Source organism: Mus musculus, chromosome 6, assembly GCF_000001635.26.
Source record: "Mus musculus strain C57BL/6J chromosome 6, GRCm38.p6 C57BL/6J".
NCBI lineage: Eukaryota > Metazoa > Chordata > Mammalia > Rodentia > Muridae > Mus > Mus musculus.
In genome coordinates this window covers 137053022-137197200 of record NC_000072.6, presented here as the reverse complement: position 1 = coordinate 137197200, position 144179 = coordinate 137053022, and the positions used below count along the sequence as shown (strand labels likewise).

The following is a 144179-nucleotide window of genomic DNA, read 5'->3' as shown; positions in this document are numbered from 1 at the left end:
AAGCGTCTTGTTGATCTCTTCCATTCTGGATTGAGACCATTGCCTTCTAGACACTGAAAGCAATTGAGAGTCGGCCCAGCAGTGAAGAGCGCATGCTCGGTGTACAGGACTGGGGTTGGCTCCCAGCTTTCATCCACACAGGGCACCTCACAACCGCCCAGCTGCTCCGGATCCTGCACCCTCCTTTGGCCCGCAGCGGAGGCTGTGCAGAGAGGGGACACATTGCAGCAGTCCTCGGGACCGTGACTCGCCTCTGCTCAATCCCAGCCTCCCTGCACAGTCTTGCCTCTGCCTCTGAGCTGTGATGCTGAAGGAAGACAGCCCCACAGAGCAGCCCCTTGTGAACACCGCACTGGCTCATAGCGTGAAGAGACTCACAGGATACAACGCAGGACTCAGTGACCGGTGACTTAAGATTACTAGGCATTGTATTGAAAGGTACATCGGTCCCATGTGCCCGTTCCTAATTTTTTTTAAATATAGGAGCTCAGAGAATTATTATCTTTTGTAAGTGGCCCAAATCCCCTAAATTGGTTGCTGTCTGAGCTGGGGCTAAGTTCCTGGTTTCTGAGCCAAGTGTCTTCAATTCTGAATTAATATTTGTTAAGTAGACAGTGAGAAACTTTCCAAGTTTTAAAAACTCCCCACACTAATGTATTTTATATAGAAAGGAAAAAGAGCTGTAGTCATTCAATTTTTAACTCCCCACTAATATTCCTTCCTCTGGGGAGGTGCAAGTGCGAGCAATTCAATGCACATCACAATATCATAATAATTTAAAATAATTGCTAATAAATTTGCAAATAATCTGGGGAAGGGAAAAATATGTCCTGGTGATTTGGGGGTGATTTCAGAGAAGAATCATCCATGACTGGCATAACTGAATGCCAATCTTCCCTGTTTTGAGCTTATCTCTTTCTATGTTAGCTGCCTGCGTGGTCTCTAGGAATGACTGATAAAGGATATGTGATATAAGCTCTTCATAGATGGCATGGAAGTATATTCAAATGTATACTTTGAGCTTATACACAGAAAAACCAGCTCATGGACGCCTGATGCCATTGCAGGATGGTTAATTCTTTGGCACCTGTGTTATCAGAAGTGTTCTAGATGAGATCAGACATGCTGTAAGCAGGCAGGAGGCTCTCTGAGGGCATCATTACCCCCAGAACCTGGATCTGGCTTCATCTCTGCTCCCTGCTCTTTGGGATGTGCATCAAAAGAATTCAGACGAGTCCCACATGGCTTATTGCAGGAGACAGATAAAGTCTAACACATAATAGTCAGAGTGAGAACAGAGGGAGGTCAGGGGAAGCTATGTTGCTAAGGATAAACTTGACAGGACAAATCCCTGCAGAAGTCACAATATCTGTCTACATTGTTAGGTAGGTTTAGACCAGTGGTTTGCCAGAGGGACACTTCCTTACTCGGGAGATCACAGGGTCCACTTGTATCAACACTTAAGGGATGCAGACAAAGGTATGTCTTTGTGGTTTTATAGAAAGATTTCAGCTAGATGGCAATCTTGTGGGCCTGACCAGAGTCAGACCCCACTCTTCTGACCAGAGCTCTATGGTTTTACTTCCTATTTTACAAGCTGCTGATTATGACGGAGATGACCATCCTCAAGAACGTTCAAAACTGCTAATGTATCAATGTCTATCAATATGACAGAAGGGCACCTTTGTCAGTTAATATTTACCTAAACACGGGGTCCTCCCAGCCTTTCTCCTGAAGTACTTTTAACATTGAATGGGAAGGCAGAAAACCAGCCAATGTGACTCAGAGCTGTTTCAAAGACGTCTATCAGACCTTTCCAGGTGGTTGGAATAGGTGCTGGCTTCTGAGAGACGATTTCAACAACAGCGAACAGGGAATGGAGTATTTATTAGACACAGCATAGTCTTTGTTAGGCCAGGTGTCTACCATGTATCGTGTCACGTGACTCTCCCTGGAGCTAAGTAGTTATTATCATCTGTTGTAAGATGGTAGATCTGGAGCTCTGCTGTAGGTTTCCTTGATTGCATGTCCCGTGGACCACTAAGGAAGAGCCCACCGAACTGTCTCTCTACCGTGGAGTTAGCAGTTTGTGCTTCCCTGGCCCTGTAACCTCAATATCGTCTCATCAGCAGACTGTAGAAGACTGAGGGTCGTCTCCTAACTACTTTTACTTTGCCATACAATGCTAAGAGCGCGGGAGAAGGAGACCTGGATGATACCAAAGCAGTGTACTCGGAGAAACCACACGAACACATGGGCGTGCTCACTTCCTTTAGGTGTCTCTGTTTAGGTCCATCACACACAAGACTGTGTGACTGAAGTGCTTAGACATGGATATGAGGTGTATGGTGGTTTGTATGTGCTTGGCCCACTATTTTGTGGCCTTGGAGGAGGTAGCCTTGGAGAAGGTGTGTCACTGTGGATGTTTGGCTTTAAGACCCACTTCCTAGCTGCCTGGAAGTCAGTCTTCTCTTAGAGGCTGGCAGACAAAGCTTCTTCTGCACCAGGCCTGCCTGGATGCTGCCATGCTCCTTCCTTGATGATACTGGACTGGATCTCTGAACCTGTAAGCCAGCCCCAAATGTCCTTATAAGACTTGCCTTGGTCATGGTGTCTGTTCAGAGGCGTAAAACCCTAACTAAGAAGAGGTTACCTGAATCCCTTGCCTGAGATGCTTGGGAACAGATCAGTGTGTTTCAGATTTGATTTTTTTTTTCATATTTAGGGATATTTGCATATGTACAATGAGATCTCTTAGGGAGGTGTGATGGTTAATCTTTGTAGTCTACTAGACCCTCCTAGGAAAAGGGAATCTAAATTGAAGGACGGCCTCCATCAGATTGGCCTCTGAACTTATCTGTAGGGCATTTGCTTGACTACTGATTGACAGACGGGTGCCCAGCCCACTTTTTGTGGCACCACCCTGTGCTGTATAAGAAAGGTCCCTAGATGTGAGCTAACTGGTCAGCAGTGTTCCTCCATCTTTTCTGTTGCTAGTTCCTGCTATCAGTTCCAGCCTTGGCTTCTCCAGATGAGAGACAGATGTAGCCCTCTCCTCCCCGAGCTGCTTTTGATTGTGGCATTTAAGCCAGCAACGGCAAAGCGAACTAGGATGGGAAGATTTCCATTTAAACATCAGATGTATTAGCATTCATGTGCAGACCACACAGGCTGCCTCGAGGCCATTTCACGGGATGGTTTTACTACAGGATCTCTCAGATGAGGGAACATTCTGGACGGTCACCAGAACCTGGTACACCTGCTCACTCTTTTACAGAAATCCAGGAAACTGAAATTGCTAGAAGAGAAGAGGTTCCCAGACTGACCTGAAGAAGACAGAACAGAGTCTCCATCTCAGATCTATAGGACGCAGGAGGGCAGGATGTTGGGGGTTGTGAGTAGCACTCGTAAGAGATGAAAGGGAGGTACTTCCGGTGATGGTGGGCAGGAAGTCCCTGTCTTCAGGGACAGCAGGGCTCTTCATCTTCTTGGGATCTGTCTTTCTTCGTCTTCACTACTGGGAACTTCGCAATGGACTTTGCTTTCCTGCAACTGGTTTATTAGAACCTAAGGAAGGCTTTCAGCTCAGTAAAAAAGAGGGACGCAGAAGGAAGGGAGCCAGGGACAGCTGCCAGTCCACCCCTTAAGCAGCCTTTTTTCAAGGCTCAGACTGTTTTCCACGCAGGTCGTATGGGTTGCAGAGCTAAGTCTGGATCTGAAAGCCGTGCTTCAGAGCTGATGATCTGCATACAGCACCTCTTACCCTGCTTGCCCCAGTGATGTTCAGAACACACTGAGACTGGGAAGCCAGCGACACAGGCAGAGCTCACTGCAGACCTGCAGCGGCCAGAGTGGAGACAAGACATCCTGGACGAGCAGGTGAGGCAGCTGTTGGAATTTTCCAGAATGTGCTAGAGAGAACCAACCTTCAAAAATACTGGTAACAAACTTTTAAAGCAGGCGAGGCTATACATTCCGAAGTGCTTTTACAAACTGTGACAGGGTCCTCAGAGAATTAACATGAGAACAACAAAGAAAGCCTGAAAAGAAATGAAACTCTTAAACAAGTGTGCATGCATGTGCACACACAAACAACTAGCCGGTGACTGACAGCATTTTTCTGCTACATTTTTACTAATACACATATATATGTATGTGTGTGTGTATATATGTATATGTATATGTATATGTATATGTATATGTATATGTATATGTATATGTATATGTATATGTATATGTATATGTATATGTATATGTATATGTATATGTATATGTATATGTATATGTATATGTGTATATATATATATATATATATATATATATATATATATATGAGCTTACTGCTTCTGAAGATCAGCAGAGAGAGACAGAGACATGGTAGATGATAGATAATAGATAGACTGACAGATAGATAGATGATAGATAGTGACATTTTCAAATATATTTGTGTATAGATAGTTGTTGGGGGCATACAATTTATATGAGTAATTTCTAATGTAATCACGGAAGAAATAACTGCCTGACTCCCATGGTGGAAGACTAAAGGCAAAGAAGGAAAGTAATATTCCTAATCAGCATGCATGATAATGCTGAACTCAGTGCTCGAACATTCTATTTTATAAGGCCATAGCACTTGATATGTTAAAGAATAGAATACTATAGAATATATGACTTAATAAATTATTGTTTTTAATCAGTATCAAAGATCAGTTGGGGGCTTCAAAGATGTCTCAGTGGTTAAGAGAGCTCACTGCTCTTGCAGAAAATTCAAGTTCAGTTCGTTCCAAACACCCACATCGGGCTGCTCACAAACACTCATAACTCTTTAATCTCAGTTTTAAATAAAGCTGCTGAAAGCAAGCAAACCAATACTCACCTTCTGAAAAGAAAAAAGTTTTTACCCCTAACTACCACTAGGTGGCACCACAGATGCAGCCCTGGCCAAAAACCTTTCAGGAGTTGGTCTTCAAGTTCCCTCTACCTTCCCCAGAGCTAAGAGATCCATACGCATCGACACAGGCATAGATTTTGTGTGGGATCCAGAACTCTCCAAGAGTTTAGTTCTAGTAAAAATATTTTTAAGAAAGCCAGAACGGTAAAATTAAAATTCGGACAACTCATTTTTTAGCCCCCCAAAGCCATGTCAGCTACATAGAGCTGTTTCTTCCGGGGTCTCTGTTTTACTTTCTGTCTTTCCACTTTCGAAGTTGTGCTGTTTAGATTTATCATTTCAGGTAAAATTCTTTTGAATGTTAAGTTACAATGACAGTTTTAAGACATCTGCCTTATCTGGGATGTTCACAAGCCCAAAACACAGACTTCGCTTTCAATACTCAAACTTGGCACTCTTTCCACAATCCCCTTCCAGACTTTCAAAACCCAGTCTCTCCCTCTGAAACCAACTCCTCACTATGTGTTTGCATCCAGGACTTTTACCTCAGTTATCCAGTCCCTTAAATTAAAAAGGATTTTTTTAAGCCTCATGAATATTGATTTGTGTGTTTGTTTTTGTCTTGTAACTGGAGTGAGTGTAGTCCACACTACAACCAGCCTCAAACTCTTCATGTAGCTGAGGACATAGTTGGGCAAAGCTACTCATCTCAAAGCAGGAAATGAAAAAGAAGAAGACCTGACCCCATTACCCCTTCAAAGAGAGCATAATCAGAAATCTCCACTCAACGGCAGTACCACCAACCAACGGTCCCACACTGGGGGCCGTGGCTGGCACAGGGGCGTTCAAGGGCTGTGATGGTTAATATCATCAACTTGGTTGGAGTTAGAATCACCATGGAAACAAATCTCTGCGCAGTCTGTGATGGATTATCTAGACAGGGTTAATTAGGGTTGGAGGAACCATCTAATGGGTGGGGCTCATGAACTCAACAAAAGAAGAAATTGCTGAGCGCCAGTGATCTCTCTCTGCTTCCGGACTGCCTGCGACAGGACCACCCGCCTCAAGCTCCTCCCACCATGAGTTTCCCACCATTGCAGCCCTGGAGCTAGAGTCGGAGACCCACTAGGGTGAAGTGGGCAGGATTCTATTACGGAACAGAAGACAGAGCTGAGAACAGACCAAACTGCGGTAGAGACCAACACTTGCAGGAGAGACACTCCACTGTCCAAAGAAGACCCGCCTGCTGATGGTTGGCGTTCATGGTTCACAAACGCCTTCCAGTTGATGTTTCTCAGGGTGATGAAATAATTTGTTTGTTCATCTCCAGGAAGCCTGTGGGTGTTTGGTATGTACTAAATTATTGATTGACACTCAGAGGCAAGTTTTAAAGCCAGCATCTTTTCTTCCTGAAGAATCTACTCCCAGTCCACACAGCCAACTGCGATCTCTTATCCACTCCTTCAGCTAACACCCTTTCGATGTTCTTAGGGACAACGGGGGAGGGGGGACTTCATTTCATTTGGCGCTTGGAAAGGAGGACCACCCAAAAAGCCATTACCACCACTCATCATTAGCATACAAACTCAATGTAATGTTTACACCAGAAAGGGCATTTTTCAATGCGTGATGGTTTCGTTCAGTTCTCTGCATCCATTTTTACAGAAAACTAGTTAAGTCTAACTTTTGGCCATAGCCTACAGAAAGATCTCTTGACAGAGCTATATGTGTGCATCCTTGGGTGTTGGGGAATGGTTCTAATGATATTTGTGTTGATTCTGCTTGCAAACTCACACGAGAATCTGTGCGTCCAGACTCTGAGGATCCCTGCCCCCAGTTGGCTCTAAATGGTGAATAAAGTTACTGATAGACAATGTCTGGGCAGGGAGACAGAGGTGGGATTTTAGGATTCCCAGGAAGGGACTGAGACACAGGAACAGGAATTCCTCCATAAGGAGGCTGCAGGAGACCATGTGCAAATAGAGGCAGGAAGGAGAGCCTGCAGGACATATAAGAATCAGGAAAGCAGCCTCAGGGGCCACTCCCTCAATTGGGTCTGGGGTAACAGAGATGAAATATAGATTTTAGAAAGTGATAACTCAGGAATATCAGAGGGGAAAATGTTAGCCACATGGAGTTAGGGAGAAGCCCGGCCGTTGAGCTAGTTAAGGCATATTAAAAATATCACTGCGTGTTTGTGTCTTTGAACATTGGGGCGAGTGGAATCGCGCTGCCCCAGCCTCCAGGAAGTAAAGAGTGGATTACCTCTTCACTCAGGGCTGGAATCTACTCTATTATCTGAGTGGAGTTTGGGGGTAAAGGGGTCGTATGTGTTTCAAAGATAGTCCACTGTATATACTGCTTTGTTTTGATTATTGATGGACATGGAGGGGAGGGAGGGGATGGGCTGCCAGAAGTCCACAGTGAGCTTGAAAGAGCTGAGAGGAAGGTCCTGAGTGGGTGTGTCCAGTCACCTGCTGTGGTATGCAAGCTGTGAAGCTGCAAGCTTACCCCCACTTCTTCAGTGATGACTTTTCAAAAGGATGAAGAGGAAACATAAAACAGTGCTCAGAGATGTTTTAACCCCATAAATGCCGTGGAGCAAACCTCAAGAACATCTCTCTCTCTCTTATCACTCCCCACTTCCAACCCCCAGTTCACCTCTCTCTCCTCTTGTTTTCTTCCACCTTGTCCCTCCCTCCCCCTGCCTCTCCTCCCCCTCCTCCACAATGTCCCTTTCCCCTAATGATCCATTTTGCATTGTTCAGCTGTCTCTTATCTTCCTAATTTCTTCAACTTTGTTTTATCTTGAAGACAGATAAAGCTTTTGTACTCTGTGTGGAAGAGGAAAATAACTTTCATGTTGATTAAAAGGGAGCCCTTGTATTGGTTGAAAGCAAGGCATGTTCTTGTTCGTGGTGGTACATCTTAGAATCAGAAGAACCAACTGAGACAAACGCAGACAATCGTTGTAAAATGGCATTTTCCTTTTGCTTCTTTTTATGGGGTGGGCTTCTGTTCCGCAGAGCACACGTGTAGGTCAGGGGACAGCGTGGAGTGGACAGTCCTCTCCTTCCACCACGTAGGTTCTGGAGCTCAAAGCTCAGGCTTAGTGGTAAGCAGATGTATCCACTGAGCCATCTTGATGGTCCCCCTGCAACTGATTTTAATTAATGTGTCCTTAGCTTTTAATTAACATATGAGGTTCCAACAGATTACATTCAGGAAAAGATGTATAACACCATTATCAAAGCCATTTTTTGTTATTGTTCCTTTAGTAACAGTTCCTCCAACATCACCCGATATATTCATCTTCCTGGTTATTTTTTTTTCTGAAGCAAGATTTCTTATATAAGCTGGAAAGTGCAGAACATAAAAGTATGGGCATGCAATTTCATTAGGCTGTAAGGAAGACTCGGAAGGAGGCAGGGAACACAAAGAATTCACTGAGAATGATGACCCATCGGGCACAAGAGCCATCGAATACGCCATGGCGATAGGGCTGTCATTTTATAGTTCAAGCATCGTTGAGAGTAACACCGTGGAAGACAGCTGTGCTGGCTGTCAGTGTGGTGATGAAGAGGTTGGCCCAGGTGGGTGGGGACAGGAGTGGGTGTGCGGCTGGAGAGGGCGGAAAGAACATCAGTGGGAGGAAGAGTAAATTATCTGTAAGAGAATTAGAGTGGAGTTCAGCCTTGCAGTGCTATCTTCTCCATCATCTTATACAACAACTCTCAGGCAGATGATGTGACAGTGATGTGTCACGTACACATGTCAGTTTGTGGTGGGGATTGGATTGTCTCTCCCCGCTCCCTCCCTCCCTCCCTCCCCCCTCCCTCTCTCCCTCTCTCTCTCTCTCTCTCTCTCTCTCTCTCTCTCTCCTTCTTATTGTATACTTCCTTTCCCTCCTCTCTCATTTGCTTTTTCTTACCTCCCTAGTCTGTCATCATTTTTTATTATTTTTATTTTTATCATTTACGTGTATGTATAATGTGTGCTTAACTCTCTCTCTCAGTGTGTGTGTGTGTGTGTGTGTCTGTATATGTGTGTGTTTGTGTGTGTGTATGTGTGTGTGTCTGTGTGTGTGTGTCTGTATGTGTGTGTGTCTGTGTGTGTGTCTGTGTGTGTGTCCGTGTGTGTGTGTCTGTATGTGTGTATGTGTGTGTCTGTGTGTGTGTGTCTGTGTGTGTGTGTGTGTCTGTGTGTGTGTGTCTGTGTATGTATGTGTGTGTGTATGTGTGTGTATGTGTGTGTGTGTTAGGTGTATGCTGTGCATGTTCCATAGGGCACTGCCCATGGAAGCCAGACAAGGGTACTGGGTCACCAGAAGCTTGAGTTATGGGCAGTGAGTTAGGTACACAGAGAAATGCATGCTGAAGCATCTGATGCTGCCCCCCAATCCTATCCCCAAACATGAAAATCTGGATTCATGCATCACTTGCAAATGTAGCAGAAGATTTGGAGAATGGTCCATAAGCTTCTTAGGACTGTGGCTATGGAAGGAGAGTGGTTTGTGCCATGAAAACAGTGGGGCAGCCACAGTGGGGATCTTGCATCTTGAAGATGTGGAAGCATGTTACAAGAACTGGTCAGTGTCCATTCAGGAGAGTAGTGCTACTACATGTTCACTGCAGTCATGCGGGATGGCCCAGGAAACAGTTACCAAGGAAACGGGGAGATGTCTGCATCCTTGCAAAGAGGTTACAAATCATGCCAGTTGCTATTCTAGACTCCTCTTAGCCTAGGAATGTGAGAGCCAAGGACAGTGAGATCCCAGCACTCTAGCCCAGTGCTTCTGAGCTTTCCTAAGGCTGCCACCCTTTAATACAGTTCCTCATGTTTTGGTGACCCCCCCCCAACCTTAAATCCCCCAAACGAGAGTCACTGCTACTTCATAACTATAATTTTGCTAGTTATGAATCATAATGTAAATACTTGTGTTTTCAAATGGCCTCAGGTAACCCCTGTGAAAGGGTCATTGGATCCCTGCCAAAGGGCTCACAACCTCCAGGTAGAGGACCACTGCTCTAGCTTCCTACCCTTATCCCAAAAAGGTGAGAGCCAAAGACAGCAAGGTTCCAACACTTGAACCTTCACAAACTGCAAGACTTTGAGGCTGGGGAAATCTGGGAGGAACAGAATTAATGGGAAGGTAAAGTGATTAAGACCAGGTCTCGGGTTAACAAGCCCAGCTGATCAGAATGACTGGCACTGTGGGAATCAGGGTGGAATATTGCTCAGAGAGTAGTGGGAAATAGGAGAGCTTGGTCCGGGCTTATACCATGTGAGGCGGAATGCCTTCATAAAACGGCTACAGAATCAGCACCGTAGACGATATGCTGACCCATTGGAGGAAGGTAACCATACATGGTGTATACAAGTGTTCAATGCCATAGTCGATATGCTGAAAAAGGAAGGTAACCATACCATATATGGCATACGTGAGTCTGGAAGTAAAGTTGGAGATGCCCACAAGCCCACAAAATATACTCGAGTGTCCATCACTTAACTCATTTTTGAGCTCAGAAGTGAATCCCAAGCATAACATAAATTGGAATGGTGTGGCAAAGACCTGGATTTAGTAAGCTGCAAGCACAAGGCCATAGGGTACCTTCTGACACCACTGTTTTAAACTCCTCTTCTTTGTTGTCCTTTCTCATTCTCAAATAGGGAAATCCTGTGGTTTTTCGGAACAGTATCAGGCAAACAGAATGGGCTCTTGCTTTCAGATGATTGAAATACTAGGTGATCGTCTTATTTGAAGCCTCCTCTCTCACAGTTTCATGATCTCTTTGTCTTCTGTCATTGTTAGTAACTCCAAGTCCAGTAAGTCTTGACTATATATAGGTGGGGATATATATATATATATATATATATATATATATATATATATATATATATATATATATATATTACTGACTATATATAGTGGGCTATCCACTAGGTTGCGGACAATCTACCAGAGGCCATGTCCCCAAAGGAAAGTGTTCTTTCTTCCTCAGAAGCCATCAGTAGAGTACAGAGTGAGGGCATGACCACTCTGGAACACGTAGCACATAACCGTTAGAACCCCTCAGGATTTCAAGGAATTCAAGGAACACAGGGGAAAACAGTAGAATTCAGTTGAAATGTGGGGTTGGCACCCTTTGGCTAGTGCAAATGTGAGCAGCTGATATATATCTCACCATTCCAGTAAAGGCCACCTCAGCCCTGGCTGGCTGCCTTCTGCAGAAGGGCTGCTTTCAGAAGGGCCCCAGGGGCTGAGCATACAAAGTGGCTGATAGAGAACCCCTGAAGCATCCTGATGCCCTGAGTTAGATCCCAGCACTGATTAACTTCGTATGACGGTGCATGCCTGCAATCCCAGCAACAGGAAGTAGAGATAAGAGTTCAAGGTCGCCCTTGGCTATAGAGGGAGTTTGAAACCGGCCTGGGATACATGAGACCCTGTCAAGAAGAGGTGGGGTGATTGTTCAGGTCTGTATTTGAACCTGGAAAACATATATCACTGTCAGTGCCTGCACTGCAGATCACCTCAACACTGCCATCCTTTGCTCTGTCCCCGGTGCTCAGGTGATCTCATTCTGAGGAGCTGCTGAGCGGGTTGAGTGTTACATCTAACTCTTTCCCTCTAACCACCACCTTCTAAAGGTTCCACTGCCTCCCAGCAGTGTGCTGGTGACAAGGGTGTTAGCACAGGAATCTTGGGGGTACACTTAAGATAGTGCTTTTTAAATGCAGAAGGAATTTGCACAGACATAGCATGGACCATGTCTGTCTAAAAGCTTGATGTCAGGATATGGGAGAGCTAAGAAAGAGGAGCCTACCGAGGGGCTTCTAGGAGCTCCACTTAATTGTCGATAAAGCACAGAAGAACGTATTTAGAGTTTAGAAAGATGATCAAAGAGAGAATCCGAAATAGATGAGAGAGACAGCATTTTGGAGAGTGAGACGGCAAGGCTGAGGCTGGAGAGGTGGCTCCATGGTTGAGAACACTGGCTTCTTTGCAGAGGACCCAGGTTCGATTCCCAGCACCCACCTGATGGCTCACAACTGACTGTATGTAACTCCAGTTACAGGGAATCCTCTGGTACCACACACACACACACACACACACACACACACACACACACACACACACACACACACACACACACACGGTGCACAGAAACGCATGTGGCTAAAATAAGCACATACATAAAATAATAAAGAAAAGAATTAAAACATCTTACGTGCAAAGCAACAGTATAACAAATCTTCTCTCTGCCAGAAAGGAAATCCATTCTTGTTACCACCACTACCATTCAGACCAAAATCTGGTTTGTGTTGCAGTGTGACATCATTGTATAAGGAGGTTGAAAGCACCGGCCTGTCGAAATACCACATGACCTTTTACACACATGTTAAAACAAATGTAAAGATCAACACAGGCTTACAAGGGGAGAGGAGCCCTTGTCGGATTTTTTTAATTTTTCAGGGCAAAGAGGAACATTGACATGAAAAGATGAAAACAAGAGAAGTACCACGAAGACGTCTTGTGCGCATCTTCTCCATCCTCCCTAAACACTAGAGCATGGCGTCACATGTTCTGAACGTCCAAATGGAGCGAAAGCACCTTTGTCTCAGCAGAAGGGAAGCCAGTCCATCAGCTCCTGAGACTCTCACTGGACAAGTAAGCCTAAGGCGAATCATCTTGGGATATATATATATATATATATATATATATATTGCCATCAATGAATATGTACTTGAGTTAAGGAATGTACACAATACTCCCACACCCCCAAGAACCATAAGAAAATAAAAACTGGGGCTGGTAGGATGCTTCTGAAGGTAAAATGTATGACTGCACCCCTGCCCTGACTCAGATGACGGAGGGAGAGCACGGACTCTCAGTAAGTGCTCCTCTGACGTCCACAGGGACCCTCCATGGCGCCTGCACACGCACACACGAAATAAGTAAGTAAGTGGGAAGGTTATTTCTTTCCAGTTAAAAATATATACAAAGTCCGTGTTATGCTTTTATACCTGTATTTCAAATAGGGCATCAGACCCCAGGTAAGGAGAGTGGTCTGCCTTAGTTTAATCTATCTTATACTCTAGAAATGTATTAAAACATATGCATTTTATGTGTATGTCTATGTGAGTATGTGTGTACCTATATGTATTGTGCCCTCACAGGTGCCCAGTGTGGCTCAGACCCTCTAAGATCAAACTTGCCAGTGGGTGTTGCCTGACGCCGGTGCTGGGAGGGAACCAAGCTTCTCTGCCAAAGGCCTGCCACTTGACCACTGAGTCTCTCCTCCGGCCTCTGAAATTACACCTAAGTTTTGTAGCCCTTCAGACTGTTTTAATTTTTAGTGGTTTTAGCTATCACTTGCTTATCTTTAAAGGGAGAGTAGGCTGCTACAATTAAGGGTTTTTTTTTTTCCTACTGTTTAATCCCACTTTGTTCCTAAATGCTCAATAGCAAGGAAAAAAAAAAAAACTCTTAAACAAAATGCTATGCACCACCGGGACAGCCATTCATTAATAACCGTGACGCTGCTTTAGACTTCCCAACTGCAGTAAATAAGTTTAAACGTTGGAACGGAGAAATTCCGCCTGATACATCAACTGCGTATTTGAGAGAAGTGATAAGTAGGACTTTGCCAGGGAGGAAGGGGTCTTCCTGGCACAAAGATCTGTTTTGTTGATCAGATTAAAGTGGTAATTATTTCCATTCAAAGCTATTTTTAAATTGTGTCTGTGGAGTCAGTTTTGGCTGTGATAAAGCTTGACCTACCAAAAAGCTGGTGTGAAAATGACTGGTGATTTGCTTATATAAACATGAGAGCGCAAAGCCTGATTTTTGTTTTCTTTCGATCCCTTTAATCATAGGGGCTCGCTCTAGAAACCTCAATCTCCTTTGTTCTCCAGCCACATGTTGTCCAGAAATAGACACCAGGTGGCTTTTGAGACATTCTCCATTGTGCAGCTTTGGACCAGTCACTCTGACACTCTGGCTAGACTCTCAGTCTTGGGGCTAAGCCCCAGCACACTTGGTAAATCTGCAAGGGAGTTGGTCACCACTTTGTCAATCGGACTGATTCAACCACCAGGAAGCAGGAAGGCAGAACCAGGTTCTGGGGCTGTGTGTTTGACAATAGCACCAGGGTCAGGGTCCTCTGAAGTGTCCAGGAGTCAATACGAGGGAGTGAGAAACGGGATCGTTGCTTGCAGAGTCCACATCGATAAGACACTCATGGAAGAACGGGGAGCGCTGAAGAAGGTTCCCACGCTGGAGAACCTAGCGGTCTTTAATGACACCTTTCACTTATTTTAGTTTTATTTAAAATTGAAGCTGCTTAATTACTCACATGCACATAATAGAGCATCCAGAGAACCTAATTGAAGGTGTGGTGGAAAAGAAGTTCCCACGGCTGCTGCTCACATCCTAGGGGCTCGCAAGCCTTGATCAAGCCCTCTGCCCAGGACAGAAGCACCAGGTCCTGAGAGCCTTTTAGGAGTCTAATTCCTGGCCAGGCTTAAAGGCAGCCTCCCTTCTCTGGTAAGCAGGCTAGCTGGGAACCAGCCCTGAAGTCTTCAGGCTTCTGTCTCCGGTGAATCCTGGTCCAGAGCCAGACACCAGGTTTTTGCAGTCTTCCTTGACTTCCTCTTCGGTCGAGTTATATGCTCTGTGTTTTGAAACTCCAGTGTATCTACATACCTGTGTCAACTAGGTCCTGAGGGTATGTAAATAAGGTGAAAAATGAGACCAATCACAGCTATCAAAGCTGGTGGGGGGGGGGGTGGAAGGCCGGGAGGGGGGAGGAGTGAGAGTGGAGGTAGGAGTTGGAGTGGTCTGTAAGCATGACACTAGAGCCTGCCTACAGCTCACACATAGGTCTGCAGGTATTTGGACCTGTCTCTGAGGTGATAGGCGATTCTTCTTACCTATGGTCTATTCAGGTTGCCCCTTGCTTTTTGGCTTTGTTTCTCTCGTTGTTGCTGCACTGATAGCTTTCAGCAACCATGGCTTTACAGGTGATTTGGCCACCCAGCCTGAGCCTGCATGCTGTCGCAAAGGTCTAAATGGACGCTTCTGGCCCCTAACCAAATGCCCAGTAGTCACCACCTGTGTCACTTTAGGCAAGAAATTCCTTAAGTCTCGCCCCCCTCAGAAGATGAAAACAACAGAAATTACGAAATCACCAAAGCCCTATCATCATGTTGGAGACTGCTTTTATTTGTGTTGCTTGTGGGAGGGTGACAGTCTAATTGGTGCCCCCTAATCGTCCCCTGCCGTGGTGTCTGGTGCATTCTATGGGAAGCAGGATATATCCAGGTAACAACATCAGAGTTTGCTACTCAATTGTGGACTCTGAATTGCTGAGCATTGAGGCAAATCCTACTTTCCCACTCATTAGCTTTAAGACGGGAATCGTGTAGAGCGACCAGTGAGGTTGCACAGCTCAATTTAAGGCCTTTTCCCAGTTATGTTTCACACCATCCCTCGATGGTAAGATCCTCCTAGCCCGTGTACCCTGAGATGTTTAGTGAAATGGACAGAAATTTAAATGTGAATCTAATCTCCGCTTCAGATTCTAAAGCCATTGTTTCTTATCTGGATGCAGACATGGCTTTGTGGAGCTTCTCTAATGGCAGGAATAGTGACTCAACACTAAAGAGTTCTGTATGCTGTCCTTACTGAAGACTCTAGGGAAAGTAGTCTCTGCACTAAATAAAACATTCTGCCATGAAACTTTCAAAAACAAACTCCTTAAAGTCGTGATTTTCAACCTGTGGGTCACGACTCCTTTGGGGTGGATAAACCCTTTGATAAGGATCTCATATCAGATTTCCTGATATGGAACATTTACAACATGATTCATAACAGTAGCAGAATTACAACTCTGAAGTAGCCACAAAAATAATTTTATGTTGGGGGTGGGTGTCACCACAACATGTGAATCTGAACTATAAGGTCACAGCATTGGGAAGGTTGAGAACTCCTGACTTAAAGCAAGCTGAAGTGCCTGCTGCTCATGTGGGGGAGACCCGAGGCTACGCTGAGAGCCTAGTAAATATCTATGAATTGAAGAACCCATCACTATACCATGGTCATTTCTATCAATAATGGACATTGTGTTACAGGGAGCACCCGCATCTTAGACTCCTCTCAACTAAGCAAAGTCACTGAAGGGTTTTACATTAGGGACAAGTCTCGCTGACTCTGACGACAGCAGTAGAAGACCTCCCACACAACAAAGCAAGCTTTATAGCCAAGGAACATGCTACCCTCCAAAGGATACTGTCTCTTCCTTGTGGGACGCCTCAAGAACTCTCAACTCTTAAGAGTTTTCAAGCAGAAAACTCAACTCTCTGTGAACCAATAGTTCAATTCTGACCACGGTCTGGAATCCCATTTTTTAATACGGACACATTGTTACAATCCTGACGCAACACTTCTGAGACTGAAGTCCTGCTCCTCTGGCTCTTACAATCTTTCTTTCTCTCTTGATGGATGTTCCCGGAGCCTTGAGTGTAGGGGTCTTGTTGTGGATGTCTCAAGACACTGTCATTGTTATTATTTTGTTTCAGGTGTAAGTGCCGCAATCAGAGATCTAGAGCAGGGTATGCATGGCAAAGCCTGGACTCCTAGTGGGCTGCTTCTGACCTCAGCAGTGACACTGTGACTCTAATTAGCTCCTGGCAGGAATTAACTTCTAATTACCTCTATCAGTCACTCAGGATGGAAGAGAAAGTGACAGGGCCTTGCATTTGGAGGATGTGTGAAGTTGGGGGGGGGGGGCGGGAGCGGGGCGGGACTCGGGTATTCGACCCAGAGGATGCAGACTCCAGATGTTAGCTGAGAACATGTGGATCTGGGAATCTGAAGGAGAGTGGAAAAGATGAGGGCAGTTCTGCAATGGATCATTTCTGGAGGAGCTTATTATTTATTTAGCTTCCGCTTCTTGCTTCTGCCTCCTGGCTTTGATCAGATCCACCACTCCGCCTTCCTGCTATTTGACAGTCCTGTAGAATGTAATGTTTGCATGCTTTCAGCGTGGCTTCTCCTGTCTTTCCCAATGTTCTGTGGTTGGAATGCAAAGTTTCTTAATATTTGATAAACCCTCTCCTCTTCCACCAGCCAGCATCAGCTGGAGCACTCCAAATGTGTCCTGTTTTGCTGCGCACATGTCAGATTATATGAACAACACATATTTAACTGATACTTTAAAAACATAAGACGTTTTGTTAATCTGTCTGCTTTCTCCATTTGCAAAGCTTTCGTTTAATGATTGGCTGGGATTTACTTCATCTGCATCTTTAGAGGAAGCTCTTTAAACTTGATGCTTTGTGATGGACATAACATAGCCTGGGAAGGGATGCATGGTGTTGTGAACCCAGGAATAAGCCGTGCCTTCACCTGTCTGGCACAGGAGTCTTTTCACTTTGCTGACAATTCTGTTTTGTTAGAGAGCCCTTTGGGGGCCCAGAGGCAGCTTGACAAGCAGGGAGCACTCTCTTCGTTCCTGATTTATTTCCTCACACAGTCTGCATTCCGGGGCGTTCTGCTACTCTGAAGTTGCTCTCCTTCCCTTCTGTGAATTAGAGTGGATGAGTTTTTTTGGGGGGTTTTCAGTCTGGCAATAGTTAAAAATTGACCTGAACTATAGCTCTATAAGCTATTAGAACACAGGGGAAAGTTTCTAGCATTTTCAGCAAAGACTAAAGAAGTGGCGTTCTACCCTGTCTTCCTATGCCCGTGCTTGGAATTATAAAGCAAAGTTAATTGCAACTATTTTTGTTTGTTTTAAAATAATCTCTAGCAGTACCATCTACTGGTGTTAATCCTCTAGATCAAGGTAAAGGGGAAAACAGAGATCAGCTATTCCCAAGTGTAGAAAAAAACACACTGCCAGCCAGCCAGCCAGTGATGACTGGCAGAGAATTGGGCCTGGGTGCAATGAGTCCCCGGTGCCTCCAGCTCTGCCATCCCATAAATAATCCACAGAGCTGCATGATTGACGGCAGCATGGCTGCCACTCTCACTTGCAGAGTGGGACAGGAGTGACAGCATCTTTTTAATTTAGTTTCATGTCTGCCCATCATCACCCTTCATGAGCAAGCTGTTAACGCACTACACAGCCACCAAAGAGCAGATGAGGCCTCTTGGCAGCAGTTATGCCAGGAATGTCATTGCTGAATACAGCAGTTTCCCATCTTAATACTAAGGAATTTTGCTACAGAGTTTTCCTTCATAAGCTTTCCCAACTATCTCCAATATACATGTATTCCCTTTATTGGTTGTTTTATAAAGGGGTAATATGATTTTTAATTTTTTTCTGACTGATATGATCCATATACCCTCATTACAAGACAGAGGAACCAATGCAGATGAAGGCCTTCCGGGTGAGCCTGACTCCCCTGCATCTACCAACACCCCAGCCACCTCCCCAGAGAGACCACTATCTGTTTGCCTGCTAGCTTCATACATTTTCTATGTCACAAGGCATACTTGCACAAAGAAAGAACATGGATTACATACAATTTTCCATATTGCACCTTGTTTTGTGTTGGAGATATTTTCTGACAGCCTGCATGCACGTATTTTATGTTTTCAGTATAAAGACATTTGCATTGGCCTTCAGGTAGGCTGTATTTTTAAGAACTGATCTTAATATAATATTTTGTTAATTCTTTGAGAATCTCATACTTTGATCACACACAAACACATACACACACACACACACACACACACACTCCTCTCCCTAATTTGTCCTAGATCCAATCCCTGCCTCCCTGCACATTCCCAATTTCATATCTTTTGGGTTTTTGTTGTTGTTTGCTTGTTTGTTTCTTAAATACTGTTCTTACAGCCTGAGATGTGGGGCCATCAAGCTATCAAAGAACCCAGACTCAGGGATGAGGCCTCATGAGCCCCCCCCCACTCCATGCTAAAGTGATGACTGGTGTGATCTTGTGCATGCAACCACAGACGCCTCAATGCACACATGCGGCCGTCCCCTCACATCTACAAGACACTATTCCCCTCTGGTTTATTCTAACACCCAGCTCTTACACTCTTTCTACTCCCTCTAGTGATTTGTCCCCTGCAGCCTGTGGCAGGAGGTGATGATGCAGATCTGTGGCTGATAACCCCACTCTGCAATTTAATTAGCTGTGGGTGTTGTCACTAACCACTGCACAAAGAAACTTCTCTGGGTGATGTCTGGGAGCTGTACTAATTTATGGGTATAAAAATATGAATTTAGAGGCCAGTTTGATACCCTGCACATTTATCAAAATAACAGTAGTAAGTTCACCTTTTAGGTCTGTGTGCTTCACCAATTATGGGTTCTTGGCCTCAACTTATTTTTAATATGTTATTTTGGGTCACACAAACTGTCAAAATATTGAGTCTATATTTTAAATTTCCTGTCAGTTTATCACACAAAACTCACTCACTTCATTTGAATCTATTAACCCCCAATCAAACCTACAGTTCCATTTGAGTTCATTTCCTCAAAATTCCAGGGAACTCAGCTAAACTGTTTTCTTAAACACAGTGGTTACTAAGTGTTTTTTTTTTACCCTCCTCCTCCTTTTCTTCTTCTTCTTCTTCTTCTTCTTCTTCTTCTTCTTCTTCTTCTTCTTCTTCTTCTTCTTCTTCTTCTTCTTCTTCTTCTTCTTCTTCTTCTTCTTTTTCTTCTTCTCTCTCTCTCTCTCTCTCTCTCTCTCTTCTCTCTCTCTCTCTCTCTCTCTCTCTCTCTCTCTCTCTCTCTCTCACACACACACACACACAATCTTAAATTTGTTCTAATGCCCAATTAAAATTCAATACAAGCCATAACAATAAGAATTCAGAAAGAAATCTAATTCTATCAGGGAAATCTAATCTCCGGTGGTCTGGAAAAATTGAGATGGACTCCTGTGTACTAAATTAGATCCAGAGGTTATGACTCAAAAGTTTTCTCATCAGTCACTTGCTTCTGTGGCCATTAGCTCTCTGCTCCTTTTTATGTTTTAATTTAATGTTTTTCTTTCAAAGATTTGTTTCATGTACACAAGGACTCTATCTGCATATACACTTGCATGCCAGAAGAGAGCATCAGATCACATTACAGATGGTTTTGAGCCGCCATGTGGTTGCTGGGAATTGAAATGGAGGTCTGGTAGATTGGTCAGTGTTCTTAACCGCTGAGCCATCTCTTCAGCCCTCAACTTAAAATTTGTATTTATTATCAGAGAAAGAGAGGACATGCAATTTCAGCGAGTCTGTTCTTTCATTCCACTGTGGGAATCCAGTGACGGTCCCTGTGCTTGTGACAATCCTGCCACCATATAATGAGGGCAGGGAAGGATTCAGAGTAAAATTCTATGCCAGAAAATATTGACCACAGGTAGTGTTTCTCAAAGCATGTTTATTCCTGTGCTCCTGTACTCTGGACAGGAAAAGACATGGACGATGAAGGGGTTGTAAGCGAGAGGAACGCATCTGAAATACAAGAATCATGAGTATACAGGTCATGAGAGGGTGAGGTTGTGTGTCCAGCTGCAGGTGAGACAGGCATACCCACTTCCTGCTGTGGCTCCGGGACTATCTTGGAAGAGAGTGTGAGAAAACTGTTAACAGCCAAAGGGTGAGGAAGACTAGAGCAAAACAGTGTCACCTGCACAGGAGGGGACAGCTGCACTCATAGACTCGGCGGCGCAGTCGCCTGCCCAAGACCAAGCAGATTAACCTTCCCTCCCCCTTTTATTTAGTTACTTTTGTATGCATAGGGGGCCTTGCCTGCATGTGTGTCTGCGTGCATTTGTGCTTGGTTCCTACAGAGACCAGAAGAAATAATAGAAGCCTAGAGCTAGGGTTATAGACTTTTGAGAACTGTCATACTGGACTTGGGAATAAATATTCTCAACCTCCGAGACACCTCTTCAGCCCCATCTCCTCATTCCTCCTCTCTTGCTTTGTTTCATATTAAACAAAAAATTTTTTTTCTTTTATTTGCCCCGGTTGCTTTTGTGTTTAAGGGCTGGGGCTGGGCCCGTGTCTTAAGCATGCCAGACAAGAGCTTTTCCGTTGAGCTACACCCCAGGCTGTTGTTTCTGTTTTATGTTTGGATTTTCTACTATTTTCCTAGAAATAATAAAAATGTATTTTTAAACTATCCGTTCATTTTTCATTAACTATCTTTCCACATCTCAGAAACTTACATCAGTATTCCTTTGTTTGTGCTTCTATGTAACCTGCTAATGTCGTAGGTTTCTGCTTACAGGTGTCTTTTCATACCCACAGGGCATTTTAATGCTGTGGCTTTACTAGGGTAAAGCTCATTTATTTTGACCTGTGTATTGAGATTTACCAAAGATGCTCGTTACTATTTAATTCTTTTTCTTCTATTTGGAGTCATAAACTTAAAAGAAAAATATTCTGCAGTAGACTCTCCCAATCTGTGTTTGAGTGAATGACTTATTTCAGTCACTGTAGAATTTTGGTATGGGACTTTAATAATGCCACTGTCTTCTTACATCTTCCATACATTATGGTGCGAGTTTATCATCCATTATGATCCGTTTTAAGATGACATTTCTCCGGTTGCTTTGAATACGTTTCTCTTCAACTTGCCTTCTGCACATTGATTAGGCTGTGTCTCAGGGAAGTTCTGGAATTAGTCTTGTAAGCAGCACCCTAGACCGAGGATCCTGAGTGTATAGGGACAGGCACCTCAGTGAAACCACCACAATGTCTTTGTGGAGAGAGCCACATTCATGAGAACAGTGCTTTATGGCTTTGCTAATTTTTGTTCCTTATTTCTCCCACTGTCTTTAGCATACTCAAACAACCCTGCAACTCAGAGGCTGTTCTACATGCCAGCTCTAGATCATCAGTCAAGCGGCTTCTGTCGGGGTTGGCTTTTCATTATTGCTGTTTTGTCTTTTGTGCCTTGTTTATGCGTAGTAAATTTTGGCACGTGCATTATGAATGAATTTTTGTGTGCCCACAGATATTGTACATTGGTGCCATAATTCCCAATGTGAGTGTATTTAGAGAGGGATAAACATTCTCCCAGATGAGCTACATTCCTAGGGTCAATATGATTTCTGATTAAAAAAAAAAGAATAACCCGTATGATAAATATGAAATATACTATTGTATTAGTCAGGGTTCTCTATAGGACCAGAATGAATGTGTGTGTGTGTGTGTGTGTGTGTGTGTGTGTGTGTGTGTGTGTGTGTATGTGTAGATTTTTAGAATGGCTTACAGGCTGTGGTTCAACTACTGCAACAATGGCTCTTTACCAACAGAAGATCCAAGAATCCCGTAGCCGTTCAGTCCACAAAGCTGAGTCTCTCAGCTGGTTTTGGTACACACCAGAATCCCTACGAAGAAGGCTGTAATGCCAGTGAAGGGATGGAGTTGCCACTGAAAACAAGCAGACAAAGAGGGCAAGCTTCCTTCTTTCATGTCCTTTACAGGCTGCCAGCAGAAGGTGTGGACCAGAGTAAAGGATGGCCTAGTCGGGCATCAATGGGAGGAGAGGCCCTTGGTCCTGTGAAGTTTCTATGCCCCAGTGTAGGGAAATGCCAGGACCAGGAATGGGAGTGGGTGGGTTGGGGAGCAGGGGGAGGGGGAAGTGGATAGGGAATTTTTGGAGGGGAAACTAGGAAAGGGGATAACATTTGAAATGTAAATAAAGAAAATATGTAATTAAAAATCAGGATTAAAAATGGGTCTTCCTATTTCAAATGATTTGACTAAGGAAAAAAAAATCCCTCATGGGTGTGCCCAACCCAACCGTTTGGGTTTTACTTAATCCCAGGTGTAGCCAAGTTGAGAACCAAGATTGGCCATCACAACTGTACAAGGAAGATGATGATAGGGTCAGTGTAAGCCGAAGGGGGCTAATATAGCCCGGGCAAAGAGGCAGATAGATACACGGGGCTGGGGTGGGGTGGAGTAGGGGGTGGGGAGTTGCCACGGGGTCTTCTGGGTAAACAATGATAATAGAATTGCTAAATGATTTCCTTCCATCTAAATATAGAACTATATTTATTTAAATGACTTTGAGAATGAAATGCAAACGATAATCACCTTGAGAGGTGAGGGTGTGTAAGAAAGCCGGGCGCCTCCTCTTAAATAACAAGAAGACATTTGACATAGAAGGAAGCAGATACTGACTTGGACATTGGCTTAGTTAGGGTTTCCACTGCTGGGAAGAGACACCATGACCAAGGCAACTCATAAAAGACAACATTTAATTGGTGCTGGCTCACAGGTTCTGAGGTTCAGTCCATTGTCATCAAGGCAGGAAGCATGACAGCAGCATCCAGGCAGACATGGTGCAGGAGGAGCAGAGAGTTCTACATCTTGATCCAAAAGCAGCCAGGAGAAGACTGTCTCATGGGCAGCTAGGAGGAAGGTCTCTTCCATACAGGGCAGAGCCTCAACATAGGACCTCAAAGCCAGCCTATATAATGACACAGTTCCTCCAACAAGATCACGCCCATTTCACCAAGACCACACCTCCTAATGGTGCCATTTCCCATGAGCCAAGCTTATTCAAACCACCACAGACACCATGAAGTCAGCTCCAAGATATGTAATTAATTTTGTCTTTGGAGGAATTGTAAGAACTGGGAAGCTTGTGACAGGAGTCAACATCTAAAGTCCCCTTCCCAGCATCTGTTTCAGTTGCTTATCATCAGCTTGGCTGCCTATTTCTTAAATACCAAATGTCACTTCAGTATGATGGTACCTAAGGAACCTGCAATCAGACAACATTCTGTGTCACCTGTCCTGAGAGCGAGCATCACTTTTGTTCCTTGTGGTGACGGTGGCCATTTCTGGATACTATGCTCTTGGGGGGGGGGGGCGAGTTTCTGCTTCTTTGTATCTTGCCACATGGGCTGATTACTTATAATGAATGTATTTAGGAGTTTCACACACAGTTTCAGCTTGAGCTGGAGTTTGTGGTTGTACTGTCTCCTCATCCATTAACAGTGAGTTAGAAGTTCAGCTTAAGTTTGGAAGCCAGGGAGTGTGTGACAGAGCCTGTCCCCAGGGGAGTGAACACCCAGCAGGCAGGCTAATGGAGCCCTATTTGCTACTGTGACTGATCTGTGAGGCAGCTGCCATCAGGAGAGTGAGAGGATTTGCAGCTTTTGAGAAGAAGACCCAGGGTCAGAACAGTACAGTAGATGAGACTCCAGTGGTGCCCTTGTCTTTCTTGGTGCAGTGTGTCCAGACTTGCAGGTGTGACATTTATACATCCATGCTGTTGAGGGGTAGAGAGGTTCTTGTATTCACAGAGCAGCATTAAGAGGAAACAGGACTTCTTAATGGAGAGATAAAATACCACTTTTCCTGCCCAGAAGGCTGGGGTAGATTTTCTTAACAACCCGATGACTTTTCTGTGTGTGGAAGCAGACCACACTTTGCTATAGAGGCAGAACTTACCCTGATTCCCCAGAATGGTTATCCCAGACTCTTCCTTCCTGAGACCAGCATCTATCATAGCGAAGATGTCACATGTACTTTATGGCTGGCTAACCTCCATGCTACTAGTCAGAGATCACACTAAATTCTAGGCCTTTTAGCTACAGGGCCTGGCCTGGTAGTGACATGTACTTTGTAAAAGAGTTTCTAAGCAGTCACACCATAAGCCTTATTGTGCCCTGGAATTGGACTGGTTGTTGCCTGGAAACTTTTTTTTCCAAATTGTATTGTTTTAAATACGCTGACAATGAATCGTCTGACCTGATACCCCCTGAAGCCTGCTGAAATCAATCTGCACGAGGTTTTCATTCCTACCTCTCTGTGAGGTTCCTCTTCTCTCTGTGACACCTGCAGGAACACCTCATGTGTCCACTGCTTTTCTATCCACAGTAACAAGGATCTAGAACCAACCTACACACCCATTGACGGAAGAACGAGTCTCAAATATGTGTGTACATACACAGTGGAATTTTAATCATCTGTCAAGAAAGATGAAATTAAGAAACTGGCGGGGAAGTGGATGTAATTGTCAAGGTTACCTCTAAGGTAATAGAAAGTCTCAGATGAAGAAGCACAGGTTGTCTCTCCTAACAGTCATAGGTGTGGGTCCCACCACCTAAAAGTCACGTGATGTGAGAACATTCATAGGGTGTTGTGGTGAAAGGTCAGCTTAGGAACTTTGGGAAGGCCATGAAATACTTGCCCCCTCCCCCAAGGGAGAAGCTAATTACCATTTCTCAGACCACCGGGTAGAACCAACCTGCGGGTAGGAACCCATTCCTCAGGACTGACTGTTGCCCACCTTCAGACAAGGGAAGTCCTTGTCCCCTCATTCCCTAAAGATCAATCAGTTTAAAGGGTATACTGTTTCTGCCAATCATATTGTACCTAGTTGCTGATGCTCTATTCTGCCTCTGGAAACCATATAAAAACTCCCCAACGGTGCCGGAGGTCGCCGCCTCTCCTTCCAGTCTGGGACGACCCCAGTGCACTAGAACAATCAATTCTTCTTGCTTTTTGCATTGATCCCAGCTCCACGTGGTTCACTGGGGTGGGGGTGGGGGGTCCCGGTAAGATAAGGGTCCCTGGAGTCTTACAGTGGGAGTAGCTGTAGACTATGAAACTCCATAGATGACCATGAAAGGGGGGCAGAGAGGTGTTTGGGCACAAAAGGTCGTTTGTGACTTGAAAGCAGAAAGCAGTTGGGGGCTCAACAGAGGGAGGATAAGGAAGGGGGCAAGAAACAACAAACATTGTTTGAAAAATGCTACAGTGAAACTTACTTTTTGTAGGCTAATAAAAACTTCAGAAGAAACTGCAGGAGCGCACACTAATGCCTTCCTTATTGAGAGAGGAGTGCTGGCTTATAAGGGCTATACAAGAGGATATGGAGAGACAGCTAATGGGACAAGATGAGAAAGGCTGCTCCCATGAAACCTGGCTTGTGAGCTTGTGACCTCTTCAGCGAGATCTATTGGATAGGAAAGGCATAATAGAAACTCAGACTTAAGTCATTGTAAAAGTATATACATATATATTGTATATACATTATATATATATTCTAATTTTTATCCTAGACATAAATCATAGATACTGCAAATATCATATATTTAAAATGTATCATCTTTATAGACATTTTTATCAAGTACTGCTCTACAAAGCATGACAGGAAAAGAAGGTAGGTTGAAACTTGACGATATTAATGCTATAAAATTCCACACAATTTGAATTTTATAGAATTTTGCATTGTCTACAAATATAATTTGTCTTCTTACTGTAGGCTCTAAGACCGTTTGTATTCCGAGATGCTGAAATCGCTGTTTCTCAAGGACGGGACCCATGTCTTCAAGTCCACACTAAATAGCTCTTCCAAGTTCAGTGGATAAACAATTTAGATGTATCATGTCTCAAATGGTCTTGTTGCATCCGTTTGATCATTGTGCAGCAGGCCCTGCAACAGGGGGAGAGCATGGGTGCACACACAGTACTCTTCCCCCACTCTTCCAGCCCCTGGAATGTCAAGGGTTAGCAGAACAAGGAGAAACTTGAGAGAATGCAAAGCAAGCCCAATACTGGCAGGGTGCTGGGGCATGTGGGAGGGAGTGTCACTGTAGGTCAGATCTGGGGTCCCCAGGAAGTCGGGGAGGGGGGATCTGGAAATTCACGCTGGATGTGGTGTGTTAAAGGTTTCTCAGTGAGTTATCAGGACACATGCTGAGGCTATCACAAGTCCAACCTCTTCATCCACCCTGCCTGCCAAGTCTCTGCCTCCACGGGGCAGAGACTTTCTTCCACCAGAGTGGCTCCACTGATTATTCCTATCGCCCTGGGCCCCTGCCTGCTCCTGTTGCCTAGCCTCGCTTTCAGTGAGTCACCAGATACCCTGGTAAGAAAACCCAGCTTTGGAATGAAAAAGGAGAAAGGCATAGACATTTCCTGTTGCTTTGTTCATGCCCACCATCGTCTTTGGGAATCCTTTAACCTCTCAGAAGCTCTCCTTTCCCTCCGAAAGACCAGCAATTACAATAGCCATGCTTACCTCCAGGGAGGTGAATATCAAAGGAGATGGGGGATGTAAGCAGGTCTTGCTTAGCTTAGCATAGCATGCATGTTAATTATCTTTGTTGAGGTTTGAACGGGATGGGGTTTGACGCCAAAGCAAATCTTATAAATGCTGGTCTTCCAGAGGGAACAGAGCACACCGGGGACTTTCTCATATATACAAATATGAATTTCGGTTAAATTTGGTGTTTATATCTTTGGAAGTATATTTGTTTCCGATCCTTTCCGGATTTTCTCCCAGCCATTTACTAGTCTTGGACCCGTTTATTTCTATCTTTTTTAAAAATCCTCTGCTTCCTCTCGAATATCATGAAGATAACTGAACACATTCCCAGGGCGTATTAGCAAGATCCTTTGAAAAAAGGCGTAGAGAACACTGCGTAAGTGATGCTTTTTAATCAAGAAAGGACTTAGCTGAAGCCTGCAGGCCTGGCGCTGAGCTAGGCTGGGTTGTGAGGCGCTCGGCTCGCAGACTGGTCCAGCAGGGGGCGCCCGGGCACCTCACTGCAGCATCTTGGTGGCGGAGCGCAGCGGCGGCTGGCCGGAGCTCGCGTCCTGCCGCAGTCTCTGCGCTGCTAGTCTGAGCGAGCGCGAGGGAAGAGACCCCGTCCGGGCACCGCACTTGCAGCCCCAGCGACTCCCAACCGCAATCGCGGCCCCCCAACTCTCAAACGCCTCCTGTAGCCCGCGTGGGTCAGGGTGGGAGAGCTTCCTAGTCTCCGCGGGCGGATTGCGAACTTGGAGAGGACCGCGGCTGTCTCCCCGGCCTGGACAGTGAACAGGTGAGTGACACGCACGTGTCCAGGTGGCTCCCTGAGGACAGGGTACGAGCCCCTGAGGGCTCAGCCCCTGGGTGAGTCCCGGTGGTCTCCGGGTCCCTCCCTAAGGGCGACTTTGGGGTTCTCCTGAGAGATGTGAACGCCAGCCACCAGGCTTGACAGCGCGTCCTGCGCCTAAGGCGTCCTTCCGAATTAGGGGACATCTGCTCTTTATGTGGAGCCTGTGAGCTGCAGAACATGCAGCCCACTGTGGGCTTGCTCCTGGCTGCAGGACCTGTTGATCTCAGGGTAGCGAGCCAGCCGGGGGGCTTGCGCAGTCACAACCTCTTTGGTGTGGCTGTTGCCTTGTGATAAGATGAAGGAAAATTCCTAGCAGAGAAACTGAGAAATCTTGATTTCAGGAGAGGTCTGACCCAGAGAGAAGCGATCTCACTCCACCACCATCAGACTGGATTCACTGCTGTCTTGGACAGCTGTGCTTTGCTTTCTTTCTTTCTTTTTTTTTTTTTTCTTTTTCTTTTTAGAAGGCCATAAAAGCATTAAAATGTAATTATAAAGATGCCCCCACTCGCCTCAAGAGGAAGTGGAAAACTCTGACCTTGATAAACACAGTCTGCGAAATGATTTATTAGGAGCAAAACCTTTTGCTAAGTAAATAAACAGATGGATGAAGCTTTAGAAACGCAATTGTCGTAGGTCTAACAGAGTCCCCACAGGTAGCCTCTTTGGTTAGTATACACCTAAGTGTGGAGGGAGTCAATGAATTCGACGATTGGTCAGTAGTACCAAATGAAACAACACACGTCTTTCCTTCACTCTAATGTTTCCTCTGATGACTTCATGCATACGGAAAAGCAACGCCTTTCATCCCCTAAATATTTAGGTGTGATTTTAGGATGGAAACTTGAAACTTGTTTGGTTTTGCCTCCGGGAAAGCAAATCTGCTCCGAGAGTGAACTTCAGGCCACGGCAGGAATAGTTCCTGTGTTTGAACCATTGAGTTTCCTCAGATCTGAGGGATAGAAGGTCTCTGGTTAATTCAACAGATACTTGCCTGTAGGTTACTATGACAACAATTGACACGTTGATGGTTTCCGTCAAATTTTCATGGGGAAATAAAATGTGAAGGCATCTTTAGAGGGCAGCGTTGCATCGCCCCCCCCTTTTCCCTAAACATATTAGGCGGCTGACATTAAGCAGCTGGATCTTTATGACGTCATAAATGGGGACACTTTATGACATCACAAATGGGACACTTTAACTAACATAATTAATTTCTCCTATGTGAGACCCGTGAGCTTCGGAGGCCAAGGGGAGTTGCTGAAATATTTGACTTGGCTTTAAAAACATATACTTTGATGCTTACTTTAAATGAAGACTATAGCCAGATTCTAGATGCATGGGGATGATACTTTTGCATGAAATGGCAAGTTATTGTCTACAGATGCTCCGTACACAAGCACGCTCTGTGTTTCAAAGAGCCAGCAGCTGTTTGTAAGTTAAAAAAAAATCTAGTAAACAAATTCAACATGCAAACCTTAAATAGAAGGGAGATATATAAAATGACAAATGAGGAATTTTGTTTTGACCCACTGTCTGCTTATAGGTGGACCAGCCTGGAACTCATGATGTAGTCTAAGCTGGTCTTGAATTCAGTATCTCCCCCCCCACACACACACACACTCCTGCCTCCCGAATGCTAGGGTTACAGGGCAGCACCTAAAGAAGGACTTACTTCATCTATAGCCAAAGAATGGGGTAGGACATTTAAGATCTTAGTTTGAGACTGACTACAAAGTTGCCGTTGTCTGTCTGGAGATGTTAAACCCCTGCCTCTTCTTCGCTTAGGAGCACCCACACCTTAGCAACCTGCACACCGAAATGTGTGAGGCCCATGTTAATGGCTCAGATACAGCAGAGAGAAAACAGAAGCCCACTCTTCCTTGTGGGCTATGTATCCAGAGGGAGCTCTGTTTTCTCTTTCCCCTTCTTGGGCTGTCTTTAAAAGCTGTATACCCAAACATTGGCTCAGACAGGGTCAGTTAGCACATTTAGGTAACAGATTGTGGTTAACCTCCCACCCCACCCCACCCCACCCCCTTTGATTTTTTGAGAAAGTTTCTGTAACCCAGGCTGGCCTCAAGTTGGCTTTGCAGCTGAGAGTGGCCTCTGAACCTCTTCCTAAATTGTGGAATTATAGGTGTGTGTCACCATGCCTGGCACAAATACAACTTTACAGACTAGAACAGTGAGTGACCTCTGAACTCCCGTGCCACTGAATTGATGTATATAAAGTGAGGTTTGGAGTTCATGTCAGCCATTGATGGAGTTCAGGCAGTGGGAGTCCCTTAGCCCGTGGGAAAGATGGGAGGTTTCTCATGGTTGGCTGTGCTAGGGGGCAACCACAGTGAACATATCCAGAGCTCTGTTGTGACAGCTTGTCAGGTTGTATGTCAAGTTGTGAAGAAGGGAACTCCGTGTTTTTAGTCATTAAAACAGTGAGTGCCTGGGGACAACTGTGCATATGGTGAGAGGGGGAGGGGACAGTCAAGACCTCAAGCAAGTTTTCTCCGTTGCTGTGTGGCCCCTAAAGAATGCTTCAACTTTTCTGGAAAGTGGAAGCCTGGGGTGGGGTAGCATTCTAAGGGCTGCCAGGCTGCATAGCCAGATCTGAGCATAAGAAAGGACTTGTTTTTATAGAGCCGAGCCAGCACATCACAGGTACAAGTGACAGACACACCATAGCCTAATATAATAAATAGTTTAGGGAGTTTTCCTAGTTGGAAAAGGCTGCCTACTAAAGACACTATTTTCAGAGGACATAAACTTATCTTGGATACCTGGAAGTGACCAAGCAGACACAGATGAGTTGGCTGGCAGAGGAAAAAGCTTTCTGCGCTGGCTGGGAGATTGCTTTGATTGATCCACACCGAAGGCCTTTTCCAAGTTTACATTTTCTTGGTATTAAGAGCCCAGATGTTGGGCTGATGGTGTAACCTGTGGCCAAGATGTTTGCTTGCCTTTGGAGTGAGGCCTTAGACTCAATTCCCTACACAGCATACAATACAGCCAACAAAGACTCCAGATGTCATGGCTAAGGAGCATCCTGAATACAATGAGCATGGGTTGTAGACAATGCCGTGCTTCCAGTGTGAGGGCGCTGTTGTAATCAGGCTTGCCTGAGTTCATCTTTAAAAGGGACTCCAACTGTGGCACACAACTCATACCTTTTGTGTGCTAGGTTATCATACCCAGCAAAACATAGAGGTATGATTGGATATTATGTATTGTTTTGAACCACGTGCATCTGTTACATAGTTTTTCCTGTGACCTAGTGTGAACTGGGATGAAATTTAACCTTGACATAGAAAATTGGATGGTGTAGCAATAGAGTTGACTGATATCAATGCATATTGTTCAATAAAGAGATTCCAAGAGCCTCTCCCCATTGTGTATATTTATATGTTGAGTATTTATAAACAGGTGATAAATGCATTCATTCACATACCATTTATTATCAATTATACCAAGAAACAATTTATTCATAAAAACTTATTAGAGGAAACATATTTAAGAGATATGATGTGTATACATGCCTTAAAGCCAAAGGGTTCTAAATTCTTTTTGTTTAAGGTTTATTTTATTTTTAGTTATGCATATGTGTGTTTGGAGGTGTGTACTTGTGAATGCAGTACCTACAGAGACCACAAGAGATCTTTGGGTAATGTGAGTGCTGGGAACCAAACTCAGGTCTTCCGAAAGAGCAAGATTTGTGCTTAAGCACGGAAACATCCCTCCGGCCCCAGATCTAAATTCTTAAGTCCCAACTTCACTTACTACTAGTTAAGTGGTTTAAGTGAGTTACTCCTATGGCCCTCTCTCTGGACAGTGGTGAAAATCCAATCAGAAGATACGTCACTTGGGGATGTGAAGGCCAGTGGTAATTATCAACCTGATAGAATTCTGGAAATCACCTGGGAGACGGAGTTTCGAGCAGGCCTGTGGGAGGTTCTCTTGATAGAGTTCAGATGGGAAGCCCCGCCCAGTGCGAGGTGAACAGTGGCCTGCGTTGATCCTGTAAGGTTTTCTGGTTGTAGATGTGACAGGACCAACTGCTTCACACTGCTACTGTGCTGCCTTCTTGACAGCCATGATCGACTGACTATAGCTTGAACTTCCAACAACAATAAGCCCTTTCTCCCTTGTTTTTGCCACAGTGATAGGATAAGACAAAAGGTCGCGTGTGCGCGCGCGCGTGCGTGTGTGTGTGTGTGTGTGTGTGTGTGTGTGTGTGTCTGTGTGTGTGTGTCTGTGTGTGTGTGTGTACTCCTGATGTTTCAGAAGATATGAATTTATTTCCAAACTCTCTTTCCTTTGAAGGATTGTGAACTCTTCTGACTGGCGATGACACAGTGAAACTAAAGGCCACCATCAAAACCATCTGCTCACATCTGGAATCTGAACATTAAACTCTGTCACTACCAGCCATGGCTAAGAGCGCAGAGGTCAAGCTGGCCATATTTGGAAGAGCGGGCGTGGGCAAGTCAGGTAAGGACCTTCTTGTGGCATTTGCAGGGCCTATGAGTTTGTCACAGCTTTGGGGATGGGGGAGTTAAGTAGTCAGTGTTTGTGATGTCCCATCTGTTGTTTGTTCTCTGTATCAGGAAGCCTTTTTACAACCAACTAATGAATTCTTCTGCTGATTTGTGACAAAGTAAATTTGCTGATCACACACACAACAGGGAACTGTATAAACCATAAACAACCTCTGAAGAAATCAAATTGTGGAAGTTTCATAAAACACCTAATTTTTTCCTATATTCTTTCCTTTACTATGGAGGATCTCAAGGGGTCAATTATGTATCTCATTTTGTTCGGATGTTCTCAGCAAATGGTCGATTCTCAAGCAGATGTTGGGGGGGGTCCCAATATGTGCTTGTTGAATGGATCTATCTTCGCCAGGAATGGAATTATATCTTGTCCAACATTTCTATAGTGGTATGAGGACACTTGAAAAGTAGAAATGTAAACTCCCAAGCAAGACAGCTATCCTCCAGAGTGAATTTAAATTAGCGATTTTGAGTAACATCAATACATTAGGACCCTCCTTCTCTTCGGTGCTTTGAGGATGGAAGCCGGAACTTTGTACATGCTAGGCCATCAATCTATCCCTGAGCAACAGCCCTAGCCCTAGGTTCCTGGAGAGAGTTTCACAACAGAGATTGAAGGCATCTCTTACTCCTTATACTTACAATTAAGTGTGTGCTAAAGGAGACGCCACCCAAATGCTGATGCCATAAGACTTTACCAGTGATGAGGACGCGGTGTTTTATGGGATGGAACCAAAACCACACAGAGCTTTTGGCTGTCAGCAAAGGACAGAGGGACACGAACGCCACTCTGGTGGGTAGACAGAAACCTACCTGGAAATAAAACTAGCTAATCTCCACACACACAGGTAATCTATAGGTTCTTAAAGAAAGACATGCGATCACACACACCTTCCAGTTCTGTGCCCAGCTTCCTTCTATCTGGTCTCCTGCTTTGAGTCTCAGTCATGATCTGCCATGCTGTAAGTCTTAGTCTCTGGTTTTTCTCAGCTCTTTTTTTCCTGCCAACTTGCTTCTCCTCAGCTGTTCTTGCCTTTGGCAGAACCCAAGCGAGGAAACCAGCAGGCCAGGACCGGAAGATGCTCAAACTCCTCCCCTTTAATCACCCGTGGTGTTTCCCAATGGCGTGAGAACCTCTGCCTGTAGCTGGTGGAAGGATCTGGAGAAGGAGGAAACCGCCCCAGGGCGTGTCTCTAGTGGAGGGAACTGAATCCCTGGGATGGAGAGAAGGGTGTGAGGGGAGAGGAGGGAAGGCGAGCGGGAAATCCGTGCCTGTGCGGCTAACAGTGGCTCAATTCATGTGACTGAGGAGTTTATCTGTCTATCTGTCTATCTATCTGTCTATCTGTCTATCTATCTATCTATCTATCTATCTATCTATCTATCTATCTATCTATCTATCTATCTATCTATGTTTCTTTTTTTTTTTTCTTTCTTCTTCCTTCCACATTCGAACAGGTGGAGTAAGAGGAAGGGTTCTTCCAAGCCCTTCTGCGTGGCTTGGAAAGCTGAACACAAGGCCAGTGAGATGACTGGGGGTGGTGGGAAGGGGGGAATAGGAGAGCTTGCTTGCTACTCAAGCACTCTAGGCCTGAGCTGAATCCCCAGCGCCTGTGTAACAGGCTGGGCGTGGCTAGCTCATCCCCAGTCTCAGCTATGGGGGATGGAGTAGGATTGCTGGAGCTTGCTCACAGCCAGCCTAGCTCCAGGCTCAGTGGCCCTTTCTTAAGAAAATTGGATGGAGAGAAAACAGAATATCTAGTACCCCACTGGAGCCTCTGCTCACACCCCACACAGAGCACACACATACATCTCTCCCAAATATTTTTTTTAATTATAAAAATATGGACATAAAGACGAAGCCTCGGGGAAGAAGTACTCGGGTCTGGGAATGGACATCCATGCCCCTCTCCGTGAACTGAGTCCTCCTATCCAGGCTTTTCTGCTACCCTGAGCTGTGCCGCAGTTTCCCTTGCAGACCTTCAAAGCAGTTTCCATCACTGTAGCTCCTGTTCCTATCATTCCCAGCTGACCGGTCTCCCCCAAGCCTACCTGCCTGTGTCCACATCCCGGTCTTTTCTCAAGTTGAATGACCACGGGTGCTGTATTTCCTGTCTTAACTTTTTTGCTCATCTGCGGTGTAAAAACATGCCAGCCTGCCACCATAGCCATTCCAGAGAAGCTGACTTGGCTCTCAGGGCAGTACCCATCAATCCCCCAGAAAGTGAGTCAACAACCCTGCCATCCCCTGCCCTCTTGGGCTTCTTTGTAACCATATAACAGCATAACCAATCCCTCCTTCCCAAGTTATCTCCTCGCAAGTCTGGCATTACCCTCTCTCTTCGCTTTCCGGGTCCTTCTGTGGACTTCAACCAGCTGTCCTCTGCTTGCCTCTGATGCCCAGATTCTTTGTATTTCCTGTGGGTGACTCTTCACATCCAGAGGAAAGATGGCACCCACTCTAGGGGAACTTTGGCGGATGTTAGCTTTTTTACTGCTCAGGGAGGTCCTTAGCAACTCTAAATCTTAATGGTTAAAAGATAAGCCTCCTTGCTTGGGTCCATTTCTCTGTCCTCCCTGCAGATGTGTCTGAGAGAGAGGAGAGAGAGAGAGAGAGAGAGAGAGAGAGAGTAGAGGAAGAAGGAGGAGGAGGAGGAGGGAGGAAGGGAGAAAGAATGAATGAACATTTGTAGTGGCCAGAGGACTACTTATGGGAAATATTTCTCTCCTTTCACCCTATGGGTCCCTAGAGAGTGAGGGAGTGGGGAATTGAACTCATGGTGTCAAGCTTGGTGGCAAGTGACTTTCCCAAGGGGCCGTCCTTCTAGCTCAGCTTCCCCCACATTTCTCATCATGGTGAAAATAATAACAACGGACAACCCGTGTCTCCCATGACTTGTGTGTTCTCTATAGGCAGACTCTGTCTTTCCTGTTTCAACACTTGAATGCTTCCTTGAGACCTGAGCCACACCCCTCATTGAGAAGGCAGCAGTCTGGACTTAGGCCTACAGGACCATTCTGATCTTTTCCACAGCTCAGTCGAAACCACCACAGACAGATCTGTCAGTTTTAAAAACACACTGTAGCAATACTGAGCTCATGTTTACTCTGGGGTGTGTAACTGTCGCTACCTTGTCTCTGCCTGGGTGGGACACCACACAGCCACCCTGCAACCTTAAAGACTGCACTTGTCTTATAAGTAACCTTTGCCTGCCCCTCCTCACTCTGTGTGTGTGTTTGTGTGGGAGTGGCGTGGGTGGGGGTGTGTACGTGAGTGCTCGAGTGCGGCCGCCCCAGTATGCTCATTCACATGTGTGTTCGTGTATGTGGAGGTCAGAGACCAACCTCTGACATCTTCCATTAATAACCACCTTGTTTGTTGAGACAGTTTCTCTCGTTGGCCTGCAGTTTGCTCCTTTGGTTAGGCTCGCTGGCTAGTGGGCCTCAGGGATCTGCCTGTTTCTACCTCCCCAGTGCTGGGATTACAAAAGACAGGCTCTCCCCGCTCCCTCACACATTCTGAGTATCAAATTAAGTGATTTACATACAAGCACTTAATCAGCTGAGCCATTTTCTTAGGCCAACTTTTCATCTTTTAAGATTGCACATACTGAAAGGTCCTGCAGTTCATGACTTACTCTGATGCCTCCAGAGCCTAGCCCTGTTCTACCCTCGGATCCAGGTAATCTAAGCTTCGCTCTGGGCCACTGGAGTGCCTCACAGGGAGTGAGGCCTGTGAGATTTGTCTAGAGCCCCAGCCCCTCTGATATGTCATGACCTGGATTATTCGAGGGGCTTCAGCCTTACTTCGCCCCCATGCTGTCACTCGGTCACTGATGCACCAGTATCTGGGTGCGTGCCTGCATCCTACTAGAGGTTCATATCATTCTAAGTCCTGAGCTCCGGGCATGTGCTGTGATGATAAACTTCCAACCCCCATCTTTGCTCTGTGAACTTGGCAATGTGAGGCAAGTCACTTCTCGGTTCTTTAAGCTGCGGGGGAACACCACAGCACCCGTGTTGGTTGTCAACCCTGAGCGAGTTATTGCATGCAAGTCTTTTAGTGCCCATCATGGCGGCATGGCATGTGGCAGATGTGCATGTGTTAGCTCATGTTATCAGGATGCTTCAGGGGTGCTCTAGATCTCTAAGTTCCCTGGTGAATAAATTAAATCAAAATAAACATATTCTACTGGGTATTTTGCTTTTCACTGAAAATCAAAAGGCTTATATAACAGAAACCTATAGATATCCTTACTCAGCAATATCAACACACACACACACACACACACACACTCATACTCATGCATGCATGCTTCTGTGTGTACACAAACAGAGCTGTAATGGAAGAAACAGGTGGGAGGGGAGAGAGAGAGAAAGAGAGAGAGAGAGAGAGAGAGAGAGAGAGAGATCGCCCACAAGTCCCACATGTCAATTACAGCTTGGCCACTGATAGCTATAATGATACTTAATAGCTTTATATTAAATCATGGAAAAATAACCAGAAATGTATGATTGCCACCAATACACTGACACTCTTCCATTTGAAAGTGCTGCTGGTATGTAGTAGAGGACTTTCTAACCTCAAGTGATAGGTCTTCTAGGTTTTTTTAAAAAAAAAAAAAAAGAATCTTTCTAGTTGACAGGGTGACCGAGGAATTATCAGCAAGGACACGTTTAAAACTGTGCTAATTACCAGGGTGGACCAATAACACACGTGTATGTGGAAGCACACACAAGGCCTGATGTAGGGTGTGGACTCTGTCCAGTCTAATTCCACCTATCTTCCAGTGAGCTTGCTGGCTGAGGGGCAGCATTCTGAGCACAGTGCAGGTGTGACAAAGTGTAGCTCATGGTCTCCCAGCCTTTTCAGTCTTCTGCCCCTGCAGAGTAGACATTTTCCTTCAGTAATCAATGGTATAGCACAGATAATGTGGCACCCACACTCCCCTCCAGAGTGCCTCTGTCTAGTCTATATTTTGACAGGCTCCAAGTAATTAAGGCAAAAAAAAAAAAAAAAAAAAAAAAACACCCTGCCAAAGCCCAGAAGACATCAGAGACACATTGTATTAAATGCCTCCTAGAGCCACTATTATTCAGATTGTAGCAAGTGTGGGAAGGGTTGATAGAAAAACAACTGAAAATTTAAATTTAGCTTCACAGTTGACACCCGCATTTCAGAACCCAAACCCTCTGCGCCATCCATCGCAGACAGTGTTTCTTGAAAGGGCTAGTCTAGTTGATTGAGTAATGCTATCCTCTAATTCAAAAACCAGCTGATGCACTCAGCCATGCAAGCTTAAATTTGTACACTCAGATTTCTGAACCGCCTGCCAAATGAAAACAAGCGTGCGATATTTCTATCCCTTGGCACAAGGTTATTTCTCTTCTTGTTGTTTTTGTCTGCCACTTTTCGCTCTAATAATACAGCAACGACTTTTATTTCTATTTTATTTTATTTTATATTTTTGGATATATGGTCTATTCTAGCTCAGGCTGGCTTCAAGTTCGTTATCTAGCTCAGGATGACCTTGAACTCCTAATCACCCTGCCTCCACCTCTCAAGCATGTTACTCCAAGCCCAGAGTTTTGGACAGTGTTGAGAATGAAAGGCAGAACTTGGTACATGTGAGGCACAGACTGTACCAATGAGTCACATCCCCAGTTCAGTGGTGCTGAGTTTAGAAGTGACTTTTGGTGCACACACGGAACCACTTTACAATATAGGTGTTCACCATGACCAGACTTTCCCAGGGAATCCTGTGAGCGATCAAGTCAGTCTCCTTAGACTTAGAGAAGGTTCTGTGACCCTACACCAGTCTGATTCTTTGTCTTTCTAGCTTTGTGGTACCGGATGACTCTCGAACACTCTTTGCAAAGTACTTAGGAGAGGAGAACGATGCAGAGGACTGGAGGGTTTGTGAGCCTCTCATAATCTTTTAATTCGTTTGTGTGCTTCATTATTTGAAATGCATGAAGATTAATATTAACTTTTGTTTTACCTGTTTGTGACGGCCGAGGAAAATGTAATGAGTTGATAGCTCTTTTGGCTACAGTAGTGCCATGGAGGCCAGTAGAGGGCATCGATCAGATCCCTAGATCTAGAGTTGTGAACCACCTGGTGTGGGTGATGGGAACGGAACTTAGGTCCTCTGCAAGCTCAGCACAGGCTTAATCACTGAGCTGAGCCTTCAGCCTCCTTCTTCGTTTTTGAGACAGGGTCTGATTGTCCAGTGGAGTGCCCAGGGTGCCCTGTCACTGCACTTGCACATCCATGGGGGCAGGGATTGCAAGTATTTGCCGCCACACTTGAAATTTACATACGAATGCTAGGGACTCTGGCTCTGGGCTTCATCTTCACAGAGCAAGCGCTGTACCCATAGCTCCATCTCCCAGCCCTTAATTCTTCAAACATTCATCATTGGTTTTGGGTGAGAACAGGTACAATTGTCTTTCAGATATTTTGAGTTATACATGATTAACTTATTTATAAGTAAATAATAAATTATTAGAGTCACTGTGGTAGGTACCATCAGAACTTTTGTCTCCTGAATAAATCAAATGCTGTGCCGTTTGCTCAGCACTTCCGTTTCCGTTTCCCCACCGACACCCCTTCCCTGGCCCCTGGTACATGCCATTCGGTTCTCTGTTTCTGTGTATGAGTTTGGCTATTTAATGTTTTCCTTGAAGATTAGATAGTGTGGCCTTTGTCCTTCTGTGTTTGACTGTTCTTCCTCAGTGTCATAGAATCTCTGGCCCTCAAGGTTGTTGGAAGACAGGGTTCCCTGATGCTAGTATTCTGTTATGTAAATTAACTGTCTTGGCTTTAATTGCTTATTGATGGTTAGCTAGTTTGGTGGTTTAATATCCTGGTAATTGTGGATAATGTTGTAATGGATTTAGGAGTACAGGTGTAGATTATATAATATAGCCATAATTTTCTAGAAACATTAGTTAGGGTAGAGAAAAGGTCAGGTTATGTTTCCTTTTTCCTATATAAGAACTTACAGGAACTTGCAAAGAGTGTATGCATACCACTTTTTTTTTTTTTTTTGAGACAAGATCCCTGGTTGTACTGGCTGGTTTTGTGTGCCAACTTGACACAGGCTGGAGTTATCACAAAGAAAGGAGCTTCAGGGAAGTGCCTCCATGAGATCCAGCTGTAAGGCATTTTCTCAATTGGTGATCAAGGAGAAAGGGCCCATTGTAGGTGGTACCATCCCTGGGCTGGTAGTCTTGGGTTCTATAAGAGAGCAAACTGCGCTGGGCAGTGGTGGCGCATGCCTTTAATCTCAGCACTTGGGAGGCAGAGGCCGGTCTGGACTACAGAGTGAGTTCCAGGACAGCGAGGGCTATACAGAGAAACCCTGTCTTGAAACAAACAAACAAGCAAACAAAAAAAGAGCAAACTGCACAAGCCAGGGGAAGCAAGACAGTAAGTAACATCTCTCCATGTCCTCTGCATCAGCTCCTGCTTCCTGACCTGCTTGAATTCCAATCCTGACTTCCTTTGGTGAGGAACAGCAGCGTGGAAGTGTAAACTGAATAAACCCTTTCTTCCCCAACTTGCTTCTTGGTCATGATATTTGTGCAGGAATAGAAACCCTGACTAAGACACTGGTCATAGCCCTGGCTGTCCTGGAACTCACTATGCAGACCATATTGACCTTGATCTTCTCCTTAAGATCCCTAAAGATACCCCTGCCTCAGCCTGAGGAGTGCTGGGATTAAAGATGTGAGCCACCACGAGTTGCTTCCCTCCAAGTGTTACAAGAAATGAGGTGCATTGATAACTCCTGTAGTTAGTGGTTAGAAGACAGTTTAAAGGATCAGGCAGAAGGGAGGAAGAAGTTGTCTGCAGACATCCGAGTGGGACTGAAAAACGGACTTCTGCTTTGTCAGAGAAGTATGTGTCTTCCTCATCTAACAGACAAGAACTCAAGGGAATGAGAATACGTCTTTGTTTTATCTACCTCAAGGGCACACAGAGGATATTTTCAAGTTATAAGACTCTCTACGTAGAGATAGAGAGCGTGTGTAAAGCCAGAGTTCTGTATTAGCATCTTCTCTCTTTGCTGTTGACTACAAACCTGACCAGAAGTGCTGACAGGGAGGAAGCTCGTATTTTGGCTTACAGGTTGAGGAACTAAAGCTAATCATGGCAGGAAGGCTTGGCAGCAGGAGCAGGAGTCAGCCGCTCTGGGAATCTGCAGAGCTCCAACAGGAAGTAGAGTTGAACTGTAAGACCTCATGGCCCGCCCCCCACTGACATCACACTTCCTCCATTGTCCAGGGATGCTCTTCTGTTGGTTCCTCCACCTTCCAAGTGTTCAAACACAGGCGCCTGTAGGGGTAACAGAAAGATACTCAAACTGCAACGGGCAGAGTAAGTAGAAGCTTGTCCTTAAGAGTCCTGGGGAAAGAAAAGCAAGGTAGTTGTTAACAGGTGAGCAAGCAGATGAGAGTTTTGCCAGCAATCAGTTTCTTGTGAAAACTTTCCACTTAAGAAGAGTCACTGCAGTATCGTGCAAAAATAGCTTTCATCCTTTTTATAATGGAGGCAGAGAGGAAAGAACACGAAAGAGGCAGAAAGATAGATACATCTGTGGAAGAAGCAATACCGGGAAACAAACTGAATTAAATCCCAAACTTTCTTTAAAAGTCAAAAGGACGTTTCTCTGACTCTATTTATTCTATTGTAGTAGTATATTATTAAATTCAGCCATCCTTTATTTTTAGTTGCTGGCCACTGAATTCATTGAAGCACTGTCTCTGTACTTCAGTGTCAGGCTTTTGTTGCTTCCAATTGAACTTGACATTTTTTTTTCCGTTGCAACTGATGAGGACTAACTTTAAGATGAGTGCAGAATATTGTGAATCATCTCTTTTATTCCCTTGTTATTCTTGGTTTCTCTCCAACCTAAGGGTTTGGGGAAATTCGCCAACTTTTCAAGGTGGTACTGGCCTTGGAGCCAAAATTCCAGTGCAGACGCATCTCTGTAGCTTCAGCTGCCTTTGAAAATTGATGTGGTTTCTGGGGGGGTGGAGGGGGGGGGAGAAAAAGCCATAATTTCTTCCATCCCATTAAAAATAGGAGTGCAATATTGCAAAAGCAAGGCAATCTGAGGTAGGCAATTGCAGCATAAGTAAGCAGATATGCGAAACTGATACATATGCATGAGATGCAAATGAAGAGCTTGGTGGTCCCTGAAGGTCACTGGCACTAGATCTGAGACTAGAACCCCAGTGTAGGACTTCGGAAGAACTCTTGCGACCGTTTTCATTCTGCGTCATCCAGGTCTTCTTCACGTCCTCTCAGACGTCTCCTCTTATGGAATGAGGTGATCATCAGTTTCACAATACGACCCTTGTAAAAGCCAGTTTTACAGGAAACCGCCAGTAAAGAACCGGTGTGTGGCAACGATTCCTGGGAACGCCAGGTGTGTTGGAGTGCAGAGGAAGACCACCCGCGCTAGCAAGGTCATCTGCTTTACGTCACTTCCGTTTATCCCGAATGCTAGCGTCTGAATTGGTGTTGATTGCCTGTACGGCTCCTGGGTAGCCCATCTGAATCAGCACAAAACCCTCACGGCACTACTCTGCTTTGCCTTTTTGGAACTAGGGATCTTTTTTAGCGGAATAGGGGATGTTTTCAGCGTCCGTTCCTAGCATCACAAGGGCCACATTCCTCATGACAGCCCTTCAGGTATTTAAAAGAAACTAGCTCAGTTCTTTCTTTGCTAGTATAGTGACAGGCACTTCATTTGCTCCCCAGAGAGCTAGCTTTGGGTCACAGCCTTGTCCTTGCTGATCTGCTCAACCTGGTTACTCTACAGCCCAGGCCCTAGGATGGACTGCAGTCCTTGTGGAAGTGGTTTGCCCCAAACAGACCAGAGTGAGAGAGGGTTTCCTTCTAGACACTCACACCGCTCAGACTCCCTAAGGTCACTGCTCCTCTCCGGGTGGCAGGAGACGTGATGGTGGCTCACAGGGACTTCACTGCAAATGAAGGCTTTGGGTTTGCCATGTGTGGCTTTGGTTTTTTAATGTACCCTCTTGCTGAGCTAAGTATTCCCTAAGTAGGGAGTGTTCATCTTACTCTGGTGGAGGACTTTATTTTCACCCTCCTAAGTATTGTTTAGTCAGATTTAATCGTGTCCTCTGTCACTGTCAGTTAGAGACTTTTGGATCTGAATGTGTGTTAACCCTCCAAGTTTGCCGTCATCTGGATGGGTATTCGTTTTGGAATATTTCAGGCCTACCCCGCCTCTCTCTCTCTCTCTCTCTCTCTCTCTCTCTCTCTCTCTCTCTCTCTCTCTCTCTCTCTCTCTCTCTCTGTGTTTGTAAAGGACAGAGGACAACCTCAGATATCATTCCTCAGGTCCCACCGACCTTTCTTTTTAAAACAGGGCTTCTCACTGGTCTGGGACTTGCCAAGTAGGGATTGCTAACTGGCCAGCCCTAGGGCTCTGCCTATCTTCACGGTAACCCCAGTGGTGGGGTTACAAGCTCACATCACTGTGCCTGGCTTTTTGGAATGCAGGTTCTAGGTACTGACCCCATCCTTTCTGGTGGACAGAGCTATCTCCCCAGCAGTTGTAGATTTTCCTACTCTGATATATCATTTGACTTACGGGAATGATGAGGCTGACTTCCTAGTGATTTTAGACCACTGTTAGGATCACATTTTACTGGGTAAGAAGAATCATGGGTCTTAAGCTGGCAAGATGACTCAGCAGGTAAAGGCACTTGTCACCAAGTCTGAGGTCTAATTCCTGGAAATGATGGAAGGAGAGAACAGACTTCTATAAGTTGCCTCCTGACCTACACAGACACACTCACACACAATCTATCTATCCATCCATCTATCATATATCTATTTTTAAACAAAAGATTATGTGTCTTCAACTCCTGGTAGAGGGATATTTGCACCATGTCCCGTTATTGCCACATCTATTTAAGAACTTATGCTTGGGAGTTACAGCATCAGAAGGTGAGCGGGGTGGGTGGGGACCTTACACTGCTAAACCCTCCTTTATCATTGTCCTCAACCTCTCTTGTTTCTGTAGCACCTGCTTTTCTTAGCACTCAAGGTCCACTTCTATATAAAGTCCACACAGGATTCAATGACATTAGTACCCATAGCTCTCCTAGTTAAAAAGCTATTTTCCAGGAAGCTTTTCAAGATCTGTGTGTGCCTCTGTATAGAATCGACTGAACTTCTGCAATCTGACGTTGATGCCATGATGCCAGAGCTGAGGACGAGCTGGGACATTCTTTTCTAGTCTACAGCAGTCATTAGGAAGTCTACCCACAGCTCAGAGTGACATGGAGACTTGGGACAGTATGTCTCCAGCCCCCTCTGCCAGGGCTGTGATTTGCGAGGCTGGTGGTGGGTTTGGAGAATTCGAATCTCTAGCAGTTTGTTACTGAGGCTGATTTTCTAGGTGCCTCGTCTGAGGAATCACTGTGCTGCTCCCTCAATGTTCAATTTCCGTTTAGAGAGAAAAAAAAATTCGACTTAAAACTAAGCAGGCATATCTGTGCATTAGAGAGCTGCCTGTGCTGGGCGCCCAGCACTGCTGAGGGTGCACGTGACTCAACAGTGAGCAGCAGACAGGCTCTACGACAGCGTCATGGAACAGTGTGAGCGGGTCAGAATCCCGTGCACAGGGCAGAGGCCAAGCTCTTCCTTGGTTCCTTACAAGCAGGACTTTGCCCGCACATCGTGCCAGAGCCAGTATGCTTTTCCAAACAACGCACACCTCAGTCACTCTGCTATGAGGAATTGGGTTCTGAGACGACGGACAGGTGACTTACTTGGCAGTCTTGGGGAGAGATGGAACTAACCTGCAGCGCGTGCAGAATTTCTCCATGTGGGCCAACTGTGACACGGGCTAACCATTCCTAATCCAAAGTTGGAAACGCTCTGAATTTTGAAAATTTCTGAGTACCAAATGTCTCCAGCATCAAGATAAAGGATTCTTACCTGATAGAAGCTGAGAACATCCCAATATCCAAAACAACCTGAGAATTCTGAAACCCTGATAGTAGAAGCATTCCAGAGAAGGGGTGTTCAGCTTGCCCCAAGTATTTTACACACAGCCTTCGAACTTAGAACCTGAATCTAAACACCTTACTGCATGGCCAAGTCTCAGACAGAGACAGACTGAGGTACGATAGCCAGAGACTTGCTATAAAAGGATTTTACGTTGTTCTTTGGTAAATGGTGTTTATAAAATTTGTTAAAGGTGGTGTCAAAACAACTGCCACTCCGGAAAAAGTTTACAAATCTCTGCATTTTAGAAGCATGAGTAACATATTTTCTTCAATGATGCATTTCCTGTCTCCTTAAAAAAAAATTTTTTTTTAAAGGCTTTCCTCCTATTTTCTGTCACCAGGCAATAATTTAAGAGGGAAAGAGAAAAATAAAAATAGAAAGGAAAGAATTTTTAAGAATCGGGAATATTTGTCTGAAAAGTAATTGATTTTTCTTTTGCATCAAGAACCTCATAAATTATAACTGAGCCCAACAACTGGCTACACATGGTGAGATGCTTTGAAGGCTTACTCAAATACACGTGGTGCTAGGAAACAGATTATCTGCTGTGGGGCCTAGAAGTCTTTCCATTAAATTATTTTGTGTCTTTTTTTTCTTTTTAACTTTTTTTTTTCTTTCTGTCACAGCTCACTACGTAGACCCAGTTGACTTGTCACTTCCCATATGGAGTAAATGTATATTAATCCTCCTGCCTCTGCCACTCGAACGCTGAGATGACAGGTTAAAATATTTTGTATCTTGACCATATATGTTTGACATAGGGTCTCACTTAGTTCAGGCTGGCTTTGAACTCACTATTTACTCCAGGGTGACCTTGAACTCTTGGTTGTCTTGAATCCACCTTTAGAATCCCTGAGTTCCTCTCACAGGTGCCACTGTCTCCACTTGTATGCGGTGCTAGGGTTTGAACCTTGGTCTTTGGGCATGCTAGACAAGCACTCTGCCCCTGAGCCACACCCACAGCCCAGTGATAACTCCACTTCTTTTCTCTTTTCTATTATCAACCGCAGCCCATTATCAGAAGTGTATACCATGTATACAACAAAGCTAACCTTGAGATGATTTTTTTCTCAATTCAAGGCCTTCTCGGGTACCATTTGAGGAGAGGCTTGAGGAGGGATAGAAAGTAGCTTGAATACAGGACAGAGCTTGAAAGTTTTCCAAGCATGAACTCCAATAGGCAGGTTGCTAACAAAGTACTGTTCGGCCAGCAAGGTGGCTCGGCCGGTAAGGGTGGTTGTCTTCCAACCTGATGATCTGTGTTCTGTCCCCAGAACGTGTGTGTGTGTGTGTGTGTGTGTGTGTGTGTGTTAGAAGGAGAGAACTGACTACTGCTAGTAGACCTCCGACTGTCACACTTTCACCACACACACACACACAGACAGAGAGAGAGACAGAGACAGAGACAGAGAGAGACAGAGACAGAGAGACAGAGGGAGGGAGAGAAAGACAGAGAGAAGTGAATAAATAAGCTTTTCTTTAAGGACATTTCAGCTTGAGGTATGTAGACATTCACTGCTCAGATCACCATGAGACAGGATGTTGGCCACGGCTAAGGATGGGTTTGAGGAAGAGAGCAGTGGGGAGTTATTGGGAAAGGCTGAGTTCAAACTCCACCCATCCCTTCCTACAGATGAGCTCACAGTGCCTCAGATGAGGGCTAAGGAGCTGCCCCAGTCCTAAGTCAGCCATGGATTCTGATCTCAGGCACCACAACACCTAGCACTCTGACGGGTTCCAGCAGCATTCCAAGCCCAGCCCTAGGTGCTCAGCAAATGTGCCCATCCTTTCTTCTTGCCTGGTCCTCTCCTTGTCACCCAATGAGTTAGTCACCTTTCTCGTAGCTGTGACAAAATCCCTGACAGAAGCAACTGGAAGACCAATGGCTTGGCTTCATCTTGTGTTGGGAGAGGGTGCAGTTGTCACGGTTGGGGAGGCATGGGAGAGTTCATGGCTGTTGGTACATGTGGCCGGGATCCCTCCCATCTCCACAGACCAGGAAAGGACCAGGAAACAGGTGCAGAGAGGGCAGGAGTAAAGCTGCAAGCCCCACACCTCCCTCCCACCCAATGATGCACTATGTGTTGCAGTTCTTCTAGCAAAAGGTTCACAGCACCACCAGCTGGGAGCATGAACAAAAAAGCCCTTGGGCCTCTGAGGATATTTCACATTCAAACACAACGGTGGAGGAGGCTGGTTCAGGCTCAACCAGTGTCTGTGAAAATGTGTTTTTACTTTGTTTGAAAATCACTAGGGGAAATGGGGATCCAGAACAAAGGAAGCCACAATTCCACTAAGAGATCTTAGAGCCTACTTTTTAACTTTCAGCTCTGTTTTAAAAATAATTTTTTTCTGTTCCAAATTCCGTCTATGGTTTCATGCTAAAACCTCTTATTTGGCCTTGGAAGCCGAGCACTGAGTTGCTGGGAAGGAAGATGGGACCTGTGAAAGGACGAAAAAGCAGAAGCTTTTGTACGTAAAGAATGTGTTCAGTGTCTTCACTAGGGAAGAAAAAGAAAGGATATTCTTAAACTTGACTCTAAAGAGCCCAAGAAGCAAAAATGAGTAGTTTTCTAAAAGCCTGAGAATCCATCTTTTCAGTATTATGGAAAATATGTTGTCAAGTCAAAGGATTTAAAAAAAAGTTTAACACCACCATAGGGGGATTCTACTCCTTCACTGGGGTGGGGGTGGGGGGAGTTGGTCTTGTGAACAAAGAAACAGGAAGATCCAAGCTCTCACCTGGGGAAGTGCCCCAGCTCCTGACAGCCGATGATCACCGACTGGTTAGGCTCAGATCCCATCAGATAACCAGAGATCTTTCATCTGTCATGAATAATTCATTATTAGTTATTTCTGGAGCCTTCTAGGTCAATTTGTACCTTTAAAAACTATGCTGTTTCTTATAAATGCCAAGGGTCACTGTTTTCGTTGTTACTAATCTTTTGATTCCATAACTGAATATTCAACGTTATAATATGTAGACGTTTAACAAAAACTTGATGTGCAGATCTTTGATGGCAAACCGGAACTTTATTAGATGCTTCTTTGGGGACCCCCCCCACCATGTAAAGCAGAAAGGACATTTCCTTCTGTGCAAATTAAGAAAGTCTTCAAACAAACCGACACTGAGACCACGTAAGCTACTGTATTTTTAAAAGCATCTCTTTTAAAAGGTTTATTTTTATTTTTATTTTTATTTGCATGTCTGTGTATATACCATGTGTGGGCGAAGGTGCCCTTGGAAGCCAGAAGTCCATCAGCTTCCCTGGAGCTGTCCACTATGGGTGGTGGGAACTGAACTCCAGTTCTCTACAAGAGGCTGAGCCATCCCGTCAGCCCCTTAGAAATGACCTTGCATTACCATGGCTTTCAGTATATAAGTAAGCAGTCTCAGTCTTATTTGATCTGATCCCGGGTAAGACATTCTTTATAGCTGATACCATTCTCTCTGCTCAGTCAAGTTTGTTAGCAGGCTGTGAACATTAAGTTCAAACACCATTCTCACTATCAATTCGCTGCGTTTGTAACAAATAGTAATCTGGATGGTTCTTCTTAAAAAGGAAACTTTTACGACAGTGATAAGATTTTCTTTTCTTTTCTTTTCTTTTCTTTCCTTTCTTTGTTTCTTTCTTTCTTTCTTTCTTTCTTTCTTTCTTCTTTCTTTCTTTCTAACTGAAGGAAAAGAATTGTCAAGATATGGCAAATTCATTTTTGTCCTTGCTTCTGCTCTGAAGTGCACTGATGCAGGCAGGCAGGCAGAACTAAGTCAAACCTCACAGGTGCCAGGTCCTAGGCTAGCTCCTAAGTGCTTTTCAGAACTCCAATGTAGGGGCCAGTGAGGTGACCCAACAGCTGAGAAGCTGAATTCAGTCCCTAGGACCTACATGATGGAAGGAAGGAACCAACTCCTGTAAGTTGTCCTCTGATCTACGCACACACACATATGTTTTTGTAATCCCGACTGCGTGTGACTTATACTGGATTTATACTAGTGTGCACCTGTGTGATGGCTAAAGCTAAAATCCCAGGTACTTGGAGCCTAAGTGATCTGTGAATTTCTATCTTTTAAGTGACTAGACGATATTGAGACATAAAGTCTATGTTTATTTAGTTTCACATTTGATTTTTTACTTGCATGCAGGGCAAATCCCACTTTAGAATATGTGAATATATGACAAGTATGAAATGGCCTGTATCCTACACACTGAGATCTGTACTAGCCCCACTGTAGCCTGGTATAAACCAAACAAGAACATTCCATAAAAATGCTGGGGACACAATGGTATCACACAGTGGAAACAGTTCATAAAATGTATATGCTATTGAAGACATAGTAACTCACTTATCTCTAAATGGCTACATTGGGAAAGATACAGGACACTGCCCCCAGGACACCGCCACCCAGGGTCTCACACACATCTGATTTACATGAAGCAGATGATGAGATTCTGGACATTTGAGCTGGTGATATTTTGGCCTGAGGCTACAATGGGCTGAGACTCTTGAGGGACTTGGGATAAGGTATGCTGCACACGAGTCTGTCTTTAGAGGTCACAGAGCAAACTCTGGTGGATGGAATCACAGGGTCCCTAGTCAACTGGCTAGTTTAAAAAACGTGTCACTATGTTCCCTTATGTGAAAAGGGGACTTTGCAGTGAGATTGAGTTTATGAATACAGAGGGAACCGAACCTAAAAGTTGAAAGCGAGGGACCTTTCCAGGCTAGGCTTAGAGGCAGAGGCCATAGGAAGATGGGACTAAGAAGTGACATGGGCACATAATGGTTCTATAAGACTTTTTTGTTTTCAGTCTTTTTTTTTTTTCCATTTTTTATTAGGTATTTAACTCATTTACATTTCCAATGCTATACCAAAAGTCCCCCATATCCACCCACCCCTTGTTTTCAGTCTTAAAGGCGCCTGTGACAGGCAGATATTTTGACAACTCCCTCAGTGCACAAATCTAGTAATGACAAAATGAGAACCCGTGCTGAGTGTGCAACTCACGCGCGCTATCTTTGTAGTTTTAGGTCCGTCTCCCCATCCCTTATGGAGATAAGCTCAGCTCCGACACTCAGCACCACGAACTCCAGAACACAAATGTCCCCCAGTCGTCTCCCCTTACCCTGCTTATTATCTGTGAGGTTCTCACAGGATTCTAAAAGAACCTGATTCTATGATACCTAGTCAGTGCAATAAGTTTATAGCCGTGTAGGATCCGCACCTCGCTGCCGCACTGGAATGTAAGTTACAGAGACAGGCATTTGTGCAGGAGTTGACCTGCTTACTGATTGGCTTGCTGAAGATGCACAGTAAATATGTGGAGGAGAAAAGATGGCCTCAGATTGATATTGTACGTGTTGCATAGAATACACAATGGACATATTTTAGAAAACTGCAGTGCAAACTGTTTTCAGGTATGAGCCTGAGTCCTGTGCATCGGTGATTGGCTGACTCTGTGATTGGCTGATTCTGTGTTTGGCTGATTCTGTGATTGGCTGACTCTGTGATTGGCTGAATCTGTGATTGGTTGACTGTGATTGGCTGACTCTGTGATTGGCTGGGTCTGTGATTGGCTGACTCTGTGATTGGCTGGATCTGTAATTGACTGGATCTGTGATTGGCTGGGTCTGTGGTGGGCTGGGTCTGTGGTAGGCTCGGTCTGTGATTGGCTGACTCTGTGATTGGCTGGGTCTGTGGTTGGTTGGGCCTGTGATTAGCTGGGTCTGTGATTGGGTGGGTCTGTGGTTGGGTGGGTTTGTGGTTGGCTGGGCCTATGGTTGGTTGGGCCTGTGATTGGCTGGGTCTGTGGTAGGCTGGGTCTGTGATTGGCTGGGTCTGTGGTAGGCTGGGCCTGTGATTGGCTGGGTCTGCGGTCCTTGGGATGATGGTCATCAGGAACTATGCTTATTTTATGATTGAAACCTTCTTCTCTTGTTCCTTCTCACCTTCTCATTCCTACCGGGACTGTTTTGTTTCAGTGGTAACATCTAGTAGGATTATACAATGTTTATAAAATATAGATTCAACTGTGGATGTTTAAGAATAACTTCCTCTCTCTGGTATAATTATGTATAAAATACCTGACAATGAGTTGCCAGCAATAACTTAGGTAGGAGTCATCCTGTTTTAAAGGTCTCTAAAATCAAATTTTCTGCCCAGAGAAGTGGTCTCCTTTGGATTCACTTAGCGTTTTTATGTCATAATTACTCGCATTGTCAAACTTGATTAGATGTATCATCACAATGGGAAGACAATTCTGGGTACCCGTGAGAGTTTCCTCTCATGGTTTCACTAGGGAGGATAGACCCACCCTAACATGGTGGCACTAACTCATGGGTTGGGGTCCACTGAAAGACGAAAGCAAGCTGAGTACTGGCGTCCACTTGTGTTGGCTCCCTGACTGTGGATACAGCGTAACCAGGCACCTCGTGTTCCTGCTGCTGTGGCTTCTTTGCCAAGATGGACAATACCCTCAAGCCGTGAGGCCACATAAACCCTTCTCCCATAACGTCCTTTTTGAAGTGTTTTACCGAAACAATGAGAACCAAAAATAACCAAAAACCTTCAGGTCAGTAAAGGTTTCCCCCCACTTTAGCGTTGGAGGCGGCCATCGGCACATTTTTGGTGTGTCTCCAGCTGAGGACCAGTTGACCATCCTTACACTGACCTTTGCACTTGAGCTCAGGTGGTGTCACAGAGCCCAAGCTTGAGGCCACACATACTTGAGAAATACCTTCCCTAGGGACACAGTACGATTGAGACAAGATGTCGTATTTTAGCATGTACACGCCAGCTCTGTAATACGCTGACAATGTTAATTATTGCTGTTCAGGAAGCTAGGGCCATCTCTTCAGTCTGCAAAGCTTTGTCTGACCAGGACAGAATGTTCCTTCTTCCTGTTTTCATTGAATAAAAATGCCATGTCTACACTGTCCCACAAGATTGCATGCTATGTTTAGCCCTTCGTGCTTGTTACTGCTCCATCTTTGGACTGACCGCGAATTCTAGGAAGAATCGTTGTCCAGTGAGGACTCACCCATAGATAGGAGAGAAGGGTCATTTGGCCCATGCTCTTCGAGCTGTCCAAGGTCACACATCCGGCTCTGGAGCGCTTGTAGAATAGCACACCCCATGGGCCGGTACCGTATTGGCTGTGCTTCACGTGTTGATGGCTTTCTTCTTTTTACATCCTCTCCATCAAGACTTTGTACAACCTGGGTACAAGAAACACAAACTATTGATTGAGCTCCTGCTGCCTCTCAGTCCCTGCATCAGATCTGAGACATGAACTGAGGTCAGGCTGGACCCCAAAGCTATAAGCTTTCTGAGGGAGGAGACTAACACATTAGCAGTGTCTCTGCCTCTCTCCGTTTTGCTCCATGCTGGCTTCCACCCACTCTCTCTGAAGTGATTCCCACTTGACCTCTGTTCAATTTTTGAAACAAATAAATACTAGTGGGCTTGGGTAATTAATGAGACAAACAAGGAGAAACAAAACCAGTTAAGCTTGCTGTGCCTCAAGGAGACATGTGGAAAATTTCCATAGGTCCAAAGCAGGATATGTCATCGCTCACGGAGCCTCGCGAAGGCCACCTACTTAGCAGGAAGAAAATGAGTGGGCAGGAAAGAAAGATTAGCACTGACCTTTGTCTTTGCTCCCACTCTGCTTCCTAAGCAAGCCGAGAAGTTGCCCTTGAAGGGGGGAGGGCAGCTTTTGTCTGGTACAGCGCGTTAGAGATGCTGGACTGTACCCAAATCAACAGTCCTGAAGGCCGCCGTGGAAATCTCAACGCCCCCTTACCCCATCTCTCCACAGCTAATTAGATTCTTCTCAAGTCAACAGCTATTTCTTCATTAGTCACGATTTGAGTGGTGCTCATGGAGGCTCTCCTCCTCAAGACTTTGCAAACATTAATTTGACAGGCTCTTCAACTACGTGTGTGTGTGTGTGGGGGGGTGTCAAGACATTTCCAAAGATTTATTTTATTTTGATTCATAAGCATACGCAGGAGTGTGTTTAAACGTGAGTGCAGGGATTTGCAAAGGGTGGAGGAGAGTGTCGGATACCCTGGGGTTGGAGGTATGGATGCTTGCGACCTAAGGACCTAACGTGTGCTAGGAAACAGGCTGGAGTCCTCTGAGATAGCCGCGCATGCGCTTGACCACTGAGCTTTCTCTCCAGCCCGACACTCCTGGGGAGTGAGGGAGGAAATCCTTAGCTCAAGCTACTTCCTGATATTAGGCAAACTGGAAATGGGTTTTGCAAACACAGTAGACGTTGGGGTCCTTACAAAACGTATGTCTAGCTGTCAGGGGACAGAGGCCAGCCTGGTCTACATAGAGTCCCAGGCTGTCTTGAGAGAGAAAAGTGGGATCAGTGTGGGGCTGGAGAGATGGCTCAATGATTTGAGGAGTGCTTTGTGTTCTCTCAGTGGACCAGAGGTCAGTTCTCAGCATTGCAGTCAGGCAGCTGTGAGTTTCCTCTAACTCCAGAGGCTGCAGCGCCCTCCTCTGGCTTCCAAAGACACCTACATTTATATAAAAAGTAAAAATAAAATAAAATAAAATAAAATAAAATAAAATAAAATAAATAAAATAAAAATGTTCTTAAAGATTAATGCCCACGGAATCTTTCACCTAGATAAGATTCCGCTCCTTGCACCCCCGGGATTCTAGCACCTTCTCAGCAGTCCAACACAATGAACCCAAACTCAGCACCCAGAGGGAAAAGCTAGGGCCGGCCCTTCTGCCTTCACCAGAATTGCTCCAAATCAGTAAAACAAGTTTCTTGGCTCTAGAGGCAATGTTGAGAATTCTTGGGAGAGATGGGCTCCAGTCTTTTAAACAACACCAAGGCTGTATACACAGTGTGTAAATCTGAGATAAGGAAGGGCCTGCTAGCAAAATGCAAGGTGTTCCTTTGTGACCCAGACTCCACTATCAGGGAGGCTGCGCCCCCTTTTGTCTTAAGTCATAAATGGTTAGTTAAATAAAGCTGATATTTCAAAGCTTATGATCTAAGGGAAGCTATACCTATTTTCTTTTATTGAAAATAGGATTCTTCCATCCAGTATATTCTGATTGTGGTTCCATGTCACGTCACCCCCATAGCCCCCAACACTCACCCCCTACCAGTTCCTCTGATATCCTCTTTGACTCCCTCTGAAGAAGAAGAAGAAGAAGAAGAAGAAGAAGAAGAAGAAGAAGAAGAAGAGGAGGAGGAGGAGGAGGAGGAGGAGGAGGAGGAGGAGGAGGAGGAGGAGGAGGAGGAGGAGGAGGAGGAGGAGGAAGAGGAGGAGGAGGAAGGAGGAGAAGGAGAAGGAAGAAGGAAGAAGAAGGAGGAGGAGGAGGAGGAGGAAGAAGAAGAAGAAGAAGAAGAAGAAGAAGAGGAAGAAGAAGAAGAAGAAGAAGAAGAAGAAGAAGAAGAAGAAGAAGAAGAAGAAGAAGAAAGAAGAAAGAAAAGATAAAGCACAAGCATACAGATCAAACTAAAACGAAAGAGACAAAAAGAAGAAAAAGAACCAGAGGGAAAAAGCAGGAGAGACGCATTTAGGTGCGGGGAGACGCACTTCCACACACAGGAATCTGTTTTTAAGAACTGGGAAGCTGCGGGCAAAAAGTGAGGGAGTAGGCTGTGGTAAAGAGGCCAGTTTTTGTGACTTCTGAAAGAGCCTGTGTGATCCTCCTGAAAGCCTCTGCCTCCCCTCCCCTCCCACTTCTATCCCCACCCCCACCCCCACCCCTCACCCTAACCCCCAGCTGCAGAGGCCTGGAATGTGCTGCCGAAGGAAGTCTGTGTTTGTTAGTGAGAGTTCAGCCTGCAGCCAGTGAAAGTGCGTCGGGCAAGCCTTGAAGTCCTGCGGAAGTCAGGCTTCTCCTCTCCGCCCCCCCCCGCCCCTCCGCCCCCCCCCCACGAGATTTAGCATAATCCCCTGCAGTTCTCCACCCCTGGGAGATCATCTAAAGCCCGTGACTCACTGTTTTGATTGCTCGAAGGGGTACTCTTCGCTTTTTACTTGGTTTCCTCCTCTTGCAGCCAAGTTTCAGATTCAAATCCTTTTGCGGGGAGGGGTGGGAAAACAGAGACTGAGAAGACGCGCACCCCCCCCCCCCACACACACACACCCCCGCCCCTTCCACTGGTGTTCTTGGCTCATGGTGACAGTAACCAGAAGCATTTGCTAGTAACCAAATTTAGGGACAGAAGAAGACAAGCCAGCGAAACAGTAGCTGAAGTTTGGGAATTTTCTCCCATTTACAATTACTCTTTTTTCTTCTCCTTATTGACAGAATAGTGTTTTCATGCAAACCAGACAGAGTCAAAATGCCAAATGATCAGGGCTACCTCTCCCAGCATAAAAGGTCAGAACACAGCAGGCTGTATTATGTGGCTGTTCTTAGGTCATAGACCCACTTATGTTCATACAACCCGTTTTCTGCTTTGTTTTTCTTTGAAAGGAGCCTAGGAATGAGGATGTGGTTAAATTTATCCTGGTCTTCAGATGCAGTCTCCTAAGGTCTTCCTGTAAGGAAGAGTATACCAACTGGCTATTCAATACTAACCAAATTGTCAGCCCTGAAAACACATATACAGGTAACAGTACACAGACCGAAGAGGTTGCATTTAGGAATCTGTATGCATATACACGTGTGTGTGTGTAACAACAATCAACAAAAAAAGAGTCTCTACATTTGAAAGAGCACAGAGAGGTATACGGGAGGGTTTGAAGGGAGGAAAGGGAGAAATGAAGTAATTATATCATAATCTCAAAAATTAAAAAAAATTATATTTTTAGGAACTAGGATTCCACAGAATCGGTTTCTTGTAGGCTTGCTACACGGCAATGAGAGTATGGGGGAATATCTTGTGATGTCAAAAAGGAAGTGTGTGAGCAAAGAAATCTGTTATCCAGTTGATATTGGCCTACCCATGTCAATTTCTTAGTTTTGATGAAATTCCGTGGCTATATGAGATGTTGGCATTCGTGAATCCCGGTGAAACGTAGATGGGACTCTGACCTTGTTTCTACAAATCTTTTTTAAGTCTAGAGTAGTCTCAAGTGAGTCACTGTAGGTTGATATTTTGTTATCTCTCTACACTTTTCAACATTAAGAAATAAATGACTACATATCACCCAGGTCAGTGTCAAGGTCTCCACATCCAGTGGCACTTGGCATCTATTTATCCATCCAACAGTCTCTCAACACTCCATTGCTCTGTCAGCCTCTGGGATTGCACAGCTCACAAGTTAGGCAGATCCTCGAAAGGCTATCTGTACCAGGATGAGGGAGGTGTCTGGGCTTATGAAAACACAGAAGTTAAGGAAGGCTCGGAGGACCAGATAGAGACCACCCAGCGGCAAATGCCTATGCATTAACCAAGAGGGGGAAGTGACTGGAGAGAGAGGGGAGGTGGGGGCAGAATGTGTCTGAGGCACAGGAAACAGTGTAACACAGATGTGTGTGTGTGTGTGTGTGTGAGAGAGAGAGAGAGAGAGAGGAGAGAGAGGAGAGAGAGAGAGAGGAGAGAGGGGGGGGGAAGTGAAGCAGAGGAGTTCAGGGTACGGAGCTCAGTGGGAGCGCAGATGACGCTGGAAAGATAATGAGTGTCCAGATGACACCAAGGAGTCGGTGGTTTAACTGGAGTATGATGGCGATCTAATAAAGAGCCTGAATCCCTGAATCAGGAGCCTCCGGAGATGGCACTCGATACAGAAGAAGCTACCTCACAGAGCTGACGGGGTGGAAGCAGAAAAGCCCTGCCTAGACAGTCTAGCAGACTGCTGAGCTCCAGGTTCAGTGGGGGACCCCCATTGTAAAACAGCAAGTTAGAAAAGCAATCGACAAGACACCTGATTTAACCTCTGGCCTGTGAGTGCAGGCACATAGTGTGCATGCACAGATACTCCTAGGCACAGCATAAACACACACCACACACACACATACACACACACACATACACTCCTAGGCACAGCATGAACACACACACACACACACACACACACACACACACACACACACACACACACACACACAGAGCTTGAATCAGGAAGTTTAATAAAACTACGTTTAAACCAAAAACCTCTGACTTTTCTAGGAGAGAGGTAGATTATGTGGGGCAGAAGAGGAAACCAAGGAGAGAGCAGTTGCAGCAGTCTTAGTGAACAGTGCCTTGGCACCCTGATAAGGATTTGAAACTAAGGGTCACAGTTTGAAGGAGCTTTGGGGAAACAAGTAACAGAGCCAGTGTCTGATATTTGGAGTGACACGGAGAGTGGGGGGAGATTTAGTGTTTAGAACACATCTCGTCTCCACATCTAGAATGTGTACATCATTTAATCTATACGTACCCTCAAGCCTTGCAGGTGGCAGTGGCCTGTGACTGTTGGGTGGCTTTCTGGAGAGCCACATGAGTGTATGTTGGTGTGTCAGACATACCTTAAGTTAACCCCTCCCCAGTCATGGCCTCCGTCTCTGAGTTCAAGCAGAATCTGTAATTTGCTTCTAAATTGAGTAGAAAATGACAGGCCGGTTGAGTGGCACTTGTATAATTAAATTACACTATATAAAGCTCTGTCTTAGCTGACTGTGTGGCACAGACCTTTCCTTCCATCTTTGAGGTTTCTGTGGTATTTAAAGGGGACTTGTATGGCAAGGGATTATGGGTAAACTCTTAGCTCTACAAGTGACCACGGGTGACCACCACTATGAAACGTTAAACCTACAAAATCACGCTGAGGCCATGAGTTCCGCCAACCATGTGAAGACATTTGGAAGCAAATCTTGCCCAAGCCAAGTTGTCACTGAGATGACCCTGTCCTGCAGATGATTAGGTTGCTCAGAGCCACGGACCTGCAGAAACTCTGAGATGCTGCATCTGGTAGTGTGAACCTGGAGTCCCAGCACCTGGTAGGTGGAAGCAGGAGGATCAAGAGCTTATGAACAGCCTTCGCTACACAGTGCAGTCAAGATTAGCCCAGGCTATGTGAAAGAAAACCAGAAACACTGAGGTAACAAAGTGTGTTGCTCTAAGCGACAGAGTTGGTGACAGTTTGTTATGAGGCCACAGAAAGGGACATTCTTGAGCATTCCTTCTCCCTCTTCTGTGTGCCTCATCTCTCTCTCTCTCTCTCTCTCTCTCTCTCTCTCTCTCTCTCTCTCTCTCTCTCTCTCTCTGAACCACCAGAGTCTTAACCTGACAGCTCTTCCCTTTGGCTTCCACTACCCTTTACCTAGTCTGGATGTTCCAAATATGGAAAACTAACATTGGCTCTGTTTATCAGCCCTGGCTGACTTACAAATTAAGAGGCATCGTTACCACTTTGGGGTAACCCCAGAATAGTGGACTTTGGCTCCTAGGTGTGAGAATACCTCAGTGTTTTCTTGCTGCCTAAACCCTGCCAGCCTATCATAGTCCCACATTGGCCTTGCGTCTTCTCCCCTGTGCTTCGTCAGTGGCCCCCGTGGACCCACGGTGCCTTCAGGTTTTGTGTAAACCATCATCATCCCTTAGGTTTGTGCTTCGTGAACCCCTCTCTACTCTCTAGCAAAACCTCTGATTCTCCCCTGTTCTCCTGCTACTGAGAAGGATGGTCGAACTTAAACTCACACTAGGAAATGGATAGGAGCATTTAAAGACAGCATGTTTGGGAATCTACAAAGTCTAAGAATTCATACACGCGTCTCTCGTGAACCTCCCTGGTATCAAGGTCAAGCTTTTGGCTGACGTTGGTGATAACCAGAAGGTATTTACTTTTGGGCTTTTCCACGAATTGATGAGGACAGACGTACCAAGAAACTCCCCTTTGGCTTTCAAAGCAAAACAAAACAGAACACAACTATTTTTGGCCCTTACTTTCAGCGAAGGCCATGTGAATCTGTCCCCAAGAGGACCCTTTTCTAATCCTTCAGCCATGAAATAATTTATCCAACTAATGCTTAATTGTCACTTGCTCTAAGCCAGTCTCTGCATGGGGCTCTGGGGATACAGCAATGAGCAAGCTGGTTGAACTCAGTGGGATTTGTCTTGTAAAATGGAGATCTATATTGCAGAAAGTTAACAGCTACAGCACATAGTGTTTCAGAAGGGATGCCTGTAATAATAAGCAAAATAAAGGGATGGGACTGGAAACAGAGTGTGGACGTTTACAAGTTTGGATGAAGTGGTCAGAAAATATTTCAGTGGCAACAGTGCCCTTAATTGCAGTGTCTGAAGAGCGCCAGGGAATAGATGATTAATAGTTTCCACATGCAAAGGAAATTCCAAGTATAGAGGTCCTGTATCTGCAACGGGACTTGTCAGCTGTGGGCACCAGAGTGGAGCAGAGAAAAGGGAAGAGGTGGGAGAGAGACTCTTTAGACAATGTAGATCTATAGATTGCAGGACAGCTCTTCCTAGAACAGGATGTAAGGCCATGGATATATGTTAAGAGGAGGGTGAGTGAACTGGCTTGCATCTGATAGTACTCCTGTTACTTCTTTTTTTTTAAAGTTTTTTTTCTTATTATGTATTTTCTTCGATTACATTTCCAATGCTATCCCAAAAGTCCCCCCCCCCACTCCCCTACCCACCCATTCCCATTTTTTGGCCCTGGCGTTCCCCTGTACTAGGGCATATAAAGTTTGCCTGACCAATGGGCCTCTCTTTCCAGTGATGGCCGACTAGGTCATCTTTTGATACATATGCAGCTAGAGTCAAGAGCTCTGTTGCAAGGACGGTGATTTAGCTGTCCCTTGTGAGACTAGGCCGGGGCCTAGCAAACACAGAAGTGGATGCTCACAGTCAACTATTGGATGGATCACAGGGCCCCCAATGGAGGAGCTAGAGAAAGCACCCAAGGAGCTAAAGGGATCTGCAACCCTATCGGTGGAACAACATTATGAACTAACTCTTGTTACTTCTAAATGTACGTTGTGTTTGCAGGGGTGAGCTTTAAGACAAAGGTAAAAGCCAAACACCTTCTAGGAGGCTCCTGCCATTATATGCAATAAACTCAGAACAACTCATCACCACAGAAGGTCCTGATGGAATTCTGAGCAGGAGGGACCACACGGGAGTATCTGCTCCTTTCGAATGATGGTCTCTTTCTCCTTTCTCTGTGAGGACATGGTGGCCTGGAATGTTCTCTTTGCTACTATCAGTGGAGTAAAGAAAGTGACGAGAGGGTCAGCAGATCTCTCCTTTTGCTCAAGAAGGATGCTCCTATAACTTTAGCTGGAAATGCACATTAAAGGAAGCAGAAATATGAGGAAATACAGCTTTCATTTGCCTGTAATACAAGCATGCGATGTGTTAACCCATTCAAGGTCAACATTGCTTTTGTGTCTATATTCACATGGATAGTGTAAGCTGTATCTCCACCTGTGCGCCCAGCTCTTGCTCAAAGATGAAGGAAGTGCTCAGGGACCAGTTCCCAAAAGGATATACTTTCAGGGATATACTTTATACCGCCTGTCTCTTGGCATATCTGCATGCCTGGTCGATTGAAGGAAAGTCGACATTAGAAAGCAGTATGTTTTTGTGTAATTCCATGGATACAGCTGTAGAGACCCCATGACCATCTCCAAGTAGCAGTGGTTACCAAAGCTTGGATCTCTGGCCAAGTGCTTTTTCTCATTTTCCTAAAAACCTCATCTAATAGAACATACGTATCTCTAAAGCCATAAAATATTGGTGGAAATATGGTAGATGCAGGGGGAAGTTAAGTTCTGAATTTGACCACTAACTAAACTTGTGACCTTAGTGAACGATGAGATCCATCTACATGGATATTTACTGCCCATCTTTCAGATGCTTCCTGATGTGTTTATAAAAAGATAAGGAGATATAAGATATGTTCTATGGGGGTGTGGTGAGGTATGGTAGAAGGGGTTAACTCAGTGGGCCCATGCCAAGGCATCTTGTCCCCCTGAGGGACCAGCCACACGATGGTATAGTATAGAATAGAGGTTATTCAGGGCATGGGGAGAGGAGATAAGAGGGTAGTAGAGGCAGCAAAATCAGATAGAAGGAGAGAGTAGAGAAGTAGAGGCTGGCCATGACCACGTGGAGAGATGGGGGAAGGGAATGGGGAGAGAGGGGGAGCAAGGAGCCAAGAGGCAAGAAAGCAAGAGTAAGAGAGTAAGAGGAGGGGGCAAGCAGCCCGTTTTATAGTAGACCAGGCCTACCTGGCTGTTGTCAAGTAACTGTGGGGTGGAGCTTAGACAGAATGCTAACACTTCCTGTTTAGGGACCCAGTCCAGTTCTGCTCCGGTACTGGATAACCAGAGCATGGTGATCTCCGTTCTTATTCTCCAGGCCCTCATTAAGCTGCTATTTATATATTTTGTGACAGTGCAGAGATCACTATGCAGTCTTATAAAACTATACATAAGATTCACTTCTGTGGAATTCACTTCATACTACTCAATAAAACGCATCAGTGTATTCAGTTTCCCAGTAGAAGACAGTCAAATGGTCACGAAAGAGCAGTGAATATTCATTAGCCTCATTTGCATACGTGCTGGAATCGGGAATTCCAGTTTAAAGTGGGGGCAGCTTAGCAATAGCATTTGTGACCTTGGACCTGGCGAACCTGCTGGCTTCCAGTGCAGTGCCACTTGGTCTGCGCTGGCTGTAGTTGTGTGGGTGTAGCCAGCATCTGCTTTAGTTTGGGGCTACATTTACTTGAGGGCACATCGTAAGCTTTACTCTCCCCCAAGAAGAGTGTCTTACGTACTGTTCAGTATTGCGCCTGATCTTATTTGTTGTCTCGAGAGCTGGCTCCACCACCTCTCAAAGGTCAGTTTTTAGCAGTCTATTTTTACCTCTCCTCTCTTCAACAAGTGATGTCCGTCCCAGCTCCCAAGTTGGCCTCGGATGGTGGAAAAGCTCCCCAGGGCTGAGACTGGATTAGTGAGAGCTGACCCAGACAGTCTAACTATCTCCGTGGGGATCTTAATTGAAACCAATCTCTCTCTTCGTGCTAATGTTTTCCTAATAGGAAGAAAAGGAGGACGCCAGAGCCAGTGTCCAGCCCCGCGTCCATTTTCTGCTCAGCGGTGAAGTTAACAGGAGCCTTTCCTGAGTACTATGTACTGGCTGGGAATCTTTAGACTGTCCCCAGGGCCATCCACTTGTCTCAGCTGCTCCATTAATCTCTGGGAAATCCCCAGCGCTGCAACTGTCACTGTGTAATTAAATGCTTTGTTATTTTCTGCATGGCCCTGTACTTTGGCAGCATATTTTTATTAAGAGCGGGGCCTGTTATTTGTCATTTGCCCCATATGGCTGTGCAGTAACTGCTTCGTGATATCTCTGCTGTGCTCATTTCTTCTGAACTAAGCAGTTTTCTCTTCTCTCTTTCCTTCTGCTTTTGTTCTTCCTTCTATTCATTTATACATGCACACACATACATACATACATACACACATAAACACACAGAGAGATAGACACACACATACACATACAGACACACACACACAGACACACTGATACACACAAACAGGCACACATACAGACATACCCAGACATATACACAGAAATACAGTTTGTACAAGCACACATACACACGCATACAGACACACACAGAGACACACACACATGTTTTGTTTTGTTTTGTTTGGTTTGGTTTGGTTTGGTTTGGTGTTTGGTTTGGTTTGGTTTGGTTTGTTTGGTTTGGTTTGGTTTGGTTTGGTGGGATGCCATTCTGTGCAGCCCCTGCTGACCTAGAACTCATTCTGTAAACCAGGCTGGCTTTGAACTCACAGAGATCTGCCTTTGCCTTCTGAGTGCTGGCTTCAAGGTGTATACACACCTTTACTGTGCACGATACTGAGTGTCGTAAGGATGTGCACAATACAGTCTATGATGTACTTGGAACGTGCCTTTTCTTTTTATATTTTCTTGCTCATCTTTCTTACTCAGAGCCAGATCCCCTAAGGCATTAGGTCAGCATCAACTGGTTTCTTCTTGTTTTTCCTTCTAATCTCCTCCGAGAAGGAAATGAAATTCGAAACATTAGCGTTAAATATGCTGTCATGTGACCATTACCTATAAGGTTAATCTTTAAATTGAGCACATGACCCCCAAATATCCAGATACCAAACTGTAGAAAATTCTGAATAAGGAAAACAAGAACTATTTAACTTCCTGATGTTGTTATTGTCTTAGTAATTTCTTAACCGTCATAACAAAGGCCATGTATCCCTATAGTGAGGAAAGAGTTTAAAGCCAGTATTTTTACCTGGAAGAAAAAATTTTCCTGTGGCCTTCAGTCACTGCTTAAAGACAGTGCAGCTGCTTCCAGGCAGCTCCTTGGCAGACTTTTGTCACACAATGCCTTTCTTACTTTGGTGGGAGGTGTGGGTGCCTAGAAGCAAATGGCCTACTCTGAATTAAGGACAGGCTCTGCTCTACTCCCCACAGAGAAGCTTTCCCACCTATATTGTCCATTGATCCTCAAGCTTGGAGGGGACTTTGCGATTATGTTAGAACCACACCCCAGGCTGCTGTGAGGGGCGGGACTGGGAACAGGAGTGGGGACAACACAGTCACAACAAGGGAGGTATTCATGAGGAGGATGGGCGAGAAACCCCTGCTGCTGATACAAGCCATTACATAGCCAGCAGTTGGATTTGTTATCTGTCTAGAAATCTTATTTTCTTAAAGGGAGATGGCATCAAGGAGCAGAAATGCTTATTCTCTGGGGTCAGATCTCAGCAAAATGTGACCCTGATGCCTCCAGGATCTCAGTTCTTTCATTAAAAAAAAAAAATTCAAAGTAATGCCACTCATTCCATATGTTTGTCATCGAGCTTAATGGGGTCAGAGTGAAGCTCTTCCTAATGACTCAACATGTAGGCATTATGCTTAGGGTGTTGTCTAGAACTCCCAAAGCTCTCCCCTCTCAGGGCCCACAGGTCGCACAGGTGGGCCTGTGTTCATGTTCTCCTCTGTACTTTCATGGTTTTTCATGGTTCTCCTAGCTATGGCCTCTCTTCCTTTGACAGATTGGTTGGTAAGAGTGATATCTATCCAGTGGCTTTCATCTTGCATTCTAGAACAATCGAAGCACAATAAAAGGAACCAAGTAGACAGTCAAATAACCCTTCTAGTGAGTGAACTAATGAGAGTTATCTTGCTCTGACAAACGGTGTGTCTACGTGAGAGACTAGCAGGTGTCAGAAAGGGAAGATGCTAGAAACCAGTTTTGAAAAGGCAGAGATTGGGAAGATGGGAAGGAGGGAGTGAAGGAAGAAAGAAAAGGAGGAAGAGAGGGAGGGAGGGAGGGAGGGAGGGAGGGAGGGAGGGAGGGAGGGAGGGAGGGAGGGAGGGAGGGAGGGAAGAAGGGAAAAACAGTGAAGAAAGAGAACGGTCTCTCCAGTGCCCGTAATCTCTGATGGAAAGGTCGTTGTTTATGTCCCAAGGGCACAAAATTTAGGTCACCTCACCAAGGAGCTTCCTCACTCTGACCGCCCACTCACTCATGGAAGAAACTGAAAATCTTATAGCATCCCCTAGATCTGGGCTCCGCACTTATTGATAGTGCCCTAGGGATTCAGTCGTGAGCCAGGGTGTGGACCCATTGCTGAGATTAGTGCCTGTCTTAGGTTCTTGCCCACAGGAGCTAAACGTCTGCTTGTAAGTCTATGGCTGAACCTTACATTCATTCCCAGCCCCCTCGTCACTCCTGAGAATAAGAAGAAATCACAGGATTTCCCCAAATCCTGAATTAATCATTCCTACAAGACTTCAGAACAGACAAGAACAACTAACTTCTTCAGGGAACGAGCCTTTGTTATCACTATTTGCGCTGTAAACCAGTCTACCCTGTCAAACTAACACACTAGTAAGTTCTTATGGTTTTTAGAAAGTCCCAATGCTGTGGGACAGAAAATGGTGCTGCATCGTGTGGAAACAGAGCTACGAATTGGCTGTTCCTGCCAAGTGACCATTGAGATGTCTTATTACCATGGCCAGAGAAAAGAGATGGCCAATGACTCTTCCAAGTAGAGAGTGGCTATTTGATATTCTCCCAACCATTGTTGTCAAGTTAGTTATTGATCTCAATGTAGAACTGTACAATACTCACATAATGGGGGTGAGAATCCACATGGATCATGGTAGCCTTCTTTCCTAGATATGAAGGGGTTCATGGTGGATGGTGAGGTGAGGAAAGGGGGAAGACAAGATTCGTATTAATTTCACCCCTCAGTCCTATCTTGGAAGCTAAGGGATTCGGATGGTATCAGTCACTCCTCTCATCGCTGTCTCAGACACGGACTCATGGACTGGAGGAATCCAGTCATGTCAGAGAATACAGACATGAGTGGCTCGGTAGCTTCAAAAGTGTGTGGCTTCTACCATAAATCAGAGTAAGGACTGGAAACAAAGCCAGACTATACACCTGAAGTCCTGAATCCCTCTCCCCAGCCCCAAGAAAACCTCTTCCTCCAGATATGTCTCAACTCTCAAACATATGGGCCCATGGGCAGCGCTTTACATCAAAACTAACACACCACCTCTCACCCAAACTTCAGAGCTTATGGATTCGGGTTGAGACAAGAAGCAGTAGATTTGCTGATTGCTTCTGGAACCCCATACATACATGGGAATTTCCAGAAGCTAACCTTTCAGCAGTGTTCCTCAGGGGGTGGAAAGAGTGCTTCTTATAGACTGGCACTCATGATTATTAAGGTGTGGATGGCTGTTCCTGGCTTCAGGTGTATAGCCTGAAGGCTAAGGGAGTGCATTCCCTTAAGGATCTTTAACTTGGTGCTGTGAACTGTGTGCCCCTAAGACCCATGCGCTATAGAACAAAGTACCATGTATATTGCATTGTATTAATGCAGGAAAAGCTACCCCAAGTTTAGTGATAGGTTATCTCAGATCTCTACAGGTCAGGAGTCTACACTCAGCCTTGATATACTTAGATACTTGCTAAGATCAGCTACTGTTAGCCCTTCTCAAGAAACTTAAGTAAGAAAAAATCTAGAGCTCAATTGTGGTTTAAATATTTATTTATTTTTATTTGTATATGTGTGGGCCCAGCACACCTTTAAATAAGAAAAGCCGCCAAGGTTAAATCTCTCTTGTAACTCGGTGATGCGCTGTTTGAGTTACAGTTTATCTGGAAACAACACTTTGTGATTTGTTTCCTCTGGAGTGTGAACTCCTACAGGCAGGGTCAACCTCCTGCTGAGTCTTCCAGGGCTGGATTACATAGACGGGAAAGCAATCAAGCCAATGGAGTTATCATAGCTGCCATAAACTTTGCCTCTCCCTCTGAAAAACATAAAAGAGGTATGCGGATCAGTGTGGAGAGATGATGACGTCTTAGACTGTGCTAGTCTTAGGCTAGCAACGAGCAGCTCACAGACTCTCTCCCAGCCCACATTGTCTTCTGGGGAATTTATTTGAGGTGGGAGTATTCACAAGCAATGGTTTAGGGTTGCCTCTCATTTACAAAGAAATTATATCGTTTCTATTCTGTATTCTAGTTGTTGAAGCATGGGAGAAATTGGGTCTACTTTGTGTCTATTCTGGAAATTGTAGCAATTTTCTCAAGAGCTTAGTGTCTTGGGCTAATAAAGCATCCTAGGTAGTGACTGGGGGAGCTGGGGGGAGGTAGGCAGGAAGAGGCTGTGACTTTGATGTCAGGGAAGGAAATCAGAAGAGGGAGGGAGAGAGATATGGAGGTAATTATGCCATGCTTAGTATGTGCTTGACAAATGACTGGGGTGGTTTGCTGTTCATTTCCTTCAGAGCACTATAGTAGGCTATTTTGAAAATAGAGTTACTGTAGAATGGAATGTCCTTTTCTTTGCCTGTTCCCTTTCTGATGATATGTTACATTAAGCCATCTAAAGACTCTTAAGTACTTCAGACAGGTTCTGAAAGAGCCCCCAAGGGCCAAGTAAGAACTACAGGGGAAATCACATTGTCACCAACAAACAGACTCTGCCATATGCACCTTTCATAATTCATCTCCCACTGCCTGGAGAACACACACGCCTACCGTCAGTATGATTTGCTACCATTGGATGCCGTTAGATTCACCATTTCAAATACACTGTGTTCCTGGGTTTCTAGCTTGTAATAATGATCAAGGTTTCTACATTCTTGATAAATGAGGCCCATTGTGATGGAATAATATGCACTGGGAAGCTCCGCAGGGTTAAAAAAAAATCTGATATTCTGGTTTGAAGCATAATCCTTAATGTTTCTTTATTGGATATAATTTCCCTTTTTCTCTTAAATCAGCCCTGTTAGAAAAGCATCATCTACTGCAGAAGCAAGACCATCTTCCACGCGCAATATTAGTGTTACATGCAAAGAAACATCTTCCCTTCTTGTCAGCACTAGGTGCGCTCAGAATTGCCACCTGTCTTTCCTGTACTAACATTGTGTGCCCGTTATAAAAATAAGAAGGACTGGAGATGTGGTTGAGTTGGCAGAGTGCTTGCCTGGCATGGGGGAAGCCTTGAGTTCAAGCCCCAGCACAGCATGAGACCAAGCACCTGGGTGTAATCTATAACCCCAGCACAGGGGAAGTTCAGGCAAGAGGATCAATCAGAAGGCCAAGGTCATCCTCAGCTACATAGAGAGCTCAAGACCACCTTGGAACACATGACAGCCTGCCTCAACCTCCACCCCTCAAAAAAAGATAGATAGATAGTTAGATAGTTAGATAGTTAGATAGTTAGATAGATAGATAGATAGATAGATAGATAGATAGATAGATAGATAGATAGATAGATAGATAGATAGATAGATGATGGATAGATGCATAGATGGATAGATGGGGATATTTCAAAAAGATAGTATTGAAATCAGTGCACACAAATTTGATCAGTTCTTCTTGTATCCCTTTGGAGACAATGAGGATAAGGAAACAGATCCAAGGACACGAAGGGATTCTTCTTCCCCCCCCTTCTCCAATTGTGCTCCCTGTTGCCTCCTAATTTGACGTGCGTGTTGCTGGTTGCAAGAGTAACCGGGTGGTTTTTTTGTGAATTCACATCACACGTTCCCCTTTTTGAAATGCTACAGAAATATCAAGTGTTTGCTTGCCGGTCCCTCCTTCTACTGCATAGACAGCAAAGAGATGCGTGGCTCTGATAAGGCCAGGCGTTCGTCCCAGCTGAGTTCACGGCAGGTTAGGATGAGTCGGAATGTCCTGCTTTCCAGCACCTGGTGCCTTTTCTGATCTGAGATACACTAAAATTGTCTCTCTAAAATAACAGCAGCTATGCTAATAGAGTCTGGTTTCCTGACATTTCAGAATACAGCTTGTAAAATAAACATGCTGTAGGCAGAAAACTTTACATATCATCAGGAAAAAATATTCTAACCCGGAAGTTTAGATTGAGTGCCATATTTCATATCCCCACTGATTTGTTTTTCCTTTTGATGAAAATTGAGATGTCTATTTTTGGGTGCCAAAGAAAGACTTTTTGTATACATATGTATATGTGTACCTGTATGTGCATGGAATGATAATAGACGTTTTAAATTTAGCTTGATTTTACATCTATAATTTTTAAACTTCTAAACTAACTTGAGAAGTCACATTTAACATTCTTTAATACTCTGGTATGTGGTAGATCTTGATCCACTTAAGTTCTCCTACTAAACTCAGTGTAGACTTGAGATTCTAATTATACCAGGCACAGAAGGCATTCTCTGGACCATGAAAGCTGACGTGATAATGGGTTATTTTCTGTGACATCTTAAAGACGTGGTCAGAGTTCTGGCCTTAAATTCACCTTCTCTCCCATCCCATCTTTTCATAAGGTTTGGGACAGAATGTCACACTAACACTTCCTTAATGTGATAAATGTCAGTTAGGTGTTTTCTGGAGGACTCAGCCTGTTGTCACAGATGCAGTTGATGTGCCTTCTGCCACTCTGAAAGCGACATGAATATGAAGAAGCCAGGTGCTTTGCAATCTAGAAGTTTACCGTTGAAATAGGAATTTTCTTCCCTCTCCTAGAATTCTTGCTATGTTTGGTGGTTTTAAATGAAGATAGATAGATAGATAGATAGATAGATAGATAGATAGATAGATAGATAGATAGATAGATAGATAGATAAAGACATTTGCCTCATGCTGCTGGGTATGAGTCCAAACTCAATTGTCTGACCTTTGGAACCATTTTTTGCCTGTTGCTGTCTCCAGGTCCGTTTACGATTAAGGCTTAAGAAGAAGTTATTTAGAAAGGATAAAGAATTCTGTTAGCAGAAACTCAAGAGATCCAAAGAGTTACATTATTTTTAGTTGTGTGTATGGCTGGACATGTTTAGGTAAGGGTAGGTGTGTGCCCATGCAGGCCAGAAGAGGAAGTATAAGACCTTGGAGCCGATAGGAGTGGATTTAAAGTGCATGATGTAGGTGTGGGAGCCAAACTTCAGTCTCCTGCAAGAGCAGCAAGTGCTCTTAAGCTTTGATGGTGCTCCTGATGATCCCAGACGATCCTGTTCAAACACTTCTCAGACTGTTTTCTGTTGCTGTGATAAAATACCAGGGACTGGGCAAATTATAACCAAGTTAGGTTATTTGGCCAATGGTTTTGGTTCTGAAAGGATGGTGCTGGCTTCAAGCATAGACATTCTTGTTATGTCACAGCCTTGTAACAGACCAAGTGAGTTGGAAAGAAATAGAAGAAAACGTATGTCTGAACTCTCATTGTAACTAACCTACGCCTTCATAACGGCAGTATTCTTTCCATTTCAGTAAAGCATCAGCAGTCTCCTACAGATCTCCCATCTTGATACCCTTACCATTAAGTTAAATTTCAGCAAGCATTCTAGAAGGCCTGTTCAAGTCATATCGAAATTTAATCTGTTTCAGATTTTTTTTTTTAAGCAAAGTCCCCTCTGACACTGAATGGTGCCAGGGACTGTAATTGATTCTTCAAGGCACGAGAAACAGGAAGTGAATTTGCAGAGGGCTCCTGATGGCGTTCACTGTGACATTCTCTGTAAATAGCAAAGCCGTGAAGTCATATGTGACGGTGACCTCAGAGGACAATGCTACCTGGCAGTGATATGACTTCACAACTTGCCTTCCTTCTCCTTGTTACTGTCAACTTACACAGCACCCTGCTGTCCAGTTACTTCCTTTGGTCCTACATGGGTGGAGAATAGACTTGCACATGGCTAATAATGAAGCTTCACACTGATCACTGAATTCTCAGGATGTCCAAGAATAGTTCTGATACACTTAGGTATATTCCTTAGCAATCATCACAGGCTGTGAAAGAGTAATATTGACACCTCCCCCCCCCCTCCAAGTCCCCTGTGACATGTACAGGTAGAGAAACAGAGGTGAGAGAGGTTCGGCATCCTATCCAAGGCTACCTAACTAGTAAGTGACAGGCAGGACTGTAAACCAGCATCAGGGACTGCCAGCATCCCACACTAACTCATCAACAATAACCCATTCTTCCTTACGTCTGCAAAGCACAGCCATCAGCAACCTTGATGGATGAGACATCCGTGAATACAAACAGGAGAACAAACACAGTCTAGCGTTGCAATCAAATACGGTATTTCATAAAAGCACTCTATCCTTAGTACTTCTCTTGTTTGTATTACTAAGGTTTTCTTTCTTCCTTTTTCCTCAGTAGGAAAAAAAACACAAAAAAACAAAACCAAGTCTGCTGACTGTAGAGTTCTTGGGTGAAATCCACATGACTTAGCCATCGTCAGACTCCCTGAGGACCTCCACTGTCCTGGGTAGACTGAAGGCTCGCCATGGACTTCCATGTTGTTTGCTAGCTCTGAACAAAACTAGAGTCCTGGCTGTAAAAGGTGAGGCAAAAGCATGGCCTTAAGAGCTATTGATGTCTGTGTTTGGTTTCTTGCTAGCTAAGGAAGTTTCAGCACCGGGGATGGGGGAACGGATCGGAAAACAACTGAGTACTTGTCTTCAAAAGACCCACAGCTATTAATCATCTGTGTGTGCTTGCAAGAACTGAGATGGAGAGCATATGAAATAGCTTAACAGTTAGAAGCAACCTGGCCTGGGGTCTTTCTCTGCTTTGGAGAAAGAACTTTAGAGAGTCTGCTTTCCACTCATGAGCAGGGAGCTCCAAGGGTCCTGTCCCAGACACATCAAAACCAGGAGAAACTCCATGGCAGGGGAGCCAGGAGGCAAGCTGACAGATGAGCCACAAGGTTCTGGTGCTGCTATTGTTTTGTTTCTTAATCATTTAGTCATGTAAGGGATATGTAATAGCCCTGCTTGTTCCTAGCAGTGGGGGTGGGGGGAAGGGGAGAGGGAGAGGGGGCAGGGAGGGTCCCATTTGTTGATTTCAGCCAGTGCAACTTCTGTCTCGGGGCCAGGGAAACCAGTCAGAGGGTCCCATGGATGATTTATTAGGTCTGTCTCATGAGTGTGGGTGTGTCTTTTGAACATTCTTGGCCACAGAGCTCAGAGCTACTGCCTGCAGGAAGCTAGGCTTTAGCTGTTGAGCCTGTGAAGAGAAGCCAGGGCCCTTGGCACACCATAGCCACTGCCAATCCCAAGCCCTTGCCACCGAGGGTCTCTGCTGCCCTGCCTTAATCCAGGACAGAGGCTTTCTGGGGAAGGCTCCTGGGACAGTAGATGACAGAAGGCATATACTCCCAGAGTCTCTACTGGCTGTGTCTGGTGGACCCCTTTCATATTGCAAATAAGACACATCTTTCCTTTTGATTTGACAACTGCAGTTTTTATTCATTTCACATATGCGTCTTTTACAGTAAAATCCCAAGGCCTCTGTCTCTAGCAGAGTGGGATTCTGTGTTTGTCTGGGCCCTGCTGCATTGGATTCTGTGACTTTTAGTGTTTAGAAAAAGTTAGAATTTTAGGAAAGATGTCTTTCTTTAGTCTTCTATTGTTTTTCTATAAAAGATTCGGATGAGTGAATCTCATGCCTCAGCCTGCTCCTTCTCAAACTTCTAAATTCAGTCCCTCTGCCTTTCAGTTGATCTCTGTCCTGATTCTGGACCCCGGTGGTCTGGATCCAGGCATGAGATGAGGTCTTATGTTGTGTTCTCCATAAAAAGCTGAGTGGCTCTTCTTGAGCTCCTGGCGCATGGTGCTAAGCTGTGGTGATATTTAACTCTCACCAAAGCAGCACACACCACATCTTCGCTGTGTCATTTGCTTTCTCTGTCGATTGGTAACTTTGCCGGTGACAAGCGGTGAGTCACTGTTGTGGCTTTCAGTGATAGCAACCCAAATGAGAAACCCCGCAGGCATTTTCACACGTGTCTCTTAATGTCTCAGTATTTTGGGATGTTACATGGCAGCCAGCAAATGTTTCCTAACAATTTTTTGAGGGGAAAAAATGCAGTCTACATATGGAAGATAATATATTCGAGAGAATAAGCCAGAAACTTTAAAAGGTTTTGGTGTAAATTCAGAAAATCTATGTTTTAGTTGGAGCAATTTGAGGGTAAAAGATGACTTTGACCAGCTCCAGAGCCTTCACCCTGTCAGCAGTGACTGATGGCTGGGGTCTTAATGCATTTCTGTAACCCAGTTTAGTCAAGTACAAGAGATTAGGACTTTATTGGGCTTTGACCTTTTGGTCTTTTGAACCACTTTTGAGTCATCAAAACATCGTGGCTGATTACATAAGAACTGTCTTTAGAATGCATTGGACAAACTGGAGAGCAATCGTAGAGTTGAAGCTGGTCCTCAGATAGTTGCAAAGTAAGTAGTGTGACCACCGGTCCCCACATACCAGTGCTCACAATCACTCTACCCACTTGCCCTGTCCCCAAAGCCTACATCCTCTCTTGTTCCTCCCTGTTCCTAGTATCTAAATAAGACAAATCTAGCCACAGACCTTTGACTGTGGCACAGGGAAGCAATCCCATACTGGGTAACATAGTAGACAGATAAAAGAATGATTTACAATATCAACTAACTCTCCCAGAGAGAGAGGATCCAAAGCATCTCTGGAAGGGTCAATCCTAAACACCCGCTCCCCAGCAGGGCACTGCTGTGAGAAGACAGAGAATCTAACACAGGAAGGCTTTGGGGGTCGTTGCTTCAAAGGGCATTCAGGAAACATGCTCTCCCCTCTCCCCTCCCTTTCTCTTCCCTTTTTACTACACAGTGAGCAATTCTACTCTGTCACACTAATGCCACCGTTGTTGTGTGGCACCCTTACCGAAAATTGATGGGTCCCACTGGTCATAGACTGACACCACTAACTAACTTACTGTGTCATAGACTGAGACCACTAACTCACCGTGTCATAGACTGAGACCACTAACTCACCGTGTCATAGACTGACACCACTAACTCACTGTGTCATAGACTGAGACCACTAACTCACCGTGTCATAGACTGACACCACTAACTCACTGTGTCATAGACTGACACCACTAACTCACTGTGTAGCTGAGGATGTCCTTGAACTCCTGATCTTGGCTTTCCAACCCTCGAGTGCTGGATTACAAAAAGCATCATATTTCCCTACATTAGCCTGATCTTTTAAAAGATTATTTTTATGTTTAAAATTTATATGTATGTGTATCTGCATGCATATTTGTGTGTGTGTGTGTGTGTGTGTGAGAGAGAGAGAGAGAGAGAGAGAGAGAGAGAGAGAGAGAGAGAGAGAGAGAGAGAGAGAGAGAGAGAGAGACTGTGGTACCCATGGAGGCCAGCACAGGCCATCTGGTTCTTTGGCACTGGAGTTCTAGGCAGTTGTGAGCTGCCTGACATGGGAGCTGGGAATCAAGCTCTGGTCCTCTGTTAGAACAGTGAGCTGGTGACATCACTGATTCATCTCTCCAGCCCTGTATGGTTCTTTAAAGCACAGTGTAACTCTAGACATGAAGATGACCATTGTAGTGACTGAAAGAATCTTTTCAGGTAAACACTTTTTTTCCACAATCTTAGACACCCCTTTATTGAATCCACACTCAGGGTGAGTACTTTGGAGGGTGTAGCTGCTCTATGTCTTGGATGAAACTCTTGGAGGCTTATAGATGTTAACTCTCCTGTCATACAGTCATTTAATTTATCATTGGGATTTGGTCCTCGTGGAATAGCTTTTTTTTTTCCTACAGTGGGAGAAATTTAGGCTTCAGTTAGCAAGAGTTGAAATTAAGATTAAGAAATTACAGCTTTAAAATTAAGAAAAAAAAAGTAGTGTTGTATTGGACTTTTTCCCAGACTGCACATTGATTATTTATGATACTTTATTTTGCACAGTGTAAGTCAGTTCCATTCATCTGTGACCTGGTTTTAATGTCCACACTTCTAGCAGTGACTCAGATAAATAGAAAACAACAGATATAGCAGGAAAATTGGGGGCGTTGTTTTTAGTGGGATTGGAGGTACCATGTCTCAGGAGAATGATGTGAAGTGAGCAAGAGGAATACTTTTTTTTTCAGCCACCATGGTTGTGTGTCTGCTAGCTTTTAGGGCTACTATAGAGCTGGGGAAAGTCTGATACCACCAAAAACTCAGCTGCTGTAAACAGTAGTTTGTTTGTTTGTTTGTTTTAATGAAAAAAATACCTCTAAGGTTGTTACAGACCTTTAGTTAATTCTAAAGGCCTAAGCTGTCAATTTCAGCCATGGAGAGAAAGATCGTCCTTCTGCACAGAATTGTCACTAAGCCAGTTTTGTAGCCTCTAGAAACACCATTGAAAGGCTGTTGTTGTAGGATATGAGCTATAACCTCAGGAGAAGCCTTATCTACAGTGTACTCATCAGAAACAACCAACAGTAATTGTTTAACACCACAGACAAATAGGACAACAGCTGGGCATGTGTAAGGTCTACAGAGGTTTTGGAAAGCTCTGATATATTCCTGAGCATGTCGTCAGGTACAATCATGTCAAGGCTGTATACATGCAAAGACATGAGAGGACTCCAGTCTTGAACATTCAGCTGGCCTTGAAGCCACGTATAAGTCAGAAATGAAGACAGATTGACTACATGAGCACTGAAGGAATGACCTGGGTGCAGAGGAGTGTTCTGCAAGAGCAGACTACACTTCTAACTGCGGAGTCATCTCTTCAACCCAACACCTTTCAAAATCCACAAGACAATCCTAAAATTGATTCAGAAACTCTGTGGGCCCCAGATATCTAAATGTTATTGAAGGAAAAAAAAAAAGGAAGAAAACTGGAGAGTCATATACTCATTCCTAAATGTTATACAAAAACACAGTAATAAAGACAATATAGTACCCATATATGGGGACTCATATAGGGACTGATGTATAGCTCAGTGGAACAGAATGGTTCAGAAACAACCACCTATATTTAAAAACAATGACCTCCTGAGGCATAAAATATGTTGGTAGAGAGAGCACACTCTCCAAGTGGTTCTGTAACCACTGATAGTTACCAGGCAAATGAATGAAATGGAAGCTATACCTCACATTTCAAAATTAAACAAAATTTTACTCAAAATGGCCCGTAGGTTTAAATATAAACTCCAAGAAGAAAACCTGGGAATTAGAACCTGAACTTAATTATATGTCTTAACATATGAGATGAGTTACAGATAACAAAAGGGAAAGGTCATTTTGCTAAAACTAAGACAATTCATCAAAAGACATTATTAAAACAAACAAACAAACAAACATCTGGGTGTACTTACCCCTCATCCCAACCCTTGAAGGCTGGGAGCAGGAGGATTATAAACTGAAGGCCACCCTTGGCTATGTATTAGGTTTGAGGCTAGGCTGGGTTGTGACTATAGGAGACCTTATCTGAAGAGAACAAAGAGAGAGAAAGGAAGAGAGGAGGGAAGGAGGAAGAAAAGAAGGAAGGAAAGTGCAACTGATAGACTAAGAGAAAACACATTTGAATGAAATATTAATTAAGGATGTGTATTCATCACCATGAAACATATGTTATTACCAGTAATGAAAAAATGAATAATTTAGTTAAAACTGTACAAAGGATTTAAATTGATTCTTTTCCATAGAGAAGGAACAGTAAATGCATAAAACAATACGTCCTTAACCACTGAGGACAAAGATGGAAACATTGTAACACACGTTCACTTAAAACAATACATCCTTAACCCCCGGGACAAAGATGGAAACATTGTAACACACATTCACTTAAAACAATACATCCTTAACCACTGAGGACAAAGCAGATAGAAACATTGTAACACACATTCACTTAAAAAAATGCGGTGAAAATATCCATATATAGTACAGACAAGGGTGTGGAAAAACTGGGCTTTGTATGCTGAGAGCAATGTAAAAGAGAGTAGGAAACAATTTGGCAGTTCCTTAAAAAATGTTGCATGTGACCAAAGTATTCGCTCTCTCTGTCTCTCTGTCTCTCTGTCTCTCTGTCTCTCTCTCTGTCTCTGTCTCTCTGCCCTCTTTTTCTCTCCCCTCTCTCATCCCTTCATTCTTCCCTTTCTCTCTCTATACACACAGATATAAACATGAAAGCAAGTCATATCTATCATATCTATATAGAATGCTCTGTATATATGTTTATGGAAGCAACATTTACAATCATCTGGAAGTTGAAAATAACCCAAATGTCCATCACTGGGTGGATGAACAAAATCTCTCACCTTTAGGACAGAATGTTACTCAGCATGTGACGTAATAAGCATGCTGTGGCATGGATGAATCCAGAAACCAGAACACTAAGAGAAGCAAACCAGTCCCCAAGGCCGCATGCTCTGTGACAGCATGTAGGTGGGATGCTCAGAGAAGGCAGAACAGAGGCAGAGGGGTTAGCAGCTGCCTGGGGTGACAGGGACTGGGGTTCAAATGAGGACTGACTGATAATTGGGTATGAAGTGTCCTTGCAGATGATGAAAATATTGTAAGAATAGATTGTGTGGGTATCACACAACTGTGAATACATTAAAAACATTGACTTGTATACTTGAGTAGAGTAATTTTGTGCTCTGTTAATTAAATCTTTTATTTTATTTTTAGACAGTATCTCACTATGTAGCCCTTGTTGGCCCTATGTAAACCAGGCTGGCCTTGAACTCCAGGATCCACCTGATTCTGCCTCCTGAGTGCTGGGATTAAAGGCGTGTGTCACCATGCTTGGCTCACCACATCTACTTTATAAAGCTATTTGGAAAAACTATATGCAACTCCAAAAGGAGTAAGAAGTATCGGTTGTTTTGGTGTAATTATTAAAGCATATTGATTGCGTGTGTCAACATTTAATTGTATATATTAAAATACTAATTATACATATGTGGAGATTTGAATGAAAATGGCCCCCATAGGCTCATTGGGAGTGTCACTACTAGGAGGTGTGGCCTTGAAGGAGGAAGTGTGTCACTATTGGGGTGGGCTTTGGGACTTCAGAAAGTCAAGCCAGGCCCAGTGTCACTCTCTGTTCCTGCTTCCTACTAATTGGAACGTAGAACTCTTAGCTACTCTCCAACACCATGTCTGCCTGCACACTGCTCTGCCTGCTGCATCCTTCCATGATGACAATAGACTAGACCTCTAAACTATAACCCAGCCTCAATTCAATGTTTTCCTTTAAAAGAGTGGCCATAGTGTCTCTTTACAGCAATAAAGTCCAAACCAAGACAACATATAATCTATTATTTGTGTATATTAACTGTAATTATCAGTAAATCAGTTGTGCATACTTAGGACGAATCTGGGACAGTTTTATACAAGAACATATCAAGCTTCAGTCACACGGTTCTCCCACCTACCTTTTTCTTCCTTCCCTCCAAACTTCAGATTCCCTTCTCAGTCCTTTATACTCCCGAACATCCCGTGTTATGTGAAACAGCCACCCTTCTATAGCAAGTGCTTTTGCTGTGAAGGAATGTTGGCTTTTATTATTAAAAATTTATTCTACATCTACTAAGATGATTGTATGGTCTCCACCCTTGACTCTGTGCCTGAGCTATATATTACATCCTTTCATCTGTGCCTGTTGCCCTAGCCTTCCATCCCTACAGTGAAACCAATTTTCTTATTCATGATATGTGATCCTTTCTAGTGTGCTTTTTAAAGTTCAGTTTGCAAGTGCTTTGATTATGATCTCTGCGTCAGTGTTTATCAAGGATTCTAGACTGTTTTTCCTCTTTCTGCTTCTCTTTCTTGTTGTTATGTCCTTATTGCTTTTATATGTTAGGTAATATGAGCTTTGTAGGCTGAGTTTGGAAACATCATACTTCATGGGACGCTTTGGGAGATGTTATTGGGAGATGTTATTGTTAGTTCTTCTTTGAGAGTCTAGAACAATGCACATGTGAGATCACTTAGTCAGCAGATTTCCCTTGATGGAATATTTTTATTACAACTTTAATCTCATTGTTTATTATCGACTGATTTAGGGTACAGCTGGTTCAATGTTTACGGGTCATCTTGGTTAGAAATTGCTGCATTTCTTCTTGATTTTCTAACGCACTGGCATAACGGCTTTTAAACATCCACTAATGATCATCTGTGTTTCAGTGCTGTCTACAGAAATACTCTGTTCAACCTCTAATTTTATTTATTTTTCTCTTCTCTCATTGTTTTAAGATTAATTTGGCTGTAAGTTGGACAGTTTTTACAGTTCTTTTCCATTCTAGTATTTGTTCAATTCTTTGATTCATTGAGCGTTGGTACATTTTTCATTTCCATATTTATTTATTACTTCTCTAATATTTTTTCTTTCTATTGAGTTTGACTTTATTTGTTCTTATTTTTCTAGGGCCTTGAGATGTATCACTAGGTTATCTATTTGAGATATGTGTTTTAAATGTAGGCATTATTACTATAAAATTCTTCAGTTAAACAACTTTTTGTTTTAATTTTCATTTGATTTTAATTAATTTCTAAATTTCCCCCTTCAGTATATGTTGATAAATTTTGTTTTATAAAACCTAGAAGAGTAAATATGATGATCTTTGTTAATTATTGATGTTTTATTTTGAGAACATTTGATCAATAGCCTCTATTATTCTGGTGGGTTATACTTTGATAGTGTGTCAGTATAACACTTACAAAATACTTTTGTGTGTATTCACGAAACTGAAAATTCTTATTAAGCATATGAGTTGGCAAACACTATGTACTTATAGCCAATGGGATTCTGGCATTCTTAGGACAATAGATGAGTTAGAGATCAACATATTAAGTGAAAGAATCCAGACTCAGAAAGACAAATCTCACATGCTTCCTCTCACATTTGGAATCTACGTTTAAAGGTATCGACCACGTGAGACTAGAGAGTTGACTAAAAGAGAGGAGGGGGTGGGGAGGAGCCTAACAGGAGGGAGAAGGGGAAAATGGAAGATGGTCACAGAGGACTTGTGCTATGAAAGCTAAAGGGGGATGAAGGAGATGGGTGTGGCAGCATGCAGATGTGCAGGAGGAGCGGAGGATTCTGGGAGAGGGTGGGGTGAGCACGAACAACACATAAGAACATGTGCATATATGAAACGCCGTGATGAAACCTAGTGCCTGCTCAGTCCTGTTTACTTGGCTGTGGAGGACAGCAACCCAGTAAGCACGGTGGCACCGTGTGTGCTTAGAGGTTACGGTGGCACCGTGCGTGCTTAGAGGTTACGGTGGCACCGTGCGTGCTTAGAGGTTACGGTGGCACCGTGCGTGCTTAGAGGTTACGGTGGCACCGTGCGTGCTTAGAGGTTACGGTGGCACCGTGCGTGCTTAGAGGTTACGGTGGCACCGTGCGTGCTTAGAGGTTACGGTGGCACCGTGCGTGCTTAGAGGAGCTTCTGATTGATTCCCAGGAGCTGTCAGGCTGGGTCATACGGTCCTTATAATTTTAACTTTTTTGAGAAACCTCCATAGTAATTTATAGAGGATGCCTTAGTTTACATGGCCACCATAGATAAATAAGGCTCCTCACATACATTCTTGCTTGCATTCCTTGATTGTTTACAATACAGAACACTGGCCAGGGAAGATGGCTCCGCTGGTAAAGTGTTTCCCTGGCAAATGAGAGGCGCTGGATGTGATCACCAGAGCCAATAACAAATAAAGAAATAAAAAATGCCTGTTACCTTAAGGACGAAAACCAAAGCAAACCGACTGCTAGGCTTTGTGAAACTCACGTGCAGTCTGCACGCTGGGGAGCTAGACAAAGGCAGATGGATTTCTGAGGCTCACTGGCCAGTCAGCCTGGCCTAACTGACAAGCCAGAAACAGTCTGTGTCTTAATGTAAGGTGGACAGTGTTCTTCAGAAACAACACCCAAGGTATCCTCTGGCCTCTATGTGCAAACACAGGAATGCATATGCACTGCCACACATGCACACACACGCACACACACGCATGCACCTACACAAACACACACACACATACACACACACACATGCACAGAAATACACACATCAACACACACGTACTCACTCGAGCACATATGTGAGCATGCACAAATCCACACAGTCATAGGCATACATGCAATGCACCAAATACTCTGCATGCCTGGTCTTACATCTGCTTGTTCTGAGCTCTTGTTTTGCAAATCTCTGACTTTATACACACACTCATTCCCACAGAACCTTTAGTCAGTGATGTGTCCCTTCTCATAAGAGTGCATGTGTATGCATGGCTTCTTTTAATATCCTTGGCATGTGGTCTCTGTAAAAACCAGGAGTTAATCATTTAGAAAGGAAGTCTGACAGTGCCCAGGAATTGGTGTCAGATACTTGCCCAGCTAGGAGCTCATAAAAATAAAAATTCTGTATACATAGGGATTTGCTGTGTTAGCATTCTCTAGAAGAATAGAACCAGTAAGATATACATGCGAAGTGAGATTAATTACAAGGAATGGCTTACATCATTGATTCCACAGTTGGCTATCTGCAGTTGGGGGCCCACCCAGGAGTCTCATGAGATGGTTCAGATTCTAACACAAGTGTGAAGGCCTGTGGACCAGATGCACCATGGACAGGAGTTCAGTGTCAAGCTCAGAAACAGACAGAAGAGAAAACCCTCCTTCTCTTTTCCCTGACCTAGTCAAAAGGAATAGATGCTGCCCACCTGGGAGGTGAGGGTGATCTTTTGTGTATATGTATATTTGTGTGTGTGTGTGTGTGTGTGTGTGTGAGAGAGAGAGAGAGAGAGAGAGAGAGAGAGAGGGATCACATGTTTGCATGTGTATCTATCTGTGTCTGTACCTGTGTCACGAGGCCAGCAATCCACCTCTGTCTAGGGACATTGCTGGGGATAGCCCCCAGCTTTCTTAAGGAGGTTCAGGAGATAGAAGTCAGCCACTCATGCTTGCCCAGGAGGCGCTTTACCACTTGGCCCATCTCTCCAGCCCAGCCACTGTCTCCTTGCTCAGCCTCTTAGTTCAAACCAGAGTCTTTCTGAAAACAACTTCACAGGCACACCTAAAAAAGACGACATTTAGTCAGATATCAGGGCGTGCTTTCATCAAGCCGAGGCAATGAGTGGAATTCAGCATCACATGCTTGTAGAGCCAGAAGGAACGCCACAGACCTGACAAGGTAGCTTCTCAGAACTCAATAGATGAGACCACGTCCAAAAGGGCAGTGCTACCGTCATTTGATTTTATTTTATTTTTTGCCTTGGTATCTCCTTGACTTGCAACCTTTCCTCAGAAGTTGTTAAAATAACATTATTTTCAACACAGAATGGTTTGTATATTAAAATAATATACCCTGAGGTTGGGGATATAACTCAGTTTGACGAGTACTTCCCTGGCATACACAAAGCTCTGGGTTTCAATATTGGTGGAGGCATGGAAATAAACCCTTTAGTTAGTTTGTGTCTTAGTTACTTTTCTATGGCTATGAAGGGACACTACGACCAAGACAACTTATAAATGAAGGCATTTGATTGGGGCTTGCTTGCAGTTTCAGAGGGTTAATTTGTGACCACCACGATGGGGAGCAGAAAGGTAGGCCTTGCCCTGGAGCAGTGGCTGAGAGCTCATGTCTGATCCACAGGCATGAGGCAGAGAGAGAAGTAGACTGGGTTTGGTGAGAGCTTTTGTAACCTCAAAGCCCACCCCTCGTTACACCTCCTCTCAACAAGGTGTAATTCCTCCTGACTCTTCCCCACCCGAGAAAAATTTTACCAACGAGCAACATCCAAATATGATCCTATGAGGGGCCAATCTTGATCAATCCATCACAGTTATCTCCTCTCTTACCTAACCAGTTGCTCATATAAACATGGTTTCCAACTGAGAGTGAAGGTAACACTGTTGTGTATAAACAAGGGAAAGAAGGCACTGTACATCTGTATTTCTCTCTCTGGAAACTGAGGGGAAAACACTAGCTGTAAACGGTTGTTGCAAGCTGACAGACGTGCATCTGGAAATGGCTGTGTAGAAGCAGAGCATTGTCGTGCTGCTAAGTGAGTGTGCGGCTGCCATCAATCTCCATCAAGCTCTGAACGGGGAAATGAGTGCTTGAGAAAATGCTCTGAGAGCTGAGCAGCCTGTGTGAAGTAACCAAACTAACCATGCATCGTAGGGAATACACTGTACTCATAACAGGACAGCAAGAAGGTGACCTTGATGCTGAAAGGTCAACAGTCTGAAGTGTACCACTCATGCTATCTCATCTTCTTCTGGTCAGTAAAAAATCCCCCGGAAGTAATTCACTTACTATCGGTTCCATCATATAATAAAAATACTCTGGGGAGTCAAGGTGATTGATTCCCCAAGGTTCTCAAACCAGAACGGACTGGCGCTAAGATGGAAGCTGAGTCTGCTTCCTTCTTCAGTGACAGATAATTGCAGTATGTCACCTTGGGACTCACATGGCCAACCGAGCTGTGCCAGAGGCTAAACGTGGCTTACAGTAACTGTGTTGTGTGCCTGAAGCTGCAGGAACTGCATCCAAGTCATTGTTTAAAAACCTGGAACCGGGGCTGGGGAGATGACTCAGAGGTTGAGAGCACTGGCTGCTCTTTCGGAAGTCAAGAGTTCAATTCCCAACACCCCATGGTGGCTCACAACCATCTGTAATGGGGACTGATGCCCTTTTCTGGCATGCAAATATACATGCAGACAAAACATTCATATGTAAAACACATTAAAAAACAAAGAAGCAAACAAAACACAAACAAACAAACAAACAAACAAGCACCTGGAAACAGCACATGATTCTTGGGAAAGTGGATCTTAGAAAAGTTAGGAATTGCACCTCTATAGTGTAGCCTTAAAGACTCATGTATGACAGTGGAGGACCTCAAAGTTCCTTGTGTAGCAGGAAAAACACTCACAAGACTGACTGGCAGGCATAATGAAGGGTAAACTGAAGATAAGGTGGATCTCATCTTCTCTCAGGGGCATATTTCCCAGTTATCATTCAACGTTCAAAGGTCAATCTGTAAATCTGTATTACCAGTCTGAAGGTCTTTGCCTTGATTTGGACAAAGAACCACTTAAGACTTTATGAGCCCAAGGGAGAGTAAAGATATGGGAGGGAGCAGAGCAGCATGACCTTATGTCTTCCTCAACCAGATGTCTACGTACAGAAAATGCTTTGTTTGGGTGTGGTTATCATAACTAGCTTATTTTCTAAGTTTGAATCCATTTCTACCACCCTTTAAACCTCATCTCATCTAAGTTCCATGAGACCCAACTCATAGGATCGCCTACTTCTGTGATGGATTTATGTGGTTATTTTAGGGATGCTCCTACAGAGATTGCTTTGTGTAGAGTGATGCTTAGTGTGTACCCAGATCACCTACCGGTAGCATGATCAGTTCCTAGGCCCCACAAAGTCCTGCTAAATCTTAAACTCGGAGAGTGGGGCTTGTGCCACGTAGGTGTCAGAGATTGCCAGAAGACTGGTGCTCCTGTACTTTAAGAACTCTGCTCCAGGAGAGGCAGGCCTATACTTACAGTTTGGATTGAGTTTTTCAATTGTAGAAATCTCTGTTCCCGCTGGTTTCTCTGAAGTGCAAACAGAGAGGGCCAGTTTTGAGGTTGGCTCCTTCCCAAAGAGACACACACATCCTAAAGTGAGTTTCGTCTCTGGAAGGTTCTGGTTTGTCCAGTTGGACTCATGTGGAAGGGAGAAGTACCCCCAGACATCTTTATGTGTGTCCTGTACTTTGCAAGGCGATCTGTCTTCTGCACCAAGGCTTGCTTCGCACTGTCTCCTTAAGAGGCCATTCCTTGTTTGCATGGCATTATTTTGTCATTGATGTTTTGAAGTTATATGATAAAAAGGCTCATGAACACATGGAATAACCAGATCTTTGTCAGGAGTACAGTGCTTAAATATAGCATTCAGAATAATAATGACAGTAATAAATTCTCTCTAAACATGGCATCTTAACACTTTCTTTGATTAACCATTTACACGTGTTAATGTGTCTCTGAGAAAGCACACCTTTTAGGGAAAGTTTACTGCAGAGGTTTCACCATCATCTTCACTATTATCATGATTGTCACCATCAGGAGGTAGGTCCAGAGCCTGCTTGAAATAGAAGATGATGCTGAGTTGTGTTTCCTCATCCCTTTTGTATCACACCTTCATAGCATTATGGGATGAATCAGATTGTGAGAGGTTTTAGTCCTACATCTCCCTGCAAGCCTGTAAGAGTACTTGTCACTTTCACCACCTTTCAAGCTTTCACCACCTTTCAAGCTTTCACCATCTTTCAAACCCAGGACTCACGACTGCATCTCTGTCTTTCCAGTCACCCTCCTGTATCTATTCTACCATACCTCATTGTGCACACAGCCAGGAAGGCCATACCATGCTGATAACATCGCAAGTCCCTTTGAAATCCCTTCACAGATGAGAAGTTATTGTTTCCCAGAGACATAAGTCCTTCTTCACTATGTGTCTACAAAACAATTAGTCTTGCAATTAAAAAAAAAAAACAAAGCAAAACAAATTTATTTGGCATACAAAATAATGGATTTCTTTATGTCATTTTTAAAAAAGATTTATTTATTTTATTTATATGAGTACACTGTAGCTGTCAGACACACCAAAAGAGGACATAGGATCCCAGATGGTTGTGATCCATCATGTGGTTGCTGGGAATTGAGCTCCAGACCTCTGGAAGAGCAGTCAGTGCTCTTAACCACTAAGCCATCTCTCCAGCTGCCTTAAGTCATTTTCATTCCTATGTGCCAGTGTGATTTACTCACGTTTGACCCCAACTATGCTGCCTTCCACCTTGTCCCCTTCCTCCCCTATAACTCTCCCTTCTTCATTCATGTGAGACATGATTATATGGTGAAATCTAAACATGACATCTTAGTTAGGGTTTTACTGCTGTGAACAGACACCATGACCAAGGCAACTTTTTTTTTCCATTTTTTATTAGGTATTTAGCTCATTTACATTTCCAATGCTATACCAAAAGTCCCCTATACCCACCCACCCTCACTCCCCTACCCACCCACTTCCCCTTTTTGGCCCTGGCATTCCCCTGTACTGGGGCATATAAAGTTTGTGTGTCCAATGGGCCTCTCTTTCCAGTGATGGCCGACTAGGCCATCTTTTGATACATATGCAGCTAGAGTCAAGAGTTCCAGGGTACTGATTAGTTCATAATGTCGTTCCACCTATAGGGTTGCAGATCCCTTTAGCTCCTTGGGTACTTTCTCTAGCTCCTCCATTGGGAGCCCCAAGGCAACTCTTATAAGGACAACATTTAGTTGGGACTGGCTAACAGGTTGAGAGATCCAGTTCTGTACCATCAAGGCAGGAGCATGGCAGCACCCAGGCAGACGTGGTGCAGGAGGAGCTGAAAGGTCTACATCTTCATCTGCAGGACTTTTAAGAGAGCTAGGATGAGGATCTTAAAGCCCACTCCCACAGTGACACGCCTACTCCAACAAGGCCACAGCTTCTAATAGTGCCACTTCCTGGGCCAAGCATATACAAACCATCACACGTGCTTATAAAAAGAGAATGAGATAGTTGCTCCTGAAGCCCATGCTTGCCTTTCACTTGCTTAATAGCCAAGGAAGGCATTCAAGGCCTGATCCTTCTACCTCTACCTCCCTAGTGCTGGGATTGCAGGCATGCACCACGGCTTGGTTTCATGCAGTGGAGGCGCAGAACCCAGGGCATCAGTAGTGCTAAGCAAGCGCTCTACCAATGTATTCCCCTCCCCACTAAGCTCTTTTGTTGGGCGGTTCACATATGAGATCTAATCATGATAACCAACATGCTGAAGACCAGACCCTGCAGAAGGCTACACTGCAGCTTCAGACAACCCCAGATTGCAGCGACTTTGGAGGACAGATTGGCTTCTTGCCGATGCCGCCTGTTCCTGACTGAGATAAAAGCATCATCACTCTCAGCATTATTGTCTCAGGAGCCTTGTCACAGCCGCCACCTCACCAGCCCCATGTGCCAAAGGGAGAACAGAGTGCCCTGGAAAACCTATCGGAAGTGATTCAGTGCTTGACCTAGGACGCACCACTTCTGTTCCCACTTCCCTGGCCCAGAAATGAGTGTCTTCAGCGTTTCCTGCAGTGATAAGACTAGCATACCTCCACCACACACTCCTAGAGTAAGGAGTGACTTCCACCTACTGGGTAAATGAGGGGCTCCTGACAGTCACAAGCCACAAGTCACAAGTGATCAGAGCAGTCCCAAGCTTCATCTGTCCCCCACCACCACAGCCTTGGTAGGGGATGACCGAGAGGATGAAGGCTCTCTGTCTCTCTGTGTCTCATCGGCAGGGTAACATTGGGAGTTAGGGCCGAGGGTAAGCCATCCCTAGAATTGCCGTTAAAATTCAGGGCGTCTGAAGATGTGCTGCCCTGGGAACGTGACAGTCATTATTACTCCACCAACTCTTCAGCTCTTTCTGGTACATACTCCAGGGCACCGTGACCCCAGTTTAAAACTGCATTCTGCCAGTGAAAGCTTGCCAGACACATCTGGGTAGGGCTGTTATTTAAAGCTCCTTCAGTCACTGCCTGCTACAAGTGAATGTGGCTTCTATGTGGCATGTCTTACCACCTTCTGTATCAACTAAATAATCCGTCCAAAGGCAGTTGGTTGGTCTATGACAGGAGAGAGCCCCGGAGCACACCCTGTCCTTTCTGTGAGTTTCCCCAAAGGAAGTTCAGAGAGTGTATATTTTCTGGAAGTAAAGTTTATTATGTTGTTTGAAAATGTTACTCCGAGCAACAGATGTTATTTTTGGAGTCTGTGCAACTTTATTTTAGAGGGGGAAAAAAAATGTCTTGGCCGGAGTTAAAAGCTTTCTGGCTGCAAGTGATTGGTATACGGGCTTCCCGTCTGGTTTCTTTAGTAGTGCCATGACCGCTTGCAGGCAGGCAGAGGCAGCAAGCAGTCTACCAGTTTCCACCGGTTTCCAGACTTGGAGTGGTCACCACCCTGCTGTGACTAATGTCCCCGGGGCTCAGAGAAGCTCCTCTCCCTAACCTTCACTTTGAAGAACCGCAGGGAAAATGATGGAGAATCTGCTCCCGTCCTCGGAATCAATTTGGAGTCGGTACAGTTTGTTCCTCTTCATTTGGCTGTGAAGAACAGCAGTGCGGAGCCTCAAAGGGAGAGCCGAGTAGTCCTCTGTGCTGGGAGGATTATTCACAATTTCCTCTTATGTGAAAAGTCTCGAAGTGGCACTCTGCCTTAATGAAGCCAGCACTCTCCCAGAAAACTTCAATAAGTCCTCTTTGGACGGTCTCCAGAGGACAAGGGTCAAACTTCCAAGAGAAACCTGATTTCATTTTTTGCTTTATTCCCCTTTGCCTTTGACGCCCGTGCTCACGATCACTCTCTTGTGGTTGGCTCATTTCTGTGTCAAAGAAAGAAAAGGACACGTGAGTGCTTGGAGATCAGGTGAGGTCCAAGCCCAGGGAACTGACAGTGTCTTCCAGCCCAGGACTGGATCTAGAACACAGGGCAGGGTGAGGCTACTGTGTTCTGATGCTGACTGGTGAGTAGAGACACAGAGTCTAGGGACACTTGCTGGTCAGTCGGGATACCAGGCTTCTGTTAGATGGTTGCACTAAGGACCCAGTTCTTAGTGGATCCCTGTTTTGTCTTGAATGAGAGAACTCATTTTGTGCTGCTTGTCTCTTGGTAAAGGGAATCAATGAGCTTCTTAGACTGCCCTTGGTCTCTACAAAGCAGTGCCTTCCACATAGGCCCCTGTGGTGAGCACCAGAGACAGTGAACACTTGAGCTGCGGAGGAGACTCAAATTTTGGTGACCAGATTTCCAGTTTTAGGTTCTGCTCAGAAGCACAAGAGAGGAAAAGGGCCAAATCCAGGTTCCATGGACAGTAGTGGAGCCATTCACTTGATGCTTGGTTCAGTCAGATTTGACTCCGAGATCTACGGGTCTATGAGGGTGGGGCTGATGACTTGTGCCAGGTGCAGTCTCTGGTTGGTTCCCAGCCTTGCAGCCTCATTTCCTAGAATCATTTTTCTAAGCGTGCTTGCTAGGTAAGAGGCAGCCTGCAAAAGGCTGAGGTGTGGGAAGGAGGGAAGAGCCAGGAAGCCTCTTTCTCTTGATGCGTCCTATAGCATTCACTGCAGTGTCTGTAACTAGGTTAATTGCCTTAAAACAAACAAAAGTCCTCCCTCACATGTGGCTTCCTTTGACTGCAGGTTCTTTGGAAAGCCCCAAATGCTGTGCTCTGGCTACCCATGTCATCGCGCTGTCTTCCCACTGCTTAGGCACCAGTTCCATTTTGATTTTTCCTGTCTGCGATGGCTAATCATCATGGTCAACTTTATTGGCATTAAAACCACCTAGGTCATTAGAGAGGTGCTCTTGTAGATGATTCTGTGGGAAGGCGTTTGCCCTAAGGGTTAACTGAGAGGAAGGAGTCCTGCATGTTGGCAGTTTACCATCCAATGGGCTTGGGATCTGGACAGAAAGGAAAACTCATCAGCTGAATCCCCGAATTCCCCAGCTTTGCCTCCTGTTGCCATGGTGTGAGCTGCCTTCTCTGCTGTGGTCTCCCTGTTAGGATGCTCCACCCAGGTACCTGGGAAGGACTCAGCACTGACTGAACCTGAGAAACCATGAGCCGAAATAAAATTTTCTTACCTTAAGAAATTTTTCACCAAGTATTTTGTCACAGTACTAAGGAAAAAGATTCAACTCGTATCACGGGTCTTGCACTGGATCCCTGGGTCTTTCCTTACTTTAGATATAATAATGGCCCTATATTACATGGTGTCTATTTGGAAAACCTACAGCCATTCCCCTTTCACTGGAAGATCTCGACCTGCAGGAGATATCATCCAATAAATTACCTCTTTTCCTTAAAAGAATTATGCCTTACCCTTTCCTCAAAATGTTCCTCCTTTCTAACCCATTTTGTTTTAAATTTCACATTCACATTGAATCTTAGTTCTTTAAGAACATTTTGCCGTTCCAGTCAGATTTGTATTTTCATCTGAAAATTAACACAGGCACCATTTGCTGCTTATAGTCATGAGTGCGTGACTTGAAGTCACAGAATGAAATTAAAAATCTTAATTTGAATTCTTTCCTCTCCCCTGTTGTCCCAGTCGGAGTTTCTCTTTCCTTTCTTTCTTTCTTTGCTTTGAATATCATGCCCTCCTCAACATGACCTGCTTGGCTTCTATGCCCTCCGTCTGACACTATTGACTTAGAACAATGGAAAGCGTTCATGATCTCTGGCCAAGGACCAGCTTTGCTTTGGAGAGGGGTTCTGAAGAAGGGGTGCTCAGGAGCAGTGAAAAGAAGAGCTCAAGTCAAACCCTGGGTACAAGATGACGACCTGTGTTCTGCCCAAGACAGCTTCTCTGGAGACCTTCAGACAGCTTATCCATATAGCTCATTACTCTTCACAGACCAAAGCTTGGTCTTTTATTTACATACTAATTCAGTCATTTACTCCTGGTTCACCCCAGGAATCATCATCCCATGACCCCAGCCCCTTGATTCTTAGAAAAAGACATCAAGCACTTTTTTTTTTAACATTACAAATGGATTCAGAGATGTGCATGCATTTGTAATCACAGACATTAAGATAGCTGGGTGGGATCCCATCCTGAAATTACCACTCACACCATGCCTACGCCCAAACTAGCTCTGTCTGAGGCTAACCTTGAACTCAGGAATTTGCCTAGCTTTGTAAAAACAAATAATAAATTTTGTGGGATCTTGCCCTGTGATCACCACTCCCTAAATCTCTTTATCTCCTTCCTTAATGTCTTTCTGAGAAGCTGGCTCACAGTGCAGCTGCCTCTGTTCTTTTAGGTCCATGAAGCCCCTCATACAAGTCATATTGCATCCTTATGTTTTGCATAGTTGAGAAATTATATATTCTTGAACTCATGTTTTCAGAGTTCTTTCCCACAGACTTAAGGGCTGTCCTGAAGGTCACAACGTTCTACCATTCTGCTGAAACATTAGGTGCATCCCTGTCTCCTGGACTCATACTATTTCTGATTATCATGGAGTCATTAATCTTGGCAGAGAGGACATTCCCCAATAACCTTGCCAGGGAGAACATGTCCAAAAAGAGGAACATGAATTATGTACATTATTAGACAAATGAGCCTCATGCCTAGCAACCATCAACATTTGTGAAGGCCTGAATCTTACTGGCTCTGTTCCACAGATGGGAAACCATGTCATACTGTCCCTTCCAGGCCCATGTAGGACTTGGCATCCTCTGCTCCATTCTGTGTTATTTCAACAAGAGGCAGAATTAGGGGTCCACATTTGCACCAGCAGGCTCAAGAGTAATCAATAAATCACTTCAGCCAAGCTTCACAACTGTTGGCTTACCAAGGCCATTAAGATGCCACTAACAGGGGAATTGAAACTGTTTGTGTGAGATTCTGAGGTCTGATGAGCGCTTGTCAGGAGGCCCAGGTTCATTTCTTCACTGTGATGCTCAGTAGTTGTGTGATGATGAGCAGAGCTCATCTTTCTGAGGCTGTTGTCAGATAAGAGTAGGGTAAATAATGTCTAAGAGTCCATGAACAGAAGATCATAGATGTAAAGTAAATCTGATTGTGACTCTAAAAAAGAGATACCTTTGTAATTTATTTTCCAACCTTGAGAACAAAAAAGATCTTTGCAGGCATAGGGAAACACACTGTTTTGTCCACACTTCCTCGTGCCAATATTCCCATCAATCTTACATTTTGTGGTCTTGCCTTGGGAGAGGTAAAGAAGGCACTGCCAACTCTCCTTCAGAGGTAATGAGCTTGAGACTTAAGGGTTGATGTAGCTAAGATCACACACACCTTCTATTATATTACTACCTTCTTTTTTCATTGTGGATAGAACCTCAACAAAGGTCCCCAAAGAATGGGCATTAAAGAGCTGTTTCCATGGAATCTGCACAGGTCTTCCATCTGCTTTAACAATGTCTTTTACCCCTTAAACAAAAACGAGAATGTGGGGTATATGAGACTGTAATAGTTTTCCACCTCCTGACTCCCCCAAGAATACCAATGTCCCCACTGACAATGAATGAACAAAAGAAGGCAACAGAAAGAAGGACAAGCCCTCCTTTGGACTAGAATGTCACCAACAGCACCAGTGGGAATTACAGAAGGCACCAAAACACACCATCTGCTACTGGAGGGTGGTATTCAAGAGGGTCAGCATTGAGCATCTCTCACAGATTCTGTGTTATGGTGGGAAAGTTGAAGAGTTGGGGGGGTCATAAGTCTTCCAACAGACCTTCAAAGGGTCCAGGAAAGAGGTACAAATTGCATAAAAATTTTGCTTGGTTGCAAATGCACACATTTCATATTATTTGTCTATATTCATGCATATGTACATATAGAGAGAGTTTTGTGATCTGTGTGGTCAATAGATAGCCTTACAGGTATATAGAGAAAGAGGGTAGTTGCTAGAAGAAAAGAGATGCAATGTTAGTATGTAGACAAACAGAATATGAGAGCCATTTGTTTTCTTCTCATAGCTTTGTTTGAAAGTACATCAGAAGAAGAGACAGAAAATGCTGGAGATAAAAAACTTCCCCACAGTAGAGGTCATGGGATCCATCTCAGTACAAAGAGCAAGAGGCGCTCAACTTCCTGGGGTGAGGGCTGGAATTCCTGTTTTCTCGCCCTTAATTACTTTTGTGCATCTTTGGAGCAAAGATTCTATTTTACTTTTTTTTTCTTTCTTCTCATGTTTAAGATGGAAACCTAAAGGAGAACTATCTGCCCCGCTCATCCTCTGGTTAGGTTAGTGTTGCTTCAGGGACAGGCAGACACTCACAAGTTTTAGCATCACATCCTCATAAAAGAGGGATATGGCTGTTTCCAAAAATGGCCATAAATTCCACTCCTCAAGTAAGCCTCACAGAGTGGGAATTTGTTTGAAAAATGACTTGTTTCTCAAGCGTCTTGCATGTCTCATGTGACATTTTGGCATGGAAACTCTCAGGGTGGGTGGATTGTAAAATATTTGCCCAAATTACAAAATATTTGAAAGCTGATAGCAGACTTCCACTGTTATCTGCTGGTTGCAGATAGTTTTAAGCTATTCCGGCATGTCTGCTTGGTGTCCATTTTTCTCCGGCCTTCTTAAACAGAAGAGTTCTAGAGTGCAGAGTGAGGAACCCAGGCTGCCTGTGAGCAGCTCATCTAGAGGTCGTCTAAGAAAAGAAGCTAAAAGAGAAGACGGGCCCAAAGAAGCTGGCACATCTGTAGCTGCCCCCATCCTCTCACTAGGATGGGCAGTGGATATTTTACAACACTTTGCAAAGTCTAACACTCCTGTCAAGTGTTATCTCACTTAATCCCCTTAAAAGCTCTATGAGATAAATACTATTTTTATGCACATTTTGTGGCTCAGAGACCAGAAGCTTAGAGATCCAGCTTGCCACGTGTATGTGGTAGTCACCAAGCTTTGGGCTACCCCTTACCTTACAGACTCTGCTTCTCTCTCCTACCATGACAGCAACACTCCCTCTATGCCCAGATCGGTACGTATCCTAGTTTAGAAGTGACAAACCCACGGCTGTAGAGATTTTTCTGATATTTCCCAGGCATGCAGGGCCGCTCTGTTCGATGCTCATGGAATCTGCTTTGCTGAAGCTGCTGAGATGAGACATCCGGTGAGCACTGATTGCAATGTTGACACTCAGCGATGCAGCTTCAAGAGTGGAGATGAGATCCGTGGGAAGCCGCATGGGGACAAACAAATCTCAGGATTCTGAATCCGAAGTCTGACCTGCGGAGGGCTCCATGGACAGTTTCCACAGGAATATATTCTCTCTCTACTAACCTTTGTTGGCTTGTAGAGTGTCCCCCACTTTGCTGAAAACATCCCAGTGTTGTTAGCAAACCTGTGACTTTGCCACCAAGAAACAACCACTCTGGAAATCAGTCTGGCGGTTCCTCAGAAAATTGGACATAGTACTACCGGAGGATCCCGCAATACCTCTCCTGGGCATATATCCAGAAGATGTCCCAACTGGTAAGAAGAACACATGCTCCACTATGTTCATAGCAGCCTTGTTTATAATAGCCAGAAGCTGGAAAGAACCCAGATGCCCCTCAACAGAGGAATGGATACAGAAAATGTGGTATATTTACACAATGGAATACTACTCAGCTATTAAAAAAATGAATTTATGAAATTCCTAGGCAAATGGATGGACCTGGAGGGTATCATCCTGAGTGAAGTAACCCAATCACAAAGGAACTTGCACAATATGTACTCACTGATAAGTGGATATTAGCCCAGAAACTTAGGATACCCAAGATATAAGATACAACTTGCCAAACGCATGAAATTCAAGAAGAACGAAAACCAAAGTGTGAACACTTTACCCTTTCTTAGAAATGGGAACAAAACACCCATGGAAGGAGTTACAGAGACAAAATTTGGAGCTGTGACGAAAGGATGGACCATCTAGTGATTGCCATATGCAGGGATCCATCCCATAATCAGCTTCCAAATGCTGACACCATTGCATACACTAGCAAGATTTTGCTGAAAGGACCCAGATATAGCTGTCTCTTGTGAGACTATGCCGGGGCCTAGCAAACACAGAAGTGGATGATCACAGTCAGCTATTGGATGGGTCACATGGCCCCCAATGGAGGAGCTAGAGAAATTACCCAAGGAGCTAAAGGGAACTGCAACCCTATAGGTGGAACAACAATATGAACTAACCAGTACCCCGGAGCTCTTGTCTCTAGCTGCATATGTATCAAAAGATGGCCTAGTCGGCCATCACTGCAAAGAGAGGCCCATTGGACTTGCAAACTTTATATGCCCCAGTACAGGGGAACGCCAGGGCCAAAAAGGGGGAGTGGGTGGGTAGGGGATTGGGGGGGTGGGTATGGGGGACCTTTTGGATAGCATTGAAAATGTAAACGAGGAAAATACCTAAAAAAAAAAAAAAAAAAAGAAACATCTGTTCGTGTCAATCTTATCGAATATTGCTGTCTTGAAATGTCATGTATGCTTCATGTATGGTAGCTATTAAGCTCAAAACTAGATCATATTTAAGAAGCTAATAAAGAGACAATTACTATGTTGCATTTTAAAATTACTTTTACCAGCGTGTTGGCATTTTGAACAATGTAATAGTGGCATTTCAACATTGCAAGTGTTATCTATAATTATATGTAATATATACTGTAAAATATTATTATATAATAAAATATTATTATAGAATATTATTATGGTATTTTGACATAGCTGGATTTATTTGTAATTATGCATATCATATGTGTTATAAAATATTACTGTGAGATCTGAGTCACAGGGTCTATAAAAATACTCCACAAAACAAAAGTAGTTAAGGACTCTATAGCAAAGACTGCATTAGAGTTTGGGGGAGATTCCTTGGTCTAACACAGGCTGCTTCAAAAGTCCCCTGAGGGTACTGTACTGCAAAACATTTTGAAATCCCAAATGAAGCTGGTGGTTAGATGTGATCACGAATCCGAGCACTTTCCAGCCACACCCACCTCCTTCCGGGTCTCAGTTTCTGCCCCCACCCCCACCCCCACCCCAGCGCCTCCTCTCCTTCCTTCTCAGTTCTAATGAACGTTCGGTTTCTCTAGCTGCGTGAGACCTGGTGCTCTGGAAACCAGGCCTGTGTTAGCAGGCCCAGGGGTGGACTGAAGCCAGGACTTTTGTGATTCCCTCCAACCTTGTTTTCCTGTGGAAACACGGCCCCAGAGCTCTATGCTCGCTCGAGGGTTGAGGCACCAAGTTTATATAGCTTTACTGGAAACTCTTGTTGTCTCCCTGTGTGACAGTTTCTTCTAATTTCACTGTCTTTTTTTTTTTTTAATTCTCCAGCAGGCAGAGATTGGTCACAAATACACAGGTGGCCCCAGGTGTGTGAATATTTTTCAGATAGTTGGTCATGCATCAGACATATTGGGAGTGCCAAGACTAAAATGCACAGATGACATAAACACAGCATCTAAGGGTGGCTGGAGTATTGCTGGCTGTGTTGTTTACACCATCTGACAGGGCGGATGAACTGCTCCGTGTTCGAAGCAGCAGAAGCCTTTCTGTGTTCTGGAACCATTAGCAGATGGCCGTGGCTGCTGTTTGTGATTCCAGTGGATTTTTTTTTTTTTGGTGTCGTTTTATTTTTTTGTTTTTGTTTTTGGTGGTTTTTTTGTTTTTTGTTTTTTGTTTTTTTTCTTTTGACCAAAGGACATCAGCAAACTCTGGATTGCTTCTGATTATCAGGTTCCCCTTCATTCTGCATTGAGTTATGGTCAAAGCCAAGTTTGTACTTGGCTTCCTAATGGGCTATGTGAACATTTATAACAGACTTTCTTTCTGTTTTGGTCTGGCAGATTTTGAAAGGAACTGGCCTCACAGGGATGGCAGCATGAAGCGGACCAGGTGGTCATGTCCTGAGGCAATCTGGACAAAGCCTCTGCACTCTGCAGACTGGCAAAGAGACTTGGTGGATAATAGCAACCTCAAAGACATATATCAAAAAGAGAGTGTGCACCCAGCCCTAATACAGCCATCACAAAGTACTTGTGCGCTAAGCAGCTTAACAGAATGTGGTCTCTGTAGCACTGTGAGAGAGAGGTCTGGAGTTGCTGGCCAGCACTTGCTTTCTTCCAAAGGCTAAGGGAGAGTCTGCCCTGTCTTTCTCTGCTAGCTTCTGGCAACTTTGAGTATGCCTTGGTCTTTCTTCTGTTTTTCGTATTCATGTATTGATTCATTTGTTCACTTCTGCATGTGTGCACACAAGGGCATGTGCACATGAACACCTGTGAGTAAACCTGTAGGCAGAAGAGGACACTGGGTATCCTTTCTACCATCTTTCTTCTAGTCTTTTGAGGCAAGATTTCTTCTTGGATGTACATTTTTGTCTTTTCCAGCTCAGCTGGCATACGGCAAACCCTAGCTATCCTTTTGTCTCCATCTCTCATAGAACTGGTGTTATAAACATGTAGAGAGAACCCAGCTTGTCCCTCACGATTATGTGGCAAGTGCCCTTAAGTCCTGAGCCATCCCTCCAGTCCCTGTATTCATGTTTTAACATCACCTAGTTCTGTGTGTATCTGTCTCTGTTATCAAACTCCCCTTTTAGAAGAACACAGTTGTAATTGATAACAGCCCAGGAAGCCATCTTAACTGCATTAACAATAAAGTCTGCAAAGACTCTGTTTCTAGATAAGGTTACATGTGTGAGGGTGGGGACTTTAGGGTCACTGAGGAGAAAAGAGTGGGGGTAAAGACTTCGGGGGTCACTGTGGAGGACACTGTTCAACCTGCAAAACTCTCCATCTTGAAAAATTCCCAAGGAATGTAATGTAGAGTTGTGGAGTGTGTAATGTATAGTGGAGTGTATAGACTCAAATAATTTGCCTTTGGTGGATGTATTTATTCCAGATGCCTTATCTAGGTGCGGGGCAAACAAAACATCAAACTTTGGATCTCTTCTTTTTTTATAAATTACAATTATTCTTTAATTCCGAATTTCCCAGGGACCGGTTTTTACTAGATCCGCCTAGAACTTGCTAGCATTTTTCTGAATGGTATTGTTCCTCTTTCATTTGTAAACCTTAGAGTCTCTCTTGCTTTTTAAACTCACATCTAAAGATCAGGATAGAGAATTTCTTTTATGAACAAAGCACGCATCTCCAGTCCTGTTGCAAGGGAAATTTAATGAAAGATCATTCATTTGAAATGAACAAGGCTCGCACTCTGGGCTCCTACGCTCTCCCTTCCAGAGCCATGGCCTTCACAGTGGTTGGTAGTGTTGTGTAGAAACGGTAGATCATTTTAAAATTCAAGATGAACGCCAATCACAGTGCCCCCTCCTTTCTTTATGGAATCCCTGGGTGACCCTGAGGCTGCAGAGTGACTGGAAAAGCACTGACCCAGAAAGTCAATGTGTGACAAGTCACATTTTCCTTATTACTTAAGGGAAACTGTGCTGTTAATTTTTATTCTTAATCCATCTGCTAAGTGTAAACCCATGACTCACTGAAGTGCCTTCCTCCTACACTGTAAATATTAGGACTTACAAAGAGGCTGAGTCCACGCCAGTGAGCAAGTTCTTTCCTGTATTTATTCACTTGCAGAGGGGCGGCTGGGGGAAGCATTTTTTTTCCCTAAGTAACAGCAGAAACTTTAGTCATTAAAAAGCAATGTATTTTCAAAGAAAAGTTATACCAATAAAAGAATCTTTTTTAAAGATAATAATATAATTGCATTAGGCTTTAATACCTAAAAACATGCAGGCTGGCTCTGGTTCTAATCAAAAACAGCTCTGTTAAACTTCAAATACTATATACAAAGTCAATTTAAAAAAAAGGTTTGATTTTGGCAGATGTCTATTCCAAGTAACAGGGAACCATGAGGCAGGAGCCCCACCTGGATTTGGCTTCCCCAGTTCAAGTCATTATACCTTTTCTAAGACAGGCTGATATGATAACTTGGCCACAGTATCACAGAAGGGCACAGTGTCACACACGGCCTCTGTCCTTCTAGCAGTCTCTCGCCTGTATCTGACCTAGATCAAGGAGCATAAAGTAATAATTCCTCCATTGTGAGGTGCCTACGCTGTCCAGAGCAGGAGCTTTCCACCTGAACTTTCTCTGGGCTTTTGAGTTTGGAGGGGAGAGAGCACTGTGCACAGTAACTTCAGAGACAGCCTACATGCCTTGGAAGAGGGAGCAGAAATAACAGACAGTATCCGAAGCAGGCACACCGATACATTTAGAAGCACGTGAGTCACCCTGGGGCAGGCAGAGGTGCTGAAGGTTAGGCTTCTTAGTAATATAACCTCAACATCGTTGCACCTTGGCTAATCGTCTCTGCTTCCCTGTCTGCCTTCTCTAGTTGCCTGGCCTCTGCGCTTTCCATCCAAGGGACTATCATTCTCTGCTTTGTCCTTGTGAAATTTGGTGTGGTTTTTTTTTCCCACCAGAACCTTCCTGTTTTCTTTTGTTTATAAAGATTAGGTCGTCTCTCTGTCTTTTAACAAAAGCCAAAGATGAGGCTAAAGGATCTCTTTGGTTGCCAAAAGGACAGTAGCCACCCTTCTTGCCGTGAAGAGCAGTGGAATTTAACAGTGCAGGACAAACCAGGCCGTGTCTTCTGTGTTTTATAATTCCACAGTGGTTGCATGTATTTTGTAATTATCTCTGAAGACCTTTATTAATCTGCAGAGTGCAGACAAGGAGACGCTATTTATTGTTCATTTAAACTGTTGTGGGACAAGTCAGAACTTTGTACAGAGGACACACTTGGCATTTATTGTCAAAGCACAGCTTTTACAATCAAACGATTTTGGCAATTAGAGAGGACCTTAGCAATAAGGGTAGCAGACAGTTCATCAATCTCCTATAAAAGGAATACACATCTTACCTGACTTCTACAGGACAGACCGGCATAATGGGGTGGGGGCATTCTGATGGCACCGAACTTGCTTTCTTTGCAAGGTGGGGAGGGCTTTCAACACCTCTTCAGAAAGCTTCGTGCATTCTGGTGGTGCCCTCTGGTGGATAGATGGAAGGCTTAGCTGACACCCCTCAATTTAGGGGCATTTGTTTTCTCTGTAGTATTTGTGACTCTTGCTACCATGTAGCTCTCTCTCCTTAATCTTCTTCCCTTCTCAGGAGCCTAGAAGTTTCTGTGACAAGATGGCTTACCACAAACATCACTGGTTTGTGGTCAGGGAGGAGCGTCTACGGTAAAGTCAACCGAAGTGGAGGCCTTAGAGTGGCCTCCTGGTCACTGTGGGCGCAATTTAGCCGTTGCGTGCAAGCATCAGCCTTCGTTATGTTTTTGTAAATGGCTCAAAGCTGCGGGCTGCATCTCTGGCAAACTGCTTATGAGGAACAAAGGAGAAAGAGAATGTTTTTCATTTAAGAGGCATGTGGTTCTTATTGCCTTCCAGAGATTATGTTTTGTTTTCTCTTCATTTTATTTTTAAAGTTAGTTTTCCACTGTGAGATGAAGTGATTTTCATAGGAAATGTTGACAGTGTAGAAGGAGGGAGATGAAGCCCGTCGTACCAGATCGAGGACTGATCTGGGATGTCGCCAACGGCTCAGACTACTTCCTTGGAATGAACGCTGCTACAGAATTTAATGGGCTGATCTAATTTACCTATCTGTACAGCTGCATTGTCTGATTTTTAAAAATCCAATGAGAGCATTGCATTTATGAATTTCCTGTCTCAAATTAGGAATGTTATAATCAGAATGCTAACAATAGAAGCTACTTAGTAATGTCAAACCCTTACCTCAGCGGGGCCCCTTATCTCCATCCATGACCAATCTCTCCCCACAATCCCTGCCAGAGCTTGTTCAACGTCTTTGGTCCCTATTCAACCAGGATTTGTTTGTGTGACAGTAGTAAGCATAGCTTACCAGATCCTTATCACATAGGTCACACACAGCCTGACTGGATTTTACGTCTGACCTTCCTGCCTCGTACCTGTGACTTCTTGGATGAGGAATTTCCAGACTGGGATTCAGAGTCCTCCGTTTACTCCGAGAGAGGGAGAACATGCAATGTCCCTAAGGCCGTCAGAAAAACTCAGAGGAAAGGTTTCCATGATCGACTAATAATGCCTGACACGGGCACCAAAAGGGCATGGTGGAGGTCTGCAGGCCTCTCTCAGATGGCATTAATATACATTTGCATGCACACTCTCTTTTACAAGTATTTTATTAGATAATATTTATTAATCCGGCTTTGGGGTGCTATCGAATTGGAAGCAGAGGAAGGAGGATTGTGAGTTTGGGGCTGGGCAGCTACATAGCAAGACGCTGTCTGAAGATAAATTATAGAAATAAATAACTTAAAAGACTCTGAAAATGCCCTGGGGATGTAGCTCATTGCCCCTATCACAGTCATTATTGAGACTAGCATTACCAATTAAACAGTAATCATTGCAGTGCACATAATTCCAGCACTTGGCGGTCAGAAGTTCAAGGCCAGCCTGAACCATAGAGTATGATGAAGGATAGCCTGGGTTTCAGAATGAGGCCCTATCTTAATAAAACCGAAATAGATGAAGATTGCTAATGAACCACTGTACGAAGAGCTGGTGTTCCGAATCTCTGCTCGATAGACAGCTAACACAGGAGCTGCAGCATCTAGCTCATTCATGCCGATGGCTGTCAGTCATCAGGCCTCACGGGGTGCGCTGTCCAATCCCTGTGGCTTTGGACCTCACAGAACTGGTCAGAGCATTAGCTTTAGTGAGCACCCATTTCTCCCAAGTGGACAGCAGCTCCGCGGCCTCTCTTTCTTAAGCGGCATAGTAAGTCATGGACTCATATGGGCTTGTTTTGGAGGCACTTGGATCTCAGATGTCGTTCATCTGCCTGGAGTAATAGTCTTGCTCAGTGGTGAGTGCCACCAAACCAAATGTTGCTCCTCTTTCTCTTCCTTCCTTCCTTCCTTCCTTCCTTCCTTCCTTCCTTCCTTCCTTCCTTCCTTCCTTCCTTCCTTCTTTCCTCCCTTCTTGTCTTCCTTCCTTTCTTTGGTTTTGGGTACAGATATGAATCTAGAAAGCAGACACAGCAGTTTCCTAGTTCTAGTGCCTCTTCAGGACACTAGAATTGTACCGATGCATGAACGATGGCAGGAAAGGGTATAGTGTAGTGTGTAGTTCCTACTACCCCGCTTGAGGCTCTGGGCAGACTGCACTACCAGCCCCACCCAGGTTCCCTCAGATCTGAGGATGAAACACACAACACACACACACACACATCCACACACGCGCACACACACACACACACGGACACACACACACACAACACACACAACACGCACACACACACACGGGCACACACACGGGCACACACATACACATGGGCACACACACGGGCACACACATACACGGGCACACACACACACACACACACACGGGCACACACACACACACACACGGGCACACACGGGCACGGGCACACACACGGGCACACAAGCTTATTTTTTATATGCTTTAGCTCAATGGCCGGGAAGCCTCCCCTGGCTGCCACACCCTTCTTTTCACTCCCAGCTCAGTACTTCTAACTCTGCCCTCAACTTTGATTGATCAGTTACCTTTAGTCCCAGCTCAGCACCCTAAATCTGCCTTCAGCTTTGTTGCTCTTCTAATCTCCTGCCTGCTACCCCAGGTCCCGTCAGGGAAGAGGCCAATGGCCGCTCCACCTGAGTTCTCACATGGCTGTTGGCTCTCCCTCCTGTGTCTGTTAGCCTGCCTCCTGGGGGCGGCGGGGGTTGGGGGGGGGCGAGGCTGGAAGTTCAGCCTCTTCCGCCCAACTCCTTGTCCGCTAGCATCTTTAATGATCGATCAAGCATCAATTGGGGAACAGGACCTTTTGGGTTCACAAAGAGATTCCCGATCAGAGCACCCGAACACCCCCCCCCCCCAGTGTAGTTCATTAAGGAGGAGGTGCGGAGGGAAGTGGAGATGTGTCCCACCTCCTCAGCTGTGGCCAGGCTCCAAGAGAGCAAGAAGGGAGAGAAGGGATGGAGTGAAGTTCCCAGTGATGTTTTGATTTTCAACTCTCCCAGGTTCCTGAGATAAGGGGATATTCCAGGCAGTTTTATCATGGCTGGAAGAGGCTCAGGTAGAGTGTCAATCAATCTTATATCCCACCCCTGCCGCCTTTTGCATGTCAATCTTTACTGTTTTCTGCTTCATTTTGGACTGGTGAACAGCCTCATATATATATATATATATATGTGTTGCCTGTATGTTATTTTACTTCACACTTCTTTATTTTGTATGTGTGCATGTGTGTATGCCACAGCACACAAGGTCGGAAGGCCACCCTTAGACACCAGTTCTCTCCTTCCATTATGTGGAGCCTGTGAGGAAACTCAGTTCATTAGCCTTGGGAGCAAGTTCCTTTACCCCCTGACCCATCGTCTTTCTCAGAATGTCTCTTAAACCAAAATTTCAGATTTTCTTGACATTTATTAGTATAAAAGGGACTTAATGTATGTCATCACTCTTTTTAAAAATAAGTTTGCAGAATTACAGTGGTTAAAAATAGTCCCACTTCCTCTGTCGTTATTTAAATTGTTTCAACCCAAATTGACTAAAGATTGTTCTGTGGTTTTCCATCTCTTGGCTTGTAAAGGTACACATTTTTGTGAGAGAACATTATATATTTTTTTCTGAAAACAAGTTTTTTTTTAACAATAGGAATTATGCTCACTATTAGCACAGATTTTAATCACTTGAATTTATGGCATTAGAGAGTGGATCATGTAATTCTATGAATTCAACCCAAGCAAACTGTCTTGTTAAATATAAGCTGTATAAGTTTCATTCAAAGTTTACAGAGACACAGTGAAGCTTTGTTTTGTTTGTTTTTTTAGGTTGTTTTTCTAAATAAGATCCATTATTAAATGCCAGCTTAGTTGAAATAAATATAGCTTTAAAACAAGGAAAGGCAAGGAAAGAAGAGGAGAAAGGATAGGGAGGGAAGAAAGGAAGGGGAGGGGAAAGATAGCGAGGAAGGGAGGGAGGAAAGGGGGAGCAGTTCTAAGTTTCAGTAACTCACTTTTACACAGGACCTGCAGACCACTATGAGAAGGACAGATCTAAGGGAGATAAGTTTTTTTCTATTTAAAAATATTTGAAGAAAACCCAAATAAAAATTAAACTAAAGCAGAGGGTCACTCATGTAGGATGCTTCAGTTATTTTCCGCCAAGTTCATCTGCCTGTGTTCAGACTTCTTGCCAAAGCCCAGGCCAGATCCTTAAAGTAAACAGGGATGGGAGGCTGTCTGCTCAGGAATTCAACACCCATCCTTCTCCCTGCTCCCAGCTTGTGTGGCCCAGCTCAATGGGGCCCTTGCTCTGCACCTCAGAGAAAGAGGTTCATCTTATATTATAAGGTTCTAACGCCAATGGGAAGGGCCATACTGGACCTTGTACAATGGTTTCACAGTAGACCAGCCTGGCCTTCCATACAACTTGGTGGTTCATAAGACAGTATAATTAGCTGGAGGTTAATTATTTGACCTGTGTGACTATTAGTGACTGTCACATTTGAAGAGGGCAATAAGCACCTGCATTCCCTTCAGAGACTAGGAAAGACCACAAGACTCATAACCCCAACCAAAATGTCTACAAATAAAATGGGAATATTTAAGATTATTCCAGTAAAATACCAGTCAAATATCTCCATCTCAGTCAATCCAGCATAACATAAAGGACTAGAATACCACAGCTCAGGGCGCCTGTCACACAAGGCCAACCAGCACAGATGGGAACTGAGGTTTGTTTGTTTGTTTGTTTGTTTGTTTGTTTGTTTGTTAAAGTCACACTTTATGCAGAAGGCTGTAGCCTGGGAGAGCAGGAGGTCAACATCCTTAAAAAGCAAAATATCTGCCTTGCATTTCATCTCCAGCCAACAGATCCTGTCAAAGAGAAGGCAGGCAGTCAGTCAGTCCAGGACTGCCTCATCCTGCCAAGTGCACACCCACATGTCTGGGATTTGGGGTGTCTCTGAGACTCTTGTTATCCAGCCCCTCACTCTTCCCTTGTTCTCTGATGTCTGGACTCAGGCTCTTCTTGACACCCTGAAACTCCTTAGTGTCTGCCTGTATCAACCTGTGGTCCCCAAGGGCATCTGGTTGAGAGGGCGTAGGACCAGGCCAAGCGAACTCTAAACACTGTGTACACATTAAGCTTTACAAACATGTACCTGCAAATTTCTTAATACAGTATGGAAGAAGTACAACTATTTCTTTATAGCCCAGACTATGACAATTCCCTATCTATCATTTCTATCCCCTCTCATATATAATACCTCCATCTTAGTTAGGGTTTCTGTTACTGGGATAAAATACTATGACCAAAAGCAACTTGGAAAGGAAAGGATTTACACTTCTACTTCGAAGTCCAGGACAGGACAGGACACAGACTCAAGGCAGGATTTTGAAGCCAGGATGTCAGAGACACAGAGGCCCTTGTGCTCACAGATAAATACTAGGGGAACCTTAAATGTTAGCACACAGGGTTGTTCCTTCAAGGGAAGGATAACTTGTCTGCAAGAAGTCTGGGGGTGGATGTGGTTAATAGCCTGGTGACCTTTATCTATGTGGCTGGAGAATGTACCAGACCCTCCTGCAGACTCTCTTCATAAGCTTGTTTTCTCTGTCAATCTACAGAACCTTATGGAAGGTATCACATGTAATCCATCTATGGAACCTATCTCATGGAAGGTGACACATGTATTATAGAGTTTTGACGTAGTTAACATCCAATCTCTCTTCATATCTGTTCCTTGCATGCTTTGTTATGCACATGGAATTGAGTTCATTATCTCCAAGAAAGGTCTTCATCAAATTGGGCTGATTAAAGGCCTAAAATAAACCACCTGGGGTCAGACTCCTGAAGTTTGAAACAACACCAGCTACTTGGTAGTGTTGAACTGAACTGCCTTCCTGTCTCCTGCAGATTGTCAGTCTGCCGATTGTGAAGGTCACAGAGAGAAATGGTGTTTACTGGCTTGCTGTTCATGGCTGGTCAGACTGCTTTCTTATAGCACCCAGGACCACCATCCGCCCACAATGGGCTGCTTCTGTTTATTGAATTCTTCTCCCAGATATGCAAATGACTCATTTAATTTCCTGTTGATTACCTCAGACTTTATTGAGATAACTTTGAACAAACTCCTTCTTCCTTTAGTTAGAGAATTTACAATTGATAAAACACCATTATCTGCATTGCGGCATTTAACAGAGATATAATTATTTGTTCGTTTTCACTTTGCAAATCAGAGTGCAAGAACTCAGCAAGTCTCCCTTGCTGGGGAACCTGTGAGGAGAACAGCAGTGGTGGGATTCAGACCCAGTTCTTACCATTGCAGGAACAACATTTTGTTTTGTCACTTGCCAAAGAGCTTGTTGTGCACGGATGGGTACACAGGATTGGTGTCGTGTCTCAATCAATCACACGGACAACTTTATTTTTCTCTAAGTCAACCTAATCTTGGCCTCAGGTTGCATTCTCATTTCGAAGATACAATTTAAGCGTCAATTGCATGCGGTTTTGGCCTGAAACATCAGAGTTCTCTTGATGGACTTGGGATAATTCAGTTACCCTAGGTTCCTGCTGTCATCTCCTCACTTGCCCTGTGAAACTTAAAGTCTGATGCTAAACAGCAAAATGCCCTCACTGCCCTTTAGACCATCATTCACTGTGACCCCGAGAATACCTTCTGATAGGACATTCATGTTTACATGTGGAATAGTCCCCCACAGGCTCACGTATTTGAACATGGGACCCTACTGGTGTCACTATTTAAGAAGGTTGTGGGACCTTGAGGAGTAGAGGCTTCTCTCCCTTCCTTGTCTCCTGTGTTTACCCCACCCCCACCCCCCACCCCTGTCCTCCAAATAGGAAGTGTCCAGAGACAGGATAAACACAGGGGTCTCATTGCAATCTAGCTGTGAGTGCCGATATCTTGTGATGTGGTTCAAGTCAGCAACTAATACCATCTCTTCCTTCATATTAGAGCCCTGGGTGTGGAAATCAAGGATTAATGTAAAGAGGAAAAGAAAAGAGGGGGAAAATTATAGAAAATCTCAGCCAAAAAGATCTTACTCCCTTCATGACTGCCGCTCATTTACTCTAGTCTTATTCCCACAGGGCTAGGAACTTAACCTGCACTTGGTACTGGCGAATGGCAGCTAGAGACATCATTCATTAGGCTTGTGCGGGTCACAGTTTTATGGCTGAATGAAGTATCGACCAATGAATGCTTAAATGGGCATGGTAGAGAACTGGCTGTGACTGAGAACAAATGATAACAGCTACTAACAGCTGAGACCCTCCTTTACCTTCACCCACGCTCACTCCAGTTTAGCTGTTACCCATACCAGCCCATTGCCCATGATCTCACACACTGAGTCCAGTTCTGAGCCCTCATGGATCTGTAGGATGAGAAGAGGAGGGCCAATCCCCTCTCTGGAGAGAATGTTCACTGAACAGCCTCCAGGTTTCCTTCTTGCTTCAGTACCTCCACTGGTTTTGCCCTCATCAGCTCAGGAGCTAAGGGTGTCATTGATTCGGAGTCTGCAGTGTTTCTCCATCCAAACTGGGTCTTCTAGTGACCCTGTCTAACCATGAGGTTATTCTAACAGATATCAGATGTGTATATAGCATGGGTATCTATACTCAACTCCAGGATCTTTTTCCACACTTAGTATATTTCATTGTACATAGTACTCAGCTCCTTGAGGATACTTCATTCAAATATATTATGTACTTTAGTCATATCCCCTTGTACGCCCACCCTCACCATTTTCTCTCTCCCCTCTCTCCTCCCACCAGCCCTTTTTATCTTGCTTAGACAGTTTCATTTCTATGTTCATGTCATATGTTCATAAGTTATGTCTCTGTATACAGTCTATGTTCCACAATAATAGAAAATGTTTGTCTCTTAGTGACTTGCATGATTCACTTAGTGTGATAATCTCTTCTTCCTTCCTTTTCCCCAAAGATGATATCATTACTTTGTTTTTAGAAAGAACTAAAACTGTATGGTGTATTCCACATTGCTTTCCTCCATTTCTCCCTTAAGGCTCCATAACTTAGCTGTTGTGAATACTGCAAGTGCCTTTGGTCTGTGTTGACTTGTAATCACACAGGAACAAACTGGGTCATATAATAGATCAGATTTTGTTTCCTTGGGAAAATGCATGTGAATCTCTACAGTGGTGAGGCTAGTTTGCATCCCCAGCAGCAGGGTGAAGGTCTTGCCTTGTCTCAGTGTCCTCTCCAGAACTTGCTGTTACTCTTTTCTTAGTGCCTGCCCTCCTGGCTGGAGTGAATGGAACCCCCTTGTTGTTTTAGTTTGTATTTCTCTGATTACTAATTATCTGATTCCAGACTCTAAATCCTTTTGCCTCTGCATCTCTACTGTGTAAATGTTTCTTTTATTTTCTCTGATGAAGAGATAATATAAGGGCCATATGCACAAATACATGGCTTGGGCTGAGCCCAGAGAGTTTCTTTCTTTGTTCTGATTATTCTTAGGCATAGACCTGGAAGCTTCTGGAAGCTTCTAGCCTCCGTACAATCTAATTTTCCAAGATGACTGATTCTATCCTGTTTTCCTTAGCTTCTTCCTGAGTTGCTGTGCTTGGTCTCATACTAACTTTGGCAGTACATTCTAATCTTCTGGCGCATTCTCATGCTCTGGCTTGTCTGCCTTCATCTGTGTCTAGCTTGTTCTCTCTACAGACTGTAACTGTAAAACTGTCCCAGCAAAACTGCCTCCCTCCCCCCTGCTCTTAAGTAGCCTCTCTTTCCTGCACTGCTCTCATGTGAGTTTAGTGTATCCTATCTCTGACACAGTCTGTCAAATCTTTCTCTTATTCATCACTTTGTCTGCCCCTCAGTTAGACATTACTTTCAAGCATGGTTGCCTCCTTGTACAAACTAACCTTACCCTCATTGTTAGGGATTCAAGGTGTGTACTAAGAATGTATCTATACTCCAGCCAGACAATACTGTAATGCAGGGCATGTTTTCATTCTTGTTGGATCATGTAGGCCTAGAAGGCCTTTGGATATGATCCCTTGCCAGAGCAGCCATGTTGCTGAATTAAACTGTATCTATACTACTGCTCATCTAGAAGATATTGCCATCTTATAAAACCATTGTTTTACTAAACTCATCATCTCACCTCTTCTCTGCCCACAGCTTTTCTCCACTTCAGGATGCATCATTTCATCTTCCTATTTTCTTGGATCGTAAACCTGTGGTTATGGCTCACTGTTCTCTTACTCTACATGACTGTCGTCAAACCAAATCTGGCCATTTCCTACCCATAGCTCTGCCCTGGTTCGTGCTGAATTCCAGATGTCATATTAGCCTTCGAGCTGCTCGCTCTGCAATACATTGTCTATCAAAGAAAAATCAAATCCTTCCTTTCAGTGATCAGATGCTTCCTGCTATCAAATCAATTCTCTTCATATTCATCTGCAAATTCTTTGTGATGTCAGCCTCTGCCTGGCCTTTATCTCCTCCCACCTTTCTCTTTGTCCTCTCTCAGTTTGGTGCTACTAGCTTGCCTCTCTTCCTTAAACAAGTGCATTTGCATCTTGGGATTTGCACACACTCTTCCTTATGCTTGGCACGTTCTTCTCCCAGATGCGTAGATATCTGCCTTCAGGCTTACACTTCCACAACTCTCCCTGCCCCTCTTCTGCACTTGACCCCACAAAATACAGCAGTTTAAAAACTTGTGTTCTGATTTGTTATGTGTTTTCCTGAAAGCTAAGGGTCATGTAACTCCTGGGAAGAGGCCTTTGTCTATTTGTATTCCTAGGACCCAACAGAGCCTGGTATGTGATAATTGCTTGCTTGATAAATATTGAATGAATGAATGAATGAATGAATGAACAAATGAATGAATGAATGAGCAAAATAGACTGAAGGCCAGTAAAGTTCGTCAGCAACCAGCCTAGTGCCATACACTTAATTGTTACTAGTAAAAATGTGTTGTGTGTTGAATACACGGATATAATGGGTTAAATATATGATGCTATCTTAAACTCTAAAACTCACAGAAACACATAGGCCTGCCAGGCAAAGACTTACTTTATATCTTCTGTAGGTACTTTTGTGGGTTTTGATTTTTTTTTTTTAATATAGAAGGAACCCATTCACTCTCATGGAATTAGTCTTCAACGTGTTTAAACAAAACCTTGGTGTGTTGACAAGGCAAGAGGTTTTATCCTATCTCCACTGTCCAGCACGTGCATGTACCCGAGAGACCCCCCACTGAGTCTGAGCTGGCACTTAGAGGGAGAAAGTGTCTCATGGCACTCACTCATGTGCAGATACAGCCTCCTCGGGTGCCATTTGCTTTCCTGCCTCATACAATGAAATGTGCGTTTAGAGCAGTCAGAGAAAACCTGAGGTAAAGAAACTATACATAATGAAACTCCACTGGATTGTCAAGGTGGCTGAACTGCCTTTAAAAACCCAAGATTAACGTTACATATTCATTTTCCTTTGCAGCCCTCCCTCCTTTCTCTCTCCTTCGGGTCCCAAATAACCTTATCCAGAGGAATGCGAGGGAAAATAGATGCAAACTAATTCAGAGACTAATTGACAAATCATTGCCAAATAACTAAATTGATATTTGCATCACACCGCATGAGTCTTATCAACAACTTATCTATGTTAGGATCCTGTAAATGATCACAACAGCGGCTGGATTAATTTTAAAATTTGGTTTCAGAGAAACAGAAGGAGGAGAACAGATGGGGCCTGAAATGAAACCTTACCAAATACTCCAGAGAACCACACGGGAAACATGCCCTTTTGCCAGTACAGTTCAGGCTGTTCCATTCTGGCAATTTACCCTTGAATAAATCTGCTCTCGGAGTTGCTAGAAAGAGAAGACTTTGTTTCATCTGTGTTGGAAGGAAAATATGGTTAGCAAAGAGACTCTGGAGCGAAGTTTCCAGTTTGAACAAAACAACAGTTCTGGCTGTAATGGTTAAAGGGCAGCACATGCCTTATGAATTGTGAACCATAATGCATGTTATTATGCATCATGGTCATTGGTTTTAGTTATATATATCTGACATTTAATTTTATATATATATATATATATATATATATATTAACCACTGTGTGTTCAGGCACAATCTGTAGAATTAAGGTTAATGTGAAAAGACTGGAATAAACCAAACACATTATGGTTGTCCTAATTGGCTCCCATGTCTGCTATAAAACCGTGATAACAGCAGCTTAGGGACAAGTGGGGGGACTTTGTCTTATAAATTACAGTCTGTTATTGAGGGAAGCCAGGACAGAGCTCAGGGCAAGGACCTGGAGGACAGAACTGAAGCCAAGATCATGTAGAAATGCTGCTTGCTTCTTTGCTTTTCCTGAGCCTGCTTTCTAACCCAACCCAGAATCAACAGTCCAGGCGCCACCACAGAGGGCTGGGTCACACACACCACTAATCAATCGAGAGATAGAGTTTGGTTCTCTTTGGATTACAATCTCCTGTAACTCTAGCTCCTATATATCTGACATCCTCTTCTGGCCTTTATGGGTACCCATACACACAAAGTATACACACACACACACACACACACACACACACACACACAGAGAGTGAGAGAGAGAGACCACACCCATACATACACATCCACACATCCACTCACTCACTCACTCATATACACACATTAATAAAATAAAATAAAAATTTAAAAGAGAGGAAATGTATCTTAGATTGAAAGTTGGGAGAAGATGCAGAAGAAACCGTGAAATCTATTGTGTTTTATTCTTTAAATGACCTATTAGAGAATGCTTGCTCAAACAATGGTAGCAACAATGTGTATAATTAAAATGAGTGACAGTAACAGCCCAGGGAAGGGTGGAGGAGAGTCAGGTTTTGCTGCTCTGGGGCTATAAACCCAAGGAGGAAAAAACAGACATTAACACCATATGCATTTCCTCTTCCAGCAAAAAGTAAACATTAAAAACCCAGTTTTACATACAAATCCTTTGGCAACAGGAAAACAACTTAATTCCTTGCAGACATTGCTGGTGAAACCTAGTGCCTTAGCAAAGATGCAGCAAACGAGAAAATGATAAATACAAAACCCCGCTTGGGAAGTTGACATTCATCTCTTAATTGTTACTCTAACTATTAAAGCAAATAATCATTTTTGACTTATTTAAAGCTTGTTGGAAAGTTTGGATCATGAATGTGTAGATTTTGATTGGCATTTGATGTATTAAGTTTAGAGTCAAAGGCAAAACCTAGTGACCTCACTCCAATATTCCACACTGATCCCTTCTTAGTTCTTTCAGTTTCAATTGAGGAATAATATATTGCCAGTCAACCCTACTTACTGATTTTGCTCTTGAGAAGCCTATTGCTCTCATTTTACGATCTTCAAAAGTATTCCCAAACTTCTTATCACTTATGTTGGGAATTTTAAGCCTCCAAGCTCTTTCTTCCTCTCCTCTCTCCTATGCTAAGGCGCAGTCGCCATTATCCAATTAATTCTTCGCTCACCACTTCCTTAGGAATGAGAGTCAATACTCATGATGTGAATGTACTGAAGTGAGGCTCCAGAGCTAGGGTTTCTGTAAACAAAGTGTTTTCTAACAGTTCTTGGAAACTATATTAAGAAAAACCTTGACAGGCTGTAGGAATGGTGGAACAGCGGACAGGTTCTTTCCTGCCTCCAACTGCATGCAGGAGCTGGGGCTATTCCACAGCCCTCTGTGCACAGGTCCTGCCAGGGGAGAGCTGGTCCCCCAGGAGTGCTGACACAGGCTTACAGGCCCACAAGAGGGGCAAGCTCAAACCAGAGACTGTAAGACCAACTAACACCAGAGGTAACCAGATGTCAAAAGGCAAGAGCAAGAACCTTATCAACAGAAACCAAGGCTACACGTCACCATCAGAACCGAGTTCTCCCAAAACAGCAAGTCCTGGATACTGCAACACAATGAAAAAGCAAGATTTGGATTTAAAAATCACATCTCATGATGCTGACAGAGGACTTTAAGAAGGACAAAAATAACTCCTTTAAAGAAATACAGGAGAACACATGTAAACAGATAGAAGCCCTAAAGAGTAAACACCAAAATCCCTTAAAGAATTACAGGAAAGCACAACCAAAGAGGTGAAGTAATTGAACAAAACCATCCAGGAGCTAAAAATGGAAGTAGAAACAATAAAGAAATCATAAAGAGGGACAACTCTGGAGATAGAAAACCTAGGAAAGGTGTCAGGAGTCATAGACACAAGCATCACAAACAGAATACAAGAGCTAAAAGAGAGAATCTCAGGTGCAGAAGATACCTTAGAAAACATTGACACAACAGTCAAAGAAAGTGCAAAATGCGAAAATCTCCTAACCCAAAACATCCAGGAAATCCAGGACACAATGAGAACACCAAACCTAAGGATAATAGATATTGAAGAGAGTGAAGATTCCCAACATAAAGGGCCAGTAATATCTTCAACAAAATTATAGAAGAAAACTTCCCTAACCTAAAGAAAGAGATATGCATGAACATACAAGAAGCCTACAGAACTCCAAATAGTTTGAACCAGAAAAGAAATTCCTCCCGTCACATAATAATCAAAACACCAAATGCACAAAACAAAGAAAGAATATTAAAAGCAGTAAGGGGAAAAGGTCAAGTAACATATAAAGGCAGACCTATCAGAATTACACCAGACTTCTCATCAGAGACTATGAAAGCCACCAGATATCATACAGACCCTAAGAGAACACAAATGCCAGCCAAGGCTACTATACCCAGCAAAACTCTCAATTAACCATAGATGGAGAATCCAAGGTATCTCATGACAAGAACAAATTTAGAAAGTATCTTTCCACAAATCCAGCCCTTCAAAGATAATAAATGGAAAACTTCATCATAAGGAGGGAAACTACACCCTAGAAATAGCAAGAAAATAATCTTTTTTTTAAATAAGAAGATAGCCACATAAACATAATTCCACTTCTAACAACAAAAATAACAGGAAGCAACAATCACTTTTCCTTAATATCAATAGACTCAATTCCCCAATAAAAAGACATAGACTAACAGACTGGATACGTAATCAGGACCCAACTTTTTGCTGCATACAGGAAACCTACCTCAGTGACAAAGACAGACACAGAGTAAAAGGCTGGAAAACAATTTTCCAAGCAAATGGTCCCAAGAAACAAGCTGGAGTAGACATTCTAATATCAAATAAAATCAACTTTCAACCTAAAATTATCAAAAAAGATAAAGAGGGACACTTCATACTCATCAAAGGTAAAATCTTCCAAGATGAACTCTCAATTCTGAACATCTATGCTCCAAATGCAAGGACACCCACATTCATAAAAGAAACTTTGCTAAAGCTCAAAGCACACATCGCTCCTCACACAATAATAATGGGAGACTTCAACACCCCACTTTCATTAATGGACAAATCATGGAAACAGAAACTAAACAGAGACACAGTGAAACTAACAGAAGTTAGGAACGAAATGGATTTAACAAATATCTATAGAACATTTTTATCCTAAAACAAAAGAATATACCTTCTTCTCACCACCTCATGGTATCCTCTCCAAAACTGACCATATAATTGGTCACAAAACAGGCCTTAACAGATACAAGAAGATTGAAATAATCCCATGCATCCTATCATATCATCATGGACTAAGGTTAGTTTTCAATAACAATAAAAATAATATGTGGAAGCTGAACAACACTCTACTCAGTGATAACTTGGTCAAGGAAGAAATAAAGAAAGAAATTAAAGACTTTCTAGAGAGCTGGGCATGGTGGCGCATGCCTTTAATCCCCGCACTTGGGAGGTAGAGGCAGGCGAATCTCTGAGTTCGAGGCCAGCCTGGTCTACAGAGTGAGTTCCAGGACAGCCAGGGCGACACAGAGAAACCGTGTCTCGTAAAACCAAAAAAAAAAAAAAAAAAAAAAAAAGACTTTCTAGAAATTGATGAAATTGAAGCCACAACATATCCAAACTTAAGGGATACAATGAAGGCAGTACTAAGAGGAAAACTCATATCTCTGGGTACCTCGAAAAAGAAACTGTAGAAAGCATGCATTAGCAGCTTGACAGCACAACTGAAAGCTCTAGAACAAAAAGAAGCAAATAGACCCAAGAGAACTAGAAGGCAGGAAATAATCAAACTCAGGGCTGAAATCAACCAAATATAAACAAAAAGAACTATACAAAGAATCGACCAAACCAGGAGCTGGCTCTTTGAGAAAATCAACAAGATAAATAAACCCTTAGCCAAACTAACCAGAGGGCATAGAGAAAATATTCAAATTAATAAAATCAGAAATGAAAAGGGAGACATAACAACAGAAACTGAGGAAATTAAAAAAAAATCAGATATCACTACACAGCCTATACTCAACAAAACTGGAAAATCTGAATGAAATGGACAATTTTCTAGACAGATACCAGGCACTAAAGTTAAATCAGGATCAGATAAATGATCGAAATAGTCCAATAACCCCTAAAGAAATAGAAGCAGTCATTAATAGTCTCCCAACCAAAAAAAAAAAAAAAAAAGCCCAGGACCAGATGGGTTTAGTGCAGAGTTCTATCACAGCTTTATAAGACCTAATACCAATACGCTTCAAATTATTCCACAAAATAGAAACAGAAAGAACACTACCCAATTCATTCTCTGAATCTACAATTACTGATACCTGAACCACACAAGGACTCAAGAAAGAAATAGAACTTCAGACCATTTTCCCTTATGAATACTGATGCAAAAATAATCTATAAAATTCTCGCAAACCAAATCCAAGAACACATCAAAACGATCATCCATCATGAACAAGTAGGCTTCATTCCAGGGATGCAGGGATGTTTCAATACACAGAAATCCATCAATGTAACCTACTATATAAACGAACTTAAAGAAAAAAAACACATGATCATTTCACTAGATGCTGAGAAAGCTTTTGACAAAACCAACACCCCTCAATGATAAAAGTCTTGGAAAGATCAGGAATTCAAGGCCCATACCTAAACATAGTAAAATCAATATACAGCAAACCAGTAGCTAACATCAAACTAAATGGAGAGAAACTTGAAGCAATCCCACTAAAATCAGGGACTAGACAAGGCCATCCACTTTCTCCCTACCTGTTCAATATAGTACTTGAAGTCCTAGCCAGAGCAATTAGACAACAAAAGGAGATCAAAGGGATACAAATTGTAAAGGAACAAGTCAAAATATCAGTATTTACAGATGATATGATAGTATACTTAAATGTCCCAAAAAATTTGACCAGAGAACTCCTAAACCTGATATAAACAACTTCAGCAAAGTGGCTAGATATAAAATTATCTCAAACAAATCAGTGGTCTTCCTCTACTCAGTGGCCTTCCTCTACTCAAAGGATAATTAGGCTGGGAAAAAATTAGGGTAACAACACCTTTCACAATAGGCACAAGTAATATAAAATACCTTGGTGTGACTCTAACTAAGCAAGTGAAAGATCTGTATGACAAGAATTTGAAGTCTCTGAAGAAAGAAATCAAAGAAGATCTCAGAAGATGAAAAGATCTCCCATGATCATGGATTGGTAGGATTAATATAGTAAAAAATGGCTATCTTGCTGAAAGTAATCTACAGATTCAATGCAATCCCCATTAAAATTCCAAATCAATTCTTCATTGGGTTAGAAAGAGCAATTTCCAAATTCATCCGGAATAACAAAAACCTCAGAGTAGCAAAAACTATTCTCAACAATAAAAGAACTTCTGGGGGAATCACCATTCCTGATTTCAAGCTGTACTACAGAGCAACCGTGATAATAATTTTAAAAATATAAACAAACAAATAAACAAAAAACTCCATGATATTGGTACAGTGACAGGCAGGTAGATCAATGGAATGGAACTGAAGACCCAGAAATGAACCCACACACCTATGGTCACTTGATCTTTGACAAAGGATCCAAAACCATCCGGTGGGGGGTGGGGTGGGGGAGGAAGAGCATTTTCAACAAATGGTGCTGGTTCAACTGGCGGTCAGCATGTAGAAGAATGCAAATCCATCCATTCTTATCTCCTTATACAAAGCTCAAGTCCAAGTGGATCAAGGACCTCCACATAAAACCAGATACACTGAACCTAATAGAAAGGAAAGTGGGGAAGAGTCTTGAGCACATGGGCACAGGGGAAAATTTGTGAAGAGAACACCAATAGCTCATGCTCTAAGATCAAGAATTGACAAATGAGACCTCATAAAATTGCAAAATTTTGTAAGGCAAAGGACACTGTCAATAGGATAAAACAGCAACCAACAGATTGGGGAAAGATCTTTACCAACCCTACATCTGATAGAGAACTAATCCAATATATACAAAGAACTCAAGAAGTTAGACTCTTGAGAACCAAATAACCCTATTTAAAAATGGGGTACAGTGCTAAACAAAGAATTCTCAACAGAGGAATATAGAATGGCTGAGAGGCACCTAAAGAAATGTTCAACATCCTTAATCATCAGGGAAATGCAAATCAAAACAACCCTGAGATTCTACCTCATACCAGTTAGAATGGCTAAGATAAAAAATTCAAGTGACAGCAGATGCTGGCAAGGATGTGGAGAAAGAGGAACACTCCTCCATTGCTGGTGGAATTGCAAGCTTTTACAACCACTCGGGAAATCAGTTTGGTGGTTCCTCAGAAAATTGGACATAGTACTACCTGAGGATCCATCTATACCACTCCTGGGCATATACTCAGAAGTTGCTCCAACATGTAATAAGGACACATGCTCCACTCTGTTTATAGCAGCCTTATTTATAATAGTCAGAAGCTGGAAAAAAACCCAGATGTCCTTCAACAGAAGAATGGATACAGAAAATGTGGTACATTTACACAATGGATTACTACTCAGCTATTAAAAATGATGAATTCATGAAGTTCTTAGGTAAATGGATGGAACTAGAAAATATCATCCTGAGTGAAGTAACCCAATCACAAGAGAACATACATGGTATGCTCTCACTGATAAGTGGATATTAGCCCAGCATTTCGGGATACCCAAGATACAATTTACAGACCACCTGAAGCTCAAGAAGAAGGAAGACCAAAGTGTGGTCCTTCTTAGAAGGGTGATCAAAATACCCATGGGAGGTGATACAGAGCCAAAGTTTGGAGCAGAACCTGAAGGTATGACCATCCAGTGACTGTCCCACCTGGGGACCCATCCCATATATAGTTACCAAACTCAGACACTATTGTGGATGCCAACAAGTGCTTGCTGACAGGAGCTTGATATAGCTGTCTCCTGAGAGGCTCTGCCAGTGCCAGACAAATACAGAAGTGGATGCTCACAGCTATCCATTAGACTGGTCCCCAATGGAGGAACTAGAGAAAGGACCCAAGGAGCTGAAGGGGTTTGCAGCCCCATAGGAGAAACAACAATATAAACCAACCAGTACCCCCAGAGCTCCCAGGGACTAAACCACCAATCAAGGAGTACACATGGAGGGACTCAAGGCTCTGGCCACATATGTAGCAGAGGATGGCCTTGTGGGACATCAATGAGAGGAGAGTCCCTTGGTCTTGTGGAGGCTCGATGCCCAGTGTAGGGGAATGCCAGGACAGGGAAGTGGGAGTTGGTGGGTTAGTGAGCAGGGGGAGGGGGATGGAATGGGTGATCTCAGAGGGGAAATGAGTAAAGGGGATAAAATTTGAAATGTAAATAAAGAAAACATTTTATATATATACACACATATATATATGAAGAAGAGGAGGAGGAGGAGGAGGAGGAGGAGGAGGAGGAGGAGGAGGAGAAGAAGAAGAAGAAGAAGAAGAAGAAGAAGAAGAAGAAGAAGAAGAAGAAGAAGAAGAAGAAGAAGAAGAAGAAGAAGAGCATTTCACAGAAAACTTGTACTTCCCCAAGAACTCTTCTTTTTTTTTTTTTTTTTCAGGGTGATAATCTCAATATGCAGGACAAGTACACATTTCCAGACTTGAACGAACAGTCATTTCAAAGCCAATTTTCAAGACCATCTGGATCTAATTTCCCTTGTATTTCCACTCCTACCTTATAAAGCCTGCGTCTTGATACTACGTTCATTTTACACATCCATTACGTGGTCCCATTTCTGTTTTTATGAGACTTAAGGATCTTTTTGTGTCGGTTTGTTTTGGCCTTCACATGAAAGACAGCAAGGGGCCAGATTGATAAGGAGTGGGGCACAGAGGCACTTGAGAGAGTACGGCTATAGGAACAGCAGATTGTCTAAATGCCTGCTTTGATCTGGATCTATTCACTCTTAACAGCGAAGTTACAAAGTTGAGATTCGGTAGAAAACATGGGAAGTGAGGGAGGCCACCAGAGTCATGAAAAGGCCCTGTCTGGATGACACTGTCTCCCTTAGGCCATCTACAGCATCTTTGCCTCATCAACTACATAAACTACATCTGCAACCCAGCAGAGTGGGCGGACGACAAAGATCGCTGTCTCCAGCTGCAGGGACAGCCTATGACAGTAACCATGACAGAACAGACAGCCAAGAGATACACATTGACTATGTGACAGACAGATTGATGGATGATAGAAGAGTGAAGAAGGCTGGGTGAGCAAGTGTGTTATGGAAGGATGGATAGCTGGAACTCTCTATTGAACATTATCATTAGCATCACATGCTCACTATCTTCAAAGATGACATCACTTTCTAAAAAGACCCATTGGCCTTCCAGAATTTCATCCCGTCTGAAACCCTTGTTCTCATTCCTCTCTCATACTTGCAACAAACCTTTCTGGACCAGGTCAGATCCTTTCATCTTCATACCCAGAGACTTCTGTATGTGCCTCACAGTAAACCCAAGCCCCTCCAAGTGGCATATGAGTTTCACCATAATCTGGGCTCAGAGAACTTCACAGTCTATCCCCCAACATACCTGCGTAGCTCCACCCACACAGTATTCCACCCATCTCTAAACATGTGACTCCCTGCTGAACTTGGCTCTTCTGCATCTACATGATGAGATGTGACAAGTGTCTACTTGACTTTCCCTCTAGAAGTCAACAAGTTTCAACTCCTCTAAGCCTCTGTTTACAGTTTAGCTCTAATATGAAGTCATCTTGCCTGTGGAATCTTCTGTCTTGCTTTCTTTGGTATTTAGCATGGTATTGAGTAAATGTACACTGGTTAAATGTGAAAATCGCATATGAGCAGAAGAAAGACTTGGTCAAATGGCCTCTCTCTGTATGAGTACGTCTACGCACACATGGGTATGTAAGCATACATCTGTGAATGCACATGCCTGTGGAGTCTAGATAGAGGCCAATGTTATGTCTCTTCATCTTACTTTCTATTTTAATTTTCGAATGCATGGGTATTTTGCCTACATGCATCTCCGGGCATCAGATTCTCTGGAACTGTAGTTAGATGGTTGTGAGCTGCCATCTGGGTGCTAGTAATCAAATCCAGCTCCTCTAGAACTAGCCAGTACTCTTAACCTCTAAGCCATCTCTTCAGGACACCCCCCCCCTTATTTTTTCTGACATGATAGGATCTGTCACTGATTGAGCTGGGCTGGTCAACAAAAGCTCCAGAGATTCACCCATCTCTGTCTTTCCCGTGATGGAGTTAGAGCCACATACCACCATGCTAGCTTTTCATGTGGGTGCTGGGGTTCCAAAACTCGGGTCCTCATGGTTCTGTAGCATAAGGCAGATGCCTTCCTAACCGTAAACAAAATGTAAAGGACTGAAGTTAGTTATCAGTGAACACATCTGCAATGTGATATTTGTGCCTCTTTCCTTGCTATGAGACTTTCTCCTTAAGTCCTGCCTTTCGAACCATGCAGTGGCTACTGCTCTTCCTCCAGTTCAGAGGTTATTTTTGTTGTTGTTTGGCCAAGTCCAAGACATTTTAAATCGGCACATTATTGATCTCTACCACAGCTAATCCTTGATAACCCAAAGCTTCAAAGAGCTGCCCTAGAGCGACATGGCAAACCATACCCAACTCTGTGCCAAAGTATCACGAAGTCTGTCCCCAGAGGCACAATGACTGCTGTTTCTTGTAGGAGGAAAGGACAGCCGCAGAAAGTCCCACGCAAAGGAAGGGGCACACAGGACATAGGGTAAAGAAAAGACCCAGGTCTCAAGGAGAAGAACTGCGGTAGCACCAGGGCATGAGAGAGGAGGAAAATTAAATTTGGAGGTTTGGTTTGACCTGAGAACAACAAAGGCTCAGGGGAAGGGGAAAAGAGGCTTAGTTTAGTTTGTAACCTGAAGTTTATGCATTTGTATGGGTCCCAAGAAAGACGATGGCTGGATTTGATCTGACCCTGCGATATGTTCTAATTTGATATGGAGAGTGAAGGAAAGAGGTACGTTCCACAGAGTGAAAGCCTGTGACAGTGCATGCCTGTGATACCAGAACACAGGAGGCATAGGATTTCCATGAGTTTGAAGCCTGACCCTGTCTCTTCGTTAGGGTTTTACTGCTGTGAACAGACATCATGACCAAGGCAACTCTTTATAAGGACAACATTTAATTGGGGCTGGCTTACAGGGTCACAGGTTCAATCCATTATCACCAAGGTGGGAACATGGCAGCATCCAGGCAAGGCATGGTACAGGAGGAACTGAGAGTTCTACATCTTCATCTGAAGGCTGCAGCAGAATACTGGCTTCCAGGCAGCTAGGATGAGGGTCTTAAAACCCACACTCAGAGTGACACACCTACTCCAATAAGGCCACACCTTCTCCAACAGGACCACATCTTCTAATAGTGCCACTCCATGGGCCGAGCACATACAAACTATCTATCACAGGAGGAGTCTCCGTGATGCTAAGCTCGAACGTGTGGCACACCCAAGGCTCTATGTAGAGAAAGACCGGTCACCTGGCCCTTTAACTCTAGGCCAGAACAGGAGCATCATGATTGGCCCTTCATAAAGTGACTCCAGGCTCATCTCTTGTGTTCCGTACTCTGGCAAACGCGAATGTCAGTTCATGAAATTTATTCCCTCTGGAGCAGCAAAGTGAGTCACGCTCTCCGCTGTCTGCCCTTCTTCAGTGTTTAGAACAGGAATGCTGTGACGGCGGACTTGGGTCATAGTCTAGTTTGGATTAAGTCATAGTCTCTGTTGATCTCCCCCCCCCCCCACTGCCACCTCTGTTTTCCCAGGGCATGCAAGAGCACAAATGCTCAAATCGTCAGGAATGAAGCCCACGGGATATTTTCTTTCCTGAGGTAGTTACCTAAGGTGGTACCTGGCATTCTTTTTTTGTTCCCTGAAACTGGCCAGGAGACATCAGCTTGTTGTGCTCCCTGTTTGAGCTTCACTTGATATCCACACCATTACGCACTTCCTGTCTGCCTGGTATGTTGCCTGAATAAACGGCCTTTTGAAGAGAAAAGCAAAAATCTTACTTATCTTCAAGTTTCCCCTTTGCTTCTCAAAATTTATATCCTCTCGCTGTGTTGCCATGGTTTTGGGTCATGGTGATTTTTCTCCAGTAAAGAAGAAATCCAGTCATGAGCCAAAAAATGCAGTTCCCAGAGCCTGCTTCTCGATCGGGTGTGCACTCATATAGAAGAAACATCTCAACCATGTAGAATTAAATCATATGTGGAAACATTAAGATATAGTGGAAACCACTGTGTATTGCTAAAAGCATGCGCTTAGAGATTTAACAAAGTGACTGGATCCAGAGCCAGCTCCTCCATTTGACAAAAAGATAGTCCACCAATCCCTGATCATGTTCTTTCCGTATAAAGTAGGAGCATTAATTCCTAATTTCAAGACTTTATATGCTAAACAAATTCACTCGTGATCTATATCCAATCTGTCTTTGATGCCCCTTGAGTGATCAGAAAGTGCCATTGGTGTTGTATTGAAAGCATTCCCAGAACCCCTCTAATGCCGTAATCAGGAAGTGTGAACACTTCAGACCAACAGCTTATCTGATTAATGAATGGCTGCTTAACTTCACATACTGTATCGTGGCAATCCACCAGCAGTCGTCGCCTGGGTCCTCAGTGGGAGCTGGTTTGTGATGAACACTTATTTCTGTTTTGTTCTGAAAAACCATTGAGGAGTTTAAGGCTAACACAGGGTGGGTCCTGCAATTTGGACCAATCAGATTTGCAAAGCTGGTGGCGTGAATGGGCATCAGAACCAGAACTTGAACCTGAGAAGGGGTTGATAGATATTTTTAAGAATGGGAAGTGAAAGGAAAATTATCAGGACCCCCAAGACCCAGTTCTCAGCACAGAGGAGATTTATTTGTCCCAGCGGGACGGGGGGGGGGCGGGCAGGGAATAAGAGACAGAGACGGGAGATAAAGGACAGGGAAGAAGCGAGCAAGGGAGAGGGAAGAGGGGAATTTGTCCCAGAGAACAAAGGACTGCCTCTGGATAGAGAGTAGACAGACATGATGTGGCCCATAGGAAAACCATGGGTTATAAAGGTAAAATGGGAAACCCCGTGTTTGGATGAGTGTTTAATTTTAATTTGGCATATTGATTAGGTGAAAAGGGGGCTTTTGATTGCTGGACTTCAATACTTTTGATAGCTGGGCCTTGGTGGTAATGAGCTTCAGGAGGAGGAAGTGGCCAAATAAGAAAATAGACCTTGCTTTTGGAATGCAATCTAATGGCTTATCACAAGGCAGAGGGAGTCGGGGAGAGAGGCAAGGCCTGTGAGGGCCATGTTTGCGGGGCTGGGCTGGCCAGAGTCCCTTCAGAAGTCTTCTTTAAGGAGCATGAGTCTTTAACGGTGTGAGCACACCAGAATACAGACCATCTCTAATAGTGGGCTTGAAAGCAAAGACTTATTGTATAATTGCACCCTCATCCATTTCTTATATGTGACATGAATGTCAGGTCAGGCATCTGTAACAACCATTAGAGGTGAATTGCTCTATGGGTTAATGAGGATCGTTCACACTTGATAGGACACAGGAATATAAATATTTACAAAGTAGTTGGGTTTATTCTGTAGAGAGAAGAAATGCATGATCATGTCGTGCCACAGTAGAGGAAGTGATGTCCTGGCGAGGCCAGGGAGCATTTTAAACAGGAGATGGCTGCTCCAGCCCGTATTGTAGGTAGACATGCTGTCTGGCATATAACAACATTATCTATGAATCTGCTATGTCCTGTGTCCTTTGTCACCCCTTCACTTGATGGTGTTCCAGTCTTTATTGCCTACTTACTATGCTGATTGGTTCTTAGCTTGTTGCAGTTTTTAAGGAAGCCAAGTTAGAATAAAGCTGACATGAGAGGACACTGGAGCAGCCCCTGACCTAGGTGCTCTTGGTACTCGACCCCAAAGGAAACAAATTAAGCCAATTGAATGAAGTCAATGAGGCAAAGCATTTTGGGAGGATTGTCACACTACCCATGTATGTATTAATGTCACGTGGGTCACAGAAGTCAAAAGCTCATCTTCGCTCCACACTGAGGAAATATATACACTCAAACTTATGTCTAGAAGATGGATTTTTCTTAGAGGTATTTCAGCCTTGATTGTCTTCATGGTTTTGTAACAAAATCTGCATTGAGCAAAACCAATCCATATGTTTTTTTTTCTTTTCCAAGACAGAACAAAGTATGCAGGTGAGCATGTGTATAAAGATATGTGTGCTTATAACTTACACACAGCATCCTCTGGAAATTCCCACCCAGAGAGCTTTCATCCAGAGGAAGGCAGCAGTCTCAGGTAGCATCTTTCCTATCCAAACCCCAATGATTGGCTGAAAAACTGAGGATCATGGAGCTGAAAGTCACACCTAATATGAGAAAGAAATGTGGAGCTAGTAACGTGGCCTCTGTGGGTAAAGGTGCTTGCTGCCAAGACTAAAAACCTGCGTTCAATTCCCCATCCACATGATAGGAAGAGAGAGCTGACTCTCAAAAGTTATTCTCTGGCTTCCCCAGGTACACACACACACACACACACACACACACACACACACACACACTCACAGAGGGGCGGGGCCACAAAAATGTGGGAGGGAAGATGTGCTTGCAGAGTCCAGCCCAATGTCTGAGCTCACGGGCATACTCAGGAAACGAGAGTGGTAATATTGCATTCTAAAGGTTGTCCCGTCACACTGAGGCTGTCCCGTCACACTGTTTATGACACTATTTCAGTCAACGTAATGCTGGTGAGATGAACAAACCATTCCAGGAAATATGAAAACTCTCTTGTCTTTCTCTCATGCATTGTTTTTATTACTTTTTTTTAAATTGTGAAGTTGTAACTACTGATGATAAATTCAAAGCAGAAGCAATTTCATATTGATCTCACAACCCACGTGGGCTTGGTGATAGGTACCGCGACCGCAAGTATTTGCAGGTATTGAAGTCAATCATACAATTGGTGCTGAGGAGGAAGAGGGTTGGGGAGAGAGATACTTTGTGGGTATGGTCTAATTTCCAAAACTCCATACTTGGGCCTTATTACAATTAAGTACATTATTTATAATGCTGCCATGTAAAGTTATTATAATCTCTTCAAGTAAATTTATTATAATGTCCTCACATAAATTTATTATAATAATGTTACCATGTAGTTTTGAATACATAAGAGGTTATTTTTATGACAGTAGTTAGGAAAACGTGTAAAAGCCATTATAAAGCAATGTGGTATTATGCAGTCTTAGAACTTTAAAAACTTTAAAAAATTTCCCCCAAGGTCTGGCCGGTTATAGGATGAAAACAAGGGCTCATTTGTTCCTAACCAAACCTTTCCCAACTGCATTAGGAAGTGTAAACACCATCTTAGAACCTAAATTAGACTAAGTTTTCCCTGGGATGTGAGCAAGATGGTGGCCACAACTCAGAAAGGGCACAGGGAGACCGGGTGGCACGCAGGGAGCAGAAATGATTACAAAAGCTTTGATGGAGGCTGATGAGACAGCTTGGGGATAAAGCACTTCCTGCCAAACCTGAGGACCGGAGTTCTTCTCCAAGCCTACATGGTATGAGGTGAGAACTAACTGCTACAGCTGTACTCTGGACGTCACATGTGCTGTGTGGCACATACGTACTTGTACACACACACACACAAATAAATAAATAAATAAATAAATAAATAAATAAATAAATAAATAAAAGATAGATAGATAGATAGATAGATAGATAGATAGATAGATAGATAGATAGATAGATAGATAGATAGATAGATTAAATAAATAAATGTGAAAATATTTAAAACTTTGGACCTGGTGGCACACGTGCACACACACACACACACACACAAAACTAACTAACTAAGTAAATAAATATGAATACATTTAAAACTTGGACCTGGGTATTTTCGACACTTGCATGGATATTTTATCTCTGACAGGTACATGTGGATTCTTCGGCTCCATCAGTTTGGTTAGCTTTCTCTGCTGCCCTGTAATAAGTGCTTAGTGTCCCATTGCTGAGATTAGAGTCAGTTTGTTGCATAGACTGTGGACCCGGAGCCCTGCAGGGATGACTAATCACCACTCCATAGGAGCTTGCCAGCTTCCTGACTGTGTCGCCACAGGACAGACACTGCCTATCAGGTCACTCGGGGAGCTTACTTAACAGGAGCCTTAAAGGTGGCATCTGTGTCGCTGTTGGGTCAAACCTCTTCACTCGTAAATGTCAACGTTAGTCTACATTTGGCTGAATCAACTTATTTCTTTCTAAAAAAGGATTTCTCATATCGAATGCGTAAAACTGTAAAAGTCTTTGTAAGAGACCTCTGTGAGAAGCAGAGGTTCCCATTGCTGATGTCACATTGTGCTTTGAAAAACAAACAAACAAACAAACAACAAACAAACAAACTCACAACTCTATCCAAGATTATTGGAGTGGAGAAAGCAAAAAAAAAAAAAAAAAGCTGATTTTTATAGTGACTTTCCTGGGGTAGGTGGTGTTGGGAACTCTGTCTGTGGCTTTACATATTCTAGGAAAGTAGTCTACCACTGCGTGACAGCCCCAACTCTTACCACACACATTTTAAAGGGATTTTCAATGTTTATCATTAGTGTGTGCACACATGTGTGTCAGTACATACCTGTCACAGCTAACATGTGGAGGTCAGAGGACACCTGTGTGGAGGTGTCCCTCTCTCTTCTTCCGGGACTCTAGCATAGGTCACTAAGCTTGAACAGCAAACACCTTCACCCACTGAGCCGCCTCTCTAGCCTCAATCAGCAAACATTTTAATAAACTGTAAATTTCAGTGTCACAATGGCAAAGACCTTCTGTGCTCCCCTCAGGCTCCCGGAGCCCCTGACATCCTATAGCCGCATTACTGTTTAAGAGCAGGTTTATACAAGACGGCACTGTACTATCAGGACTTCTGTCCGGCTGGTTTTTCTGCAGTGTCTTGGTTGTTCCTTCTCTGTTTAAGAGTGAGTCGTCATAATTGCCATGGCTGAATCTTGTCTTTCATCTATCCAGTCACTATCGACTCGTCTACCAGGAGCTATGCTAGATAACAGAAAACAAACCTCATGATCTCATGGAGTATGCATTCCTGAAGAAATGGCCAAGCGACATAAGAACAATAGTAGCAGTAATAAGAATAGCTGTATAGGACCCCGGTTGTTCTGTTCCTCTTAGTACAGTGGGTGCCTTTGGCAGCTAAGCAGCTGTGGCTCTCTCATGAGCGATGGGAGGAAACTGCCTCATTTCCAACAGTGCTCACCGTTGCTCCTTTTGGCCCAGCCACACTGGCCTGGTTCTTGCTCCAGGATCACGCCAACCACCCACACTTTCCTGTTTCGGGACCTTTGCATTTCCACTTCTTTCTGCCCAGAGCATTATCCCTCAAGCATCGTCCCTTATACACTTCAGATATTGCTTATCAGACAGGATCCATGGGGGATGGACAGATGGACTCACTGGTTAAGAGGATCTGCAGCTCTTACACAGGATCCGGGTTTGGTTCCCAGTCCCTGTATCAGGTGGCTCACAGCTGCCTGTCACTCCACTTCCAGTAATCCAGTGCGATCGACTGCTCTTTGGAGCAGCTGTATGCAGGTGGCACACATACGTGCACAAACACACACACACAAACATGTAAAATAATAAAAAAAAAACTTTTTAAAAAGAGAATTACCCTTGCCACTCCTTAGATAACATCTCTCACCCTCATCCATCAAGGACAGAGCCTCCCTAAGTACTGTGGGTGTTCTACTCCAGGGCACTCATCCTCTCTGGCACACTACACACTTCAGCTGTCCTTTGAATGTATCCAGTTTCTTCCTAGAAGATCAGGCCATGAGGTCAGGGGTGAAATTGTGACGTGGACGTTTCCAGACAGAGTAGATGCCAGCACACAGTAGACGATAAATAAGGATTAGCTCAAGTAACGGAGAATTTAGGACAAAGATGTTATATGCGACAGGCGGCATTGAACAGAGGCCTCCCGATAACAAGGAGGAGATAACAATGTTAAGTGATAAAGCAGGAAATGAAATCTGCAGGGTGGGAGCCGAGATGGGGTAGGCTATATCATATATAAAAATCATATTCCGTAATAAAATTTATAAAAAAATATGAAAGAAAAAGAAAGAAAGAATGCATACTGGTCACCCTAGAAATGTGGTTTCACTGAAGCATCGCTGAAACTTGGCCTTAGCTCCGAGGATAATAAAACATTTGCCAGATAATACAGCACAGGTGTATTATTGCTTTCATTCTTTATGTTAATCAAATTAAAATATTATCAGAATCTAAATCTAAAAATATATCAATTTCTCCTCCCCCAAAATAACCTATAAGAAAAAAAAAGAAAACCTTGAAAGCCCATCTCTAAAGAGTGCGTAGCTAATTTTTCTGTGTGCTTTGTACGTATTTGAATAGATGTTTTTTAATGCATGCTCCTATTGTTGGAAATAGTCACTCGCGCGCAGCTGTGTGAAAGAACATTGGCACTGTTTAAATCGGTGGCATGGCTTCCTCACAGGCATGCTGCCTACTGGAATGAAGTTATTCTGTTTAGTTGAGAGTGAGAATCCAGCAGTAGTATCCCAGGAGTCAGCAGGAACAGTTTACTACCAACAGCAAACATGATGTCTCAGAGGTAGACAAAAGATGGTCTTTATTTTTGTTGTCTTGGTCTGACACGTATGTATGTGCGTTGACACGTGCATACCGTGGTGTGCTTGTGGATATCAGAGGACAGCTTTTCAAAGCTGTTTCTTTCCTTCCACCATGGCAGCCATGGGTCAGACTCACTCAGGTCTTGAGCCTAACCCATGCTCTGAGCTATCCTGCCAGCCCCAGATATACTTATGGACACTGGAAGTTTTTTTGGAATTGACACATCCAAATTACCCCTGTATCCTATAAAATAGTCACAAGTTTGTTCAGAGGGTGACAGGCCTTTGCTATAAGAAAAGTGACCATGAGAAGAAGCAGATGTGCTATTAAGAATGGTTCCAGTGAGCTGGGCGGTGGTGGCACACGCCTTTAATCCCAGCACTTGGGAGGCAGAGACAGGAGGATTTCTGAGTTCTAGGCCAGCCTGGTCTACAAAGTGAGTTCCAGGACAGCCTGGACTATACAGAGAAATCCTGTCTTGAAAACAAACAAACAAACAAAAGAATGGTTCCAGTGACCACAGCTGAAGGACAAAGTTACATTATGTAAAATTTGTGTATACATATTCAAAACCTTCAAATATTAAAAAAATAAATACCAGATTCTGAATGTCTTTTACACATCGTCCTTATAGCTTCAAAACATATTGCCAGCCCCGGGCATCTTCAAATGGAGCAATTTTATGTTCAGTATATTTGATTTTTGAAAGGCAGTGGAGTGTCTAATACAGTTCAGAAATATTTTTGAAAAATGATTAAATTTTAAATGGTTTTGGAATTGAGAAACACCAGTTACATTTTTTAAGCAGCTCATTTGAATAAGTCATTCCTTACAGATAACACTTTTTATAGATTGGTTCTTAGAGGTAAAGTGTGCATTCTAACTAAAGATGAAGCCTTTTAAATACCCTGGCCAGCTCTGGGACTCACAGGGTCTCACTATGTGGGCCTAGCTGGCCCAGAACTCACAGAGATCCATCTGCCTCTGTCTCCCAAGTGCTGAGATGAAAGACGTGCACCACCATGCAGAGCTAACATGGATTATCTTTAAAAGAGAAAGGTATCTATCTGTACTAATTAGTTCATACATACAAAAAAAATCAACTTAAAAATCAAAGCCTTATTCTCAAGAGAATTTACAGTGGTAGACAAAGGGCTCAGCTGAAACCACAAGTACCCTCCCTGTGGGACGAATGGCAGGGCCAGTGGCCGTGCTACTGGGCACATATTGACTCGAGTTAAGTCTCAACACTCTGAAATTAAGAAAGAATATTGCTATTTTCTCTCTTTAGTCATCCGCAGTGAAGCCACTTATGGCTGTGGTCTGTCTGACAAAGTCCACACTGCAGTGTGCCTCGTGACAGCCCACAACCCACTGGGGGAGAGGCCTGCATCTCTGCTGATCCTAAAAGTGACAACAGACTCAACAGCCTAGTCTTCAACTAGTTAGCTTTGCGCCATCAAGGAGTGCCTGTGAGCAACCCATTCGAGGCATTTCTGTACAAATAAAGATATAATTGATATTTTGAATTAATAAGACACCATTTCTAGCCGGGCGGCGGTGGCCCACACCTTTAATCCCAGCACTTGGGAGGCAGAGGCAGGCGAATTTCTGAGTTCGAGGCCAGCCTGGTCTACAAAGTGAGTTCCAGGACAGCCAGGGCTATACAGAGAAACCCTATCTCGAAAAACCAATAAATGAATAAATAAATAAATAAATAAACAAACAAATAAATAAAAGACACCATTTCTGAGTGACGGTCAGTAGAGTCTCGGAGACCCCATCAAGGGCCTTCAGAGAGTCCCTGAGCTTCTTTCAACTTTTAGTGTTCGTGACAGTCTCCATGAAAAACGTTCTCAAGTTGGACAGCCACTCTCAGGAACTGCAAAAGAGGACGACAGCTCTTTGACATGGTTCCCATCTGTTTTCAGGACAATAGTGTCCACTTTATTAAGCATGCTTTGTTTTTGTTGTAAGACAGGGACTATTTCTTTAGCTCAGGACAGGGTGGATTTTCGTGTGTATCCCAAGGCATCCTCAAACACACTCTCTTCCTGCCACAGCCTCCCCATGCTGGGATCACAGGAGTGGGCCATCATGCATGACATAATCCCATATTTCCAGCTAAAGATGGTCCAGATTGCCCATGACTTAAAATAAGTGCAGATCAATGGAAAGATTATAGGTATTTCTTTGCGACAGGCTCTCTTACTGAACAAACCTGGAAAAAGACAGCCATTAAACCTTGGTGATCTTTCTGTCTCAGGTCTCCCTGAGACACACCCATATCAAAAGAGCTGGTGTGGCCATGCATGTCTGTGTGCTGGGATGAGAACGCAGGACCCCATTCTAGTGCAGCACATTTAGCCAGAGCCACCTCTCCAGCCCTAAAGGTGACTTTTTGGTGAGCTTTTAGAATCCCTACCTTTCGATTTTGCATAGCTACATTTCTGTAACATTGTTAGCTTGTATCTTTTCATCAGCCCAGTGGCGGTCTCTTTTCTTTTAACCTACTTTTGTCAATCCCCACTAAAACTCTAGAGACCTGTGATGTGGCTCGAATTAAAGGCTTTGTTGGAATTTCTGCTTGAGTAATTTCACAGTGTACTGATTGAGCTTTAACCCTGTGACAAGAAGAATAAATCTAAGCTTATTTAAACACCACCCAAGTTTGAGGCCACCATGGGAATCAGAAGTGTATTAAGAGTGAGCTTGTTGTCAAGGAAATACTGTGTGTGGTGAATGTGTATCTCAGAGGACAAGGACTCCAGCAAGACCTCACGTCTGACATGTTGTTCTTTTTCTTCCACAGCGATTGTAGTGAGATTTCTGACCAAACGGTTCATCTGGGAGTACGATCCAACCCTCGGTAGGTCATGCGTTATATCCTCACCTCCTCTTCTTCCAGTATGCTTATGATCCTGGAATAGGACGGTATGTCCATCGCACCCTGGATAAACCTCTTTTTGCACTTTCAGTAACATAATGTTCATGTTATCAGACATAAAACCCTCCTAGAGGACAGCAATGTGCCCCGTCCTAAGCCTCGAGCCTTGCAGGACTTAGTACAGAAATGAAGAAGTTACATCCATCCCAGAAAAAGATGTGGATGGGTCAATAGTGTGCTTGCTCTCCCATCCAATACACGGCTTGGTCCTCCTGGGAGAAAGGCTAACACAGGCAGCATTCAGTGTGGGACAAAAAGGTATGCTGAAAAGATAATCGCTCTAAGATCAAACATGTGTGTGAGGATGTAGGACAAGTGTAAGCAGAGCCCTTATCCTGCTCCTTTAGCTTCCAAAGATTAGACCAAGTGGTGCTTGTGGGTAGAGAAGGCAGAAATAGTGTTTATTCATAAACGTGGGTAGACTATTCCTAGGCCTTTTCGTTCTAATTATTTTTGCTTGTGTGTGTGTGTGTGTGTGTGTGTGTGTGTGTGTGTGTGTGTAGGTCAGAGGACAACTGACCAGAGTCACTTCTCTCCTTCACCATGCAGCCTCAGGGATCAAACTCAGTCCCTCAGGCTTGGCAGAAAGCCCCTTTTGCTCCCTGAGCCATCTTGGCAGCCCCACAGTTTTGACTGTATGCTTCTTGGTACACACTCACTGTACACAGTATCGAGTCTCACATAGGCAACTTCCTGCAGATGTATCACGCACAGGATGGCGCGTTTCCCCGAAAAGGAAGTTCGCCTCTTGCGCTTTGCGTATTTCTGCCATTCCTTCTGCACGTTTATGAACTTCCTTCCCTTCACTCACCCCGGGCTTCAGGTTCTAAAGATGAAGCAGTTATCCGACTCTGATCTGGGGTGAGGAGTGTGCTCTTACTTATGCACAGAGAGGTCAAGGGTTGGATGTCTTCTATTTGCATCCTATTTTTCAAGACAGGACTTCTCACTGAACCCGAGGTTTACCATTTATGCTAGAATGGCTGGCCAGCCCTGGGACCCTACCATCTGGTACTTGCCCATTACCCCACCCGGATTGTGCTGTTAGACCTGGATTTCTGTGTGAGTTCTAGTATGCTTCACCCACTGAGTCATCTCCCCACATAAAGACTCCGCTTTTTAACCTTATAGTCTAGAAAAGAGTTGGAGAATAAGTGACCACAGAGAGCCGCTGACAGGTGCTGACAGGATGCGCGTGGGAAAGGGAGCAAGGGCTCTGTCACCGATTCCTTTAGTGCTCCATTTAGAGTCTATCTGGAACTTATTTCCTTATCTCAATAAGGGGGAGGAATCTAGGGCTCAGGCCATGTTTATGAATCACCCATCGGATTTCCTGTCATTATTTACACTACTCCAATGTTCTCATGGGACTTCTGAAGCCATCTTCAGATACAAGTAATTTTTAGTTAGATGCAATTTAAATATGCAATGGCATCCTCTTTTGTTTATGTAATGACTTATTTCTCTTTATTTTCACCATGGGTGCTATGTCTGTGGTGCTGCACTACCTGGGGACATTTCAGACAAGCACATGAACAGACTCCCCCACACTCCCTCTCCCCACTTTTTTTCTTTTAATCACTCTGACTCCTGTTAACTCCTCCGTTCCTCTGGACAGCTCTGCCTCTACTCCCGTGCCATATGTACTTACGGGATTTTATTTAGCTGTATAAAAGCAATAAACCACAAAGGAGGGGGAAATGAGTATGAGATCTGCCTCTGAAGGGGCTTTTGCTTCTGTTGATTACGGTCATCTCCAGTTGCATCCATTTTCCTGCAAGTGTGGTATCGCTGCTCTTGTGGACAAGTGGTAAAGCATCCCCTTGTGCGTACACAGTTTCTTTGTCTGCATCTCCATTGCAGGACATCTAGCGTGCTTCCGTGACTCAGCCATGGAGCCCGAACCCCTCCGCTCTCCATACCGTGTTGTGATGGATGAAAACAGGCCTCTTCCCGCCTCCGCTCTCTGACAACGCTGTGTTGGCAGCTCTCGGTGGCGCATTTCTCTAGGTCGATTTCAGAGTCTGTGATAGCATGGCATGACTGATTGGAATTGGCTGAAATCATAAATTATTTTGGAAGGCTCAAATCTTTATTATATCCAGTCTTTTAAGCAGGAGTCTGACATATCTCCACTTTAGCAGACCCTCTTCTGTCTTTGCTTTTAAAAAAGACTATTACAAGTGACTTTGCTAGTAAATACATAATTGTAATTTCCCAGATTTGTATCTGGATAGAAACATCACCAGATACCTCTGTGAAGATTCAGGAAAGAAATACAAAATTATATCCCAAGATATTATCACTAGTTACTGAATGAAATGAGACTTCAACGTGATATTTTCTGATTTTGTTTATCTAAATATATACCTTTCTAACACAAACAGGAAAAGAAACTAAAAAGACCCACATGTTGAGTACAATACTTTCCTGGCTTAAGTATAAAAGGAAGAATTAAATTTAATTTCAAATTTCTAAAATTATTTTATAAGCATGCATTATAGAATAATTCTGTCGGTAGGAAAATACAAAATGTACATTATGATTGATAATTTTCTTCCCAGTATATTCTCCGATGTTATGTAAGGACTAAGGAGAAGAGAAACAATTATTTCTTTAGAAAAGATACTTTTAAATATTTTGTTCATCAATTTTTTTTCTGCACACTTACAAGTATGGCAGAACCACGAGTTTGAGGTCATTTATCTGGATGTAAAGTTGAACCTTGCTTTAAAAAGGAGCCATTATTCATTGTCTTCCCCAACTATGTAAATGCTCCCTCGGGTATTTTTCTCATTTGCATATGTTTTATAGTGATGATCTGATACTTTCCGTGATTCATAGGAGTCTGGTTAAAAACTACTTATTCTCCATCCTATCTACAGATCACAACAAAAGATGAAGCTTACCTAAAAAGAGTCATGGCATTTTTAACTCTCTCTGAATGTGTTCTAGTAACTGATGTTACTATTTTTAATGAGTCTTTCGTGAGCCCTTTTCCTTTTGTCTTCCTCATATAGAACAGCAACAGCTATAAATAGGAACGAGTCTATCTGAATGGTTATCTGAATGGTTATCTGTGCAGGCATAATTGCCTAGGAAGCAGGGCACTGCACAGAGTGACCTTGTGCTGTGCCTCTCAGAGAGGACCTGGCTGCTAAGCAACCAGAGCCCTCCTCCATCTTCAAGAGAAACAGGTGCATGACTCACTGGCAGGTGACACTGTCATTAGCTCGCACACTGGGACTGGATCTGTGTGGGTGCGAACGTTGGAAACCTGTTAATTTTCCAGCACACAGCACTCAATTCATAGGATTCAAGAGAAATTAGCATTTCCTGGGCCTAACTTCCTAGTCCCATAGGAAAAGACTGGATCTTCCTGGAACTCGTGGTTACTTTATGAGTTTCAAAACAACCAGCAACCAAGATGGCTACATTGTTTGCAAAGCAGAATGGTGTATTTGTGACGGAGAGAGAGGAAGGGGGCAGGGCTCTTGTCTTCTAGAGTTCTAATTTCCATACCTTCCTCAGAACTTGAGGAAGTGGGTTTCTTGATTTTGGACTTTTGTTGTCGTCTCATCAGAAGCAGGAAATTATGAACACCAACCTACATGTCGACAGAACGGAGTTGTTATTGCTCTGAGGCAATCCTGTAAAGAAAACACTTTTCTCTTTGCCCTAGTTTGGTTTTCTATTGCTGCAATGAACACCATAACCAAAAGCAACCTGATGAGAGGCGTTGATCTGGCTTACATGTCCCAGTTACAGTCCATCCTGAGGGAAGCCATGGCAGGACATCAAGATGAAACTTGAAACAGAAACCTTCCTCATGGGTGGCTCAGCTGTCTTTCTAACACAGCCCAGACCCACTTGCCTAGGGACAATACCTCCAGTGGGCTGGGTCTTCCTCCATCAATTGGCAATCTAGAAAATACCTCACAGATATATCCATAAGCCAACTGATGGAAACAATTCCTAAACTACAATTTATTTCCAGGGACAGCAGGGGCAGAGAGTAAGCGAGGGGAACTGTACCCAGTTCACAAAGAAGGATTTTTTTTTTGGTTGTTTGTTTTTCTTTTTTTAAATCCAAGTGTTTTGAAAGATGAAGTCTCAGAAAATACCACAATCCTTTACACGGAATGATTTTCATTTCCCTGAAATTTCTCTCATCTCACCAGTGGATTCTTTGCCAGAGTTCGGCCCTGGTTTGTTAGAAACACTGAAAATTAGCCCCGAAGCTCGCCAGATCTGGGATGTGGCCCATTTAATCAGGAAGCTGCAACCTTGATGGTGGGAGGTAGATTCTGGCTGTGGACTAAACAGAATCCATAGCTGTCTATTCCCAATCAAGAGCTGAGCCCCTGCCTTCTAGAGTCATGTTACCCTCCAAGAATGTTTTCAGACACGAGAATACAGAGAAAGACTTGCAACGCATAACTGTGTGTGCCTGTGTGTGTGCCTGTGTGTGTGCCTGTGTGTGACGGGTGCATGTCGGAGGCCTGGAGAGAGGAAGAGAGGGAAAGAATGCTTCTTAGTGTCAAGTACTACTGTCCTGGGACAAAGATGTTGTCGCACACTGTTGTTTGGGTGATGAGTTGCTGTCCTGCACAGCAAAGCTGAGCTACGGGTAAGGGAACGAGTCAGGAGACATAGCAAAGCCCTGGGGCTCATTGACTGTGCGTGGTTCATCTTGCCCGTCTTGGAGCTTCTTCTGCTCGGAGAGGCTCAAGCCAAGAGGCAAGATCTCTCCACTGAATGCTGAAGCGGAAGTGCTCAGCCACACCTTAGGGCTAGTTAGTAACGATACTGCAGGAAAACCCGGCAGTAGTCACGTGACGAAGAGGGCCAGAGAAGTGACTCTTCATCTAAGATGACACGACTGGTTTGCAGTTGGGCCAGCAACAGAACTCAACTCAGAGAGCAATTTCCACTCCAGTGTAAAGCCACACTGCTAACTGCTGCTGTTCCTGCTCTGGCCACGTGACCATACTGATGTGTGGAAATGTGCAAAGCAGCTAACTCAGTCCGAGGATTAACCGCATACAAACAGCTCTCGGTGTTCAACCTTGCCAGCGTGTACCAAATGCATGCCTATTTACAGAAATGCCACAGAGTGCACGCTTTTCAAAGGCTTGTTTACATTAGTGGTAGTTATGGGTTAGGGAAGGGTAGAACGTTCCCATGGCTGCAGGTCTCCACTGAGGCTGGAGGCATCTGGTTGATCCAGAGAGGAGGTTGTCAATTGCCTGAAGTAAGGGTTCAGTGCCAAAATGGGGTCTTCTGGAAGGACATTCTCAACCATTCGGCCACCTCCTCTCCAGGTCCCTGAATGCATGCTTCAAGTCATTTTCCTTTATCCACAGGAATCTAAAAGATAATTCTAATATACCTAATTCAATTATGAGACTCATGTTTGTTTTAGAATAGCCCTTTTTTGAGTGCATCTGGCCACAGATCTAATCAAACACACCCACAGTGCTTCAAAGAAAGGACTGAGGCTACCCGTCCTGTTAGTATAAAGAAAATAGAGAGTATGTAAGCAGTCCGAACACATGTGCATCCTTTTGATTTTTTTTTCCTTCTGAGACAAGGTCTCTGAATATCCCCTGCTGTCCTGGTAGTCATTATGGAGACCAGGCTGGCCCCACCATGCCCAGCTTTGCTTTGAATTTTAAAATGAAGAGTAGTATGTATGTGTTTAGTTAGAATCAGCTTACACAAGCTCACCGGTTCATATCCAATATTTTACCTCTTGAGGGAGTATGACTGTTGTCTTGCATGTAGAGAAAATGAGTCCACAATGACAGAAAGACGCATGAGCGAAGTATTCTGAGAACAGTGGGAAGAGAGGAAGTCGGTCCAGTACCCGCTGCTGTGTCTGTAGCAGACATTCCCTCATTTCCTGCATTTGATCCCTTTCATTTCATTAACAAACGGCCAAAGAATCACAGAACTTCATGCAAGTTTCATTCTGTTTTTCACACACACACACACACACACACACCCATTGTGGCCTTTTGCAGCTGAGACCCATAGCTCATTTGTCACGGGAGCCACAGAGAACAATGTCCTTTCCTCTGGGACAAATTTTGGTGCAAAGAGATGGATGAGAGGCTCAGCTTCTGTCTTCAGGCTGCAGGGTGGATGCCAGTCATTTTAAAAGGCACAGAACAGCCCAGAGGGAAGGACCAAAAGGGCGTGGCTGCCTAGTATGTGTGAGGCCAACTGGGCTTCTCCTTGGGCCCAAAGACTCAAGAAGAAGAAAGGGGATCATTGAGGAGACACTTGGACGCAGTAGCTGCTGTGAATGGCGCTTCAGAGCATCGGGTCCCAGAAAGCCACACCCTGTCATTTAGCACAGAGGAGAGCGTGGTGCCGAACGTTCTTCAGATGAGAATCCTCATGTGTGGATCGTGAGTTGCAGCAGAGGGACAAGATGCAAAAACCATTTATTCACGTATGCTGAGTGTAGTCTCACTTTAAAATGACAACTTTTCAGAAGAGGTGTGAGCCGTGCAGGTTGCTGTGGTGACTGGTCACGGTAATAATGTCACCTAGATGGCTAAGTCCTGCCCACTGCAAGCTTCCTTTCTGGCTTTTGTGCCTTGGATAGACAACTGCAAGAAAATAGGGCAGTGGTCTCCAAAGGCTGCAAAGTTCTGGAAGGGAGGAAGAAAGGAAGGAAGGGAGGGAGGGAGGGAGGGAGGGAGGGAGGGAGGGAGGGAGGAAGGAAGGAAGGAAGGAAGGAAGGAAGGAAGGAAGGAAGGAAGGAAGGAAGGAAGGAAGGAAGGAAGGTCAGTTGGTAATTTGTTGGGATGGTTGGTCAGTTGGTCAGTTGAGAAGGTAGAGAGGTGTGCTGAAGAGTGGACAAATATAAGCGCTGGTCCCCAAGAGAGGCAACTCCAGGCTTGTTTGCTTAGATGCTTCAGTGACTGGTACACAGAAATACCCAGTTAGTAATTGTGTTAGATGGCCTGCTGTCTGTCCAGCCTCCTCAAATATCGCACAAGCCTATAGTTTTCTTCATCTTCTGTTTTCTCCTTGTTGCTTTTGTGCCACCTGCTAGCAGGGTTGGCACGTGACCTGCTTCTTGATGCCTCATCTGCGAGTGCCCTCCTTGAATCATTTCTTGTTTGTTCTGGTTTCCCTCTCTTAGAATTGAGTGCTTTGCTCACTGTTTCTAGTCCCCACCCTTTTGTTACGGAAATGTTTGTTAGTTCATCTCACCTTTGGTGTTTGTCTCCACTTCACCCTGAAGGGACACAAGAGAATCATCTAGAATTGCATTGTTGGATTGCTTCTAATACAGGCCCACTGATATGTTTGTGCCACCAACATCCTGACTCCTATATCTCTAATAAAGAAGCCCACCATTAACTGAGCCATGTTCTTTCATGGGAGTGTACTTTGTTTTTCTCTTAATTACCCTCTTTTTTTGGTCATCAATATCTCTAAAATTCACTGTAATGAGTACATTCCTCTTGATCATTTTTCTCTTAAGACTCTTGTCCCCAGAAATTCTTAGATATCACAACCTCAGCTGTCTCCATAGCCCTATAGATTTTATTTTCTCTCCTGAGGCTCATTTCATAAAGAATAAGATTCATAGATCTGTTATCTATATTTCTTATGAAAGTTTCAAACCATACTTTCCTTCTTATGAGCTACTGACATGTTCTGAGGAAATCCCTCAGAACATGTCAGTAGCTCATAAGCTGGTGCCTGTCACCAGCTCAGTCTGTCTCTCTTGGCTCCTTTGTCTGTGTTTAAACTTTCATATACGGCCCCACCAGCTGACTCCGCTTTGATTTCCTGTTCCACTTATATGGTGAGAGTCATATTCATGACTTCCCAGGCATCTTATACCTGCCATCTTCTTATCCCTTCAGGGTTTGGGGACCTCTCCACTGTGGACCCAGCAATGGCAGCTGCAACAGGGCAACTGCTATTGTCTACTTTGACCAGACATCATGATGGAGGGATCTTATTATCCCATCCCACACATCTGCTCAGACCCTTTATATTTTGGGCTACCATTCTTCACCATCTGCCAAATGCAAGCTCAGCCGCCTGCCTCTTACCACCTCAAGTAGTTTCATATCCTGTGCTCAGCCTGTTATAGTCTCGGGGTCTTGGTCAAGTTTGGGATTTGTTGTTGTAGTTGTTGTTTTGTAAGTTTGAGGAAATAAAAGTCAGGAAAAGCTTGAGTGTAGCAGGTAGCAGTGGGAAATCAGCCAGGGAAGAATGGCCATTATTAGAGGTGATGAAACATAGGAAATACAGCAGGAGTAGAGAATGATTGCCTACAAAGCAGAGGTGGGGTTTCCTCCCATCATTTAGGGTTGGTTAGTTTAAACAAGGATAGGATGCCAATTGCCCCACAGCTCTTATGTGAGCATGTCCTGATCCAACCTGTCCCGTCAGACCCATCAGACCCATCAGCCGACTGCAGTGCCCTAGGCTTCTGCCTCAGGTCAGGAGGGAGATGAAGAAGCCAGCCATCTTGGAGAGGAAGAAGCCAGCCATCTTGGAAGTTTACCAGCTTTATCCATCTGTCTAAGTCCCAGCCTCTCCACCCTGACCATGCCCCTCTGGTGCTAAGGATCTTTACACTGTTAAAGTTAGGAAGAGACACAAAAGACTATTATGTCAAAAAAATTACTTATTGGAATATCTAGGTAGAAATATATTTTGCATGGAAAATGCCTCTTTCGTCTTATAATGCAAAAGCCTCATCTAATTTAAATGGAAAAGAGCACTAGGGGTCTGGCCTCACAGAACAAGATACAGCCCGAGGAAAGGATAGAGGAGCAAGCAGGCAGCCTGCTGGAGGTCGGGCTCTCAGAAAGCTCTGTAGAATGAGATGCTGTTCCTTTGTCCATCTATCCTTCCATCCTCTCTTCCCTGGACAGCTCCCTGCCCCGCCCGGCCCCACTCCTCCCCGCATTGCTACAAAGGCAGGAATCCTGTGCCTAATATCTCACTTCAAGGATCAAATTCAATCTCTCATGTCCCTTTCTCATTCTTTTAGAATCAACCTACCGACACCAGGCAACCATAGACGATGAAGTTGTTTCTATGGAGATCCTGGACACCGCTGGCCAGGTGAGTAGGAATTCAGCCAAGTGTTTACTGCATCCAATAGAAAAAGAGATAAGTAAAACAAACACCGCTATTGAAAGGAACCACTAATGTCCTCATGTGCAAGTCGAATCTCTGAGACAGCCTTGGCCTGTGTTCCAGTTCTCTTTGACCACCACTTACAGGCATGTGTGTGTGTGTGTGTGTGTGTGTGTGTGTGTGTGTGTGTTGCATGTCACATTATGTGGAGACGGTCCCTACAATACTTGCCTGCAAATTTCCTTTGACATTAGTCAGATCATGTCTTATAAAAACAGTAGAGATGACCAGGGGAGTGATGGTTATATGGGCCAGGCATTTCCATGGTGCTATAACAATGACTGGTGGCCTTCAAAGGGAGACTTGAGTTAAAGTGTTTCATCAAAGAACTGCTCCTGAAATTAATTATAACTCATCTCTCCCTCCTTCTGCATGGCCTTCACACAGTACTGAGCACGCCAAGAGAGGCAGAAGCCTCTGGAAGACAATTGAACCTAAGGAAACAATACTTTATTCTCTGTCCTCTCCTCTCCTCTCCTCTCCTCTCCTCTCCTCTCCTCTCCTCTCCTCTCCTCTCCTCTTCTTCTTCCTCCTCTTCCTCCTCCTCTTCTTTCTTCTTTTCCTCCTCCTCCTCTTTCTTTTCTTCTTCTTCTTCTTTTTCTCTTTCTTCTTCCCCTCTACCCCTCACACTTCCTGTCTCTCTTCTCACACACAGTGTCTCTTCATCTCACTACTAGTAGCCCAGGCTAGCCTTGAACATGACCTCTTCTTACCTCTGCCTTCTAAGTACAGGGAACTCAGGTGCATCCAGACCCAGCCAGAGACACCTTCAGACTGTGTGTTCTTCTCTCGTGGAGGAGAAGCCACTGCTCTGACAGTCACCGCAGGAGAACTTTCCTTATCACTACTGATCTATAACACAGATTAGAATATTGGAATGGGGGGTGGATGGGTGGGTGCGGGGTCCTAGTCCTCAAGCTTAAACAGTAGATTCTATATAGCTTATTACTTCTTTTTCTGTTCCTAGGGTTATCAATGGTCTATAAACTGAACAAGAAGGTTATTAAGACAAATGGGGGTGAGCTGTACTTACCTTCTAAACTAATGAAGGAAATACGTTCATCCAGGAAGACAGCCAAGATGTTTAATAACAAACGGATATGAAGCGATGCAATTAAGGGATTAGTAGGCAATAACATTGTGCACTTTGGGATGAGGCCCAGGTCTCCTGATTGCAGCTCTTTTCTTTGCCCACAGGAAGACACCATCCAGAGGGAAGGGCACATGCGCTGGGGAGAAGGCTTCGTGTTGGTTTACGACATCACCGATCGAGGGAGCTTCGAAGAAGTGCTGCCGCTGAAGAACATCTTAGATGAAGTCAAAAAACCCAAAAACGTGACTCTCATCTTGGTCGGAAACAAAGCCGACTTGGACCACTCCAGACAAGTGAGCACAGAAGAAGGGGAGAAGCTGGCGACGGAACTGGCGTGTGCGTTTTACGAATGTTCCGCCTGCACGGGAGAAGGGAACATCACGGAGGTGTTCTATGAGCTCTGTCGAGAGGTGCGTCGCAGAAGGATGGTGCAGGGCAAGACAAGGCGCCGCAGCTCCACCACACACGTCAAGCAAGCGATTAACAAGATGCTCACCAAAATCAGTAGTTAGAGGTCTTGCCGAAATGTGCTGGAACGTGGGAAGGCCTTCCTGGCTCTCCTGCTGCCCCTCTAGCCACAGCCAAGATGTCCTTCTCCTTATTCTGAGTTTGGGGGATGTCAGGGTTTCTCGTGGGTCCCTCTCCACTATATGCTGGGAAATTCTCTGAGTATCTTCTGCAGCCCCATGCTGTGACAGTCTCTCCCTTCCCTGCTTGCCGTAGGATCCGTGCAAATGTAGTTTGAAGATGCAACCACCAAAGATGCTGAAGTGGCTGGGTTCGTGGAGGCTAATTGTAGGCATCTCTGCCTTGATTTAACAAGTTGAAGTCTTTTCAAAGGCATTTTAAGATTCTGAATCTTGTGGAAGACTACAAAGGTCACCATAAGGTTTTGTGATGTCTGGTGTGAACTTGAGGAAGGTAGCTGAGCGATTAGAGCCGGGGAACAGAATTCTAGTTCCCATTTGAAGTGAGGATTTTTTTAATTGTTATTATTATTACCTTACTTAAATTATGCCATTTTTCTTTAACATTTTATTTTATTTTTAGATTGAAATGTTATTACTGACTTTGTGATGGAATTGCCCATTTCAATTAAAATTGATTCTCTCAATAATCTACAGCGGTCCTTACATACCCTATTCTATTATTTCCTTAATAACAAAAGAAACAAGACCCGCAATTCACACCGTGCTGTGGCTTTGCTTCCCCAAGCCTTGGTGATAAGAAAAACAAACCCACTAGGAATCTTTGTGCCCACTCCTGACCTCACTGCATGTTAGTAGAGGATTGCAATTAGAGACACCTGGTTTGTATATTACTCTATTAGCACCGTAGTGGGAAGCTAACCCTCTTGAGAAAATTATGGCGCTTAGTTATTTCTCTTTGGAAGCAAAGGCAGAATCCTATGCATTCAGAAAGAGCCAGCCGCTGATTCAGTAAGTTGGCCACATGCCTTGTTAACCTTCTAACCTTTGGGTAAGATTAATTCACATGGGAGAATTCAGAAAAATAATGGGTGAGTAAAATTCACTCTACGTGAACGAGCGTGCACAAAGTAGATGCTTGGCTGGCAAAAGGATTATGTAACTGCCAAGAGTTTATGATCCTTCTCTTCATTTCCTGCCCCATATCCTGAGATTTGGCCACTTTATTTTAGAATAAAATATATATCTTTTATGATGTATTTATATGTATACATATAAGTATGTATAAAATTTGTAAGCAGCGAAGATTTTAATTCACCAATGTATTTGAACAATCTGGTGTAACTGACTTCGTTTTATGTGATTATAATAAAAAATATAATTTTCAAATTCTGTTGGAATTCTTTTGTGAATAGTTTGTGAGCTTCGGGGAGGCATGGGAAGCAATTGGATTGCAGAAAGGAAGGCCAAGGAGCTTGGTTTGGAAAGAAATAGCTCCTGCTAATAATAGTAGATGCCGCTTTTAGAATACTCAGGCTCTTTATTCCTTTTCTCCACTAATTGTTACAATTATTCTAAGACAGTAGTGCTGAGATCACTGTGTAGAAGTAAAATTGACCCAAGTGGGAAAGGAAGTGATGTCACCAAGTCTACATGGTGGGTTAGAGGGTAGAGCCAGAACTTTAACTGAGAGTCAGAGTCGAACTTTGCAGCCCACACGACCAACTTGCTAGACAGCTTCTAGCCTGGATTTCAGGGGTAAAGGCAGAGGATGAGCCAGACAGCTCTTAGCTTGGATTGCAGGGGTGAAGTCACAGGATGAGCCAGACAGCTCTTAGCCTGGATTGCAGGGATGAAGATACAAGATGAAGTGGTTAAGAAAAAACTTGCCTTCTTTATTCCCTTGTTAATTCATCCCCTGTAAATATGTCTAAATATGCTGAATATGCAATTTTATATAGCCCATTTGACGATTTAAGAAATTCATTAGAACAGTCTAGGAGAGGGTGGAAATCTTCTAAGTTGTAGAAACAGCATGGAATGAAAATATGAAGACCTGAAAGGTGGTGATGAATGCAGAACCCTGGAGGAGATCCAAGGGCCACGTGTATCATTTCTAGAGGAAGAAGGGTGTGGGGAAGTTGAAGGAAAGAATTCAAGGTGCACAGGGGGCAGAAAGCAAGCCAAAAGTCACAAACTCCTATTCCAGCAAGAACGTCTGCTAAGGAGGAAAGCGAGGCACTGCAGTGGTGATGTCCATTAGGCAGTCGATCGATCGAAGGGGAACACACAAGGGACGCTGCTGTTTGCAATCTGTCGCCTTCTAGAGCCAGTCCTTGAGTATCTCTACTAGGAAATGTATCTCAGCCAGTCCCTGCTAGAAACAAATTCCTAAGGTGGTGAAAACCCGAATGTCCTTTTTGAATAAACATTGAGAGATGACCCAGCGGTTAGGAGCCTTTGCTGCTCTTGCTGCTCTGGGTGTTTCCTCAGCACCCTCGTGAAGGTTCCCAAGTGCCCGCAATTCCAGTTCCAATGGACCCAGCTCCCTCTTCTGGCCTCCAAGGGCATTACACATATGTGTACACATGCATACACCCAGGCCAGCACTCAACACATAAACAAAACTAAACTAAGGAAGTCAAATGTGCAACCAGTACAGTAACCAGGCTAGACCATGCAAAAGTAAAAACCCCATCTTTTGATTAATGAACATGCAAGTATACTGCTATAACTCAGTTACCGCTCTCATAACCCAAGCTTCTACACAAATAAAGATTGCAAACAAACTAATACTATCAGTTGTTTGACAGGCTCGCTTCATTTTGATGAATGCTAGCGATGCAATATTTATTTAATAAATTAAGGATGGGGTCCTTTCTCCCACATCAAACGCATGCCGTTCATGTAGGCGCAACGCAGTGGCAAGAGCCCTGTTTATTCTCACGTATCACAGTACTAGAAATAACTTCTTCCAAATGATAGAGTAGATCCTGAGAGCTCATTGAGATAAAAATCAGAATTTGAGGAGGCCAAGTTCATCAGAATCTGTGGCTAAGCAGTGACAGGCATGGTTCAGGCTGAAACAGGGGCAGAGAAGGGCTTCACTGGTCACTTTCCTACACCAGGACCAACTTAAGGGAAGAGGGAACACAAGGGAGGGCGTATGGTGTGAAGAATTCAGGTCATAATGGC

The 144179-nt window shown here is 43.9% G+C and overlaps 1 protein-coding gene and 2 long non-coding RNA genes across 5 annotated transcripts; 2 read left to right on the top strand and 1 right to left on the bottom strand.

Moving 5' to 3' along the window:
* Positions 1 to 26704: 26704 nt before the first annotated feature.
* Rerg (RAS-like, estrogen-regulated, growth-inhibitor) lies at positions 26705 to 142376 on the top strand. 3 transcript variants are annotated; one of them, NM_181988.2, is made up of 5 exons: positions 26705 to 26763; positions 32099 to 32266; positions 130146 to 130202; positions 139315 to 139388; positions 140661 to 142376. In NM_181988.2, the coding sequence occupies exons 2-5, from the start codon at positions 32206 to 32208 to the stop codon at positions 141066 to 141068; spliced, it is 600 nt and encodes a 199-aa protein (NP_871788.1). In that variant the 5' UTR covers positions 26705 to 26763; positions 32099 to 32205; the 3' UTR covers positions 141069 to 142376. The 3 variants fall into 3 exon arrangements, with proteins under 3 accessions (NP_871788.1, NP_001157684.1, NP_001157686.1); NM_001164212.1 differs by lacking the exon at positions 26705 to 26763 and adding an exon at positions 27483 to 27721; NM_001164214.1 differs by lacking the exons at positions 26705 to 26763; positions 130146 to 130202 and adding an exon at positions 27483 to 27721.
* Positions 45488 to 54452, bottom strand: Gm38914. Its single transcript, XR_003956537.1, has 3 exons — positions 54372 to 54452; positions 52038 to 52921; positions 45488 to 51607 (listed from the first exon to the last, which is right to left on the bottom strand). It is a non-coding gene; the product is annotated as a predicted gene, 38914 (long non-coding RNA).
* Gm52923 lies at positions 85131 to 90693 on the top strand. The gene is made up of 2 exons (XR_003956538.1): positions 85131 to 87223; positions 87900 to 90693. It is a non-coding gene; the product is annotated as a predicted gene, 52923 (long non-coding RNA).
* Positions 142377 to 144179: the final 1803 nt, after the last annotated feature.

Bases quoted from the DNA above. Each gene is read 5' to 3' on its own strand.
- Rerg (NM_181988.2), top strand. From the start codon at position 32,206: ATGGCTAAGAGCGCAGAGGTCAAGCTGGCCATATTTGGAAGAGCGGGC. The intron at 32,267-130,145 runs GTAAGGACCTTC...TTTCTTCCACAG, and splicing joins AGCGGGCGTGGGCAAGTCAG to CGATTGTAGTGAGATTTCTG. The intron at 130,203-139,314 runs GTAGGTCATGCG...TCATTCTTTTAG, and splicing joins GGAGTACGATCCAACCCTCG to AATCAACCTACCGACACCAG.